This window comes from Ascaphus truei, chromosome 8, assembly GCF_040206685.1.
Source record: "Ascaphus truei isolate aAscTru1 chromosome 8, aAscTru1.hap1, whole genome shotgun sequence".
NCBI classification, from domain to species: domain Eukaryota; kingdom Metazoa; phylum Chordata; class Amphibia; order Anura; family Ascaphidae; genus Ascaphus; species Ascaphus truei.
In genome coordinates, this window is record NC_134490.1 from 103,837,288 (window position 1) to 103,981,466 (window position 144,179).

Genomic DNA, 144,179 nt, shown 5'->3' on the forward strand with positions numbered 1-144,179 from the left:
TTTTGGTTTTCAAAGCTCGCACAGTAACTGCATTTTTAATCATTGTTTATGGCTAGGTTTTAAAAGGGCTCTATGTAGCTTGCCTTTAAAAGGAGCAGTTCAAGTGCGGGATTGAAAACAAGGAGCTCTCGGAGCTGAAGTCCATTAATGCCAGCTCCGGGGACCCCCTGCTTCCCAAGACACTTACTCTCCGTAGGGGGGTGCTGGTATATCGGTGCTGTATAAAGGGCCTGGTCACACGAGCCAATAGGAAGCGTCAAGGGATGACATCACTGCCTCCTTTTGCCCCGCAAGACGCGGGAGCTTTGAAGCCATTATGAGAACCCCATCAGGACCTGCACCACCTATGGAAGAAACTCAGGAAGCAGGGGGTACCGGAGCTCAAATTAATGGGGTTCAGCTCCAGAGACGACCTGCTTCAATCTTTTTTTATTTTACACAAATGCATCACTTGTATTGCCTCTAATGAATTAAACCACCATAATAATTTACTATTAAACAGCAGACTAAAATGTTTTTGTAACAATTTGTTTTTTTAATACTGTTCACCTATTAAGTGTAATAATAAATCACAGATTCCTTCATCAATGGTGTTGTAGTATAAATATCATCAGGTCTTGTTGGTAATGAGCGCAAAAACTAATTCTGAATATATTCCCTCTCACTAAACATACAATTCACTACAACTGGCAGAGTAGTAATGAAAACCACCAAATTTGATCCATGGATGGAAAACCCAAACAATGTGGTCTTGAGAGACAGTACTTGGGAATATATATATATATATATAAAAAAAAAAATATATATATATATATATATATTTACAAAATACTGTATCTGAAGACCAGATTGTTTGGGATATATATATCTATATCTATATATAGATATATAATGCAATGAGGAAATACGCCAACCTGGACAATGCATTTTATGGAACAGAACTTTATACCTGCCATTATACAAACAATATGATAAAAAAATCAGATTAATTATAATACTACATAAGTCACTAATACTTTCCAGTGATAAAGATTTTTTTTGTTACTATTCTCTGTGAAAGATCAAGTTGTAAATGTAAGTTATATGCAAGATTTCCATCTTTGTAACCTCTCAGATTTTGTTGACGTGGCTTAAAAATGTTTCAACATTAACTGATCTATTTAGAAAATCATAACTTGAGCATTTATTACTGGTTTAAGTACAGACCAACAACCAATATCAGACAATTGGTAGCACATTATCCAAAACATTTTTTATTAAATGGCAGCAATATTCTTTGTTGAACCTTTTTTTTTATGGGTGGGGGAAGTGAGTGGCGCTGATCCAGACAAGCTCCTAATTTAGAACCAGAAGAGACCCTGTTCAGAAAAAATTTATAATTTAAGAAAGTGGCTTTTACTCTCTTGCAAGACATTTTACTGCCTTTAACATGACCAGTAATGGTGACTATATAGACCGCAGCCCCTAGAAAGCTTGCCTGTAGCTTCCATTTTAAGATCCTAGACATGAAAGGTTAATTATCCAGGGGCCTCTTGATGGTAAAACAGCTGTGGCGTATGTGCACATACATTTCCTTGACTCAATGTAAAAGTTACCATTAATAGTAACATTATTAGAACTTTACCAGACCCCTTCTGGGACTAAAACAAAATGGCTGCCAACAGGAGGCTGCCAGCAAGCCACTCAATGACAAATTACACAATTAGGCAGCCATTTTATAAAAAGGCAAATGTCCTCAATCAAGTTTACAAATGTTTTATTTATTTTTTTAAGACACAGAAGGCAGTCCTAGGGTACGAGATTGCGGCTTTTAGAAGCTTTATTCTTCTTTGTGAATAGTGCTGCTTTAATTAGGTTTAGATTATCGCTTTCTTGAACACGTAGTATAGGACTTTAAATCCTATATCCCCCCATCCTGATTTTCTTAAAACAGTTCTAAGATTTATCCTGGAAAAGGTGCACTCTTGTCCAAAATCAACTATGGCAACTTGGTCAAATTAAAGTTAACAATTTTTAGTGTCAAGGAGAATCTATAATTGCTATTACCGCTCCCACAATCCCAGCTTTGACTGATTCTCACAATTTTTGAGCTCCCCTACACAGGCATAAATAGTGACCTCATCAGAAGGGAATAAAATATTGTTTATTCTATGCACCATGTTGTTCTGTCCCAGACATTTAACATTCCAGGACATTCCAATTTAGAAGAAAAAGTCCAAAGCAGTTTTGAGGAGGCTGCAGCAATGTGGATAGGGAATGCAGGGTATTGTGCCATTAAACCCATTGACATGAGTGCACTGCACTTTAAAAGGGAAGGTTCGAATAAAAGTATGATCAAGAGAGACAGAAATAATGCATTCACAACAAACTCTGAAAATGTAGAAATATGTATGACACATCTGTTGTAATCACATTTAGTTTTTCGGAAACAAATGAAATTGGCTGAGCGGCTTGTAGCTAAAACCGTGTCTTCTACGCATTTTCTTGTGTTCCGTACATTTCTTCAATAATCCAGAGACGACCAAAGCCTCTTAATTACGGTTTCTACTAAATATAGCACTGTAACGATTGAAGTTTTCTTATTGTGTTCGAAGTTGATAATCTAATAATATTCAAAAGAAAACACAAGTTAGAATACTGTTCTACCGGAGCTTTAATAATGCAAGAAATTTTATAGACAGTATTGTACAGTTCTACATACCATAGTGAACTAATGACAGCGATATGTTTAATTAGTTAAACTTTTTTAATGCCCTTCGGATTCACAAAACTATACAAGATAGAAACAAGGGCATCCTAAATATGAAAGAAAGTCACGGTTATAATAAGGGTCAGAGGTTTCATAGCCAAGAGGAAAGTAGGCAGACTAGGTGGGCCAAGACATTATCATCTGCACTCAATTTGTACAGTATGTTTCAGGGAACTTTACCGATGGCTCTTATAACACTTGCCAGGGGGGGGGGGGGGGGGGGTGTCAGATGAACAATGAAAAAAAAAAAAAAAATCAGTAAAGGGGGGCAACGTTTCAAACACAAATGAACCCAGTGAGTGTAAAAGCACAATAATGACAGGTAGGGTCAATAAAGCCCAATAAGTGTAGCAGCCCAATACATATAACAGTACATAAACTGATCACAGGAGTACAAAACAATTAGACAGTTCTTTACTTAGAACAATGGCATATAGAGAACCCAGAAAGGTAAAGTTCTATCTATTGTTGGGAGGATTGTTTATTGGACAGTTCAAGGGAAGTACGACTGACACCATGTCTGTGGGTAAGGTGGGCCAGAAGGGGCTAACCCGCCAGAACATCGTACCGTTTATTGATTTGTTTCATTGTTCATCTATTGACCCCTCCCCACCCCCATTTTTTTTCTTTTTCCTCCTCCCCTTTGCCTCATTGTGTTCTCCCCTTCCCTTGGTTGGTAGTTCCCTTTTTTGTCAAGCCCCTCTCACCTATGTTTGGTGTATAGCTCCCTCTTCAGTTGGTTCTGATAATTATGCCTACAGTAAGTATTTTTTGCACTTAACGTATTTTTATACATTATCTATTGCTAGTGATATTTATTATCAGTAACATTTTGACTTAATCCTTACAGTGTTTCTTATCTTGTGCGAGTGCCGAGACCTTTTTTGTTGTTTGTATCATTATCTCATAGGGATTTTGGGTCCCATTTGTTCCTAATACACCACCATTATTAGAGTTTTCTTCATAGCGATTTTTATATTCTTATTTGTTTGTGCTGTCTACACACTATACTCTTTGTATATTAAAAAAATCAAACTATTAAAAGTTTGAAAACTTATTTTTGTTACCATTTACAACAAGACCCTTGAAAGGAGGGTGTTTTTATCTCTTACCCTTCCACTTTAAATACTGTATCAGGTAAACAGAATTGCCCATGCCACAGTCCTGACAGAGTACTAATTAAGAAAGGTGGACCACATTGAGACAGCACAGTATAACTTGGGTTTCAAATATAAATATATGTTTGTAGAAATTGGAAGCTAATTTGAAATACCCATATTTATTTTATTTATAAAATGTTTTACCAGGAAGTAATACATTGAGCGTTACCGCTCGTTTTCAAGTATGTCCTGGGCACAGAGTTATTAAAAAATACATGGTTACAGTATCATATGTATCAGATTTTTAAAGCAATCAGCCAGCTACTGTATAAACCATAAAACCTGTTAGGACCAAAATCAACTAATGGCAGAAAATAGTTCTGCACCATTAAACCAAATCCTAGTTTTATTTTATTTTGTTTGATTACAAAACTGCGGGGGTCCTTTCAGAGATCTGCAATATGCGCTAAAGGTATTTTACCTCCATTCTGGGTTATATAACGCACCCACGGCAAGGCCTGATAACCACTTTTTTCAATGATCTTCAAGTAACGAACCTAAAAAAAAAAAATTGTTAAAAAAAAAAAAAAAAAAAGCATTATTTTTCTATGGAAAAGGTAATCTGTAGTGGGATAAATATGTAATATTTGAACATAAAAATAAACTACAATCTGAGGAAATTAAATCAATCATTTGTAATAAACTAAAAATGGCAAATCACAAATAAGGCTTTTTCATAGCAGACTACAGTAGGTTGGAGAGAGAAGAAAAAAAAATAAATAAAAAAGAGACAGGTCTTTCGATTACAATTTATATTACATTGTGTTTGTACTGCCCTTGGGATGACCCCGTATCCTTTGTACTGCCCTTGGGATGACCCCGTATCCTTTGTACTGCCCTTGGAATGACCCCGTATCTTTTGTACTGCCCTTGGGATGACCCCGTATCCTTTGTACTGCCCTTGGGATGACCCCGTATCCTTTGTACTGCCCTTGGGATGATCCCATATCCTTTGTACTGCCCTTGGGATGACCCCGTAGCAGGAAGATGCCGATAAAACTCAAGTATTGTAAGAGAACATGCTTCATAATTTGAAACAAAACATTAATGAAATAGTCACACTGAATATATGCTGTGATACACAAAATAAAGCCAACACAAAAATTATTCCTATGTCATGTTGTGCATAACAAACGATGTAATGAGAGAACTACCGCTCTACATTTATATTAATTTACATGTGAAGGATTAGATAGGGTGCATACGGGGATAGGAAATTAGGGGCAGGTGGGGGTTGAAGGACAACCAAAAAACCTATGTGCACTCGCCATAACCTTTATTGCCACTCACTAATATAAAAGATAAAATCTTTTATTAAACATATATACAAAGGGAACACATACTCCATAAAAATTACAGGGAGACTCTACTTCAGTGGGGAAAACTATATCGTGACACATACTATGTCGGTCTTGTAAAGATATAGTTAAAACTTAACCGTAAGAAATATCACTATTAGTCTTCGAGGGTTGATTCTACAGCATGTGACTATCTTTAGTCACTGAGGGGCACAATATCTTTTTGTCACCCAAGATTATGTACTATGATAAATATGTCAATTATTGAAGATATTTAATGATATTGCCGTGCTTAGTTTAGTAGACAGTGTGTTGCTATAGTACTACAAATGTCCTCAGAACACCTGTAGCTAACACACTCCGTGACAATGTTTCCAAAATGCACATGTAACCACATGATAATGCTGCAGTTAAATGATTGAACAACCCAATGTACCAATACAGATTGTAACTTATTTTAAGCCTTGTAAAGTGTGAATCTAAAGTCAACAGTATTAGTTACACCAAGATCCTTAGGTGATGGCAATGTTTCACATCCTAATGACGTAGCGGCAAATTCTCCATGTATTAGCTGCCGTCACTAGGGTGTTAGATTACACACTATGTTAGCCAATGTATACGCATTCAAACAATAAAGTTACTCTGCAGTAATAAGGTAAGTCCAGCAACAGCGTGTGCTTAAGCCAACAGATTTATACGACCTGATTGATTAGGATGGTCACGATGTGCTCCAGCTTGGTTCCTATCAAACCGCCACTGTTGCACTCCCTAATGTCATAAAGGCAAGGTGTAGGGAGTGATACAGAATCACTCCCAATGCTTAACAACCGTGTTGTAGAGGGTGTATTCATTTACTCTAACCAATCACCGAGAGGGGGCGGCATAAAGGTGACGGTGTAACCCTTCAATGTATCAGCGCAGTATCTTGCTAAGAGCCTGTCATGCTTTATATGCCATATTAAACAGATTATGTCAATCCCTGCCTATATATATATGTGTAAATGGAAAGTATCCAATAGTACATGTTGGGTACATAAATACATTAAGAGGTTTCTTTCAACATTCTTGACTAATAAAAACCAGTGTGAACTGGATGCCCGCTCACTGCCGGGAATCACACAACATAACAGCAACACTTAACCCTGTATTGTCTTATTTAATAGATTGGTACATCAGTGTGTATAGTTAAAGTTAACTTATAAAGAAAACCAAAGATGCTTTACTTAGACTTGAAGATGTGGTAGTGAGCTCAGAGATCTTGCTTGTAGGACTGGATGTGGAAGGACTATACACTAGCAATCCACATCCAATCGGCCTGAGCGCTGTGAGGCATTTTCTTGCACAACGTGATATGAACCGTCAGGCTCATAACGAATTTGTCATAAAACTTCTAGACTTTGTATTAACCAAGAATTACGTCTTGTTTGATCAAGTGTTTTACCATTAAGTCCAGGGCACCGCAATGGGGACAGCCTGTGCTCCCACCTATGCCAATTTATATCTAGGCTGGTGGGAGGAAACGGTGGTCTTCGGAGATGCCCTGGATGAATATACGCAACACATTGAATGGTGGGGTCGCTACATTGATGACATTATCATGCAGAATGGATTAATTGAAAGCCTATGCATACAAAGCAAGGCAGCTGATCCGACTGAGTGGAGAGTCCTGTGTGGAGTTGGGAGTGTAACTCATTACACACTGAGTATCTGCGCACCTGTCTTTGAGCATGATTGAGGAAGCAGACCGGAGCAGTCTGAGTCTACCTCAGTGAGAGACCGGAGGATCCGAGGACCTGCGTACCCATTGTGAAGTGACGGGAGAACCAGCTGACTTGGAGGCATAACCCGATTCAGAGGCAAGCCCTGAGGAACGCAGTGAGCGGCGGAACATGAAAGTGTGTGGAGTGAATTAAGAGAAGAGGTAACAGAGCATAATAAAGACCCCACCAGCGAACTACAACGCAGAGTCTTCCATGGAGTTCTGTGGTAGTGGGGGGAGAGGACGACTTGGCTGGATGCTAAGGCGCTGTGTGTCAATTTGAACAGACATTCTATTTACTGGCAGTGTGAAGGTCCCCTACCCACCGTAACCCATTCAGACCTAACGAGTGATCATTTGCTGGACTTTATATTCATTATATACCTTACTCAGTAATTTCCCACTAGAACTTTCCGTTCAAGACATTGTGATCAATTATCAATCTCTTATTACTTTTTTCATTCTCTCAGCAATTGTCAAGATTTGTATGACACAAGGTTACAAATGATGTCTAAACGGATCTATTGTATTTAATTCAATTGCATATAAATAGAGATATAATTTCTCATCTTCTTCAAAGGTATACAGTCATTTAACCCCTTATGTGACAAATCTATGCAAAAAAATATTTTATTTTTTATCTTTACACTGCGCCAGGTGCAATTGATATTACAGTCATGTGAAAAAGAAAGTACATCCTCTTTGAATTCTATGGTTTTACATATCAGGACATAAATGGTTTTACATATCAGGACATAATAACAATCATCTGTTCCTTAGCAGGTCTTAAAATTAGGTAAATACAACCTCAGATGAACAACAACACATGACATATTACACTGTGTTATGATTTAACCAAAATAAAGCCAAAATGAAGATGGCATGTGTGAAAAACTACGTACACCTTATGATTCAATAGCTTGTAGAACCACCTTTAGCAGCAATAACTTTAAGTAATCGTTTTCTGTATGACTTTATCATCAGTCTCTCACATCCTTGGAGGAATTTTGGCCCACTCTTCTTTACAACGTTGCTTCAGTTCATTGAGGTTTGTGGGCATTTGATTATGCACAGCTCTCTTAAGCTCCAGCCACAGCATTTCAATCGGGTTGAGGTCTGGACTTTGACTGGGCCATTGCAACACCTTGATGCTTTTCTTCTTCAGCCATTCGGTTGTAGATTTGCTGGTGTGCTTGGAATCATTGTCCTGTTGCAGGACCCAATTTCGGCCAAGCTTTAGCTGTCGGGCAGATGGCCTCACATTTGACTCTAGAATACTTTGGTATACAGAGGAGTTCATGCTCGACTCAATGACTGTAAGGTTCCCAGGTCCTGTGGCTGAAAAACAAGCCCAAATCATCACCCCTCCACCACCGTGCTTGACAGTTGGTATGAGGCTTTTGTGCTGATATGCTGTGTTTGGTTATTGCCAAAAGTGGCGCTGTGCATTATGGCCAAACATCTCCACTTTGGTCTCGTCTGTCCAAAGGACATTGTTCCAGACGTCTTGTGGTTTGTTCAGATGCAACTTTGCAAACCTAAGCCGTGCTGCCATGTTCTTTTTAGAGAGAAGAGGCTTTCTCCTGACAACCCTTCCAAACTGTTACATAGTTACATAGTAGATGAGGTTGAAAAAAGACATAGGTCCATCAAGTTCAACCTATGCTAAATTTAGACAACAGATACTTTATCCTATATCTATACTTACTTATTGATCCAGAGGAAGGCAAACAAAAAACCCCATTAAGGGGAAAAATCAATTCCTTCCTGACTCCAAGAATTGGCAATCGGATTAATCCCTGGATCAACATCCTTCCCATGTATACTTATTTGGTATATCCCTGTATACCTTTCCCATTTAAACAGATGTCCAACCTTTTTTTGAACAAATCTATTGTATCTGCCATCACAGTCTCCATGGGTAATGAATTCCACATTTTAACTGCCCTTACTGTAAAGAACCCTTTCCTTTGTTGCTGGTGAAATTTCCTTTCCTCCAACCTTAAGGGATGTCCCGAGTCCTTTGTACTGCCCGTGGGATGAATAGTTCTTTTGAAAGCTCCTTGTATTGTCCCCGAAAATATTTGTATATAGTTATCATCAGTGTTCGACAAACCTATACATTTGCACGCACCGGGCGAGTGGATCTAACATCGTGGCGAGCTACTATTGGCCCAGGCATCACACGTTTGGTACTAGGTGGCGAGTAGATTTTTTTGTTGGGCGAGTAGATTTTTTGGTGATTTGTCAACCACTGGATCATATCCCTTCTTAGACGCCTCTTTTCTAATGTAAATAAATCTAATTTAGCTAGCCTCTCCTCATAAGTTAGATTGTCCATCCCCTTTATTAATTTGGTGGCTCTTCTCTGCACTCTCTCTAGTTCCATAATGTCTTTTCTTAGGATTGGTGCCCAAAATCGTACTCCATATTCAAGGTGTGGTCTTACTAATGCTTTGTAAAGGGGCATAATTATGTTTACTTTCCTTCCATCCATTGCCCGTTTGATGCAAGATAAGATCTTGTTTGCCTTTGCAGCTACTGCATGACATTGGGCACTATTGCTAAGCCTGCTGTCTACAAGCACTCCAAAATCCTTCTCCAGCAAGGATTCCCCCAATATATCTCCATTTAATTTGTAAGTTGCCTTTTTATTCTTGCATCCCAAATGCATAACCTTACATTTATCTGTATTAAACCTCATTTGCCCTTTACCTGCCCACATTTCCAGTCTCTCCAAGTCCTTCTGAAGAGAAATTACATCCTGCTCTGATTCTATGACCTTACACAATTTAGTATTATCAGCAAAGATGGAGACTTTGCTCTCGATACCAACCTCAAGGTCATTAATAAACAAGTTAAAAAGCAGGGGTCCCAGTACCGATCCCTGAGGTACTCCACTCACGACTTTACCCCAACCTGAAAAAGTTCCATTTATGATAACCCTCTGTTGTCTGTCCTTTAACCAGTTTTCAATCCAGGTGCATATATTATTAGAGTCCAATTTTCTTTATTTTGTACACCAACCTCGTGTGAAACCATATCAAATGACCCTGGTCTAAATTCCTACTTACCTCCTCAAAGAAACAAATAAGGTTAGTTTGGCAAGATCTATTCTTCATAAATCCATGCTGACTATTACTAATAATATTAGGTATTTCCATTAGGTATTCCTAAATATTATCCCGTATTAAACCTTCAAGTAGTTTCCCTACTATTGAAGTCAGGCTTACAGGTCTGTAATTCCCCGGGTGTGATCTAGCTCCCTTTTTAAATATAGGCACCACATCTGCTTTACGCCAATCTTGTGGTACTGAGCCTGTGGAAATGGAGTCCTTGAATATTAAATATAATGGTTTTGCTATTACTGAGCTTAACTCCTTGAGAACTCTTGGATGAATGCCATCGGGGCCAGGTGCCTTATTTACTTTAATTTTTTCAAGTCGCTTATGAACTTCTTCCTCAGTTAACCAATTGTTCATTAATATGGAGGTTGTGGCTTCCTCCTGCGGCACTACTATTGAACTTGATTCTTCCCTGGTAAACACAGAGGCAAAGAATTTGTTTAATACCTCAGCTTTTTCCTTATCTCCAATAATCTGCCTACCCATCTCACACTGAAAGGGTCCTATATTTTCTTTTCTCATTTTTGTGTTATTAAGGTACTTAAATAACTTTTTAGGGTTGACCTTACTTTCTATTGCAATCCTTTTTTCATTATCCATTTTTGCTAATTTGATTGTCCTTTTGCAATTTTTGTTACATTCCTTATAATTCTGATACGATGTCTCCGTCCCTTCTGACTTAAAGAATCTAAACGCCTTCCCCTTCTTGTCCATTTCCTCCCCTACCTGTTTATTTAGCCACATTGGTTTTGACATATTTCTTTTATACTTATTACCCAAGGGTATACACTGATAAGTGTGCTTTTCTAACAATGTTTTAAAGACTGCCCATTTATCTTCTACACTTTTCCCTGCAAAAACTTCATCCCATTGTATTACTACTAGATTAGACCTCAGTTTATTAAAATCTGCCTTTATAAAGTTTAAGGTCTTTGTTGAACTGTAAGGAATCCGCTCCTGGGTTTGGCTGAAACCTTTACCTTTTCCATGCAGCTTCTAGACAACTCCCCCTTGTTTCTGCAATCACTGCAGCCTGGATGCGTCCTGTGCAGCTCTGTCTCTGTGCTCCGTCATTGGAGGAATTCCCTCACACCCCTGTCCTTTGATTGGCTCCCCGCCCTTCTTATACTCTCCCATTTCCTCATTGCTGAACATAGACTTTTCTCAAGTAACTGTGCTTGCCACAGCATCTCTGTTTGGCCTGCCTTGGCCTTCTTGCCATAGCTCCTAGTTACTGGCAGACTCTGCCACGCGGAAGCCGTTACACTGCCTCTGTGTTTCTTGTCCTGCCTGCAGTTCCTGTTCCCAGTGACCTTCCAGTGGCCTCCACCACTCTCAGCTGTACCCGGCTAGGGGCTGCTGTTCTGTGCTAAAGCACTGGATCCTCTGTGCTATTGGCAGACTCCGCCGCGCTGAAGTGGTTATACTGAAGCGGTTACACTGAAGCCATGGCGTTTCTTGTTCTGTCTGCAGTTCCTGTTCTCAGTGACCTTCCAGTGGGCTCCACCTCTCAGCTGTACCAGGCTAAGGGGTGCTGTTCTGTGCTAAAGCACTGGATCCCCAGGTCCTGTTTCCGTCTCTCTGTGCTGAAGCGGCGCAGTTCTGGTTCCTGCTCTATGCTGAAGCAGCGTAGTTCCAGTGTCCGGCTCTCTACGCCGAAGCGGTAGTTCCAGTTCCTGCTGTCTACGCTAAAGCGGTTTCTACCTTGTTTTCCTTATGATGACCTCAGCTCGTGACCGCAACCTTCGCTCCTGTGCCGCCTGCCCTGACCCTGGCTTGTCTACCGATTACCCCGTCTTCTCCAGTCCTGACCCGGCTACATTTGACCACGGAATTCGCAACCCGGATCTGGCTTCGTGGTCTAAGGTCGGTGTATATCTATCCCCACCTCAGCCCCGCTGTCCGGTCCAGGTTTGGGGTGAGCATAACCGTTACACAAACAAACCATACTTGTTCAGTTTTTTTCTAATTTTACTGTCATGAACTTTAACATTTAACATGCTAACTGAGGCCTGTAGAGTGTGAGATATAACTGTTGAGTTTTTTTGCAATTTCTCTGTGCATTGCACTGTCTGACCCTGGGGTGAATTTGCTGGGACATCCACTCCTGGGAAGATTGGCAACTGTCTTGAATGTTTTCCACTTTTGAATAATCTTTCTCACTGTAGAATGAATGGCTTTATAACCCTTACCAGATTGATGGACAGCAACAAATGCTTCTCTAAGATCATTGCTGATGACTTTCCTCCTTGGTATTGTGTCAACACACCTGAATGCTCCAGACCAGCAAACTGCTAGAACTTCGGCTCTTAAAAAGGTGGTCACACTTGCGGATGATCAATTAATCAAGGGCATTTGATTAGCAGCACCTGTCTGCTACTTAGCATCTTAATTCCTATGGAAGCAGTAAGGGTGTACTTAGTTTTTCACAGATAGCTTCTCCATTTTAGCTTTATTTCTGTTAAATAAATCATGATACGGTGTAATATGTCATGTGTTGTTGTTCATCTGAGGTTGTATTTTCCCAATTTTAAGACCTGCTAAGGAACAGATGATTGTTATGTCCTGATATGTAAAATATAGAATTCAAAGAGGGTGTACTTTCTTTTTCACACAAGTGTGTGTGTGTGTGTGTGTGTGTGTGTGTGTGTGTGTGTGTGTGTATATATATATATATATATATATATCACAAATGGAAATATTACTGTATGCTCAATTGCATTAGTGTCTTAGACAGGTCTGCAACCCTGCCTTACACACACACACACCACACACCACACACCACACACCACACACCACACACCACACACGTTATAATCAGGACTTTTTAACTGTCTTTCTATTTGCTGCAAAGCCTTATTTAAAGACTATTAGAACTGTTATATTAATTTCGGAATTGAACCCTGTGGCTAATCTTACCGAGTGAACGGAGCCAGCGGTATCCCCGTTTAGGGGAGTGACGTCACCATCAGAGGACCCGCGCAACTGCTGATTACAGCTGAGCAGTGAAGCTTCTGCATCCAAGCACACAGACGGAGTTGGCGGTTCCTGAGATTATCAGCCCCTTTGATGCAGGGATCTGAAAGCATTTTACTGATGTGCCTGTTATTTCTGCTGCATTGTACATCTCGTTGTGGAATTCGAATATAGGACTTGTTCACGTATTTATCCTCCAGGTGTTGTATATCCATGCACCTGTGTCTCTGATTTGCGCCTTTTGTACATATATACATACACACATACATACTGTACATACTTTTTTCATATATAAAATATGTTATTACATCTCATCTACATTACCGTGAAACGTAGATGAGATGCTCCAACTGCAGGAGCAGATTTAATGGAATGGGACGTTTGGCCGACAAAAACGCCGCCAGCGCTCTGCCGTCATGCATGTCGCCGCTGGGACAACTCACCACTTCACATTTCGCTGTGCACGCTCCATTACCATCTTTAAAATGTCCCATCCTGCCGTTTGTGCGCCATCTTTAAGTGTCCCATTCCGCGCCATCTTTAAATGTCCCATGCGCCAGTAGCTGGCGGCCACACGGGATAGGACATTTAAAGATGGCATGTCGGAGCGCACGGGATGGGACATTGAAAGATGGTATACAAGCGGCGGGATGAGCCAAGCGGCAAAAGCCTGTATGGAACATTTAAAAATGGTATTGGAGTGGTGGGAGCACAGGACATGCAGCGGGAGCGCAGGATGGGAGATTTAAAGATGACGGAGCTCGCATAAGCAGTGGGAGCGTGTGACAGGAGATTTAAAGTTGGCGTTGAAGAGCTCAGGGCGAAATTAAATGACTGCAGCCCCAAAAACAGAACGTGGCCCGACAGGATTAACGCTTTGGGGTGGCCCCCGCTCCTGAATGGGACCCTGCAGCGTTAATCCTGTTGGGCCACCAGGAGAGAAGAGAAACCAATACTAACCTTGTGGAGGAGCTGGGCAGCAGTTTCCCTCTGCCGTTCCCAGCAGCTCTGAAGGTAAGAAGCAGTCTCCGGTCTATCCGAACCCATGGATGACAGACTCCGAATATGGGTCTCTACATCATACTATAGGACCATATATGTCATCTACGTCATCAAGGGGGCTGGACAGTGTTAAATGTCCTATCCAGCCATTTTGATGACTGAATATGGGGCTATAGTATTTCCCCTCATGATGTAGAGAACCATATTCGGGCATCTGTCATCCAGGGGGATGAACAGGCGGGAAACAGCTTCTAACCTTCAGAACTGATTGGGACTGCACACGGAGACAGAGACAGCTGCACAGCTCCCCCACAAGGTTAATATCAGTTTCTACTCTCCTGATGGCCCATCAAGTGAAGGATTAACGCTGCAGGGGCTCATTTAGAAGCATGGACCCCTGTAGTTAATCCTCCCGGGCCGCATACCTTACTGTTGTTGGTGCCGCAGACAGCCAGCGGATTTCAGTATGTTGGTCCGCAGCACTAAAAACAGTAAGTTTTACTACATCTGTAGAACATCTGCCAACGCCTGTAAAATGATCCAATTTTCCTCTCAGCAGCTCTAAACAGCTAGTCTTGGACACTAAATTCTTCTTCTGGTTCCTCGTTAAGAGTGCATCTTTTACTGCTTTAACAAGGCAAATGACTAAATCTGGATCAAATGAAGAGTTGTTAGGTCGCACACTCATCAGATCAACAAATATTGCCTTCAGAAAACTAAGATTTGCGGTAAACCCCTAAATGTCTGAAGATTCTTTTATCCAGGCTGGTCTAAGACCGTCATTTCTTATGAGATTCCTTTGGGGTTTGCATTGCTTATGGCAAGCTCTGTGATACACTGTCCTTCATCCATGCTAAAAAGGTCAACATCTGTTTTTATTGGCTCTAGCACACGCCTTACAAAGCTTTTTACCATCTAAAGCAGGTTTTTTGCAAGCCGCACATATTCTGTATTTCATTGCAATTCTCTTCCTTGGATGTAAAGCTTCCCCTGCAGCTTTAGAGATATAATCTTCTGGCTGAGTCAACGGCATAACAAAAAAACAGAAAAAAACAGAGCCATAAACAGTTGGTATGTTCCAAAGCAGTTAAATAGATTGGGTAGGTACATCCTTCGTAACTGATGGAATTACAGCTTGTAAAACCTTCTTCCCAAATCTTGCATCAACTGAGATCTAGAGATGTAACCTATAATGCTTAGGGTAGGTATGCAATGAGGGCCATGTTGCTGCCTTCGGCTGCGTCCAGAGTGTTTGTGCACGTGCACGTGCTCGAGCGTCGTGACGTCAGGCGTTCATGTTGCTCTGGGGATTCCTGCTAAAATTTGTAGTTGCGCGTGTGGGCTGCATGTCGGGGTGTGTGGCCGTGACGTTACGGAGCTGGTTCGTTCTTATTGGGCAAACCGCTCGCGTGACCCGGCTGTCGCGTGGCAAATACAAAATAATTTTTCTGCTCAAGCTGCTCGCCGGTTAACGATCACGTTCCACAATCACACTACCCATAATGTGTTTGATCGCGCAGCTTGTGCGCAATCAGTCTAGACGCCTCCTTACAGATATATTGCGAGGAGGTCTGTGCTTTCTCCACCCAATAAATTACCATAGCCCTTCTTGAATGAGCCCTATTTATCTGTGGTGGAACCTACTCTACAGAAGTATAAGCTTTGCTGCTGGCTGCTGTGAGCCATCTTGAATTAGATGTGGCTGAGGCCGCATGCATTTTTCTGGGACCATGGAAAAGAACATACAGCCTTGAGGTTTTCCTAAACTTGGCAGTCTTCTGGATACAGGCCGTCAATACTCCAACTACATCCAGACGATGCAATATTCCCTATTTTTCATTAGGTGGGTGAGGCCAAAAGAAGACTCCCCAATATCTTGATTGATCGTAAACTCTGATACCATCTTAGCACGAAAATGAGGAATGGACCACAATTATCCTGATCTGGAACAACTGCTTCTTGCATGATAAAGCCTGCAATTCTCCAACTCTGCATGCTGTAGTGATCTTTGGGAGAAATACAGTTTTGATGGAGAGTGCTTTAAGGCAGGGTTTTTCAAACCCCTCCTCGTTACCCACCGCCACACAAGGTTTCTGAAGCAACCACCTAACATTCTATTGATATTCAAAAAAAGTTAATTCACCTGGATGCAAGTGCATTGATTATTTCCAAAACCTGGTGTGGCCGTGTGTCACAGGGAGAAGTTTGAAAAACACTGTTTTAAGGGATAGGTCGCTCAAAGATTTAAAAGCCGGCTAAGTGAAAGCCTCCAAGACCAGATTCAGACCCCATGAAGGTATGGAAGCCTTTATCCACTGTTTGATGCCGAAGGTTACCCTGATGAAACTGGCGACAATAGCAGCGAAAGTAATTATTAAGGAGGGCACCTTGTGAAGCAGGCTTAAGTCATCTCTGAAACCCCTGTTGTAGAAACTGCAAAATCTGCGGAATTGTTGCATGGAGTAGAGCAATAGGATTGTGGCACCACTTAGCTCTACATGACAGAATATGAAAGATATTCGAGGTGACATTCTTCCTGAAGTCAGGTTAGCGATTAAACACCTGGTCTCAGGCTCCCAGCGAGCTCAAAGAATTCATCCCAACCTCCATGCTAATTGAAGAAAACCAGGGTTAGCATTGAGAATCAGCCCTTGATTCAGAACAGTAGGAACTGGAGGAAGCCTCCATGGAGTGTCCACGAAAAGGTACATTAATCACCTTCTTGTACCGCTGCAATGATTGCCCTTGGTAGGGCATCGAATAAAAGCCCAGACTGTGCTGATCCTGCATTACCAGTTGAATGGTGGAGTTGAGCCAAAGAATAGCCTTGACCTCTTGAATAGCCTGCCTAAATTTGACCACTTTATGCTGGTTTCCCGACGTGCGAGGCTCCCTAAAGAGGCAGCCCGGACTGGACAGGAGTTCTAGAGCATAACCATGTTCTATAATCTGGAGAACCCAGGATTTCTCTGTAGTATGGACACAACGATCGAAAAACTTTGCCTGTCTGCCCTCAACTGGCATATTTTTCCCAACCAGGGCCCGCAAATCTTCGAGATCTGCTTCTTCAGTCCACCCCGGCCGAAGCTTGATTTGGACCGTGTCCCCCTTAGAGTGGACTGCAGAGGCTGCACATCACAATTTCTGTTAAAAGACTCTGGCCTCCAGAAAACTGTCAGGAAGGTCTCAGAAAGGATGTTCTAGAATTTTTGTTGGGGCAGGAATTTGCCCTTGGTGCTAGAAAGCTTGGTAAGGATGTCATCCAAAGCTTCTCCAAAAAGGTAACCGCCATGGATATTAATTTCAATTTGGAAGATTTCTGCAGCCCCAAGCTTCAACCACAGTGCAGAGAATCGTGCTGTAAACCAAATGACGTCCATGGATGCATTAGTATTGGTAGTAAGGTGAGAAAGTAGGCGCAAAAAACAAATAAAGGGTAATCGCTATAAAGTGAAAATATATATAAATCTCTCTAATAGGTGACAAACAGTTTTAAGTGTCCAATAACACACACAAAAGCAATGAGAAGTGATAAAAATGTGACACAAAAATGAATAAAATGTAAGATTTCACCCAGACCCACTGGAGGGGATAATCTTCACTCGTCCCAAATTTTGCAATGGTTTACACGGGATTCAAGGGGAGCATGAGGGAAGAAACACAAGCAAAACAAATCTAAGTGCAGTATGAATGGGCAATGACAAATGAGCTTCCAAAATCTTGAATCCTGTAGGGTGGCTACTTACAAGATGTAAGAATAAAAACAGCAGTGTGGACAATCAGTCAGTGGTGGATGTCAATGTAGGAATCATCAAGATGGCTCAGGTGCTCAGGAGGGTATATCCCAGGTAAGGAGAGCGAGAGGAAAAACTTGCATAGCGCAGATCAACCAAGATATAAAACAATTTAATCTAAGTAAAAAATGCACTCGCAATGTTATAGATAAAATCGGGCATGTCACACTGAATAAGTGTAGGTAGAGATCATCAGCCAGCTCACCGTCCCGCGACTCCCAGTACACCTGTCTCTGCCCCTGCTCCGTTGCGTCACCGCACAGCTTGGCATCTGACGTCAGATCCGGTTTTGCTTTTCGGTGGTAGCTGTACCTTCTGTGATCCCTCTCCAGACTGCTCTGTATGAAAGAAGACTCCCACTCTACGCATTTCGCTACGTAATCACGTCGGCTTCATCAGGAGTGTGAAGTCTAGTATTACGCTGTGTCTATATATAGCTTGGATGCTAATTAGTTCATATGAAACAAATGTTCTTACTGCGCTATGGGGGTTAATGTTCAGTGCTGGATTTGCACCCTGCATCATAGGGATAGTATTGATTATTCAACAACGGGAAGCATAATACTTATATATTTTAAAATTAATTGAGAACTTGATAAATGTACATATAAGAAAATTTAGTACATATAGGAGAACCATAATATTCAAAAAGGACTAAGTTGTGTTAAGTCCATCTTTTATTCAAAAAGGACACATATGTTAAGTCCATCTTTGATTAACCATAGGATATTCACTCATTTTGAGTCTATATTTCACCCCCTTCAATTAATAGTTTGTTTTATTTTATATCACCACCGTATTAGTTTTATATCTATTAATGATTTGTCCAAGTCATGTTCTTCTATGTTTTATAAATATTTTATAAACAATTTGTATAAAAAGTGTACTGTATATATGTTCTATTTGTATTGATCCTTCTGAATTAGAGTTTATTGTATTAGGATTTTATTTATATGTGTATAACTATTATCATCCTCTGAGCTCTTAGTCCTTTTTGAATATTATGGGTCTCCTATATGTACTAAATTTTCTTATATGTACATTTATCATGTTCTCAATTAATTTTAAAATATATAAGTATTATGCTTCCCGTTGTTGAATAATCAATACTATCCCTATGATGCAGGGTGCAAATCCAGCACTGAACATTATCCCCCATAGTGCAGTAAGAACATTTGTTTCATATGAACTAATTAGCATCCAAGCAATATATAGACAGTGTAATACTAGACCTCACACTCCTGATGAAGCCGACGTGATTACGTAGCGAAACGCGTAGAGTGGGAGTCTTCTTTCATACGGAGCAGTCTGGAGAGGGATCACAGAAGGTACAGCTACCACCGAAAAGCAAAACCGGATCTGACATCAGACGCCAAGCCGTGCGGTGATGCGACGGAACAGGGGCAGAGACAGAGGTGTACTGGGAGTCGCGGGACGGTGAGCTGGCTGGCTGATTATCTCTACCTACACTTATTCAGTGTGACATGCCCGATTTTATCTATAACATTGTGAGTCAATTTTTTACTTAGATTAAATTGTTTTATATCTTGGTTGATCTGCGCTATGCAAGTTTTTCCTCTCGCTCTCCTTACCTGGGATATACCCTCCTGAGCATCTGAGCCACCTTGATGATTCCTACATTGACATCCACCACTGACTGATTGTCCACACTGCTGTTTTTATTCTTACATCTTGTAAGTAGCCACCCTACAGGAGCAAGATTTTGGAAGCTCATTTGTCCTTGCCCATTCATACTGCACTTAGATTTGTTTTGCTTGTGTTTCTTCCCTCATGCTCCCCCTGGATCCCGTGTAGTCCATGAATGTATCACACAGAAAATCTGACGTTAGAAAGATCATGCAACAAACACTGTCTTGAAGTCTCTGCTTCAATTCGGTCTTGCAAATTGGAGATCCATTCTCACGTCACCTGGATATACTGGCCATGGCAGACGCTAATTTCAAAGTTGTTCCTAGACTAATGTACTTTAACACACACACTCCATAAGATATTTAAAAGAGGAACTATCTTCTAGAGCGATGGTTGTCGGTCTTGCCGTCTGCACAATTGGTGGGTCCACTTTAGGATGACGATTCAGTTTTGCAGTCTTCTTCCTGGAATTGGTACATTTTAGTAAAGAGCTTTGTCTCTATCACATTTTAACGCCAATTTCCATTCAGAGCCAATAGTGCCTTGAAGGAAGCTTTGAACTGGGAAGAACCTAGCCGACTTCCTGGGGCCCAGAAACGCTTGACACAAGATCCCAAGCTCCTCAGTCTTCAATGTGGTGCACACATTCTTAATCTTTCAATGGAATTCACTTTTGATCACCTAGCTCTTCCTGGAACTCTACTTCAGAAGAGGACCCTTTGTCCAGTACAGAAAAGTTCAGCTGGCCCTGAAAGCCCAAGAAGTAGTTATCTTCTGAATCTACCGACACTTGATATCTGGAGCATTTGAGATTACTCTGGCACCCTAATTTCTTAAAAGATTGCATGAGGGAAGATTTCATTCATTCACTCAAGTTATTTAAAGAAGGTGCTTCCTGTTCCATCATTTTCCTAATGCAATCTGTACACAGCCCCTTAGGGTGAGAAGCTGGTAACTTGATATCGCAGGTAGCATCATATTTGGATTTTGCAACAGCTTTCTTGGGTTTAGCAGCTTCAGAGTCCAGCTGCGGCTGCTCAGATATCTGGTTCCCCGAACCAGATGGGGCAAACATTGTTGATTAGCAATACTGCAAATATAGCTGCAGAGTAAGAGCAGACTAATAAGGCAGAGGTAGCTAGCATTGCAGAGCTGTTGTCAAGGGGGTGCAGGCAGGCTGCACTTACATTGAGTATCAACTTTGAAGGTTATGTTCCAGAGGCAGATACTGCTTGTTCAAGTGTGCTCGAGAAACAAATTAAACTGTGTAAAAACACATACTGCAACAAAATGCAGTGGCACAGAGTACCTTTATATACCTGGCTGTCCTGCCACCCCACTCACCTGGGACCCTGGCAGTGTAGGTTGTGCTTCCCTAATACACAGTTTAAGACTAGCCAGTTTGACAGAAAGCCCTTATATTTATTTATAAAATGTTTTACTAGGAAATAATACATTGAGAGTTACCTCTCAATTTCAAGTATGTCCTGGGCACAGAGAATAATGACAAATACATGGTTACAAATACATAGTTACATTAAGTGAAAAGGTTATACAGTACATTATATACAAGATGGTGCAAGCACAGTTAAAGATAATATACATTATAAGCGTATATAACCAGTACAGACCAGATTATAATGTGAGAAAGCTTTAGTTTTGAAAGAAGTTAGACTGGTGACAGCAGTAAGTCTCCGGTAGACTGTTCCAGTTTTGGGGTGCACAGTAAGAGATGGAGCGGCCAGATACTTTGTTTAACCTTGGGACCTTGAACAGTCTTTTGGAGTCAGATCTCAGGTGATAAGTGCTGCCTGTGGTAGGGGTGAGGAGCTTGTTCAGATATGCAGGTAGCTTGCCCAGAAAGTATTTGAAGGCGAGACAGGAAAGAGGAACTTTGCGCCTAGACAAGTGATGACCAATCTAGTTCTTTGAGCATTTTGCAGAGATGTGTGTTGTAATTGCATTGGAGGACAAAGCAACATATTGAGTTGTAGAGGGTATCAAGTTTGCCAAGGTGAGTTTGGGGTGCCATGCCATATACTATGTCCCCTTAGTCTATAATTGGCATCAGCATCTGCTGTGTGATGCGCTTTCTGACCAGGAGACTTAGCGAGGATTTGTTCCTGTAAAGTATCCCTAGTTTGGCTTAGGTCTTGGATATCAGGGTATCAATGTGCAATCCAAATGTTAAATGGGAGTCAAACCATAAGCCTAAATATTTGAAACTAGTAACAGCGGTTAGGATAGTATTAGACCTGGTTCTGATCTGTAGGACCTTCATTGGAAACTTTAGAAATTTAGCCTTGGTCCCAAATACCATCGTTACAGTCTTGACAGTGTTTAAAAACAGTTTATTTTGGGAAATCCAATTTTCAAGACTCAAAAAGTCAGATTGAAGTACTTGTCAAAGGTCAGAGAGGTTAGGGCTGTATGCATATAAGATTGTGTCATCCGCATGCATGTGTATTGAGGCTCCCTTACAAGTTGTAGGAAGATCATTAATGAACACAGAGAAGAGTAGGGGCCCTAGAACAGAGCATTGTGGGACACCGCAGGTGATGTCCCCAGGGGTTGGAGTTAGTGCCCAATATAGACACATGTTGAGATCTATCTGATAGGTCGGAATGAAACCAGTTTAAAGCATGCTTCCCTATTTCAGAGCACTGGAGTTTGTTTAGCAAGATAACATGATCAACAGTATCAAAAGCATTTGCAAAATCTAGGAATATTGCACAAGTGAGTCACCCCAGTCCCATTCCCCACTGGATCTCATTGCAAACTTTTAGGAGGGTAGTTACCGAGGAATGTTTGGGGCGAAAGCCAGTTTGGAATTGGCTAGGGAAATTTGTCTTGGTATAGTAATTGCTTAATTGGGAGTGAACACATTTTTCCATGACTTTTGGATAGTATTGGGAGACGAGAGATTTGCCTGTAGTTTGAAACAGTGTTTTTGTCACCACTTTTGAAGATTGTCTTAGGGATATGGTTTGCAGACAAAATAGAGTTGATAAGGGAAGCAAGTGGATTGGGAATGGCTGGGGCACCAAGTCGTAGGAACTTAGACTGCTGTAGGTGACGTCCACATTGGCTGCTTAGTTTTAATTTGAGGAGCCTTGTGTAATCTCCTCTTTAGATACTGGGACAAATTGAAAACTGTCGACAGTGTTGGGAGAGGGGAGGCCTATAGGGGTACTCCCAGAAGGAGGTTAATTTATGTAGTTCAGGTTGCGTTTCGCCAAGTTAGTAGCACACCCCACAAAGAATTCATTGAATGCATTTGTAATGTCAGTGGGATTGGCCAGGGTAATATCCTCCTTAATGATATTACATGGGTGTTGATGGCTGAAATATATTGTTGATAACCTTCCTGGATTTGATGTATTCTGGTGAAGATTGTCGTTGTAATATTGTGTTTTTGCGTGACTTTTTTGCCTTGTGCACATATTCCGCAGGCATCTGTAGTGATTAAGATCCTTGGTAGTGCCAGTCACGTTGTAGCTTTTCCACAACCCATCTCTAAGATGGTAGAGTGATATAAGGTCTATTATCCACAGAAGGTGCCCTCCCCCCCCCCCCATACTCTTATTCTGCATAGTGAAGCATGGATATCACAGAGTTTTAAGAACTCAAATTGGAAATAGTTGAGTGCGGAATTTTATGCTAAATGGAACTGCATAGAGAGTGGTAAGACAACTCAAATACACACCTGGATTCCAGAAGTGGTAAAATATGGAATCTCAAATTTCACGCTGATAGGTGGTTTCCCTTCTTTATCCTCTGCCTCAACGCTTGGGAGTCCAAAGTGAGCTCTCATGAGATATTCTTTGCCACCCTGCAAGCACAAATGCAGAAAAGTACATTTATGCCAAGATATACAAAGGGCAACATATTATTTAAAATAAATTGTACACACATACAGAGTGTGCAAAACAAGATAATTGGAAAGCAATTAAGAGGCAATTAATGGAAAGTTCATTCAGTGTGTGAATATATATAAATATGACTAAGAAAGAATCGTAGGTCGCGGAAATTTGTCTAAATACACACTTGGGCCTTCCATGAGATTATCTATCCCCGATACGATAGGTCTTCCTGGGGATGTGAACGTTTTTTATGTACTTTGGGGAGTATATAGAAGGTCACTACTTGTGGTGTCTGGTTCAACATGAATTGGTGTTCTTGTTTAGTTATCAGTTGATTTGTCAGCCCCTTAGCCAGAAAAACCTTTAGTTCCCTCTGGAAGATAATAGCAGGGTCTTTATCCAGCACCCTGAAGCAAATGACAGCACCCAGAAGTCTTAAGTTTTCTTTGATGTAGTTCTCGGTTTTAAGCAAGACAATATTTCCCCCTTTATCTGAGGGCTTAATTGTAATGTCATTTTTTACCGATAGATCTTTGAGGGCTATTCTCTCCTTTCTCATATTGTCATTTAGTCTTCTTTTTTAGGATTTTTTTCTAGATTCTTAGTTACTAATTTTACAAAGTGTCCATATTACTGCTAACATACATACCCGGTGTGAATTTGCTTTGGGGCTTTAATGCCGTGAAAGGTCCTAGCCCAGGTGGTTTCTCATTCTCTTGCCAAAGGCTAAGTAAAAGTGTACATATGTATGGTGTGGAAGTATACATTAAACTATCACCATTGATTGATAGGAGATTGTATGGTCAGACTCGGTCGAGCTATACTCAAAGGCATTTCCTGTGCAGATCACTCAGCTGTGTGTGCTATTATACTATAAAGACTTATGCACACTACCACTAGGCTGGATCAGTAGCACATTTACGCCTCCACGCCCTCCTTCACTTTTAAATGATGTTATTAGTTTGTTTTGTGTTGTCCCCTAACTAGATTTTAATTAATTATTAATAAAAATTATTTTTAAGTAAACTACTGGGTGTCCAATAATGCCACACAAAAGGGATTCTCTTAGTCATTACGTTACATTTTCTTCCCTGTGAGCACCCACCATTGTGTTTATATTATTCTGCAATTATATTAGCCCCTCTGTAAGTGGTGCATGGTTACAATACACCTTTAACAAGTGTATTGTGTTTGCACAGTTATAGAAATAAATACACACATTTAAAGAACGGCTTTAACACTGAAGTTCAGCAGACCAAACCTGCACTAATGTAGTATAGATTTAATTAAGCCAAAAACAAAGTAGGGCAAAAACACATACATTCTAAAAGTTTAGAACAAATACGATCCCGTAGCGTCCCCCTCTCTCTTACGCCCGAACATCTGAGTTCTCTACACTAGAGCTGTGGCTCAATGACATCAGAAATCCATTCCGATTATGTTGGGAAATTCCCTTTTATATATATTATCTACATTTTTTCATCTCTTAAGAGGCAATCCATGACATTTTGTTTTCTTCATTTTTTTTTATACAGGATTGAAGCATGGTGTCTCCGGAGCTGAATCCCATAAATGTCAGCTCCGAGGACCCCCTGCTTCCGGAGGTACTTGCCTCCGTAGAGGGTGCCTATTGTCACCCAGGTTTCAAATTATGGCGTATTTTCAAAAGCTCCCGCGCCTTTCAGGCCAATAGGAAGCCGTGACGTCACCCGGTGATATATATATATATATCAACCCTCCTTTCACCCTTCCCCCGCTCCATCGGGGCAGCATTCACTCGTAGTAACCTAGGATTTGTATCCGGATTGGCACAATTGCGGTTTCCCTGTGGTGAGAAACACAGCCGACGGACGTCCCAATACCATCACTAATAAGTGGACAGAGGTGAGAATATTACCGAGTACTGTACATGTACTTCTATCCACCAGAACTCTAACAACTCCGTTTATACTCCTCTGTACGCTCTTATGTGGCGGAGTGTCACAGTGCCAGCTGTCTGGTCTCACCTTATCAAGTTAGTTCCTTGATTATTGTGTATATAACACCAGCAGGTTTATCCTCTCCTACTGAGTATCAGCTTTGAGTTGATTTTTATTTTTAAAGCATTTTTAGTATTCGTTTATGTTTATTTTTATATTTATCTCATATAGATTATCTTTATAGGGGCGTTTATTAATTGATTTAATAAACTTATAATATTTTATATCTTTGGACACTTGCACTCATTTTGTTTACTTTACTATACATATATCTATCTATATCGAGATCTCTATATCTCTATCAAGATCTCTATATCAACCGAGATATCTCTATATCTATATACACAGAGAGAGAGAGACAGACACGAGAAAAAGTTTGTGAACCCCATAGAATTTTCACATTTCCCATATTTCACACCTAAAATGTTCTTAGATTTTAATTTAAGTCCTAATAATTGATAAAGATAACCTGATCACATAAATACCACAAAAATATGATACTTCAACATTTATTTATTCACAAATGATTCAACATTCAATTTCCATGTGTGAAAAAGTAGGTGAACCTGTAGATTCAGTACCTGGTGGCGCCCCCTTGAGCAGCAATGACTTCAACTAAGCGTTTCCTGTAACTGCTGGTCAGTCTCACATCAGTTTTGATGAATTTTGGCTCATTCCTCTTTACAGAACTGCTTCAGCTCAGTGACATTTGAGGGCTTTGTTGCATGTACAGCTTGCTTCAGGTCCTGCCACATGTCGATGGGGTTTAGGTCCGGACTTTGGACAGGGCTATTTCTAAAATGCAGAGTTTCTTTTTCAGCAGGCATTCTTTTATTGATCTGCTTGTATGTTTAGAGTCATTGTCTTTCTGCAAGACTTCCGTTTCAGCTTACAGATTGATGGCTTGACATTCTCCTTTAGAATCTTCTGAATCAAAGCAGAATTAATGGTTGTGTCAATTATGACAAGCTATGCAGGTCCTGAAGCAGTAAAAAAGCTCCAAACCATCACATTCCCACTACCACACTTGACGGCTGGGACGAGGTCCTTCTGTTCGAACGCAGTGTTTGGTTTTCACCAAACAACGTTTCTCATTGAGGCCAAAAAAATTCTACCTTTGACTCGTCTGTCCAGAGATCATTGTTTCAGAAGTCTTGTAGATAATCTATGTGCTCTTTGGCGAACTACAGATGGGCAGCAATGTTCTTTTTTAGAAAGCAGTGGTTTCCTCCTGGCTATCTTTCCATGAACACCATTTTTGTTCTGTCATTTTCTGATCATTGAGTCATGAGCACTCACATTAACAAGGTGAGAGTGGCCTGCAGATCCTTGAATGTTACTCTGGGATTCTTTGTGACTTCCTGGATGATTTGCTGGTTTGTTCTTGGAGAGATTTTGGTAGGGTGACAGCTCCTGGGTAGAGCGACTGTAGTCTTGAACTTTCTCTATTTGTAGACTGTCTGAAAGTGGATGTTGGGAGTCCCAAATCCATATAAATTGTTTTGTAACCCTTTCTAGACTGATGAGCATCAATAACTGTGTAGAAACAATAATAGACAGCACTCTAAATAATGAATAAAAAAATCATGAAGTACAGGGTGCTTCTCTGAGGTCCTCCGAAATTTCTTTTGAGCATGGGATGACGTGTTTCCACACACATGTATGGTGAAGACCAAACTCAAAGTTTCTAATCTTTATAGATAGGGTCGGGCAACCAAACTCACCCCTGAAGATCTACCCAATTCTTTAAACGCTTGATTCTAATTATCGACTTAATTTAGCTGATAAAACAAGGGGTTCACTTGCTTTTGCACATACCCTGACTCTTAATTACTCATTGTTTGTCTAATTCATACATCATTTTGTTTCAAGAGACATGTAATTGGTTAATATAATCTCTATTGGATATTTAAGAAAAGACTGGTTTTGGTTCGAGAAGGTTATCATGGAAAAACTATGGAATTTCTGTAAATATCATTGGGTTCACAAACTTTCTCGCCACTGTAGATCCATATAACTTTTAAACATTTACCTATTTAACTTTACAATAAGATAAGAGTGGTAATTTTATCTTAAGACTATGATAAATATGTTTGTTTTATGGAGCAATGTTGCAGTGTAAATTCTGGCATATAAGGGGTTATTATAGCCCTTAAAAATCGACCTCATGTAGGTGTTAAAGCAGCAAAACGTGAAATTATATATATATTTTAAATAAATCAGTTCTGTAGTATTAGATAAATTATTTTAAAAAAAAATATTTACTCAATGCCATTTTTAATGAGTTTTAATATACTGGGCATTCTTGGATTTCTATAGCAAGTTATTTTATTTATTTATAACATTTATATAGCGTCCAACAGTGGGGACTGTAAAGGCAATTGGTGAGGTATGTGACTAAAGGATTTTGGAGAGACTATAGGAAGGTTTAGAAAAGGGTGAGAGTAGGGGAGATCATGGGCATTTGGGGATGGGATAGGAGGTCAACAGGGGAATCATGGAATATGATGGAGATGAGTTTTGAGTTGGCTTCTGAGATAGTTCGGGAGGAGGCAGAATGAATGTGGTGGGGGAGCTTGTTCCAGTAGAAGGGGAAGAGAAAGGCAAATTATAGAAACAGAGACGAGGCACAGGGAGCCTTGGGGGAAGTGAGGGTTGTTGCAATCAGGGAGCGAACAGGACGGACGGGAAGGGGCGCAGTGAGACGTGTGCTGCAAGATAAGGCGGGGGGTGGGGGGGGAGATACGACCATGGAGATATTTGTAGACTAGGTGCGAAATTTGAAGAGGGAACGTTGTTGGATGGGTAGCCAGTGAAGTTGGTAGAGGAGTGGGAAGGCGTGGGCAGAGCAGGGAGGATTGAGAAGTGTATGGACTACAGTGTTTTGGATTTGTTGGAGGGGTATGAAGGAGTAGAGGGGGAGACCGAGGAAAAGGGAGTTACAGTAGTCGAGACAGGTGAAGATGAGGGAGTGGATGAGAAGTTTGGCCAAGGAAACAGAAATGAGTGAACTAATGAACTAATTTTTAGACAAATGGTAGTGATGGAGGTGATGTGTGAAGGGGAGGGAAGAGTCAAAGGTGACTCCAAGGATGCAAGCTGAAGGGGAGGAGGAAGATGTTGAGGGGGGGGGTAAGGAGATGATGGTGATTGGGGAAGATTAAAGGGAGGAACAAAAGCAAGGGAAGGAGGGAAAACTCCCGCATCAGCTAAAAAGTAATGATGAAGTAAATATGTAGTAGAAAATATCATTCGGTGCAAAAAGGGATAAGGGAGGGGGGCGTGTCGATGACGTCACACAGGACGGTCGGGTGAAGGAAGAGCTCCAGAGACCCTTCCGACTAAACCTTAATTTTCAGGAGTTTTACCCCGACCAAAAACTTTTCAAAAGCCACTAATAAGTCCCCAAACCCGCCAGGATGACAACTAAGGGGAAAAATCCCCCGATCCAGGGAGTGGGCAGCTTCTTCTCACCCGCGAAGCGGCCCGCTGAGGCGGGAGGAAAGAGGCAAGATGGCGCCCAGACCCCAGGCCAGCGAGGCAAACAAGGCCTCCCGGATCCATCAAGCCCCTCTGAGACCACCCTACCCGCGGACGGAGGCATCACAAAGGAATATCTGGAGGGGCTGCTCACCAAGCTCCAGCGTTCCCTACAAGCCAATATTAAAGAGGCGGTAGCAGAGATCAGGCAGGACATCCACGGCCTGCAGGAGCGTGCTACCACGCTGGAAACCAGGCTAGACGAGGCCCTACACCATCAATCGGAGGCTGACGACGAAATCATACGCCTGGGCCACGAAATAAACGCCTTAAAGAACGGCCTGGAAGATCAGGAGAATAGGGACCGCCGCCAGAACCTGCGCATCCGCGGCATCCCTGAGGCTGTGCTACCCGCGCACCTGCGGGACTACCTGTCGGATTTCTTCCTCCTCCTATGCCCTGAGCTTGAACCGCGGGACTTAGAGATGGACAGGGTGCATAGAGCCCTGGGCCCACGCGCTGAAGACCCTAACCGCCGGCGGGACGCGATCGTGCGCCTACACAGCTATTCAACCAAAGAAAGGCTGATCGCGGCAAGCAGAGGGAGGAACACGATCGCGTTCTGAGGCGAGCAGCTGCAGGTCTATAATGACCTGTCAAAGCGGACTGTGGACCGCCGCAAAGCCCTCCCGCCCCTTGACACTGCTCCTCCGTGAGAAAGGGATAACATATAAATGGGGGTTCCCCTTCAAATTGGTGGCCTCCCACAAGGGCAAATACCTCACACTACGACACCCCGAGGACATGGAGCACCTTGCCAAAGTGCTGGGCCACCCAGCGGAGACCTTCCAGTCCGAGCACCTACCTGATGGCCAGCCATCAGGAGAAGGATGACATCCCCGTGAAAGCATCGGAGAGGATCGCGGGTCAAAGGCAGTCCCGAGAAAAATAAAGGACTGCTCAGTACAAGCCACGGCTCACACCCGGGGGACCCCTAACTCACAAAATAAAATAACATACAAAACAATATCAAAAAGAAAATATATACCCCTCAAAATGGCGCCGGGAGCACCCATACCTTCCCACGTGGCCACACCTCGGCCCAGAGATCGCCGGAGACCGCATCCAGGCACAGGTCCAGTCTCAAACCCCAGCCACCTCACTGAAACCACAGCGGCAGCGGGACCCCGAATAGCTGACTCCGGCGCCCCACAGCGGAACACGGCTCCCGTCCAGTCGAACGCCGCCTCTAACTCCAAGGATCCCCCAGGACCCCTCAAGATGGCGGCGGGTGAGTCCATTCCTCTCCACGTGGATCTTCTTCGCCCCGCGGCTGCTCGGCTACCTCCACAAAATGGAGCCAGGGGAGGACTCATACCATCAAGACGCTCCCCGCCGCCCCAGACGAGTCCCGGCTGACGTCATCAGGAGGCGCGACAGGTTTCCGCCTGCGACGACTGCATCACCAGAGCAGGACGACGGCTGCCCGCGAGGACCACCAGGCTCTTCCCAACGGCTACCCCCTGGAGGTCCCTTTTTCGCCCCCGCCTGGTTCCCGGTTCCGGTTTCCCCAGCACTCTCCCCCCCTCGACCGCGGGGGGCTCTGCCAACTTGCCTACCCCTGCCCGCGATATCCGGATCCCTGCCCCCTCCCCCCCTCCCCCCACGCGAGAACCCGGACAGCACAAGCCTGGGCGGACACCCAGCAGACGATCGCCGAAAGACCGGGTTGGTACAGCTGTTGCACCTCAATGCACCAATCTCAGAAATGCTTCCCCTCGCAGCCCCAACAGCAAGTTTAACTAGACGAGGCCCCTACCCTCCCCCCCCACCTCTACACCCCCCCTCTACAACTCCCTCCCCTCCTCCTCCCTCCTCTCCCCCCCACCCTCCCCCTCCCTCCTCCCCCCGCCGCCCCCCCCTCCCTCCCCTACCCCCGCCGCCCCCCCCTCCCTCCCCTACCCCCTTTCTCACTCCCTTCCTCCCCTCGCAGCCCCTATAGCAAGCATAATTAGACGAGGTCTCTACCCTCCCCCCCCACCCCACCCCGAACTCCCTCCCCCCTGACCCCGAACTCCCTCCCCCCTCCCCCCTCTACTCCTCCCTCCTCCCCTCCACTCCCCCCCGTCCCCCTCCCTCCTCCCCCCCTCCCTCCCCTACCCCCTCCCTCCTCCCCCCCCTACCCCCTTTCTCACTCCCTTCCTCCTTACCTCCCTCCCCCCCTTCCCCCCCTTTAAGAACCTACCCCCTCTCCCCTACAAAAGCTGCTTCACCTACACAGAGCAAAGAGGGCCGGCCACCAGGATAACTGCAGGGGGCAGTTGGCCGGACGGAAGCCTCAACACTCTCTGAACTCCCACCGACTGAGTGAAGACATTACACACAGTCGGTGGGTAATCTGAGGCCTCCACCTAAAATGATTCTTGCCCCTCCCGGACCCCATCCCAGAACCCCCCCCCTACTACCCCCGAGACCTCCACCTCCCCCCCCATTCCTTGGAAGGCCAACCTCCCCGCCGCAAAAGAACATGCCTCCACAGGGCCACTGCCCAAGGTGGGTGAAAGGGGGGCGGGTCCCTTCTCTCCCCCCCGCGGAGCACTCCCTTGTTGAGACACCCTCGAACTTCTCCGCTCCACAGGACCCCAAGAGATGATAGTTTTCTCTCCGAATTGTATATGTCTAACTGGACTGTCATTGTATACACTCTGTTTGCCTGACAAGCGGTATATTGTATGAAAAGAATATTATGCAGAATATGTATGCGAACTGTCCCCTCCCCCCCACCCCCTATCTCCCCCCCTCCTTCCCCTCCCCCCTCCGGCCCCCCCATACCCACCCCCCCCTCCCCGCCTCCCTACCCCCCCAGCCCCCCCCCACCCCTACAACCAATCCCCCCCCTCCCCCTTCTTCCCCCCCCAAGGACCACCCCCTTGTTGAGACACACTTGAATCTCACCGCTCCAAAGGAGATCAAGAGAATGCAGCTTTAGCTCAATATTGTATATACCTAAACTGACTGGTACTGTATACACACTGTCCGCCCGACAAGCGGTATAATGTTTGAGAAGAACATCATGCAGGAAATATGTACGAACTGTTCTCTCCCCCTCCCACCCCTGATCTCCCTCCCCCCTCCCTCCTTCTCCTGACTTCCCACACCCCTCCCCCCCTCCTCCCCCATTCCCCCCCCTCTCTCCCCCCCTCTCCCTTCTTTTCCCCCCAAGGAACACCCCCCGGATGAGACACACCCGAACTTCACCGCTCCAAAGGAGCCCAAGAGATTACAGGTTTATCTTAATCTTGTATATACCTAACCGGACTGTTAATGTATACATACTGTTCGCCCGACAAGCGGTATAGTGTCTGTGTGAATATTAAGCAGGATTTGTATGCGAACTGTCCCCTCCCCCTCCTACCCCTGAATTCTCCCCCAACTCCCCCTCTCCCTCCCGTCCCCTCATACACATCCCCCACTTCCCCCCCCATCCTACTCATCCCCTCCTCTTACCACCCACCCTCAGAACTGAGCCACTCTGCGCCTACTCCCTCTCCCCCTCCCCAACCCCCCACAACGCCCACACCTGATAGTAGCCCAACCAACTGGGACACCCTCGAGTCAGGTGGCCCGGGTGTAACTCCCCGTAGCTAAGGGTCTCTCCCTAGACCGCCTTTACTGGGGACTGTTGTCGGACCCGCCCCCAAGGGTCTTAAACCACACCAACCGGCCTGTAGGTCAGACCGGTTTCAAACTTTCTAGACCCCAATAGGGTCTACCTTCCTTCCTTCTTCTCCCCGCTGATCCTATCCCAGCGGTCCCCCTCCCACCCTACCCCCCGCTCCATTTGGCTGTCCAGCTCTAACTTTAACTCAAAGACTACACGCAGCGAACGTTAATAACAGACTGAATGTCCCATCAAAAAGCATTAAGGTTTGTTTCCCTAAATGTCAAGGGCCTTCACAATACTAGAAAAAGACGCCTGGCCCTACAGGAGATTAAGAGGTTGGGGGGCGATGTTGTTTTCCTCCAGGAGACACACTTTACGTCTCAAGAACCGCCCAAAACATTCCAGCATGCGTACCCGTTGAGCTATTTCTCTTCATACAGTAGTAAACGCAGAGGGGTTGCCATTCTGATTCGTCAGGGCACCCCGTTTAATCTAACCAAAATCCAGGCAGACCCAGAGGGAAGATGTATTGTGGTCTACGGCTCACTTTCAGGCTCGGCAGTCGCCCTTATTAACCTATATGCCCCAAACGAGAACCAGACAGATTTCTTAAAAAAAGTTCTGGATGAAATTGACCCACAATACCTATCTTCACTACTTGTTGCAGGCGACCTAAATATGGCTCTCAATCCCAAGGAAGATAAATCGAGCCTCCCAGGACGACAACACTCCACCCAGTCACAAAGACTGGGGAAAAAATTTAAGGACATTATGGGAGACTTTTCTCTTTTGGACATTTGGAGAACACAACATCAGGGGCAAAGGGATTACACCTTTTACTCGGCCCCTCACCAGACATATTCCCGTATAGACTACTTCCTTGCTACCAAGAACATTCTAGAAGCCACCTTAGACACAGATATCGGCCCAATCACGTGGTCAGATCACGCTCCTATCCATTCCATTCGTGAAAACAATCTCATATTGCTGGAGACTTAACGACTCCTTACTGAATCACTCGGAGACAGTATGGGAGCTCAAAAAATCCCTTAAGGAATATTTCCGGATAAATACAGGCACCGCCGCCTCTCCAGCAAGCCTGTGGGAAGCCCATAAGGCGACAATCAGAGGACATTTCATCTCGATTGCCTCCCATCGGAAAAAAACTAAACTCAAACAAACCAAAGAGCTAACAGACAAAATAATCAGCTTAGAACAGCAACACAAAAATAATCCCTCCTGGAAAATTTATAAACAGTTGACTTCAGCTAGAAGCGACTTAAGAATAATTCAAATGGAAAATGTAGAAAAAGCTCTTAAATGGACGGGTCAGAGGTATTATGATAAAGGGAACAAGGCCGACAGACTTCTTGCTAGCAAGTTACGAGGCATACAAAAAAGGTCACAAATAACGGCGATCCGGAATAGTGCTGGTGAGCTTTTATATAACGAAAAAAAAATTGCAGAGGAATTTACTAAATTCTATTCTAAATTATACAACCTAAGGGCCCACTCTGCTATCCCCGACCCGAAGGAGCTATCGGCTGCCATTGACTAGCTAGCTGATTGCGACCTCCCCTCACTAACAGAGGAGGAAAGCCTTCTCCTGAACGCCACAATAACGGCAGAAGAATTAGAAAGGGCCGTCAAGGCCTCAAAAATCTCTAAAGCACCGGGCCCTGATGGTTTCACAAATGCCTACTACAAGAAGTTTCTCCCCATTCTGTCCACCCACCTATTACAATTGTTCAACTAATTTCTAGAAGGGAGTCCTATCCCATCTTCAATGTCGTCCGCCAATCTGGCCATAATACTCAAAGAAGGGAAGGACCCCACCCAATGTGGAAGCTATAGGCCAATCTCACTGTTGAACAATGATCTAAAACTATATAGTAAAATACTGGCGAACAGACTTAATCCAATCCTCCCGAGACTAGTACACATGGACCAGGTCGGGTTTGTCCTGGGCCGCCAGGCCTCAGACAACAACCGTAAAATCATTAATTTAGTTGATCATGCCCACCTTTCAGATTCAAAAGCTATGTTATTAAGTTTAGACGCAGAGAAGGTATTTGACAGAATTGACTGGCTATTTCTAGACCAAACATTGAAAAAATTTGGATTCAGGGATTCTTTTCTGAAGGGTGTCCAAGCGCTTTACCAAAATCCGGCAGCCTCAGTAAGACACATTAGAAATGGAACCCGACAGGGTTGCCCCCTCTCCCCTTCGCTCTCACGATTGAACCACTGGCGACTAAAATAAGACAAAATCCGAACATCCAAGGTATCCCCATTGCCACCGAACATTACAAAATTTCCCTATTCGCTGATGACATCATCCTGACCTTGACCAGACCCCTAACTTCCCTCCCCAACCTCCAGATGGAACTGACGGAGTTTGGAAAGGTATCAGGTTATAAAATAAACAGCGACAAATCAGAGGCCCTAAATCTTAGTCTACCCGACCCTGTAGTCAAGCTCCTTAAACTAAATTTTAGCTATCGATGGTGTCCCTCATGCATTAAATATCTGGGAATTAATGTATCTAGGCACTATCGGGACCTATACCGGGATAACTACCCGAAACTATGGGACCAGATCAAAAAAGATCTAGATCGGTGGGAAGGTTATCAGATCTCATGGATCGGGAGGATTATCTCTACCAAGATGAATATACTCCCAAGAATGTTGTACTTTTTCCAGACACTCCCGATCCAGGTTCCGGCCGCCAATCTAAAATATATACAGAATAGATTACTCCACTTCATTTGGCAGGGTAAGAGACCCAGAGTCGCCAGATCGGTCCTGATGACCACTAGATCCAGAGGAGGGATGGGGGTACCCGATCTTTATAAATACTACCTAGCCGCACAGCTCAAGCAGGTAGTAATGTGGAACTCAGACCCGACCCGATGTTGCTGGGTAAAAATGGAGACTCAATGTGCCAAATTGCCTTCTCTGCAAGCCTGCCTCTGGAGCCTGGACAGAGGAGATGGCCACTTACACAATCTCAAACTGCAGACCTCACGATTTACGTGGGACACCTGGTCAAGATGCAAATATAAATATAACCTCTCCTCCACAAGCTCACAACTCACCCCACTCGTTAATAACCCCAAATTCCCTCCAGGTTGCGGATCTAAACTGTTCGCCCACCTTAACACATGGGGTATAGAGGCGAATGCCGATCTACTGAGCCTAGGGAAGCTCCCAACCAAGAACCTACCAAGAACTGAGGAACAAATTTAAAATCACAGAATTGGACACCTTCAAATACCTCCAAATTAGAAATTTTGTCAGGATTACCTGCCTTCTACCAGAATACCCCACTCTCACTACGTTTGAGCACCTGTGTGAGGTCAAGACCTACCAGAAGGGACTTATCTCGGATATATACAATGTACTAATGCACTCGACTTCCCCCACACAGCATGATTACATGCTCAGATGGTCAGCTGACCTAAATATTAATATCGAAAGAGAGACTTGGGAAGAAATCTGGCAGGCAGCCTCAGAAACTTCCCTTTGCACCACAATTAAGGAAAACATTTATAAGATCATGTTCGGCTGGTATCTTACCCCAGCACGATTAAACCAGATCTACCCTCTGGCTTCAGACCAATGTTGGAGAGGCTGTGGTAATAGAGGGGACATGGCCCACATCTGGTGGATCTGTCCAGAAATTGTGAAATACTGGGCCAACGTCCAAATTTTGATAAAAGAGGTCACTGACCTAGAAGTTCCTATTGAACCACTGACCTTCCTGTTGGCCGCACCCATGCCGAATATTGTTCGGCCCACCAGGAAATTAATATCCTTCATTCTTACCGCGGCGAGATGCTGTGTTGCGGCCTCCTGGAGGAAAACAACTACGCCTGCGCTGAAAACAATCAAAAAAAGAATTGGGGAAGTGATGGTTATGGAAAGGCTTACCGCCACTATTAGACAAAAAATCCCTGCCTTCGAGGATATCTGGGAACCCTGGTTCCACCTCACTAGAGCGCGCCAACCAAACCAGGCGGGAGGGAGGCCTATCCTTTCCCCATAAGGGAAAACTCAAACGGTTCTAATTAGAGAAGCCTCAACAGCCATATGGGACAACCAACCTCCCCCTATCCCCCCCTACCCCTCCCCCCCTCTCTCACACACCCCCCTCTCTGCCTTCCCTCTATGAAGGCACTCCCCCTTCTCTCTGACAACTTAGGTTGAAACTCTGTTTCCCCCCCAAAAAAAAGATGTTTTGGAAAATTGTTAGGCCATGATATGTGTCAGGACTGTTGTACTGCCTAAATGCCTAATAAAAACATTGACAAAAAAAAAAAAAAAAAAAGGGATAAGGGAATGATAAAACAAACAGAAAGGTATAAGGACTAAAGTACATAGAAAAAAAAATACATACTGTAGAAAAAAAATTCCAGAGAAATGAGTAACTGCGTGAAGTGTGGCAGTACTATTATCTAAAAAACCGGTAGGGTACTGTAATGACCTCTACCAGTAATAGGTCCAGAGGAATCTAATAGCAAAAAGTAAATACCAGAAATGGCCATTTCTGGTATTTACTTTTTGCTATTAGATTCCTCGTTTTTTTAGATAATAGTACTGCCACACTTCACGCAGTTACTCATTCCTCTGGAAAAAAAATTCTATGTACTTTAGTCCTTATACCTTATGGCAATACATATACTAGTGCTCCCTTAGGTCTTCTTCCTTACACATTTTATGTGGAAGTTTCTTTTGGTATGTATTTGGGGGTGGCCCTGGACCCTCTTACTACGCCCCTCTGTACGGTATCTTTTATTATTGATATTTAATAAATGATTTTTTAATTATATCTTATTCATACTTTATTGTTTTGAGTGCATTCATGAGGGAATCTTTCTGTTTATTTTGTTTATGAAAGGGAGGAACCAAGAAAGTAGAGGACTTCAGACTTAGCTGGGTTAAAATATAGGAAGTGGGAAACCAACCAGGTGGAAATGGCAGAAAGGCAGGCAAAGATATGGGTGGAAAGTTCGGGTGAGAATAGTGGGAAAAAGAAATAGATTTGCATGTCTTCTGCAAAAAAAGGACTTTGACCTCATCTCCTCCCATTAATTCAAAGGGGGGGCAGTGTAGAGGGAAAGAGGAGAGGACCAAGGACGGGCCCTTGTGTTATGCTCACTTAGAGGCTGGTGGACAGAGAGGATGAATTGTTGAAAATGTCAGTGGGTAGGTTTAACCTACCTCCCCAGAAGTGCAAGATCTTTGTAACACTTCCCTGTTTGTGATAATATGTTGCCTAAATTCCCAGCAATTTGAGCTATAAACTGTAATAGTCAATATTACAGTACCTCCAGATATAATGTACCTGCTGAGTTACATTGACTGAAGGATTATTGAACTGAAAGGTGGCCATTTAGTTAGGCACACAATCAGTATTTTTACAAATTTATAACGAGAGCGCTGATTGTATAATTTCACATTCCTACCTAAACTGGCAAAGTCACATGCAAAAATAACAGGGGGGGCAGGGGTAGGGAGAAATGTAGTATCGCTGCTTTAAGGGATATTGCAAAACCCTGAGGAAGGGAACAAGGCATTTCCAAAACCTGTCAGCTTCAGTGGAGAACCCGGAAGTGTAGGAGTGAAGGAAACAAGCAGCAGTAAAGACTGGGAGAAGTGTCTGGGGATAACCAGATGGGATAGGTACAGCATTTTGAATTAATTGAACACTAAGATATACACACACACACACACACACACACACACACACACACACACACACACACACACACACACACAAAGAAAAGTAATATATATAACACACACACACGATTTATTTAACAAAAATAAAGGCAAAATGGAGAAGCTATGTGTGAAAAACTAAGTACATCCTTACTGCTTCCATAGGAATTAAGATGCTATGTAGCAGACAGGTTCTGCTAATCAAATGCCCTTGATTAATTGATCATCCACAAGTGTTACCACCTCTATAAAAGCTAAAGTTCTAGCAGTTTGCTGGTCTGGAGCATGCAGGTGTGTGTTAACACAATTGGTGTAAGTCATCGGAAGCGCAAGCCATGGAAAACAGAAAAAAAGTCTGATGGTGCAGTACACGTGATAATTCGTGAGTTAATATATTGATAAAGGTCTGTGTGCAAAATACTCACAAACATATAGTGAGTGCTGTTCACAAAAAGGTATCTTTAAATCTCAGCCCACCAAGGATGATTAACACCAGGAGCTTCTGGAGACCTTATATATAAAAAGAAACGGACATAGTGCAGACTGGAAGGACAATTTATAAAAGCAGGTAAGTAGTAAGGGATACACTCACATGGTAGTAGATTTAAAAAAGCATTTAGATCCTGCGATCTGGATCTCGGCAAACGAAGCGTGTGCTCTCTGCCTCCCCTGTGTATCGGCGTGCGTGTCACCGGTGCGTCTCACCGGATCCGGAAACCGGAACTGACGTCATCAGCCTGCAGGGGCTCCACTCGCTTAGGAATCTCTCTGGTCTGGTCTGGTCAGCGTCACTCTACGCGTTTCTCCGCATTCGGTTTCTTCAGGAGTGATTTGCTGACTGGTTCTGGTGGACTTATATACGCTGTGCTCCAGTCCCCGGCATCCGGCATCCTCCTCCTATTTTCTGTTCATATTTTCCTATGTTTGTGAGTATTTTGCACACAGACCTTTATCAATATATTAACTCACGAATTATCACGTGTACTGCACCATCAGACTTTTTTTCTGTTTTCCATGGCTTGCGCTTCCCGATGACTTACACAACTTCTATCTACATGGGATCGTGAGAAGGATCCTCCACTGGGTTATAGCGGCATCCATATTTGTTTGTATTGGTATCACTTTTATATTTTTTATATTTTGTATTACACTGTTGATCACACTGTTTATCACATGTAGTATGTTGGGGGTTTAGGCAGGTTGTATTTTATTTGGTTATTCTAGAGCGCCACTATTGATAATTTTGTTTGTATCACTTGTGTGTTAACACAATGCCAAGGAGGAAAGACATCAGCAATGATCTTAGAGCAGAAATTGTTGCTGCCCATCAATTTGGGAAGGGTTATAAGGCCATTTCCAAACAATTTAAAGTCCATCATTCTACAGTGAGAAAGATTATTCAAAAGTGGAAGTGGTTTCCTCTTTGAATTCTATGGTTTTACATATCAGGACATAATAACAATCATCTTTTCCTTAGCAGGTCTTAAAATTAGGTAAATACAACCTCAGATGAACAACAACAACACATGACATATTTCAAACAGACATTTTGCGTTACATGCGACTACCCTTGCAGAGTATTTCAGATTAAAGCAGATTCAGAGAACTGAGGTGTAATCTAAGACAGACATTTTTTTCTGATAAAAAAATAAGAAGTATGTAGATAAATGGGAAGGCATATTGAATAAGTGCTCGTTCGATTTAATCATCCTTATAATAGAGAAAATACAGTCTAAATTGATAGAGATTAAGGACCAATCTACTCGTCACAGGAGACCAGAACTTTTAACAAATTTATATCGGGAGCTACCAAGGACCCCACGGTTTCAGGGTTAACCAGACGGTCTTAAACCTTTATTGTATAGCCTGGTTACACCCTTCAGTCACACTACTAAAATTACAAGAATCATTGAAATCAAGTCTAAGTGAAATAGACATTCTTCTTAAAATCCAATTAGATTTGAAAATAGCCGAACACCGAATTGCGCAAACGGAAGAAATTCCTACGTAATGCGAGGGACTACACGACTGGGAGAGTATATTCATGGATATGGCAACACCTAAGGTGACAGGAAGTGGAGACCACAAAGAAATCAGAAATACTGAAGAGACTTTAAAAATCAGAAATCAACGAACAGTGATTAGTCTCCCGGAGGAGCATCTTTTTTAGGGCAGGAATGGAGACTATCTCGTGAAGACAGGCCAGCCCGCAGATCCCCAGAAACGTCAGAAGCAGACCCGGTCACAGGACAACTTTTGGTGGTAAATATAGCTAATAAAACTTTAACTCCCGAACAGATCAAAGTTTTAAACAAAGGCTTAACCTTTGTTCCCACCACAAAGGTTCATTTCTTTGATCTGGAAATTGACTTGGCGCGCTTTTTCATGTCTCTCCACCTTAAGATATTCTTCTCCAAGAAAGAATTTTTGAACAATGGACTATGTATGTTTGCGTAAGTATGCGTGTCCTGATCGATTTCAAGTGCTAGTTGTATTAAGTGTGGAGTTAGAAACAGGAGTTGGAACAAGGAAGGGGTTAAACAAGGTATAGTATAGTGAAGTACAGTTAATTGTTAGTATTTACAACTCCCTAGTTGCAATAATGAACAGGATTGAGAATGCCACTCAATTCACATCTTGCCACATGTATGTGCACTTGGAGCAGCTGGTCCAAGGAGCATACCACTGTGAGAAGTGTGAGCAGGTGGTCTCTTTAGAGTCAGAGATTGCTGATCTGAAGAGGAAACCTGCAATACTGAGGGACATTGGCAATCTTGAAAGGAGTTTAGTGCTCACTGAGCAGGCCCTGGCTGGGACTAGTGGTGCAGATGGTGGAGCTATAAGTGGGGATCAGGTAGGGAGTCGGGACATAGTCAAAAGGGGAAGGGGGAAGAGGAAGAAGCAGGCCAGTTCTGAGCTGACCCATCCCAGTAGATTTGCCATATTGAGTGAAGATATTGGAAGTGTCAGGGCAGAAATGGCAAGGCTGGGGGAGACTAATTCCTCTAGCAGCCAGGGGAATAGTTCCTCTAGCACAGTGGGGACTCGGAATACACAGAGACCAAGAAAGATTGTGGTGGTAGGGGACTTAATTATTAGGAAGGTAGATGGGGCAATTTGTTGCCATGACCACATGGACCGAACAGTTTGTTGTCTCCCGGGTGCTCGGGTTTGGCACATTGCGGATCCGGTAGACAGATTGTTGGGAGAGGCTGGGACTGACACGGCGGTCTTGGTACACATTGGCACCAATGATAAAGTTAAAGAAGGAGGGTCCTAAAAAACGATTTCAGGGATCTAGGCTCAAAGCTTAAGGCAAGGACCTGCAAGGAAGTATTTTATGAAATACTACCAGTGCCATACGCTACCCCAGGGAGACAGTCATAGATTAGGGAGGTTAATGCATGGCTAACAAAGTGGTGTAGGAAGGAAGGTTTTGGGTTTTTAGAGCACATGAACTACTTTTCTGGGAGGTGCAATCTTTATGCTAGGGACGGATTGCACCTCAATGAAGAGGGATCTTCTGGGCTAGGGGGGGGGGGAGAATGTTAAAAAGGTTGGAGTAGATTTTAAACTAGGATGGTCGGGGGAGGGACAAGAAACAGATAACGAACTAGAAACAATAGATGGGGATAGGAAAATATTGTTAATGCAAGAAGCCGGACAGATAAAATGGGGGAGCTTGAATTAATAGCTGCAAGGGAGCAAGTATGATATGATATAGGCATTTCTGAAACATGGTGGGATGAAACTCATGACTGGGAAGTTAATTTAGAGGGTTATACACTTTTTTGGATGGATCGAGCAAATAGAAGAGGTGGTGGAGTATGCTTATATGTTAAACCTGATCTAAAAAGGAAGATGTTTATGAAGGGAATGATTAAAGTGTAGAGATCTTGTGGATAGAAATTACCAGTGAATGTAAACATATAAAGAAAATATTTGTAGGGATATGCTATAAACCACCACATATTTGTGAGATTGAGGAAGCTAAAATACTTTTGCAAAGGGAGAAGGCATCAAAACTGGGTCATGTTTGCATAATGGGGGATTTTAATTATCCAGACAGACTGGGGCAATGAGATTAGCATTACAACAAAAGGAAATAGGTTTTTGGGGGTGCTTAAAGACAATTATATGACCCAAATTATTGAGGAGCCAACCAGGAGAGGGGCAATACTGGATTTGGTAATATCAAACAATGTAGAAGTAATACCCAAATCTTCCCAGACATGAATATTTGTTAACAGTGATCATAACATGTCTCATTTAAAATAAATGATCAAAAAATAGAATTACTTGGGTTCAACAAAGACCTTAAACTTTAAGAATGCAGATTTTAATAAACTGAGGACTAATCTACAAGGAATACTGTAAATAGGGATGTTTTTGCAGGGAAAATGTAAAAGATAAATGGAAAGTCTTTAAAACATTGTTAGAAAAGCACACTGATCAGTGTATACCAGCAGTGCGCAAACTGGGGGGCGCAAGATTGTTTTTGGGGGGCGCAGGCAACGGGCGGCGATTTTGCCAGGAGCAGAGAGAAAAGCACTCTGTAGCAGCAATTTCTCTTTCATCCATTAGGTGGCGCTGTTCTACACCTCATGCAGCATCTCGTTTGCCTTGCTGCGCGATGAGATGAGATTGTGACAGTGTGGAGGGAGATTGTGACAGTGTGGAGGGAGAGTGGGTGACAGTGTGACATGGAGAGGGAGGAGGGAGGGTTAAAGACACTCCAGGGGATGGAGTGAGAGAGAGAGACACTCCGGGGGATGGAGTGAGAGAGAGAGAGAGAGAGAGAGAGAGAGAGAGAGAGAGAGAGAGAGAGAGAGACACACTCCGGGGGATGGAGTGAGAGAGAGAGACACTCCGGGGGATGGAGTGAGAGAGAGAGACACTCCGGGGGATGGAGTGAGAGAGAGAGAGACACTCCGGGGGATGGAGTGAGAGAGAGAGAGAGAGAGACACTCCGGCGGATGGAGTGAGAGAGAGAGAGACACTCCAGGGGATGGAGTGAGAGAGAGACACTCCGGGGGATGGAGTGAGAGAGAGAGACACTCCGGGGGATGGAGTGAGAGAGAGACACTCCGGGGGATGGAGTGAGAGAGAGAGAGACACTCCGGGGGATGGAGTGAGAGAGAGAGACACTCCGGGGGATGGAGTGAGAGAGAGAGAGACACTCTGGGGGATGGAGTGAGAGAGAGAGAGACACTCCGGGGGATGGTGAGAGAGAGAGAGAGACACTCCGGGGGATGGAGTGAGAGAGAGAGAGACACACTGGGGGATGGAGTGAGAGAGAGAGAGAGACACACTGGGGGAGGGAGTGAGAGAGAGAGAGAGAGAGAGACACTCTGGGGGATGGAGTGAGAGAGAGAGAGAGAGAGACACTCCGGGGGATGGAGTGAGAGAGAGAGACACTCCGGGGGATGGAGTTAGAGCGAGAGAGACACACTGGGGGAGTGAGAGAGAGAGACACTCCGGGGGATGGAGTGAGAGAGAGAGAGAAACTCCGGGGGATGGAGTGAGAGAGAGAGAGAGAGACAGTCCGGGGGATGGAGTGAGAGAGAGAGACAGTCCGGGGGATGGAGTGAGAGAGAGAGAGAGACACTCCGGGGGATGGAGTGAGAGAGAGAGAGAGACACTCCGGGGGATGGAGTGAGAGAGAGAGAGAGACACTCCGGGGGATGGAGTGAGAGAGAGAGAGAGAGAGAGAGAGAGAGAGAGAGACACACACTCTGGGGGATGGAGTGAGAGAGAGAGAGAGAGAGAGAGAGAGAGAGACACACTCTGGGGGATGGAGTGAGAGAGAGAGAGAGAGAGAGACACACTCTGGGGGATGGAGTGAGAGAGAGAGAGAGAGAGAGAGACACTCCGGGGGATGGAGTGAGAGAGAGAGACAGTTCGGGGGATGGAGTGAGAGAGAGAGTGAGAGAGACAGTCCGGGGGATGGAGTGAGAGAGAGAGAGAGAGACAGTCCGGGGGATGGAGTGAGAGAGAGACACTCCGGGGGATGGAGTCAGAGAGAGAGACACTCCGGGGGATGGAGTTAGAGCGAGAGAGACACTCCGGGGGATGGAGTGAGAGAGAGAGAGACAGTCCGGGGGATGGAGTGAGAGAGAGAGAGACAGTCCGGGGGATGGAGTGAGAGAGAGAGAGACAGTCCGGGGGATGGAGTGAGAGAGAGAGAGACAGTCCGGGGGATGGAGTGAGAGAGAGAGAGACAGTCCTGGGGATGGAGTGAGAGAGAGAGAGACAGTCCGGGGGATGGAGTGAGAGAGAGAGAGACAGTCCGGGGGATGGAGTGAGAGAGAGAGAGACAGTCCGGGGGATGGAGTGAGAGAGAGAGACAGTCCGGGGGATGGAGTGAGAGAGAGAGAGAGACAGTCCGGGGGATGGAGTGAGAGAGAGAGAGACACTCCGGGGGATGGAGTGAGAGAGAGAGACAGTTCGGGGGATGGAGTGAGAGAGAGAGACAGTCCGGGGGATGGAGTGAGAGAGAGAGAGAGAGACAGTCCGGGGGATGGAGTGAGAGAGAGACACTCCGGGGGATGGAGTGAGAGAGAGAGACACTCCGGGGGATGGAGTTAGAGCGAGAGAGACACTCTGGGGGATGGAGTGAGAGCGAGAGAGACACTCCGGGGGATGGAGTGAGAGAGAGACAGTCCGGGGGATGGAGTGAGAGAGAGAGAGACAGTACCGGGGATGGAGTGAGAGAGAGAGAGACAGTCCGGGGGATGGAGTGAGAGAGAGAGAGACAGTCCGGGGGATGGAGTGAGAGAGAGAGAGACAGTCCGGGGGATGGAGTGAGAGAGAGAGAGACAGTCCGGGGGATGGAGTGAGAGAGAGAGAGACAGTCCGGGGGATGGAGTGAGAGAGAGAGAGACAGTCCGGGGGATGGAGTGAGAGAGAGAGAGACAGTCCGGGGGATGGAGTGAGAGAGAGAGACAGTCCGGGGGATGGAGTGAGAGAGAGAGACAGTCCGGGGGATGGAGTGAGAGAGAGAGACACTCCGGGGGATGGAGTGAGAGAGAGAGACACTCCGGGGGATGGAGTGAGAGAGACACTCCGGGGGATGGAGTGAGAGAGACACTCCGGGGGATGGAGTGAGAGAGACACTCCGGGGGATGGAGTGAGAGAGACACTCCGGGGGATGGAGTGAGACACTCCGGGGGATGGAGTGAGACACTCCGGGGGATGGAGTGAGACACTCCGGGGGATGGAGTGAGACACTCCGGGGGATGGAGTGAGACACTCCGGGGGATGGAGTGAGACACTCCGGGGGATGGAGTGAGACACTCCGGGGGATGGAGTGAGACACTCCGGGGGATGGAGTGAGAGAGACACTCCGGGGGGAGAGAGACACTAGGGGGAGGGAGAAAGAGAGAGAATCACACTGGGGGGAGGGAAAGAGAGTGCGGGGTGGGAGAGACACTGAGGGGAGGGATAGAGAGACACTGGAGGGGGAGTGAGAAATACTGGGAGAGGAAGAGACTGGGGGAGAGGAGTGTGAGACTGTGGAAGAGGGGAGAGGGGTCCTGATGTGGCGGGGAGAGAGATATTATACAGCATAAATGGGGACGTTATTAGACAAATATCCCCCCCCCCCCAGCTAAACAGAGGGATGAAGGCCAGGCAAAGATAGCAGAATTTAGGGTCTTGGGAGGTGGAGTTTTGGGTGGCTGAGGGGTTTCTTTGGGTCGGGGGTCACTCGGGAGTTTTGATCAGCAGGGAAGATCCGTCAGTACCCCCTTGAGTTTGGTTATGGGGATCCCTGATCGCTTGGCAACATTTAAAACGAAAATAAATAATACATAATACTGGTAGGTAGGAGTGGATGACCCTGGGGAAAGCAAAATGGGAGAAGGAAAAAGCGGAGGGGAAGGCAAAAAAAAAAAAGGGGGGGGGGAGGTTGCAAAGTGGATGAATGCCCTCTCAAATGGATTGCCTTCGTGCACCAGAAAACAAACATAATACCAGATGCAAGCCAACAATAAAAAAAAAGTGATCCAATACTAGTATACTGCCTGCGTGCACGCCTGCAGCCCAAGCGATTTGTGAACTTGCGTGGTGGGAGCGTGGCGGACGCGTCACAAAGCTGGTTCGCCCTCATTGGCTGAACCAGCTCACAGGCACTGATGTCATGTGATTTTGATTTCATCAGGCAGGGGCAGTTTTCAAGAGGGGCAGTTTCTCGCAGACAAAATCAAAGTATTCAACAAGATTGTTACAGATCTCCTTCAATACGGCACTCACATAAAGAACATGCCTTCCCATATACTACATAAGAATACTCAGAGTAAAAAAAACCTCAGAAAGAGGACCAGATGGTCCAGCAGGAAAAGGCAGCGCCAACAAAAGAAAAAATAGCGTTTGATCCCTGAGAATAACATAATTAATATATCTGGCATTTGACAGAAGGCTCTTCTCAATAAAGGATTTAATGTTGCCCCTGATGACAATTTTAAATTGTTCGATACCGTAATAGATTTACAAAAATGTATCTGGAAATTATCCCTAAAGAAGTTTTTTGTATTAACAATAGTGTTGATCCTAGGTCTACCTGTCTTCTGGTGGGTCCTGGTCCCACAGTGGACTCGAGTGGATCTGCGTACTCCAGTTTCAGGGAACAGAGTGTTCTCCAAGATATAAATGAACAGGCAGATCAGGACACTAATCCTACTGACACTCCCACTTCTTCCCTATTTCTCACAGGTACTAAGCATTGATGCTTAAAAAATAAATCTATCTTTTATCCGACAGATGTTAGGAGGCCACATCTTCAGACCTTTGAGAAACTAGTGGAACAAGATCTACAATTACTATCACAGGGTTTTTCTTGTTCACCCAGGGGTCATAACAATACAGTATGTCCGGGATGAACATGCAAAACTTGCATCTTTAAAAAAGAATACAAACATAATAAAAAATGCTGACATGGGTGGTGCCATTGTTCAACATGACAATGATTATAAACAAGAAGCTATTCGACAGCTGAGCGACAAGGGTTCATATCGCAAACTGAAAGATGATCCTACAAATTAATATTTTTCAGAATTTACTAATTTTATAGATCCAGGGAAGAAGTTACGGGTGATTAATGAACATGATTCTACTTTTCTTCTCACTCTCCATCCAGTCGTTCCCATATTTCACCATCTCCCAAAGATTCATAAGTCTCTCGTCTGCCCTCCTGGCAGACCTATCATCTCGAGCATTGGATCTTTGGGAGACTGTTTATCTAGGTACGTGGATTTATATATTCATCCTCTAGTACTTTCACTTCCTTCATATTTAAGAGACACTTTGGATTTATTACCTGCAATTAAAGATAATCACTTGAACCAGTAGGTACACCTGGGTGACGTTGGATGTTACAGCCTTATATACTATAATAGATCACTCTTTAGGTATCAAACCATTCATCACTTTTTACACCTTTCAAATTTATAAATAGCACAGAACACGTTCATATTAGATTCTATTCTTTTATTGGAACACAATTATTTTCTTTTGAGACACAATTTTATCTTCAAGCACGAGGCAAAAAAAAGAAACTCCCAGTGAAACATCATCCAATGCTGGCTTATAAGCAGACAATGTCATTCCTTTCTGACTCCAAATAATGTCAAATCAGATTTCTACCTGTATTAACATCTTTCCCATGTTTACTTATTTGGTATACCCCTTATACCTTTCCTTTTTTTTTAAATGGCCAACATTTTTTGGAAGATGGTAATTGTATCTGCCATCACAGTCTCCATGGGTAATGAATTCCACATTTCAACTGCCTGACTAAAGCAAGAATACTCAAATCCAGTCCTCAAGACCCAGCACAGGTGGCTCAATCAGTGGCTTAGTCTTTCGCTGAGCCACTGATTGAACCACCTGTGATGAGGCTGGGAAATCCTTAAAACCGGACCTATTGGACAGTATTGAGGGCTGGGGTTGAGCACCACTGCTGCAAATAACCATTTCCTTTGTTGCTGGTGAAATCTTCTTTCCTCCAACCTTAAGGGATGCCCCTGTGTCGTTTGTACTGCCCTTGGGATGAATAATTATTTTGAAAGCTCCTTGTATTGTCCCTCCTAGAATATTTGTATATAGTGATCATATCGCCTCTTAGACGACTCTTTTGTAACGTAAACAAATCTAAAATTAGCTAGCCCCTCATAGATCAGATATTCCACCCATTTTATTAATGTGGTGGCTCTTCTCTGCACTTTCTGGTTTCATAATGTCTTTATGTATTGGTGCCCAAAACTGTACACCATATTCAAGATGTAGTCTGACTAATGCTTTATAGATGGGCATAATTATGCTTGCTTCCTGTCATGTACGGCACAACTGTGAGCATGTGACCTGTATATGGGACAAGGTTTAATACACACAGCTATCGAATCCCTTTTCTGCATGCATGGATCCTCAAATTACTAAATCTCCCTTCAATTAAAGGACCATTTAACTAAGAGAATGTATTCATCTTACCGTAATTTTATTTTCTTATATTCCACTAATGGCAGTGGGTACTAAGTGGGATTGGCTCCTCCCTCAACATTGTAGCACAGGAAACTTCTGCAAGGACCCGGTATATAAGGCCCTCCCACTAGCTGCAGAACAGTCTTTGGTTTCTCCCATAGCTAAAAAATATAACAGACATGTCTGGGAGGGTACGATGTACCCACTGTAATAAGTGGAGTAGAGGAAAAGAAAAATGACGGTAAACTGAATACATTTTCTCGTTTCTGGTCTCCACATGGCAGCAGGTACTAATTGGATATATCAATGCTCACTCAATGGGAGGGACAAAAAACAATGATACCAACTTTTCTGCCAAAGCTTGCTTCACCTGAGCCCTGTACATCAAGCTTGTAGCATTTCACAAATCCATTAAATGAGGACTACAGCTTTACAAATCTGTGTTGGAGATGCTTGAGCTTTGAGTGTCCATAAGGTACAAACTGATCTGGTCGAATGTGCTTTTATTCCCTGCACAACGTGTTTGCTTTTACGGTTATAGGCCAACTTGATAGCTGAAGTAATCCATCGCGATATGGTTGCCCTTGAGGTTTGCTGTCCTCTTCTAAGACCCTCTGGGATTATAAAAAGCCTATCCGATTTTCTGTCTTTTTTAATCCTGAGTATGTCTTCAAAAACCTTACTACGTCAAAGTTATGTAGTCTTGCCACTTTAGGATTAACCGGATTCGGGCAGAAGGATGAAAGAAGCATCTCTTGATTGAGATGAAATGAAGAGACAACTTTTGGTAGGAACTGCGATACGAGTTTTAGGACTGCCTTACCCTGGTGAAAAATGAGAAAAGGTTCCCTGCATGAGAGAGACTAACTCTCATACTCTTCTTACAGATTTAAATACTGTTTTCCATGTTAGTAGTCTTAATGGTATTTGTTGAAAAGGCTCAAATGGGTGACCTACTACAGACTCCAACACTAGAGATCCCACGTGGTGGTAATGTACTTTTTATTTGGGGTCTCAGGTGCCTTATTGCCTGCAGAAATGTCATCACTAGTTTGTCTGTCATATCTTTAATAACGCTAAATACTTGGACTTTAAGAACAAACCGAGTTTTTTTTTTTTAACCAGATTGCTAGAATTCTACATGAGTGACAGAAGGATTGAGGCAAATTGATGTCCATTTTCTTATCCCATTCCGGAAAACAATGCCAGACTCCATAATAAATTGAACAGGTTGACAATTTTCTGGCTGAAAGAGTTGATATTGCTCTATAGGAACAGCCTTTTTTCTTTAATGTTTGTCGCTCAACCTCCATGCTGGTAAGGCCAATTTCTTTGGTTCTGGGTGCTGCAATGGGTCTTGTTTCAGAAATTTCTGGGGGCAGTGGGAGATGCCATGGTAGATCTAAAGCCATATTCACCAGATGTAGAAACCACTTGGTCAGTAATGTACTATTACTACAACGTCTACTTGTCTCTTATCTTTCTTAGGATCTTTGCTATAAGAGGTACCGGTGGAAAGATATATGCCAGATCGAAGTTACAACAGGAACAAAGCATTCACTTGGCTGGCGAGTTGAGTACCGTGCGCAGAAATTGCCACCTTTCTGTTTTCAGGTTTCGCCACAAGATCTATTTGGGGTTGTCCCCACCAAAGTATCAGTTGTTGAAAAGCCTGGGAGTCCAACTCCCACTCTCCTGGGTGAATAATGGTTCGACTTAGGGAAACGGCCGTCTGATTCTGGCATCCGGGAATGTGAACCGCTCCGATATTGTGGCGATGCCGTTCGGCCCAAAGAAGAATTGATGCTGCAAGAGTTAACAGCCTTCTGCTTCTGGTCCCGCCTTGCTTCACCACATACTTTACGGTTAAGGTTAAACCTGAATCTCTTTCGGCTATCAATGTAATCACTACTTTGGTGAAAGTCCTGGCAGAGGTCGATAGTCAGAATGGAAGGGAGGTGTATTGGTAATGCTTTCGGTATACCATAAATCTTAAATATTTTTGATGCTCGTGCAATTGGTATGTGCAGATTCCCATCTTTCAGATCTATAGAGAATAAGCAATCTCCGTGATTAACCTTGTTTAGAGTCACCATTTTGAATTTTCTTATGTGTAGAAAAACATTCACTTCCCTGAGATTCAAAACCACCCAAAATTCTCCGGGTGCCTTCTTGACAAGAAAGATTTTGGAGTAGATGCCTGATCTCCTCCGTAAACATGGAACTTTTTTTTTATCACTTTGTCTAGCAAGAATTCAGGATTTTGTTCAAGGCTTTTTCTTCATGGGGGGGGGGGGGGGGAGAGAAAGTGTTGGATTCTGGGATATTCGAAACTTGTTTCATCAAGGTTCTTGTTCAAATTCCAGTTGGTAACCTGATGCAACAATCCGCAGAACAGAGTTGTCTTTTATGGGCTGTGCCCATACAGCAGCAAACTGAGCCAGTCTTACCCCAACCGCACACTGCAGGGATCCTCTTCCTCGGGGGCCACAAGAGAGGCTCCCTTGTCCACCTCTCCATGTTTGCTATCGGGCAAAAGTAGGACTTCTCTATAAGGCCGAGTCCATAGACGGACAGGCCGTTTTGATGCGTGCGGACGCTCCGCGCTGAGCCCCTGCATCCTCAATGAGGATGCCTTGAGAGGGGGCGCACGCGAGCGTCCGCAGGCGTGCTAACGAGATGGAGGTTTCAGCCAAGCGCCAAGCTGTTTTTCAGCGCGCTGTCGGCTGAAAACCTCCAATCACAGCATAGCAGTGTCGACGTCACGGCGCCGTGACGTCAGTGCGTCGCGGGCGATTGGCCCAGCGACGTCACTGCCCCGCCTCCAACCACCTCCCCCCGGCTCCGATCGCGCCCGCTGGCTCGCCTGTATTGGCATGAAATCGCCCAGATTTCAGCAGGCGCCTCAGCGTCAGCACGGCTCGGTTCGCCTCACCCCTCTATGGCCCGGGCCTAAGGCTCTCTCTCATTGTAGTGTAAAGAATCTTCGATTTCTTGACTCCGGGGCAGAAAAGTACTCTCTGCTCCTGATACCTTTGCTATTATGGCGTCTAGTTTTTTTTTCCCAAACAGCAAATCACCTTCAAAAGGTAAAGAGCAAAGGTTTTTTTTGGAAGTAGGATCAGCTACCCAATGCCTTAGCCACAAGGTCCTTCTTGCTTCCACTGACAGGGGCATGCTTCTTATGACAGACGTACTACGTCCAGGGAGGCTTTGGCGATATAGCCAGTTGCAAATTTGATTACGGATAATGCTGACAAAATTGAAACTCGACACCGCTTTCCGACGCTTCTCCCACATCGGCTAACCATATTCTCATGGCTCTGGAAAGTGACGCTGTTGCTACCACGGATTTGCAAGAAAGACCTGCTGCCAAAAAAGGCTTTTCAGAGGACGCTCTCCATCCTTCGATCCATTGTGTCGCGGAATGACACTGCATAATCCCCTGGTAATGTGGTCCTTCTTGCAATGGGTGTAATTGCAGCATCCACCTTTGGGGGATTTTACCAATTCTTGACTTTTGTTAGCGAATGGATACATCCTGGAAAACCTCTTTGGAGTTATCTATTTTTTTTTTTTATTAGGCCAACTCCCTTCAGCCTCCATCATTTTTCTTATGACAAAAAGTAACAAAAAACTTTTTTGTCTTTCTGAGAACTACAGAAAAACTTATCCTTCCTCTGGCGTTCATCTTCTAGGTCAAACTGGGGAGGGTGCGGCACTTAGAGGGCCAGCGTTCTTCCCCATACCATTTAAATGAAATGCCAGGGGAGCACGCGAGGCCTCTGCAAGACCCTTATCGTGTCTCCTGCGGCTTCTGGTGACGCATCCCCATGGCAACGCAGCGTCATTCACATGACGCATGGCAACGCAACGTTGCAAATGCCAGATTAAACTGCACTATCGAAGTCCAGGTGAGTCCTGAAAAATACTGTTCTGCAAGTATTGAGGGCCTTATATACCGGGTCCCTGCAGAAGAATTAACTGTAATACAACGCTGAGGGACAAGCCAAACCCAATTAGTACCCACTGCCATGTGGGGAACAGGAAATAGGAGTTTTTCCATCGTAGCTTGTAAATGTGTTAAACCATTGTAATCTAATTTACTAAAATTACTATTAAATGAGTTTAAAGTGTGTTCAAAATGTCTTCATGTTGAAACGCATACCCGATGATGAGAACGCCACTAACGGATTGCATAATCGATAACACATTGATCCAGCTGTTCCCACTCCTGACTTATATGTTGATTAACGAATTCGTTTTTTCAGTCCTCTATCAGGAACATTTTATGTAATCATTTTGGACCACAATTTTTGCTGTCTTAAGCACTTTATAAATGGGTTTATCTTCTTCGTTAAACACCATTTTGTAACTATATACTTAAGGTCACCAATTCCAAAGAATATTTATTGGATTATCAAATAATTCTTAAATGTAATATACTACCGTTACAGATCTATCATTGCTCACATTTTCATAAAAATTGAGTGATTTTTCTGCAAGATATGACGAAAATAAGGTTTTCAGTTTTTTTTTTTTAAAACAAACACAATTAGATATTTTAGACAGACACACAGACAGAATATACCAACATATCCCATCATAATGCACCAGAGGTTAAAGTAATCCTGGCTACACCAAATATATTTATGATATATTTATTTTATATACAGACACACACACCCTACACCCCCCAACTCCCCACCCCCCACCCCACGCACACACACATCCTACACACACACACATCCTACACACACACACATCCTACACACACACACATCCTACACACACACACACATCCTACACACACACACACATCCTACACACACACACACATCCTACACACACACACACATCCTACACACACACACACACACATCCTACACACACACAGACACATCCTACACACACCACACACACACCACACACACTTCCCCTGCCTCGCCCCTGCCCCCTTACCGGGAAAGATTTTATAGACCAGACTATTTCACTATTTTCTGGAACCCATTTGACACTCCCCACAGTGGTCTTGAACTTCGGCGAGTCTGCATCGTTTGGTACTGGAATGTGAATTTCCACATTGTTGGCAGTGGATCTGCGTTTGAACTGGCTTTTGGCCTATAGGAAAGAAGCAGAAAGAAAAACCTGTCTCAATGTACATTTGTTCGTGGAACACACACATTACCTTTAATAAAAAAAACAATGAATCAAATAAAAAGACAAGAAGATAATGTTACTCTTGTGCATTAAATTGGTGACACTGGGTTAACACTTTCGTTACCAGAGTCCTGTAACACCGGTAGTCCGATAATCTGAAAAGGAAAATGTCATGAGGGGGTTTGGCCCGGTATTAAAGGTGTTACACCCCATTTGTCCACCCTTTTCTCTCACTTGGGAAGCAAGGGGTTAACTGGACTGCGGTCCAGTAATGTGTTTTTACTCTGCTTCGGTACCCAAATGTATGTTCCCCTGTAAATGTGTATTGTTCCCATTCCAGTGTTTGCACTAACACATACAATGGGATTGATGCGGGAGGGAAGGGGTTAATGTTAGTTCAGTGTTTATTGCCCTTTGTTCCCTTTTCCCGCCTATTCAGGCTCCATTTTGCAGCTCTCCATAAGTCGTCATTGCAGCCCAATACAACCTTATGGAGATTCCGGCGATTTGGGCCTGTTTCGGTAGAAGACCTGCAGATGGCGCCCGAGAGGAGGAGCGGCGGCTCCCCATTGTAAGTCAATGGAGCCATCCATTTCAATGGGGATTCCTCGGCGCCGACCTCCAGGAACGGGTTGGCAGCCATCCAAACCGCAGACCGCAAGAGCGGAAACATTTTCTTAAAGAGCGCTTTGATCACCCTGAGTTCAAGTTCTAGGGCACCCAGAAATAAAGTTCTTTTTGCCCCTAGACCCTAGGAACCCCCACACATGACCACCATCGGGTCCGAGAATGAGGGACCCCCGTAAAGGGTCGCGCTCACAAACGAGGGTCGTCCCATGGCGGCGCCGGCCCATGCATACCCTATGGCGGCGCCGGCCATTGATTCCAATGGGAGAAAGCCACGTGGCTTTAAAACGGCTAAGTCCGAAAAGGTAAAAAGGGTAAGTCCATATCTCCGGTTCTGCGAGAACCAGAGAGTTGGGATTTGGGTCGCATGTAGTCACTGTTCCGGCACGACTGCATGGCCATCTCCAGCCCTCTCCAAACAACCAGACGGAGTATGGGCAAATGTGAAAAATTGTGGTTTTCCTATAGACTTCAATGGCGGAGTTGCCCCATTGAAAGACTATAGCGGCGAAGTCGATTGACTTCAACGGCGGAGCCCGTTGATTTCAATGGGAAAGTGTGAAAAGCAGAGATATATTCTACCTATGGTGGAGAATCCTGCATTAAAGTTAATGGGGGATTTTAACTTGTTTTATGTATCTCCGGTTCTGGGGGTCGCAGAGAGTTGAAACTTGGCCACCATGGAGTCACCTCAGGCATGAGGGACTGGCAAGTTTCAGCCTGCTTGGGCCAGCAGAACGGATTATTTTAATATGTGAAGGTATTAAAGAATGAATTGTATTTTGAGTCTGGTATAAAAACTCAAGAGCCCATATGGTATGGTAATGCTCAGGATGGGAGACAAGTGGTCTATCATAAACCCCTGATCAAAGACTCCCCCACCCTGCTTGTGTATGCGAGCACAATGGAAAGCAGGACATGGGTACTTGATGTTAAGTGTGGTAATTCACACCTTGGGACAAAGGGGTTCCTGGCCAAGCCAGAATTTAAGACGCCAAGCTTGTGGGCGAGGGGCTAGGGAAATAAGCCCGATTAGAATAATATCCACCCAGTGGGCATGTATTACGGTACCCCTCAGGTGAGGTGGCAAGGAGAGATTGGGTGCAGGTAATTGTTCTCCAATGACCTGCACTCAATGATAAGGTATAGGACTGGAATTACATATAAACCAGTGTCAATCCTATACTCAGTTGTCTTCGTGTCTTTTCGTGATGTCTTCATCTGAACCTGTATTGTGGAAGGAATTGCCAATCCTGTATCCTGATTGCTTTCTTATCCAACCGTTAAGTGTCTATATTTCGCCTGTTATTTGTATATCTTGTGTGTTCACCTTCTTTAAGGAATAAACTATATTTATTATATCTACGTCGTGTTCAATTCAACGCAGATATTTTGGTGTGTATTATTATAACCTATCACTAGCTACCGTGACAGAAAAGATGGCGCTAAGTGAGCTTGCAACAATGTAAGTAATGGTATTATCACTATACAAAAGGAATGACGCCTGCTGCTGAGGTATATTGGAAGGGAGTCTTCAATTCCCATACGTATATAAAGAATAGATGACAGGAAAGTATATTTCAGCGCATGGGATCAATTTAAGGAGAGAACTTAATGTCTCAGAGGCCAAGGGATTCCAAATGAGATCTCACTCTAGATGTGTGTGGTACAAACAGTGATTTAATAAAATAAAACAAAGCAAAAACTTGATAAAACAATTATCCCAGCTGGGTGCAAAAAATTACACCAACACAAAAATGGATATTAAATTAAAAATAAAACATTCATCTTATACTAAGCTTCTAAAAGAACAGGCGCTTGTTACTCTGAAAAGCACCCCTTATGTACATACATTTGCATGCATATATATAACCATTTAAAATGTCTGCAATATTAGTGATGTCTGTGGTGAGCCTGTACTTCCTTCCTGGGGGAACAATGAAGACTATTAAATCCTCTTTGTAAACCCCTTAGGTGTAGCAGACAGAACCCAATGCAGATCACTAAATATTTGCCTCCAAGGAAAAAATCATATGAACATATTTTGTCAATGAAATCAATGAAGTCTAACTGATGGTATATAGCAGTAAAATTTGTTGGTGAAAAAAGTAGTACTACTGAGCTTCTTCGTTTAGAGCATGCTATAAAAATAAGAGATAAGTTGATGTAAGTGGTGGTAAGGATAGTCAATCTTTATATTTCTGTACTTGTAGTATATATGGCTGGGTAAGAGGGAAGAGGTAGGAGAGCAGTGGAAACACAGATCCCTTAAAGAGATATCTTGTACACTGTTTGCAGCTCTCACAGAGTGAAAGAATGGGCTACTGTGCATACACAGGTTAAGTATGTGCAGGTGTTAACCCTTCACCTGGAGTGTTGCTGGCTCTTCACACAAAACTTTCCACAGTTGTATTTGATCTCTCAGCAGAGATATTTTGGCTCCACTCACCTGGTGCAGGCTGCAGTTACCTGTACTATCTGTGAGATACTACAGGTGGGAGCAGTTCCTCTCTGCTCCTTGTTGCCTCCGGCTTAAACGAGTGGTTTGCTGCACATGTCCTTGGGGTACTGCGACCTACCAGCTGCTCCACTTCCTCCTCTGCTGCCGTCCAGTGCAGTTCTCCGTCCGCAAGTATCTTAACGGTCACGTGATGCGCCTCCAAAAAGGTGCTGCTAGCTTCGTGTCTCAGTGTTCTTGCGTCTTACATCTGCATACTCCACCTCACATCTCTTACTCCAGCTATCCCCCGTCGATCGTGTGATGTCCAATGTTAGGAGTGTTGGCGCCAACAAATTTTTTTTGAATAATAGTATCCTCTCTCACAGATATACCACTTCTTTGGCTGGTTGAAGGTTTCAAGTGTTTGTAAAGTTAACCCTACGCGTTTCTCCCGTCAAGGGCTTCATCAGGGGTTGTGTGACGAAGCCCTTATTAAATTACTGTTTGTACCACACACATCTAGAGTGAGATCTCATTTGGAATCCCCTGGATTCTGAGACATTAAGTGCTCTCCTTAAATTGATCCCATGCGCTGAAATATATTTTCCTGTCATCAGCCCGATAATCTGGATCACTGGTAGTCAACATGATACACCTCAATATATCCTGAGCCCCACATATTAAACACACACACACACACACACACACACACACACACACACACACACACACACACACACACACACACACACACACACACACCTGCTCCCTACAGTAACCTATATTCACATTTAGTGATCGATTATTTGAGGTAGTGGTCCGTGGCACCACGTATAGGGCAGACTGGCAGGCGCTGACAATGCGTCCAACTATTGATTTTTATTCGTCGTCGTTTTAATAATGTTCTGTGCCTACAGAGCACGAGGCTTGTCAGTTACGTATGCAGAAGCAATTTAGCTTTGAACCAGAAAACTGACCGATACCATCCTCGGCACTTGCTACCTGCTAGCTCCACACACATCCCCGCTATGAGCTGTCATGTCTGTGAGCTGAAGTTTCGTGCTATCAAACTGCTACAGTTGCGCATGAAACTAACAGGACACAAGTATATAAATACTCTAATTTATGCCACTATGGTTATGTGCACCATTGATTGAATACATTCGCCGCGGTCTGTCGCTTTCGCGCGTGATCTGGAACCAGAAGCAATTAATTTCTTCTGATAGACCAAATTACTGATCTACTGTGCAACTGCTAGTGGTAAACTTATCCGGTTGCTAATTTGGCTTTAAACTCACTCGCTGTTGTAAGCCATTCCCGGCACTTGTCAGCTGTTAGTTGTATATGCGTCCCCTTACAGTTGTCATACTGCCAAAGAGCTCAATGTTGTGTTACCAGATCACTACATCAGTAGATGATACAAGTATGCTAATTCTTATTATGTCTATATGCTCTAGCGACTGAATAGCAGCGCTGCGGTTCGTATCCTCGGCGCATGTACTAGCGATCAGAAGGAATAATCATCTGTAACAGACTATACTATTGATCTATTGTTATCCTTAACAGCTAATGGAACGTCCCTTAGCTCTGGTATATCTAGTGACCCGATGAACACTGGTGTGCCGACTGTACATCAGATACTTGATCCCTGAACAACATACCCAGGAGGTTAATATACATGGGGTAGTTGCAGCGGACATTTTTATTGTAGCACGAATCCCCGGGCCGTACCACCTGTATATATCTGTTTGGACTAATAGAATATTTACTGTATCAGGGTAGGGAACCATAGATACAGGAGTGGGAGGGCATCCTCTATATAGCTGCGTCCATCGGATCCCACAGACCGGTGATACCAGCATATGCTGATAGGGGGCGGATTCCACACATCCATGTGGCACTCAATCCCACCGCATGTGGTCTGGCCTTATAGGTCTGAATATCAGCTGACTCTAGATTACTACCCACCACCTATTAGGGTATTGTGGACGGGGCACTTAAACTATGGTTACTCTTATGGGAACTATAGCTATTGCTATATGTTGAATTACTTTCACGATGTGAAGCAGCAGGACTCATGAGACATCACTCTCCCGGTCCAGCAGGCTCTTATCCACTTTTATGTTGTGTTGGTTTATTGCGTCGTTATTGATTAGGAGCATTTTTTTTATACACATCGACTTTAATAAAATTATTTTATATTTGCTACATTTACCTACTAAAGAGTTGGAGGGCAGATTAGTCTGGGACCTTTTTTCTCCATGTGCCCAAAATTGTACCCAATATTTGAGGTTGTCGTATCAAGGATTTATACAGGGAAACAAATACCATGTTTAAAGTATTACAGCTCTGTACTCTTTCGACCTCCCACAGCTCCTGCTTCTGAAGGGCGACAATGTGGATTCTGTGTCGCACCTGCCTTTGACATCTCTGCACAGTAGTTTTTTTGCTGTTTGGAGGTGATGGAGGAGACTAGGAGTGACCATAGAAAATCAGCAATTGCAATTATTGTTGGGAGCCAGAATATGCAGTGTAGTTTAAGAGTATGCAGGATTATTTAATGCAGCTCTATCGCAGGGGTTTTTATTTCAGGTCACTGGCATGTGTGTCAATTAGAAGTTGTTACTTTGTATTTTGGATAAGATGTTAAAACCTTCATTTATGGGAGAACAGGGGAAAGAATCCCAAAGGATGCACTCACTGGGAATGGAACTCAAAATAAATAAATTTTAATGATATCAAAAACAAACAAATTTCTATTAAAACTATCAGGTATGTTTGCACTTAGTCAAAAAGTGAGACAGGTGCACAGAGCCAGATATGGTGCTGGTGTGCCACTTTCCCCTCAAGGAAAGGGGGGGGGTGTTTGTTTTTGGCCTTTGTGCAGCTCTGTTCAAATGGAGGGCAGGATATTAAGTGGGTGTGGCTGACGTTATAGTCGTAGTGATGCTGTAATCTGTTGCCTATTAGTAGTTTAGGCGTCTGATTCTGCTGCATGCAGGTCAGACAAGGTTACGAGAGCTCCCACTATTTTCCAGTTCCCTCGTGGGAAATAACACTGATCATAAAGGCCGCATTTAGACAGAGGCAGTTGGTCATATAACCCCTCATACCCCAGGACGTATCACTGGCAGAGTACCTGAAAACGCTGAGTAGTTTCCGCAGAAATCATTCACCAGGTGGTAACACAGATAGTGCTGTATCTAACTAGTGGGATCCGCATTTGGCCCACATCAAATTTAGCTAGAGTAGAAAATAGCACTCCACGCTGTGATTACAAACTGGTCATTTTTTGACTAAGTGCAAACATACCTGATGATAGTTTCCATACTTACCTGTGCAGATACCACTCTCCACTATTATCACCACCAGGTTCTCACTAACTAGCCTTTTGCCTGGATCACTAATACAGTGTTCATATCCGGGAATAGGCTTGTAGTTAGCACTCCATATCTCGCTGAGACAAACATGCGCTCCTTGTGTTAGGTTTTAATAGAAATTTGTTTGTTCTTGATATCATTAAAATTTATTTATTTTGAGTTCCATTCCCAGTGAGTGCATCCTTTGGGATTCTTTCCCGTTCTCCCATATACGCCTTTATCCCTGATAGCACCACTCCTGTCTCCACTCTCTTAGTCCAGTGGCTGAGCGGGGTAACTCCACCTCTCTCCCCCTTCCTCCAGTGACAAAACCTTCATTTACCCAGAAATATCAACCCAAATATTTTTTTTTTTAAAGAATATAACACTTAACGACCCAGGAAGTCTCCGAAATAAAATGTTTTAAGGGTACTATGGAGTGGTTAATGTAACTAACCTTTATCATGTACTCTATGCGGCTGTGGGAATGTTTTTCAATTACAGATTCAATCCAGATCAGAGGCTTCACCTGGAAAAAAAAACACACAAAAAACAACGGTTTAGGATTATTATTTAGGCAAAAATGCTTGTATTATACCAGCTAAGCCTTCGTGTCACAAAATAGTTCAGCATACAGATTTAGCATCTTCTATCAGCAGCCGCAGGACATGTGCAGGTAAACCGTGGACCAAGAGTCACGCGTCCACGGCACAGTGCTTGGCAGGGGGGGGGGGGGGAATCCTACTGGACCCCGCATCAGTCTGTAAGAGATGTGCAGTGAGTAGACAATCACTATATGCGCAACTCTACCGGCGATCGAGCGGCTTTTATTTTAATACCAGTATTGAAGCAGGAGGTCTCCTGAGCTGAGCCGCGTTCATTTCAGACTCAGGGACCCCCTGCTTCCCGAGTTAGACCCCAGTATGGGGTGCTGGTATCTCCGCCATGTTTAAATTCTTCTGCGTCACGTGGCCCACGTGACCCGGACTTTTAAATAATAGGGAGAGATACCGGGGCCTGTAACTCGGGAAGCAGGGGAGGCTGAAATTAATACTTCGTTATTAAAATAAAAGCAGCTTCATTACCTTAGCGGCTAGCCACTAAGGTAATGAACGGGTTAAACCAGAGAACCTGGTTTATTGGGGGTACAAGGGGGGGGGGTGAAGGGGTAGTTGCCACAGGATGGGTATTTAGGCCTTGCGGGAGAAGTTAACTACTGCATTACCTTAGTGGTTATTAACCGCTATGGCAATTAAGGGGTTAACCCCCCCCTCCCGCTACACACCCGGGAGGCCTAACCACCATCCCCGGAGACACTACCCGCACCCCCCCATGTCCTCTACCCATTGATTCTCATCGCTTGGATTGCCACAGTGGCAATGAAAGGCAACCTAAAAATTACAAAAAACCACCACAAAATAAAATACATTACAATGAAGTAAAATACAAACATTTGCCAAAAAATGCAATGATTGTCACTGTGTTTATTTATAACCTTAATGGGGCATAGATAAACACATTGCCAGTTAATGGGTATCCTAAAAAAATAAATAGACAAATAAAATACAAATTATTGTGTTTCTTACTTTTGCCAGAATGAAGATTCATCCTCCTCATCCAACTGAGGCACCAACTCTTGCCCCACGACGCAATAATCCTCATTACATAATGCAAAGAAGTCCATGATCCTCAGTTGCTTTCAGAGGAGGCCCCTGGTGAGCAGTACTTTCCTTCATCCTTTTCTTCTTTCTTCTCCAACAGGTGCAGGAGATGTTGATCCGACGAGTTCTTTGGGTCAAATGAGACGTGACAGGCCTTTATAAGGCTTGTGACGTCAAATTTGACTAACAAATGGTACATCACCAATCCATTTTTTTTACCGATGTGACTTCACCTTAAAGGGAAGGAAGCCAGCCAATTAGGTAGCATATGCTTCCTCACTTTAAAGCTGCAGACCAAGCAATATCCTACATTTTTTAACAACTCTGAATGAGTTTTTAAATTGTCTTATATAACAAGCCTTTTTGTTTCTATGGCAACCATTTACAAAGTCACATCCGCTTCCTCTTTTGAAACAGGTTCTGGCACACCCCTTTTTGAGCCCTACTCTCTCTCTAGCAGTGCACGAGCTCAATTATATCAAGTGACTGCCTGGTCACATGATCTTCCCCACAGAACGTTGTCATTAATATGCATATGCATTCAACTGACTGCAGAATACTCCTCTGCAGTAATTTAGTGAACCCCCGAGCCGAATCTTCGCAGATCGATCACTGGAGAACGGATCAGCAACTTGGCTAATTACTTATCATTGTGTGGATTGTATTGATGTACATAATAAAGGGGGGGGGAAAAAAAAAGTTGGCTTGGACTGCTGCTCTCAGATGACGTCACTTCAGAAAAAAAAAATTATGGAAGCCATCCCAATGACACAAAAAACAATGGAAGCCTATCGGATTGGTGGATATACCATGTGATGCCTTTCCTTTTTTGGCGTGATGTAACATCACCAAAAACAGAGGAACGCATGTGACCCGACTGGCCGGCTTCCCTCCTTTTTTGGTGATGTCACATCACTCAAAAAAGGAAAGGCAACATCTGGTACATCCTTCAATCAGATTGGTGGATGTACCATGTAATGGCTTCCATTTTTTTTTTAAGTGATGTCATCTAAAAGGGAGGGAAGCATATGCTACCTGATTGGCTGGCTTCCATCCCTTTAAGATGACGTCACATTAAAAAAAATAAAAAATACAAAAAATCGGATTGGTGGATGTACCATTTGTCAGTCAAATGTGACGTTACAGGCCTGAAGAAGCCCAAAGAAGCCGTCGGATCAACATCTCCTGTACTTGTTGAAGAAGAAAAGGATGAAAAGAAGAAAAGAAGGAAGAACTATTCACCACGGCCTCCTCTGCAAGCAACTGAGGATCATGGACTTCTTCGCATCATGCTGATGAGGATCTTTGCGTCGTGGGCAAAAGTTGGTGCCGCAGTTGGATGAATCTTCATACCGGCAAAGGTAAGAATCACATTGATTATATTTTATTTGTGTTTAATTTTTTATTTTTTTTTAGGATGGCCATTGACTGGCAATATGTTTATCAATCCCCATTGAAGGTATAAATAACCACTGTTACAATCGATTGGTTTATAGGCAAATATTTGTTTTTATTTAATTTTAATATATTTAATTTTATTGTTTTTAATTTTTAGGATGACCATTCATTGCCTTTGTGGCAATCCATGTCCATATTGTGGGCATGGTTTACCACAGTGCCGATCAATGGGCAGAAGGGGTGGGGGATAGGTAGTTGCCCCAGTGAGGGAGGTTAGGCCTCCCGGGTGGGTAGCATGGGGGGGTGGGGGAAAGAGTTACTGTTTAATTACCATAGGGGTTAAGGGGTTACAGGCCAGTCAAGTTTTTTATTTAACCGTCGGTGCCCACTGAAGATGAGGACATGGACGACCTTCACATTCTGACAGGGGTAAGTACAACTTTTATTTACAATATGCTGGCTCGATAACCACACTGGCAATCAATGTGTGTATTGAATAGTATTGGCTGTTGCATTGTATTTTAATGTTTATGTTTTATTGGGGGTAGAGGGGGTGGGTGACCCAGAGTGGGTAGTGAGAGGGGTTAACCCACCCCCTCTACCACCAATAAACCAGGTACTCTGGTTTACCCCTTCATTACCTTAGTGGCTAGCCGCTAAGGTAATGAAGCTGCTTTTATTTTAATAACAATAAGTGTTGAAGCAGGGGGTCTCCAGAGCTGAATCGCATTAATTTCACCCTCGGGGACCCCTTGCTTCCTGCGTTACAGGCCCCAGTATGGGGTGCCGGTATCTCTCTGCATTGTTTAAATGTCCCTGTCACGTGACGTGGCAGAATTTGGCGGAGATACCAGCACCCAATACTGCGGACCTGTAACCCGGAGAGCAGGGGGTCCCCGAGGCTGAAATTAATGGGGTTCAGCTCCGGAGACACCTTGCTTCAATATGTTATTAAAATAAAAGCCGCGCGATCGCCTGTTGGGCCGCGATTATAGTGCGTGTCGTCACGCGCGCTAAACATGCACTCGGCTGGAGGCTATTGTGAGGCAATCGGGAGGCGTGGCGTAGGCATCATGCAGCTGTTTCGCCCTCATTGGCTGAACTGCTCACGTGACGCGGCCGTCGCGTGAAAAAAAAAATTTGAATTGTATTTTCAAAATTTGCACGGTTGTTCTGCATGCTCGCACGCACTATGGGTGGCCTAATTTGTGTTCGCGGCGCGCGCACCTGCTCTATAATCGCGACGCAGGGAGAGTGACTGATTCAGTCTACACTTGCAGTCCGGTAGTATTCACACAGAGGTAGTCCTACTCAGAAGCAGGGACCCCCGCTGTGTTAATCCTGATGGGCCATTAGTCTGGTTGCAGGGATTCCATGAGCACTCGGGACAAAAACCGTCCCTGTGGAGGAATCTGCACTGACTGTGTGCGACCAACCATTACGATACATCAGCAGTTCTGTAAATCTGCCCCTAAATGTGTTCATACTTTGCCATGGCTAAAGAACAGTCCCACAAAGCAAGCAAACACAATTAACACATCTGAGTAAATGGCTTCCTGCAAAGGATTCAATCACCCTTACAGTAGCAATTTTAATGTCTTTGTATCAGGTAACAAATGATTGTCTCTTTTCTCCAGGTCTGTTGAAATCAAGCGTATCAGCGGCTTTTGTTTATCTGTTTGTTTGTAAAGTATTTATGATACCATTAGTCAAAGAAAAATGAAAAAGATAAAAAAAAAGAATATATATATATATATATTTATATTACATGTAGAGGTATCAGTACCGTGTTAGCCGAGCTTCAATAATCAAAAAATAAATAGATGATACTGTTCTGTGGCTAACGAAATGCTTTTATTTGTGCGAGCTTTCGAGATACACTGATCTCTTCTTCCGGCGATGTTGCTTCATTCATTGTAACATCGCCGGAAGAAGAGATCAGTGTAAGAAGAGATCAGTGTATCTCGAAAGCTCGCACAAATAAAAGCATTTCGTTAGCCACAGAACGGTATCATCTATTTATTTTTTGATTATATATATATATATATATATATATATATATATATATATATATATATATATATATATATATATATAAAAGAACAATTTACCTGTGGTTTTGAGGACTGAGTTGCTAACAATTGTTAAGAATATTTTTACAATGGAAATGCCTACTTATGTCTATTAAAAAAAAAATCAGCTACATTTGAGCTATGCAACACTTGGGTACTAGGAAGGACTAACTCAATCTGCACCACTATACAATTAAATGTAGACTCAATAATTTAACTGCAAACAATACTCAAACATAACACAAATGTTGCTTTCATTAAGAGCTAGTTAGAAAGTTATACTTGCGATTGCACCTACAATTTCAAAGTTCTGAACAGAGTTAAGAACTTAAACTTGTGGAAGATTTAACAAAGTATATAAAGAAGGAAAAGCTAAGCAAAGATTATATGTAGAGAGGAAATAAAATGGGCCATCTAAGGGCTGTTCTATAGTGCGTGCGCGTGTTTCGTTTAGATATTGCAGGTGGTGACGTGGGCGGCTGGGACGTGACAGCGTGCTCTGATTGGCCTGCGACTCGGCAGCAGCGCGAAAAAATAATTTATTATATTTTCTTTTGTCTGCTGCGCCACCGCAAACGGATGCCAAACACAGCCAACTATGATTGACACGCGCGCGCACACGGCGGAGGAATAGTGAGCACTATAGAACAAGACTATGAGATTAGTACTTTAAAGCAGCAACCGCTCCTCATGTCCACCAAAAATGATTGTTTTTGAACCTTTTATGAACTAGTGGTCCCCCAAGGTCTCAACTGCACAACTGCACAACTCACAGCTCTGCAATTCCAGAGATTCCAATTTTTTACATTTACTAGTACTTGCAAGAAACACAAAGATGGCTGCGGGGTGACCCTATCGGAAACTGCAATGTCATCTCCCGATTATGTCCCAGCTTTCTATTGGCCTCAAGAGAGGCTGACCAGTGGCTATACTGTTTCTACCAGACACAGATTGTAACTTAAAATATCCATCCTCTTCCACGCCCCACCCTCCACAATGCCCATGATCGCTCACCCCTTCCTCAAGTTCAAAACCCTGCAAACGTCACCCACCTCACCAATTGCCTCCTCTGTCCCCACTGACAGACCCATCCTCATGTCACAGGCAAGACTAAATCCAGAGACCTGACCCCCAACCCCTGCCCATTAACCAAGCAAGTTTTATTAACTAATGTGCAACCTGGATAAGGGGGCTATATAAATATTGTTATAAATAAATAATTACAAACGCACACTACAAAACTTACGTGTGTGTTTAAACGATATGACATGAGCTCAAACTCCCCATCAGGAGGGATGAAAGATATAGTCCTATCATTTTCAAATCTGGAGAGACGTACGCACTGGTGAAACTTGACATCTTCCAATTCTACGGACTTGCTTTTTCCACCTAGGAGGATTTAAAAATGGCAATGTCATCTCTTGGGGGAAGAGTTTCTCTGGGTATAGAGTACGTCATTAACCCCTACACACAGTTGGTATTAGATAAGTTTTTGCCACATTATATAGCTGTAGAAAGACTTACGGTTTGTCTTGCCAAGCTCACTCGCAGTCCCGCGACGTGACAATCATGACCCAGACGTATTAACGCTGCGGGGGGTGCAATCCAGGAGCATCGACCCACCCGCAGCGCTATCGAGAAGACACTGTCCCCAGCGCCGCGGCCGTTTGCTTATTTGCCCGCTCAGCTGGGTACAGTAAGTTTTGCTACGTATATGTGAAATAATAAATAAAAAATGCATAGGTTCATTTGCCTGCCCAAAACTAAACTCTTAAAAAGGGAGCTCCATGGGATGCCTTTAAAGCAGATTACCATTATTTTTTCTAGCTTTGTTTGATTTTCATTTAAAAAAGGCCCAAAGCTTGCAGTAAAGTGTTCATACTGTATGGCAACTTCTGCCATTTAATCCAACTTGCTCCACTCTCCATGCAGACGTCAGAAACTTAAGAGAATCAATCTTATTTTGACATTTTCTGATGAGACTTTTTGGCCAGGATTCACAACTCCAGTGCCAGATACTACAGCGTGACCCACGTTAAAAGTCATTGACTCGAATGGCAAATGGATGTGGTGCGATTTTAGATATTGGAGGTGCTAGTGATCTCCAGCTTCCGTCTTTTCCTGAGCTTTGCTTTAAGGCTCAATCTTTAGGAGAACTTTTGTTTTTTTTTGAAAATTCAAGGAGCAGGAAGGAAAAAAAAAAAAACCTGTTCAAACCAGACACCATGTCGCACAGCAAGACAAATTCCGTAAAAAAAATATTTTCATTTAAAATGAAGGGAAACTGCACCTTTAAAAGCAGAACGGCAAAAAAACACAACTTCAATGATCCGCATTGAAGAGAGAATATACTTACGTCCTGTATTTTCAAATAGAACTTTATCATTTAATCCAAGACGAAGTTCAGGCATTCCTGATAGAAACACTCTCATTTTGATGGATCCCACTATCTCACTGCGCAATACATTTCCATTCGCACTAACCTAGGAAGAAAGAAAGTGATATTTTTATTTGCAATTTAGAAATATTTTATAGAGATGCCTGTAGACCAGTGGTCAAAATAAGACAGAGGGCGATTTAGCCTAATTTACACTTATTTATGGGAAATAGGATACATTTGAGGATATATCAAGGTTATATACTCCTCTGCCCATCCTTACCAATCAGCTCTAATGTCTCACAATATCTGCTCAGCTCCTGCTTTCTGCTCAATGATGTCTTCTGTATGCAATGCCCTCTCCCGCCTGCAATCGCTCCCTTCCTGCCGCTCACCTCTGAAATTCCCTTCCACGCAAGATCCGCCCACAAGCTCCTCTCTCCAAGAACTCTCTCAAAACTCAGCTCTTTGGGAGAGGGAGTGGCTCAGTGAGTCAAAGACACTGACTGACAGAGTTTGAGGCAGGGGAACCTGATTCAATTCCCGGTGTCGGCTCCTTGTGACCTTTTTCAAGTCACTTTATCTCCCTGTGCCTCAGGCACCAAAAACAGATTGTAAACTCCACGGGGCAGGGACCCGTGTCTGCAAAATGTCTCTGTAAAGCGCTACGTATAACTAGCAGCACTATACAAAAACATATTATTATTTAATGAAGCATTTTAGTATCTACACTGTATTCGTCCCTTGCATACACTCACATAACCCATTACATATGCACTTGCTATAACACCCTTTTGTTTTCCCTATAAATTGTCCCTACATACTACAGTACTTTGATTTTAATGTCTTCGCAAAAAGGCCTCTTTCTTCCTTTATGTTTGAACAACTTCTAATGTCTTATATTATTTTGATACAAAAACCATACTGGATCAGCACTCAAAAAGTAAACCAAAGAAAATGAAGGACTTACGTTTAAAGAAGAAATTTGGTGAGATCAAAAGGAAAATATAAAAAAAAAAGCTGCAATACGGAACAAATCAGCACACACATGGAAAAGAAAAGTTAGAAGACACACACTGTTATATGTGCCCAATAGAGCAACGTTTCAAGGCCTCCCGGCCCCTACATCAGGCTTAAAAGAAATTTGGTGAGATCAAAGGGAAAACGCAAATCTTTAACTTACTTTGCTGCGCTGATCCAGTATGGATTTTGTATACATATTGCAGTGTAGATGCAGGGTCATAACATCTCAAGCTGAATTATAATAGACAGGGTGAGTGCTAGTATATATATTTTTTTATATTATTTTATTGTCCATTACTGCTGTGAAAAGCCCTGTACATGGATGACGCTATACAAATAAATATATTTACATACTTAACGACTGACCCACTAACTTGACAAACAATCCCCCTTTCAGAGGCTCCTAAGGAATTTCTCCCCAAAAAACAAAGCAGCCACATTTTTGCCATTAGCATGGTGAGATTTGTTTAAGGAAGCCAACTGGACTTTTAAATTCTTTACAAAAGGTTGTCTGATTTTGTTAGAAACAAAATGCAATCAGATCACAGAGGCAACCCCTTAAACAGATCATATCCATTAGTAAACTTTGGTCCAAGAAAGGGTTGCCCCATCAATATCATTATCATAACGTTACCATTTAAAGCAAAATCTATTTACCAGCAGGTTAACAGACTCTATAACATCCAGGAAAACTTCATTCTTCCTATATTTAATTCCTTCTGATCTCCAAGACACAGCATTGGTAACAGTGGCAGGTGGACGAGGGGCTCCAGTTTCTAATTTGTGTCCTTCTTGAGTGATGTATCTGTAACATACTACATTATTCTCAATAGTCTTGAATTAAAGGTAGCAGATACATGAAGCCACAAACCAATGATAGAGTGTCTATTCTGGTTCCATTTTTTTTTAAATGTACCGTGTTCACGGTCATAGCCCATTGCGTTTCAGGCCCCACTGGCAGAAAATAGATTAAATAGATTAAATATTTGCAGGACACACAATATGGAGTTTAATAACTAAAAGGCTGTTGATCATGTGAGAAATAAAAACCCTAACATATTAAACTTAAGTCTGCCAGCAAAATGAAAAAAAGCTTACATTTGCCAAAAATAAATATAAACCAATAATAAATAATATCCAGAGGAAGATGTTTTACGAAATGCGGAAGGCACCGCCATGAGACTTAGGACTGCACCAGGTAGACCATTTTCAACCCTCACGCTTTAGGCCTGGGACATAGTGTGTTTAAGCGCGCTGAGGCGCGCTCCTGCTCTGCCTCGCCTGCTGAAAATGGGGCTTTTTCCTGTCCTTGCAGGCGAGGCAGTGAGCGCGCTCTGGGGGCGGAGGCATGCCAGGAGGCAGAGCGGGAGGCGGGGCTAGTCCCCCGCTCCCATTGGACCGCTCCTCCGCTTCCCCGAGCGGCAAGTTTCAAACCTGCCTGTCTCGGCAAAGTTTCTCAGCCTCCACGCGCATCAGCGCGCATGCGGAGGGGGAAACTATAGCCTCGCTGTTGACAGATGCAGGGGCTTTGTGCATCTGCACAGCACGGCCCAGCCCGCCTCAGCGAGCTTAAAACTCACTATGTCCCAGGCCTTAGACTTCACTTTCACAAGCAGGCGCTGCTTCCGGAAGGGACGACCCTATTCCATTTGGAGGAAGCAGAGGGATGTTGTGTTCCTGGGCCCACATCGCTTGTTTTGTATTAACGCTTGTGAGTATCAGTGCGACCAATTGTGCTTTTATTAAGTAAAAACACCTGTTTTATGTTGTGCTCAACTTTTTCAGTGGAGAACCTGATGTCTCTCTCTATGGTCTGACTGAGGAGGTTTTAACCTCAATTTGCCTGCACATTTCAGTTTGAAGTTTATCACTCCAGTTTAATAACACCTTCCTAAGAACTAATACGCAGATCTGACAGTATCCAAATGAAAAAGGTTTAATAAAATAATGTGACTACTTACTCTTGTAAGATCTTGCTGTCCGTAGTTTGAGGATAGCCAAAATCCATTAATTCATCTAACAACTCATATATAATAACAAAGTTATCACGTATACTTTCTTCTTCTAATTCTTTGAAGTATTCAGAGAATACCTGAAAAAAAACATTTAATAATCGTGATTACAGAAATCAGAAAGAAATGTGAAACACTTTGCACCTGTCAAAGGAGCTTTTAGTCTGATTCTGATATAATTTGCAATTATGTTCTATTTTAAAACATATAGCACTGGATAAGATTAAAAAAAAAAAAATTATGAATAAATTTTTTTTTTATAAATATGTAAAAGTTCTTAAATTTAGCTCCCTAAAAGTATTTACTACAGTATTTATGTTAATTGATTGGTTTTGTAAGAAAAATGCAGTCCTAGTAGATTTTTTGGTTTGTCGCCAGTTCAAAATTAATGTTTTATTTTTTCATTGGGTCCTAGAAAAACATGCGCATCGTATATTATTCTAGTTATTTTCTTCGCCACTAACATTATAATTACTTCATTAAAAAGGCAACAATTGATAATTTACCTACAGATCCACAAAAAGTGGTCACACAAAAGACATAAGGTGAACATCCCAAATAATATGGTTATCAGGAAATAACATCTAAATAACGTGTTCTTTACTTTTAAAACGGACAGCACTCCGCTACATATAGCCTACTAAATGTACCACGGTCACTAGACCACGTTGGTCCTAAATGGGACAGCCCCAAATACTCACCTGGACCACTTTGTAAAGAAATGAGAATACCAAAGATACACAGGCATTCTTCTTAGAGGTTGCAACAACTAAACAAAGTGTTAAGGAAAACATATCTTTCAATGATCGGGCTTTATGTCTGGTAATGTAAAAGTGAGATGGACAGAGACAAAAACATACAGAAACTCCAGCGTTTTAGCGCATACGAAAATTAATCAAATAATCACTTGAAGTCTGTCAAAAGGATAAAGGATAAAGGTGTATTTACACCCTTCGTTGCCAGAAAGCGCTATGGAGGGATTTTCACAGTATCAATAATTTTAAAGGTAATGTATCTACAGTATACAACTATAACTAAACAATTCAGTCTTTGTTTGCACTGCTAGTGAGAAATAAAATTACATTGTTTAACAATGCAAAACTGGTAGGTTTTACATTTTTACTTTCCACGGTCAAATATTGTATTGTTTAAAAATCCATCACAGTTACTTGGTACTACAGGTGTTGTAGTAGATAGAGCAAAGAAGCACAGCCATCAACGAAGATCCAGATAGGAAAATAATTCATGGGCAACTCCAGAATAAAAGACAGGGTAATTTATTATGAAGACTCACAGGAGGATGAAAAACACAAACGCACCAAGGCATTTCGTCCCGTTGGTCCGTTTGTTTTTTATCCTCCTGTGAGTCTTCATAATAAATTACCCTGTCTTTTATTCTGGAATTGCCCATGAATTATTTTCCTATCTGGATCGTCGTTGATGGCTGTACTCCTTTGCTCTATCTACTACCAGTTACCTCTACTTCAGGATTGCACGCCTTGGAACACTATCTCTACAGGATCTTCATGATACCCCCAAGGGCAGGTAAGGGGCTATAGCCCTTATTACTATACCTTTGACCCTATATTGGGGATGTATATGTGCTAAGTGGGTGTGCATCACTGACCTTTTTATGCGGTAGTCTGGCAGACTGACCGCTAGATCTGTGTTTGCCCACCTATATACACCTATGGACTGTGTCTTTAAGGAAGACTTATAGTGTTCCTACTCTCTTATGGACTATGATTATATGTCTAGAGTGCACACACTACTATTGAGCACCACTTTTTCTCTCTACTTCAATTTGACTACAGGTGTTGTAAATGGTAATTAAATTCAAGGTGTAACATGACTGCAATGCAAATCTCAAACAGTGGAAGTGATTTTCCCTATGAGAAGGTTTAAAGATAGCAAGAGATATTTTTTTCTCTCTTTCTTGTAAAATTGAACCGGCATTTTGGACCACGTAAGCCAGTGGTTTTCAACCTTTTTTGGTTAAGGAGCCCTAGAATTATAATCTGAAATACTGGGAAACATCAACTCTCACACAGTCCCCTGTCCGTTTCGGTCGTCCCCATCCCCCAACAGTCCCTTTCTTTATATCTCCCCCTCCACTGCCCCCCAACCCTCCTCACACTTCCCGTCGACACACACACACACACACACTTCCCGTCGACACATACACACACACTTCCCGTCGACACATACACACACACTTCCCGTCGACACATACACACACACACACACACACTTCCCGTCCACACACACACACACACACACACACTTCCCGTCCACACACACACACACACTTCCCGTACACACACACACACACACACACACACACACACACACACACACACACACACACACACACACACACTTCCCGTCGACACACACACACACACACTTCCCGTCGACACACACACACACACACACACTTCCCGTCGACACACACACACACACACTTCCCGTACACACACACACACACACACTTCCCGTACACACACACACACACACACACACACACACACTTCCCGTCCACACACACACACTTCCCGTCCACACACACACACTTCCCGTCCACACACACACACTTCCCGTCCACACACACACACACACACACACACACACACACACACAGTCCACACACACACAGTCCACACACACACAGTCCACACACACACACACCCCGTCCACACACACACACACACACACCCCGTCCACACACACACACACACCCCGTCCACACACACACACACACCCCGTCCACACACACACACACCCCGTCCACACACACACCCCGTCTCCACACACACAAACACACACACACACACACCGTCTCCACACACACACACACACACACCGTCTCCACACACAAACACACACACACACACAAACACACGCACACCGTCTCCACACACACACGCACACCGTCTCCACACACACCCGCACACTTCCCGTCCCCGCACACTTCCCGTCCCCACACACACGCACACTTCCCGTCCACACACACGCACACTTCCCGTCCACACACACGCACACTTCCCGTCCACACACACGCACACTTCCCGTCCACACACACGCACACTTCCCGTCCACACACACGCACACTTCCCGTCCACACACACGCACACTTCCCGTCCACACACACGCACACTTCCCGTCCACACACACGCACACTTCCCGTCCACACACACGCACACTTCCCGTCCACACACACACACACACACACACACTTCCCGTCCACACACACACACACACTTCCCGTCCACACACACACACACACACACACACACACACACACACACACACACACTTCCCGTCGACACACACACACACACACACACTTCCCGTCGACACACACACACACACACACACTTCCCGTCGACACACACACACTTCCCGTACACACACACACACTTCCCGTACACACACACACACACACACTTCCCGTCCACACACACACACTTCCCGTCCACACACACACACTTCCCGTCCACACACACACACACACACACACACACAGTCCACACACACACACAGTCCACACACACACAGTCCACACACACACAGTCCACACACACACCCCGTCCACACACACACACACACACACCCCGTCCACACACACACACACACCCCGTCCACACACACACACACCCCGTCCACACACACACCCCGTCCACACACACACCCCGTCTCCACACACACAAACACACACACACACCGTCTCCACACACACACACACACACACCGTCTCCACACACAAACACACACACACACACAAACACACGCACACCGTCTCCACACACACACGCACACCGTCTCCACACACACCCGCACACTTCCCGTCCCCGCACACTTCCCGTCCCCACACACACGCACACTTCCCGTCCCCACACACACGCACACTTCCCGTCCACACACACACGCACACTTCCCGTCCACACACACGCACACTTCCCGTCCACACACACGCACACTTCCCGTCCACACACACGCACACTTCCCGTCCACACACACGCACACTTCCCGTCCACACACACGCACACTTCCCGTCCACACACACGCACACTTCCCGTCCACACACACGCACACTTCCCGTCCACACACACGCACACTTCCCGTCCACACACACGCACACTTCCCGTCCACACACGCACACTTCCCGTCCACACACACGCACACTTCCCGTCCACACACACGCACACTTCCCGTCCACACACACGCACACTTCCCGTCCACACACACGCACACTTCCCGTCCACACACACGCACACTTCCCGTCCACACACACGCACAATTCCCGTCCACGCACACGCACACTTCCCGTCCACACACACGCACACTTCCCGTCCACACACACGCACACTACCCGTCCACACACACACTTCCCGTCCACACACACACACACTTCCCGTCCACACACACACACACACACACACTTCCCGTCCACACACACACACACACACACACACACACACACACTTCCCGTCCACACACACACACACACACACACACACACACACACACACACACACACTTCCCGTCCACACACACACACACACACACACACACACACACACACACTTCCCGTCCACACACACACACACTTCCCGTCCACACACACACACACTTCCCGTCCACACACACACACACACACACACACACACACACACACTTCCCGTCCACACACACACACACACACACACACTTCCCGTCCACACACACACGTGCACACTTCCCGTCCACACACACACACACACACACACACTTCCCGTCCACACACACACACGCACGCACGCACGCACTTCCCGTCCACACACACACGCACGCACTTCCCGTCCACACACACACACACACACACTTCCCGTCCACACACACACACACACACACACTTCCCGTCCACACACGCACTTCCCATACACACACACACACACACACACTTCCCATCCACACACACACACACACTTCCCGTCCACACACACACACACACACACACACACACTTCCCGTCCACACACACACACGCGCACACTTCCCGTCCACACACACACACACACACACACTTCCCGTCCACACACACACACACGCACGCACACACACACTTCCCGTCCACACACACACACTTCTCGTCCACACACACACACACACACTTCCCGTCCACACACACACACACACACTTCCCGTCCACACACACACACACACACACACACACACACACACTTCCCGTCCACACACACACACACTTCCCGTCCACACACACACACACACTTCCCGTCCTCACACACACACACTTCCCGTCCTCACACACACACACTTCCCGTCCTCACACACACACTTCCCGTCCACACACACACAACTCTACTCCCATGCTGCGCTTCTCTGGTCGCAGCTCCCTCCTCCAGTTGGACCTGACTTCTGGCGCCGACCAAAAAAGGGAGGCGATTGACGTGAATGTCAGGGAGCCACCACCACGCCAATGCTTGGGAGCTGTGGAGCCGCTGCTGGGGTCCCACCGAGCTGCTGGGCCTGGGACAGTTGTCCCAGCTCTCCTCCGGTGTTGGTCGTGGAAACCCGGTTGAAAAATCAATAACTTAGGCCATCAGAAAAGCTATTAGTAACAAACTTACTCTACAAAAATGTGTACTTTATGGGACAGATTCGAACATCAATGATATTCTCAGCAAATTCTAGAGCATTCAATTATTATTTGGGAAAGAAAACAAAATAGTTTTGTTTCCACGCAAAGCGTACACAGTAGTTTTGCTCATCTTTACGGCTATAACTCTTAGTAAAAGATTAATAATTTATTGCTTCAAGCAGCATTTTCCAACGAGGGTTCCTAGGAAATCTTAGATTGTGCAGGTATCCTTAAGGGGTTCCGTGCAATTTTTAGCTAATTTGAAAATTGTACCAAATACAGAAGAATTTGCAATATATCTGATCTAGCTACTATTAGAGAGGGTTGGGGTTCTGCAGAATTTCACAATATAATTATAGGGTTTAACCAAAAAAGGTTGGAAACCACTAGCCTTGAGTAATGTAAAATAACAAAACAGGATACGATACAAGTTGTTGTGTTTAATCCACATAAAGCGAACTCCTCCATGGGCCAATATTGGTGAGAGTGCTCCATCTTCCTCTTTCTCCATTAAGATTGGCATGAAATGCTCTACTTCTGACATGTCCACATCTCCACGGTAGTTACGGCAAATTAGGACCTAGCATATAAAAAGAATGCAAATGGTTACCAGAGTAAATACGTTAATTATGTCATGTCATTGCCCGTGTGGTTAATCAAAGATTTATATATAAATTGCTGTCTTAAAGGAGCAGTTCCACATAATTTTTTTTTACCATAGAGTGGTATCAAGGGGTCTCTAAAGGTGAAGTGCGTTAATTTCAGCCCTCGGACCCCTGCTTCCAGAGATACTTACCAGGGAAGGTGACGCCTCTGTAGTTCTCTACAGGGGAAACAAAATGGAGATTTAAATATCCTACATCAGGCAGTCCAATCTGAAGCGGCAACGTTATCCGTCGTGGCTTCCCATTGGCCTGCATAACGCCTCCCTGAAGTACTGTCCGCATCATCTCCAGTAAGTATCTGGGAACCAGGGGGTCCCCGGAGTTGAAATAAACACGATTCAGCTCTGGAGACCCCCTGCTTCCCACAGATCTAAAAGTTTTGAATGGGGGTCAAGGTGGGATTGCTCCTTTAAAAGGGATGAAAGGCAACAATTAAACCCCACAACATATAAAATGCCAATAAAAAAAAAACACATGGAAACGTAGTTACTGATATTTCACTTTCGAGTCCTCAATGGCCCCATAACAGCTGGAATATAGCTTCTCCTACTAGCTGAAGTAGGACAAGTGTTTTGATGCAGGTCTACAGGAAGTGTGGCATTACCCCATGTCAGTTATTTAGCCAAGCTCCTAAAAAGGCAGCACAAAGCAAAGTCAGGACTTACATTCCAAATAAAAACAATAATAAAAAGGTAGGGAAGAAGGCTGCCACAGAGGACTCGACAGAATTGAAAAATTAGTAAATAAAATTCATATTTTCATCATCCTTTTCTATGGCAGCAACAACAGCTGGGATATTCCAAAGCAGTTAAGTAGCTTGGGTTGGTACATCCATATTATCTGAATGAATAACGGCTTGTAAAACCTTCCTCTCAAATTGCGCCTTAGCTGAGGCCTGGAGATCCAGTATATAATGTTTAGAGAAGGTATACAATGATAACCATGTGGCAGCCTTACAAATGTCTTTTGTAGAAGCCTGAGCCTTTAACGCCCAAGAAGATGCCATTGCTCTTGTTGATTGACTGCTGCTGTGATCCCTAAATGGATGCGGCAGAGGCCGCTTACCAAACAACAAGCAGTCCAAGTTTTTCTGAACTCGGCAGTCTTTTGGATATATAATGGTCAGTGCTCTAACTACATACAGGTTATCTAATAGTTTCTCGTTAGAAGGGAGAGGGCAAAAAAGATAGGAACCACAATATCCCGATTCATACTGTAGCAAAGTCAGATACCACTTTAGCACAGAAGTGAGGGACATTTCTATGAATTTGGAAATATGGTTACCTAAAAAACAAAGAGAGAAAAAAAGTGCCAGCTCCATAGCATAATACTGTATACCGTATTTATTAAAGAGAAGAGAGTAGTCACCAGGACTAGCACTCACATAATGGGTAAAAGTAACATACAGTTAAGAGAAAGCAGTAAGCAGACGCATCAGCTGGGGAATGGATCTGAAGGTAGTACACAGACGTTGGTTGTGAGTTATATCTCTGCCTTAGGGTGTACTTATCTGGAATAGTTGAGGTCCACAGCAGGGCTCCTTGTTTTCACAGATGCCAGCGATGTGATGTTTGCTTCACCAATACACCGTGGCTAGTCTCAGGGATGGAGTCACCTCTCAGCGCTTTGATCCGCTCCTTCACGTTGTGCAACAGTAAGTCACGGCGTCCCGACGCGTTTTGTCACGTGAGGACTTCCTTGGAAACATGGTTATTTGCATGAGGCAGCTTGAAATACAGCAATCACCACAGTGTGCAGAGTTGGGGTAAGAAAAAACAAACAGTCTGGAGGTTGAGTGTTTGAATAGATAAGTTCTTCAAAGGCTGTAGAGGTGAATGCCTCCAAGACCAGGTTGAGAATCCATGAAAGCCTGGGAGTTTTTATTAATGGTTTTATTCTCATGGTTGACTTGAATCTAGGATTGAGAGCAATTTCTTTATTAAGAATAACACTCAAGGCTGACACCTGTACTTTTAATGAAGCAGGTTTGAGCCCTTTTGGAAGAAACTGAAGGCTCTGAGGAACCATTGCTCAAAGTGGAGTAATGCCCTCCTTGTGGCACCAGTTAAAGACCAACATCCATATTCTGTAATATAGAGAGAGATAGAAACAAAAATTCACCAGGCGCTCCCACAGGTGTATGAGTCAAAATACTCTAATACAGTAATACACTCAAAGTAAATAAATAAGGCTCTATACAAACGGTGAATGAACTGCAGCTCAACCTTCACTGGATCCTCCTAGTAGATCCTTGGGATATGCTGGTAGTTGAGAAAAGTCAGGGAGCGCGATTCATCAGTGGAAACATGAAAAATAAAACATAACAAACAGAAAATAGTGCAACTGTGTGGAGAAGCGGATCTGCAGGACCCGTGGCTCACTCAGATATAGATGTGTAACACAAAGCAATCATAAAATCAAATGTTACTCCAAGGCAATAATGCCCATATAAAACGACAGGAACAGTTCTAAGATTCAAACAGATAGTGTATTGGGTATACAAAAACCGCAGCAGTGGTAAGCAATAAAAACTTACAAGAAAGCCTTGTAAAAAAGGCATGTACAGGGCAGGCAGTGTTCTGGTGGAGGGGATGCACCAAAATGTGACGTCGCAGTACCGTGGTGAACGCTGCGCTCGGCGAATCCTCCGGTCAGCGCGTCACAGTACTTCCGGGTTCAGTCCCTCCAGACAAGAGTTACACGTGACCGCTCTTGTCCTCAGATGCTACAACAACCAATACGGCAGGGTGGTCTTCTCCCTGCGCGTTTCGTGAAACGCGGAAGTTGCCACGCGTAGGGAGAAGACCACCCTGCCGTATTGGTTGTTGTAGCATCTGAGGACAAGAGCGGTCACGTGTAACTCTTGTCTGGAGGGACTGAACCCGGAAGTACTGTGACGCGCTGACCGGAGGATTCGCCGAGCGCAGCGTTCACCACGGTACTGCAACGTCACATTTTGGTGCATCCCCTCCACCAGAACACTGCCTGCCCTGTACATGCCTTTTTTACAAGGCTTTCTTGTAAGTTTTTATTGCTTACCACTGCTGCGGTTTTTGTATACCCAATACACTATCTGTTTGAATCTTTGAACTGTTCCTGTCGTTTTATATGGGCATTATTGCCTTGGAGTAACATTTGATTTTGTGACTTCTTTGTGTTACACATCTATATCTGAGTGAGCCACGGGTCCTGCAGATCCGCTTCTCCACACAGAGTTGCACTATTTTCTGTTTGTTATGCTTTATTTTTCATGTTTCCACTGGTGAATCGCGCTCCCTGACTTTTCTCAACTACCAATATAGAGAGAGATTACAGCTTTTCTGGAGGGAAGTAAGGTATCAATCACCTACTATGAATAGTCTAACGCTCAAGTTTCCCCTCAACCTCCACACGGTCATCTGAAAGAATTCAGGATTGGGATGGAGGACCGGCCCTCAAGTTAGTTGGGCAGGAAGTGGAGGGAGCCCACATGGAAAGGTTCATTAGGTCTGTGACGGTAGGGAGTAGCCAGTCTTCATAATAAAGGTGAAGCCCAACTGGTTACGCCTGAAAAACGTGGGTTCCTGGCAGCTAAGTACCACCATAAGCCAGGGACAATGTAATGCATATCAAAAATCTGACCTGTTTGGGGTTGTACATGTACCTGTTGCCCAATAAACATGAGACGTGCAGGCATGATTTGTAGGTACGCAAGGTTAATTACACCGGGGCTACACCGTGTCCCCCAGAATCCTGGTTTCAAGCCCAAGTATCCCAGAGCCATTTCCCACATAGGTATACGGTTCCCCAAGAAGTATACGTTTATTAAAAACAGTGTTTTAATGCTGTATGTATTAATGTCTTTACCGTCAGCTCGGGCATCTACATAGGTGCCGGGATTTCTGCATAGACATCGGAGTTCAAAGGAGAGAAAGGATGTCCAGAGGTGAGAAAAGCGTTTGGTGAGCGGGGAAGGGTGAGGTATCAGGTCCGGAGAAGAAAGGGCACCCGCTGGGGCACCTTTTGAACTGGCATACCTGGTGGAGCCTGCCAGCAGGTGGCAATGGGTTGGCTGGGGGAAGATGCTGCTTGTAGGTGTGTTTCCCATTGGCCGATCCATATTTCCCGCTCGCCCCCTCGGACGTCAGTCAGGTTAGCCCCCATTCTGATTGGCTGTTGGGAGAAATTCCCACACTCTGATTGGTCGCCGTTCCGACTTCCATGTTAGAGATAGCTCAGCAGAGTGTATGTAAGGAGCCGGTCCGATCAGAAAACCAGACCATCTAGCGGCTTGAGTCGGTTTTTACAAAAGCGGGCTTTTCAAAGTTGCTCTGTTGCAAATAGCAGATCAACCGACTTCATTTTTGGAGCTAGGAAAGTCTGCTTAGCTGAGGCCAAGTCAGACGCGAGGACCAAGTTCTTAGAATAGAACGTAGCGGTCGCGGTTGGGTACTGTACCCGAAAAGAGTAACAGGAAGCTCAAGACTAGGTCATGGTCAGGGTAAGCCTTCCAAAGCAGGCGCCCTACACCTATTTGAGGCTAGTTTTCACCCAGACAGTGTGTATTCTGTCTGTATTTTGTATTTCATTGTGTGTACGCAGGTTTAACATTTTATTCCACTACCTTGTCTTGCCTAGCGAATGATCCCAGAAGGTAAAAGGTGTTAAAAGTGCTGGTCTCCCGTGACACGGTCTGCAAACCATGCCCCTCTGGGCCACTGAGGCGCCATCAGTATAGCATTTGCCTTGTCTTTCCTAATTTTGGTTATCAACATCAGAAGTAATGTAATGGGAGGCAACACTTGTATGAGAGGGAATGTCCATATGAATGTCCATGGTGTTCCAAATAGTGGCATCAGGATCTTGCACTCTGGAGCCAAAATGAGCAACTTTCTTGGTCACTTTGGAAATCATCAGGTCTATTGACGGAAGGCTCCATCGATGTACTATGTCCACGAATATCTGTGTACAATTCCAAAGTGCCGGGAAACAGCCTCAGGCGAGGAGAACCCTGCTTGTGCAGCCAACACAACAGAGAAACAATTTCTTGAAAGTGCAGATCTCCTCAAAGACAGAGATACAACCTACAGCTCCACTAGCAGAGCTTGATCATTTTAAATCCAACAATTCAACAGATATAGGATCAGTGGTGTGTGTGAAATTTAGATTATATTAATTTTCATTTAGAAAGAACATGAATAAATTGGTGGACTCCAAATCACCATCCCATACGCATAGATTATCATCTATGTAGCGACACCAAACTATAATGTTCTTGCTAAAGGGATTATTGGTCCAAACAGGATGACATTCCCAATCACCTAAATACAGGTTTGCGAAGCTGGGGGCAAAACGTGTCCCCATAGCTGTACCGCAAACCTGTATGTAGAAATCGGACAGGAACATAAAATAGTTATGTCCCAATATGAAACTGATAGATTTTAGAATAAACTCTCTGCTTAACGGATGAAGCAGAGGATCTTTTGTAAGAGTGAAATTGACCGCTTCTAGACCTTTCTGGTGGGGAATATGTGTATAAAGTGCTTGTATATCGCAACTCAACCACCTATAGGTACTCTTCCACTCAAAACCTTTAAACAATGTGAGAACTGCAGTGGAATCTTTTATATAGGAGGGTAGTTTTCCTACATATGGCTGGAGAAAAAAAGTCAACAAATTGTGACAAATTAGCTGTAAGGGACTGTATCCCCGATACAATTGGTCTTCCTGGGGGATCCACAAGGGATTTATGCATTTTTGGCAGGTGGTAAAATACCGGTACTCTTGGGAATTCTAAAGAAAAGAGAACTCAACAGATGTAATTACAGACTGATGCTGCTTCATCCAATAGCACTTTGAGTAAACTCAAAAAGTCATTGGTACGGTCTTTTTTAAGTTTTTTTTATAGAAGGCGGTTCATGAAGCAATCTATGGGCTTCTTTCTCGTAGTCCTCCCGATTTTGCAGGACCACTCCTCCCCCTTTATCTGCCTGTCGAATAATTAAATTATTATTATCTTTCAACATTTTTAGAGCAAAACTTTCTTTAGCACATAGATTTCGTTTAATATCTCCCGATATAAAATCACGTGCCAATACAGTAAATTCCTTATTTACCATAGTGAAAAATGTATCTATATGATTCCCCTTCGATTGTGCTGGATAGAATTTCGACTGTGTCTTAAATGGGGTGTGTTTGATCACAGGACACGTATCAATTATTATTTCAGGAGCACCGGCATCAGAAACATCAGTAATTCTCGGAATTGAATTCAATTCACATCTAAGGAAATGTCTTTTCAATGTCATATTTTGTGTAAACTTGTGTAAATCTTTAAACAATTGGAAGGAATTTGGCCCACACGATCTAGAGAAAGTTAATCCTCTACTGAGTACATTAGTTTGATCTTTCGTTAGAATTACAGATGAGAGATTAAAGATTCCTTTTTTACTGAGGTGATCTTTCCTGAGTATGCTTGCACTCTGGACTCCCCTCTCGTTCCTCGTCGGACGAGGATCTTTTTTTCTTTCTGCCCTGAGGGGTATCGTGAATGGGTTTTGCTCCTTTCCTTGAGGTGGTACTAGCCTTTTTTTGATCATATCTAAAAAAAGAAGGTGGTGAGCGACTAGGGGAATCAGATCGAGAATCCTTTCTAATATTTGCATGATTGGGGGGTATCTTTACTTTTGTTTTGAGAGGGGCTATGTCTATCTCCATATCTAAAGTTTTGGATATAGTTTTTACCTCTATAGTTGGGGTTACGATAATGATTTTCATGTTTATGGTTGGAGTGGTCTCTCTCATAGAAATTATTTTCATAATTTCTACTGTTGCTCCTTCCATAATCATGAGACCTTTCACTTAGTCTATGATTTTGATCATGATAGTGCCCTTTTCTAGAATTAGAAGTACTTGCATGTCCCCTATTATTCAGGACATAGGCATGACCCACAACTCTCTCTCTTTCTTCATTTTTGGCCCAATCTCTCTGCTTATTATTTTGATAGTCTAACTTATCACATAGAAATTTTTTATGTTTCATTTGTAAAATTTGTTCTTGTTCATATTCAAATTTAACCCTCAGGTCATTTTCTATTTCAGAGCAATCATTATTAATGATAATTGGTTCTACAGTTTTGATAGCTTTTACGATATCCTTATCTAGAGATTTAATTGTATGACTTCTCTCATAGATAATTAACCTCATGAGGTCCATTGAACATTCATCCAATATTCTATTCCATTCTTTCATAAAATGGTTATTTTCATTACCGAAAGTAGGACTTTTTAAAATTCCTAGGCCTCTTGGTACTCTTGCAGTCAAAATAGCTCTGCAGAGTTTTCTTTTCTAGCCAGTGTCTATTTTCAGTAAGTAATAGTTTTTCTAAAGCTTTAAAAATGATCTTTGAGATTTCAACTTCTACATCTTCAACAGCATTAGGTGTCTCTTCTAAAAAGAGAAGATTAAAGTGTTCTTCCCGTTTTTCTCTGCAAATAGCAAGAGACCACACCATGATGGGAACCCTTAATAGTACAGCAGATAAAAACAATATTGTGAATAAAGTGCAAGTGAAAACCAGTGAAAGAAAATACAGTGTGCAGCTATATCCTACAATAGTGTATAAACAAACCAGTGTTTCAGTGAATAAAGTGCAATATTGCACACCTTTAACAACAGTGTATAAAATAGTAAATTGTAATACAATAACCATATGTGGTTTTGAAGTGCGTATGCAGCCGTATCAGATGGGAGTAGCTCGTTACCCCTACAGCACTAGAGAAACAAAAACAACAGCGCAACCGCAATAGTGAAGTATATCAAGATAATTTATCGATATCAAAAAGGTAAGTATTCAGCGTACATCAGGAAAATAGAACATGTGCGATGTATGGATTAACACATTTGTTACCACACGGTGAGACAAGCTGGAACACGACTCTGGTAGGTAGTCACCGGCGATGTCAAGACGTCATCACATCTCCTCAAGGATTGTGGCTTGTGCTGCCCAGATTTAACTGCACTAACAGTCCTGGCGGGTCCCAATTTAATAAAACAACAAACACTACCTGCTACACTGTAGGACATGAAAAGACTGCTTCTGCAGGGAAAGGAGGGGCTTATATACCAAGTTACTGCAGAGGTTTCCTGTCCAACCTGCGCTGAGAGGGGAGCCAATCCCAATTAGTACCTACTGCCATGCTTGAAACAGTAGGTATTTAAATAGCTGCTTAGGAGTAGACTTACCAGGAAAAATGTAGTTTAGCAGAGCCAAGCAAAACACTGAGATAGCAGGCTGCTGTAGCTGCAGAGAGTAAACAGCTTGGAAGTGCTGTTGAATTCCAGAGGCAGATACTGTATTGTTCAATTTGCTTAGATCAGTCTTGTGCAACGAACTTGAGCTGCAACAATGTGCAGTGGTTAATAGTTTCATAGCTGGGCTGTGCTTTTCTGCCATCCCACATGATCGGAAGTGACGTCATCAGTACTCTGTGCTTCCAGAAGTTACATCTCTGGTCCTCCCTGGACGGGAACTAGCTTCTGCAGTTCTTCCAGGGACTGCAAGTGATTGTAGGTCCTCAAAAGCACCATAAATTTCTTCTATGGTCTTCCATGGAACCAGAAGTGACATGTATAGTCCTACATGGATATTTTTATTTTCAGGGACGCCGGAACCGCTACTGTGGAAGCGAGGGGAATGCTGTGTCCCAGAAGAACATGTGGAGCCGCTCTGCACCTAACTCCTTATCCTGAAACACATACCATGGGGCTCTGCAATTTCAGATCCAACAGCACTAGCCATATACATTTTTCACTCACCATACAACCACCTAGGGTCTAAATGGAAGGGGGCAGGCACATTTTTTTTAGGGTCTCTCTTTTGTTCCATGATTTGCTCTAAGTTTCTGTGCATCTCACCGTCTCTTCCTTAGATATGATGTAGTCTCTACTCTTCTCCATTTTAAAATGTTCTAGATATCTTTATTTTGGGTTTTTCTTTGTCAATATATTTGTAAATTATCCAAAGGAGCACAAGAAGAGGAGGGCATGGGACCCCGGCCATCTGGTGGAGCAGGACATGGGACCCCGGCCATCTGGTGGAGCAGGGCATGGGACCCCGGCCATCTGGTGGAGCAGGGCATGGGACCCCGGCCATCTGGTGGAGCAGGGCATGGAACCCCGGCCATCTGGTGGAGCAGGAAACTACTGAATAATAGCAATAATCCCTTCAGGATAGAACATTACCTAGCTTTTGATGCCCAGGTGGTCCTCAACTCCTTCACCCCAGGCATTAAACTCCCACCACCAGGAAGGGCCCCCCGCTGGACACCCCAGCCTGCCAGAGCTCCGGTTAACTGAAAGGAGCAGCAGCCTATTTTTTTTTAAATTGTATTTTTTCGTGGAACCCTTCATTTTACCTCACAGAACCCCAGGGTTCCGCGGAACCCCATTTGGGAAACGCTGCATTAGATGAAGACTGTCGAGCAAATAAAAATATCACTTGTGCACAAATTCACATTTCAGACAGGTCTGTCAAACCACTCCAAAGCTTGTTTATGTAGAAGTATAAAAAAAAGTAAGAATTTTGCTTAAAAATAATTATACTGGTTCAAGTCTGTCCATTAGCTACATTTAACCTATTAAAATGGAAGTGAACTACACACAGACAAGTGGCATGTTTAAGTTGGACAGCCCTTTTAAACCAGTTGGAAGTATAAAGTCAGAACCAGTGTTATAAAAAATTAAAAAAAGTGCAAGCACGATTTTTTAAAATGCATTCCAGCTCCGGGTCCCCCTGCTTTCCGAGATACTCGCCCCTGGTGCCAAAAGGACACCACAAAGGATGTGGTCAATAGGAAACCACTAGGGATGACATCACGGTTTCCTATTGGCCCACAGGACACAGAAACTTTGAAGCCACTTTTAAGAGAACCCCAGCTAGCCCAGCAAAAGCTGGTACCAGCACCCACTACAGAGGAAACTCGCAAGGCAGGGGGTCCCTGGAGCAGGAAATTAATGGAGCTCGGCTGGGAGACCTCCTGCTACAATCCTAATTGTTTTAAAAACAGAAAAAAAACCACACGTATCGCTTGGATTGCCTCTTATTGGGCGGAGTTTTTTTGGGGTGGGGGGATTGTTTTTTTAAGAGAGCATTTGGATATCCATTACAAGACTTATGGAACAGCAATATAATGGGTTGCTGTTGCAGAAACAAACAATATACAGTATATACTTATGCATCGACCCCTCTAATATATCCCTGTAGTATATTGAATTCTGCTTCATTACTCAATATTTTCTAACTCTAGGAGTGGCTCAGTGAGTAAAGACACTGACTGACACTGAGATTGCTGCAGGGAGCCTGGTTCAATTCCCGGTGTCGGCTCCTTGTGACCTTGGGCAAGTCACTTTATCTCCCTGTGCCTCAGGCACCAAAAACATAAGATTGTAAGCTCCACGGGGCAGGGACCTGTGCCTGCAAAATGTCTCTGTAAAGCGCTGCGTACAATTAGCAGTGCTATACAAGAACATGCTATTATTATTATTATTCGCGACTTGCAATGTATTGCTGACCAATCTGGCAGCAAAGTTGTTAAATATTTTTGTAAAAGTCGTTAGAGGGAATATTTGCAAACAACTTAACCTGAAGTTTAGTGTTTTTTCTCTTTATTATCCTGTACCTTAAGAAAAATGGATCAAGGTTTTAGATCTTACAGCACTTCTTATAGATAATTGTGGTGGGTGTCCTTTTTCTTTGTAAGGTGCAGGCAGTTGAAGAGTGGCTGGGATGCCACTTCTGTCACGTAGTTAAACTTGAAGCTAGATATCTTCTTGATGCACTGTTCTAATAACGTCTTACACCAGACATTATAACATAATAAAGTGTTTTATTTGCAGGTTGCAAACGCACAACGTTTCGGGGGATCTCCCTTCCTCAGCTAATATATTGATAGAGATATATATATTATGCTATGTCTGGTGAAAGACTATTAGAACAGTGCGGCAAGAAGATATCCAGCCTTAAGAAAAATGGATAGCACAAACAAGACTGAATCAACACCACATATTCCAAATAAATTTAAATATTAGGACTAAATGTAAAAAAAAAAAAAATTCTCTCTCCGACAATCCCCTGGTTTAATTTTAACGCATTCATGGCTGGAGGTTGCTTGTTGTCAAACCAAGCATTGCAGATTCCTTTGCCATTAGTTAAACATATTACACATCAGCACCTTTAACCGGTCCCTTCCCTAAAAATTATGCGACTAATACTTGTAAACATTAACTTCAAACATAAGACGTAATAAATATTTAAGATCCAAATAGCTAGTGAGGGCACCAATTCATTGGGATTTACCTTTTTCTTAATCCTCCACACACAACTTTATACAATACCTTTAACTCACTTTAACCTGCAATCCCACATAGTTGGACATTTCAAAGTCTTAGGGGCTCCTGAATGGGGAACAGTTTGTCAATCAAGTGTTTTCTTTACCCTTATTCCACCCCATTCCTAACAGAGAAGCAATAAAGTTAAGGGGAGGTTGGGTGGGAAGAGTCTGGTTGTACAAGCACTTGCTGGACACAGTGACATCACACAGGAGTAGCCAGAGGAAATAAAACCCCTCATGTCTAAGTTTAAAAAAATACTTATAGGTGTCAGATTGGAAAAGAACACCCAGGTGAGAATCCCTAAACATTTCACTGGAGTTCACTAAGCAGCAAATATTGGCATCGAATTGCCTGGCGGAGTGGAGCGCGGGGTGCGCGAGTCTTGAACCGAGAGCTTTCCCTTTGGGAGTGGAAATCTTCACTGCTGCAGTGGTTGTGCCGTCGTCTACCTGTACAGATACCATCAGCCCTACCAGGCATCCCTGCGATGGTCCGACTACCGTAGCGATTACGGATGGTTTTAATGCCACATTGCCTTTAACTAATGTTTTTGCTGTACATGCATATAATACTTCCTTTGTTCACAATTTTTTTTTTTTTATAATGCACTATGAGTGTTTGCAATTAGTAAGACTACACCTTGAATACAGAGTATAGTTTTGGGCACCACTCCATAGAAAAGACTATGGAACTAGAAAAAGTGCAGAGAAGAGCCACCAAAAGAATAAAGGGGATGGATAATCTGAGTTATGAGGAGAGGCTAGCGAAATTAGATTTGTTTACATTAGAAAAGGTGTGTTTAAGGCTGCGGACATAGTGCTGTAGCCCATGCGGGTATTTTCCCTGACCATAGTACTCGAGCCGCGGGGGGCGTTCCTGGGGGAGTTCCCAGTGACGTTACGGAGCTGGTTCGCCCTCATTGGGTGAGCCGCTCACGTGACCGCCCTGTTGTGCAAGAAATCAGTTTCAGCCTTAAGGCAGTCTGTTCCCGCGCGGTCTGAGGTACCATGGACGCAGCCTAAGAGGGGATATGATAACTGTCTACAAATATATTCGGGGAAAATACAAGAAACTTTCAAAAGAACTATTCATCCCACGGGCAGTACAAAGGACACTGGGTCATAACTTAAGTTTGGAGGAAAGGAGATTTTACCATCAAAGGAAAGGGTTCTTTACAGTAAGGGCAGTTAAAATGTGAAATTCATTACCCATGGAGACTGTGATGGCAGATACAATAGATGTCTTAAAAAAAAAAAACCTTGTACAAGAAAACAAAAAGAAATTCCAACAATTCCTAAAATTTAAAACACAATTTGGTTTGTTTGCCAGATGAAAACATGAACAAGTTTGGTTAATGATACTGGCGTTGAATTCCAAAAAGTCTTGCTACCATGGTTAGGCTTTGGTCCCGCTGCGGCCGCGGGCCACCAGCTGCTTGCCTCCGTTCCCCGCTGGCTCCTTCCGGTGTGGCTGACTGCGTGCTGTGACGCGTCAGCCAGCCGGAGCTACAAGGATCTTGTGGTTTCGGCGAGTGTCGCGTCACGTGACACGCAAGGGAACCAATCACGGATTGGATCCCAGCAGCCAATCCGATTCCCCCATCTGCTCCGATCCCCCCGTTCCAATTTCCCCCTTCTGCTTCTATCCCCCCCCCGTTCCGATTTCCCCCTTCTGCTTCGATCCCCCCGTTCCGATTTCCCCCTTCTGCTTCGATCCCCCTTCCGATTCCCCGCTGCTCCGATCCCCCCCCCCGTTCCGATTTCCCCCTTCTGCTTCGATCCCCCTCCTGCTCCAATCCCCCCGTTCCGATTCACCCCTCGTGTGTATTTGCCTGTGTGTGTACGAGTGCCTGTGTGTCCTTCCCTCTGTGCGTGGCTTCAGAGTGCGAGGGGCTCCGGGAGTGAGAGGGACCAACGGGGAGGGGAGGGGGAAGAGGGGGGAAATACGACAGCACGAGTGCCCTCCGTTCAAACCACGCCGCCCCCCCCCCCCCCCGTTCAAACCACGCGCCACTGCTCCGGCTCCCGCAGACCGCAGGTAGCAGTCAATTGCCTCTCAGCGTGCTGCCTGCATGCAGTGCAGGCGCGCTGACGGAGGGAGCGGGGCCTTAGCCCAAACGGATATCCCTGGGGTGAATGCCATCACAATATTGCTGTGATAGTAATAGATGCGTTCTCATTTGCCGAATTGTAGGAAGGTTAAGAGCAGGACTGGGGTGATTTCACCTGGAAATAAGAGTGAGTCGGACCTCACGGGAATGGAGACCCCATGACCTAAACAAAACAAAGAGAAAGGAAAGGTATACAGTAGAAGGCTATACCAAAATGAGTAAACATGGGAAGAATGTTGATTCAGGGAGTAATCTGATTGCCAATATTGGAGTCAGGAAGGATTTATTTTCCCCCCTACGAGATATCATTAGATGATATTTCATTGGGGTTTTTGTTTGCCTTCCTCTGGATCAATATACTGCAAGTACGGATACAGGATAACTTATCTGGGTAAATTTAGCATAGGTTGCTCATCTAATATGCAACATATTTGTGGGAGGAGCAAAGATTCAGGACACTATGTAAACAAGAGACATATTGCAACATTGGGTTGGTACCCATGTAAACAAGGAGTAGTGTGGGAAAGAAGGCTACCATGAGAAGGAAAAACTGCAGATGTGAGCTGTCGCAGAAAGTCTGCTTACTGCCAGGGAGAGGGAGTGGCTCAGTGAGTAATGACACTGACTGGCACTGAGAGCTTGAAGCAGGGGAGCCTGGTTCAATTCCCGGTGTTTGGATCCTTGTAACATTTGGCAAGTCACTTTATCTCCTTGTGCCTCAGGCACCAAAATCATAGATTGTAAGCGCCACGGGGCAGTTACCTGTGCCTGCAAAATGTCTCTGTAATGTGTTATGTAAAACTAGCATCGCTATACAAGAACATGCTATTATTATCTGATACGCCAAACTCTGTGCGTGATATTGCTTCTTTTAATGGGAGGATTGGAGGATTGGCTCTGAGTAACGACACTGACTGGAACTGAGTTTGAAGCAGGGGAACTTGGCTCAATTCCCGTTGTCGGCTCCTTGTGCCTCAGGCACCAAAAATAGATTGTAAGCTCCATGGGGCAGAGACATGTGCCTGCAAAATGTCTCTAAACGCGCTACGTAAAATTAGCAGCGCTATACAAGTGCATGCGATTTTAATTTGCTGTATTCAATTAAAGAGTTACACTATGAAGCTCTGTACCCTTCTCATTTTCTTTCATATTTAGTATTGCCTTGTGTCCAAGGTTTTACAACAGATAGGAATATGATCAGACTAGGTGGCCAAATGCTTACTTTCAGCCAAATTCTTCCCCATACCCAAAACTAACAGTCTCTCCAAAGTCTCTCTCCAAAGAAAGCCAAAACTGTTAAATTGTTTACAAAAAAAGTTGATTGTTGTCAGCCACACTGGATTGCACCTTCACACAAAGTCCTGACACTGCAGTCTGATTTGGGGACAGGTGATATTCCCAGAGGGTGAGGATACATAACAAAGGGTCCACCTCCACCCCCCCCCCCTCTGTGGATCCCCCCCTCCGTGGACCCACCTCCCCCCTCCCTCCGTGGATCCCCCCCTCCGTGGACCCACCTCCCCCCTCCCTCCGTGGACCCCCCCTCCGTGGACCCACCTCCCCCTCCCTCCGTGGACCCACCTCCCCCCTCCCTCCGTGGACCCACCTCCCCCCTCCCTCCGTGGACCCCCCCCCTCCGTGGACCCACCTCCCCCCCCTCCGTGGACCCCCCTCCGTGGACCCCCCCCTCCGTGGACCCACCTCCCCCCCTCCGTGGACCCCCCTCCGTGGATCCCCCCCTCCGTGGACCCACCTCCCCCCTCCCTCCGTGGATCCCCCCCTCCGTGGACCCACCTCCCCCCTCCCTCCGTGGACCCACCTCCCCCCTCCCTCCGTGGACCCACCTCCCCCCTCCCTCCGTGGACCCACCTCCCCCCTTCCCTCCGTGGACCCACCTCCCCCCCTCCCTCCGTGGACCCACCTCCGCCCCCCCCTCCGTGGACCCACCTCCCCTCCTTGGACCCACCTCCCCCCCCTCTGTGGATCCCCCCCTCCGTGGACCCACCTCCCCCCCCCTCTGTGGATCCCCCCCTCCGTGGACCCACCTCCCCCCTCCCTCCGTGGATCCCCCCCTCCGTGGACCCACCTCCCCCCTCCCTCCGTGGACCCCCCCTCCGTGGACCCACCTCCCCCTCCCTCCGTGGACCCACCTCCCCCCTCCCTCCGTGGACCCACCTCCCCCCCTCCCTCCGTGGACCCCCCTCCCTCCCCCCTCTGTGGATCCCCCCCCTCCGTGGACCCACCTCCCCCCCCCTCCCTCCGTGGACCCACCCCTCCGTGGACCCACCTCCCCCCCTCCCTCCGTGGACCCACCCCTCCGTGGACCCACCTCCCCCCCTCCCTCCGTGGACCCACCCCTCCGTGGACCCACCTCCCCCCCCTCCCTCCGTGGACCCACCCCTCCGTGGACCCACCTCCCCCCCCTCCCTCCGTGGACCCACCTCCCCCCTCCTCCCTCCGTGGACCCACCTCCCCCCTCCTCCCTCCGTGGACCCACCTCCCCCCTCCTCCCTCCGTGGACCCACCTCCCCCCTCCTCCCTCCGTGGACCCCCCTCCCCCCCTCCTCCCTCCGTGGACCCCCCTCCCCCCTCCTCCCTCCGTGGACCCCCCTCCCCCCCCCCTCCCTCCGTGGACCCCCCCTCCCCCCCCCCTCCCTCCGTGGACCCCCCTCCCTCCGTGGACCCCCCTCCCCCCCCCTCCCTCCGTGGACCCCCCTCCCCCCCCTCCCTCCGTGGACCCCCCTCCCCCCCCCTCCCTCCGTGGACCCCCCTCCCTCCGTGGACCCCCCTCCCTCCGTGGACCCCCTCCCTCCGTGGACCCCCCTCCGCACAACTACAGCCCACCTCCCCCCTGCGCGGGCCCCCCCATCGCAGCCCCGGCCTCTCGCAGACCCGCAATGATACGTCAGCTCTGGCGGCGGCGGCTGGTGCTGCTTCTCTTACCTTCCCCTTTAGGTCCAGCACGTACACGGCGCTAGCCGACATCCTTCTTGCCCTTAATAGTCGCCTTAAACGCTGCCCGAAGCCTCACTAACCGATTCCAAACCCCCGTCCTCAGCAGCAGCACAGCACCACCATCCCCGTTACTTCTCTGTAGCGGTTCGCGCAGACCGGAAACAGCTCTACATCGCTTCCGGTCCTCCCTGTCAGAGGCACGTCTGACGTCACGAGATATTCCCCGCACAAGATGGCGGACTCAGTGCAGTCTTGAACAGCGTTTCGCATTCCCACCTGCTACAGTTACATTAGAGACAACGTTGACGTTGTAATTTTCAACACATACATACCAGTTATTAGACGCTAAAAGCACTGATGTATTTAACTACTTATCTCCCTACACTAATTGTACCAAAATGTCAGGTATGAGGGGAAAATATAAGAGCCATAGAAAATCGGTACACTTGAGAGGAATTTTAGGTTAATGCAAAGCTACCAAGTATCCTGGTGTAAATATGTATGTAGAAAAATAGGTCAGGAATAACTAGCTACACAGCAATACCTATAGTACAAGTGTACCAGTTTTTAGGTCCTGTGGCTATTTACAACTACCTATTTCTGCCAGCAGTTACATAGTAGAAGAGGTTGAAAAAAGACATACACATTGATCCAGAGGAAGGCAAACAAAAAACCCCAGTGTCATATCATCCAATGATATCTCATAAGAGGAAAAATAAATTTCTTCCTGACTCCAAGAATTGGCAATCAGATTATTTCCTGGATCAACATCCTTCCCATGTATGCTTATTTGGTATATCCCTGTATACTTTTCCTTTCTAAAAAGAGGTCCAACCTTTTTTTGAACAAATTTATTGTATCTGCCATCCAGTCTCCATGGGTAATGAATCCCACGATGTAACTTCCCTTACTATAAAGAACCCTTTCCTTTGTTGCTGGTGAAATCTCATTTCCTCCATCCTAAAGGGATTCCCCCGAGTCATTTGTACTGTCATTGGGATGAATAGTTCTTTTGAAAGCTCCTTGTACTGTCCCCAAATATATTTGTATATAGTTATCATATCCCCTCTTAGATGCCTCCAAACCTTCAGCTTATTAAAGTGCAAGGCCCTGTGCAGCTGCGTAAAGCTGTCTTAAAGTAACCCCTTTTTTATGTTCACACACCTGGACTAGTACTACTTTGTTTTTATTTTCACACCCACTATGTATGTATGTCTTTATATAGCGCCATTAATGTACATAGCGCTTCACAGTAGTAATAAACGTGACAATCATATAAATAACAAATAATACAAATAACATCATGGGGATAAGTGCTTCAGGCATAAAAGTAACATTGTGGAAGAGGAGTCCCTGCTCCAAAGAGCTTACAATCTAATTGGTAGGAAGAACGTACAGAGACAGTAGGAGGGCGTTCTGGTAAGTGCGTCTGCAGGGGGCCAAGGTTTATATATCTTGTATAGTATTAGCCATGGTGTACTCATATGCTTCTTTAAGCAAGTGTGTCAATAGCACACATTTTTTAATCACAAACTAACATGTCTACATTTTGTTTGAAATATAAAGGGTTTAATAAATAAAGGCATTTTTAATTTAGGTACAGTACAGCCATTTTTTGTACTCCATGTACTCAGATGAACATTTGGGCTCCACGTTCATGCTTATCTTCTTTGGCTATCCGATAAAGACCTAATAAATAGCTTCATTTGTTTGTTTGGAAATTAATTACAAAATGCATTTCTTAGGGGTCTATGAATGGCAGTGTTTTGTTTGTCCTTGGAGTCTTTGGGGCACATGTATCAAGCGCCAGTATTGGTTAATGCAGGGGTGCGCAAACGTCGTGTGCTGCGCCTCCTCTGCCAGCTCTTCTCACGATCGGGCCTCCCCCCCTTACCTTCAATGGAGCATCAAATGACGCTGTGGGTTCATGCGGTGTCATTTGACGTCACGTCTCCATGGTAACAGGCGTCATTTGATGCTGCGTTGCCATGGAGATGTGTGGACAAGAACCGGTAAGTAAATTTACAGAGGCCTCACGCTGTTAGTGCGGATCCTCTGTATCCGCGCGCCTTCCCTCTCCCCCCCCAATAAAGTCACGCATCCCCTCCAGTTTGCGCACCGCTGGGTTAACGTACCAGTTCTGGCGTTAATTCCCATTAGAAAAGGGGGGGGAAGGAGAACACAAAATGGATGTGCCTCCTAAAAGAATTCACTATACTGCACTCCTACATTATCTAAAATTTAACTTTTAATAGATTTACATAAAACATATGTTACCAAAACGCCGTGTATTGTGAATTAAAAATAAATTAAATCAACAGTACCAAGCATCCGTGTCAATAAATATGCGTTGGAATAGTCTCAAGCAACTTATTGTAGTTGAGATTATAGGACAGAGGATGCTAATAGTCAGGGTATAAACCCCTCTGAGGCACCTATGAGACCAAGTGAATATATATAAATGTAACCAACTCAGTGAGTGATTGTATAGTAGAGATTCAGCAGTCCTGTCTAAACATGTAAACCACAGGGCACTAGAGGATAATGCTTAATGGTATATTTCCATCCAGTGAATATAATAGTGCAACTGATAGTGTGGTAATGAAGGAGAATGATTCACAGCATAGTGAAGCTAGTGCTCACAGCATTATGATCAGTGAATCACTGTACAACACACTCCACATAAAAAGCAGGAAAGCTAGCCCACTGACTGTTGGTAGAAATATCCAATATTAGGTCTGCATAGATAGAACCAGGAGACTACAAAGCACTACATAAAAACAGCTCCAAGTAGGAGACTGACAACATTGCGCGTCCTTCCTCAGGGACAAATTTTAGGAGGCACTTCCATTTTGTGTTCTCCTTCCCCCCCCTTTTCTGATTCACTTTTCAGTTCACAGTTTGCACCCACATTTTTGATTACCATAATTATTCACTTATTACTTTTTTCAATTGGTGTGGTTTTGTGATCACTCCCTAACCCTCGCTTTTTCGTTAATTCCCATTAACTTGAATTTGAGTTAACGCTGGAACGGGAACCTGTACTGGCATGCATGTGCCCCTACAGTATGTATCAAACCAAAAGTGGTGAATTTGTACAGCACAAAATCGGAACCATATGTATTAAAGAATAAATTCTATTGAAATCCTGTGTGCTCATTTGCATGTAATTTCCCAGAATCCCTGGCTGCAATGGAATCACTGTATGCCAAGAGATAATGGGGAAATGTAGGGGGTGGCAGACCTGTCTGAGACATGTGAATGTGCTCACAAGTGATATTTGTATTTGCTCTACATTGAGATCAATAGCATTTTTTATTTGATTCCCCTGGTGCAGTATGTTTTTTTTTATATAGGATTGCACTATTTTTGTCATGATACATACTTAGACCCCAATGTGGGCCAAGTGTACATAAAACACTAAATTGACAAGCATTCTATAATTCATAGGCACCTAGGAAATGCAATGTGTAATTGATTTCCAGAGAAACAAAATAAGCATTTATTTTGCTTTCAACATGGTTAGATTTGTTTAAGGGAGCTGTAACAGGGGAGTAATCCCTGTTCAAGTAATGTGCCTTTAATCTAGCAGTGTGGTGGTTAACTGCTGGTAGTCAATTAATAAACACCACCTGCCTGATTTGGTTGCTTACAAAAGCCTGTCTGTTGAGACAGGAAGTGACTCCTTAGCTCTGACTGAGAGCTGAACTTTGGAGACAGAGCAGTGGTTTTTGAGTCTCCCAGGAGAGACTGACCAAGAGAACACAGATCTCTGGAGCTGCCAAATAAGACTTCTAAACCTGGATGCTGATATTTTCTGTGCACGCACGGGTGCGGTTCCAGGAGAGCAGAGAAGCTTACTCTACAGCAGCTAACAGATAAGACTTTCATTCTTAAGAGACTGCTTTGATCTGCTTATTTCATGCTATATGTTTGGGACTTGGGAGAAATGCTTAACTAAGGGAGATGTTAATTAATTGCATAGGATTTCACTAGAAATACTCCCAAGTGAATAGAAGCTTTGTTCCCCCCCCCCCCCCCTGTGTTTGGATGATTTCCTGATGAAAAGGAAAAGGCACAATAAAGCCTTATTATAATTTCACCTTATAAAAGTCTCCAATTGTGTACCTCTGTGAACGTCCGTCTACATATGGTGTCCGAAGTGAGATGAGAGGTGTCTTTGTAGTTAAAAAGGACCAGAGATTTTTATGTGAAAATTTTTTTGTTATGCTTTTTTGCCTACAAACAGTCTGAGCAACTTAGGAAAAAAAATAAAAAACCTCATGCAGCAGAGATCAGAGTTAAAGGGACACACCACTGAAACTTACACTGCATTGAGACTTACAAAACCACAGATGGACTCTTTGCCCCAATCCCAAGAGGAGAGAGACTGCTGAAACAGCTAATCCTTATTTGCCTATCACAAAGTGTAATATGGTCATTGAAATAGGGGTTTTGCCTTCCAGCCATAGTCAGGGTTCAAGAAGTGAGTCAGCCCTTAAAAGGGATAGGTGTTTGTTGTTTTCAAAAGTTTCGCTGAAGCAGTGAATACAGATGGTGACCCACGAGTGGTACTGATTTTGCAAATAAAGGTTGCCACACCGCATAGGACTACCAGCTGTTAATGGAGTATATGCAGAAAAGTGTGAAAATTGATACAAGACTGTGCTGATGCAGGGGAATTTTTAGCAAACAAATGCTGAGTGTTGAGTCACCCTGCCGGGAATGAAAGAAATAGTCCACTGCAAAGAATGTTTTTTTTTTTCTTTAAGTAAAAAAAGTCTGCCTATATATATCTTGGGAGCAAAAACAGACACCCAAAGTGTGAAGTGTGAATGCCATAATACCCAAAGATGAGACTGAAAATTACTGAACTCAGGCAGCAAACCAAATTCTGTTGCTGAAGCGGAGGAATAGTACCTAGCAAGTAAATGGTGTAAAGCAAACAGAAGTTTTTTCCTAGCAACTACACAATCAGCATACCTAATGAGAGATTAAACTTAGCAAGTAAATGGTGTAAAGCAAATAGACTTTTTTTCCCTAGCAACTGCACATCTTGTATACCTAATAAGAGAAAATGCATGCACAGTACTGCTGATATTGAAAAAAAAAATTATCCAAGAAAGAAAAGTCTACAGAGATGTCTGTGAGAGCTACGACCTCTACAAGCAAAATATGCCCATCTGTAGGACCACCACAATTGGGGGTTCTAGCAAATACAGTGGCAACAGCTGCAGGTCTCCTGAGGTCAGGAAGAAAATTACACCTGATAGCCTAAAAATGGAGAACAAGATGCAGCGTTCCTGTAATGAACCCTACCCCACGGAAGAGTGGCCCTTCCAGTCCAATAAGGAGTAAGACATCTCTTACGGGGAACCCGAACCGAGTCACACCCACAAAACACCCCAAGAATGGTGGGGGTGCCTGAACTCGGCAAGAACAGAAAAGACCGCTCCCTTTGATGACAAATATGATCAGCAGGAGACAGAGCGGGAGCAGTGGATCACCGAATATTTCCGTCAGCTATTACAGTTGCAAGAAAAGCCGGGTGGATCCAGTGACGCTGCTAAAATTTCAAATGAAGATGGAGACTCCAATATCCCTGAAGGAACGGTGTCATCCAAAACAAAAAAGCGGAAAAAGAAAAGCGGTTCTTCACTTACCGTGGAAGGAACGGACACGTCCGCAGATCCAGTTAAAGAAAATATATATTACTAGCTGGTAAAACCGGCATTGCCCGGAGGCAGGGAGGGGACGGGGGCGTGAAAGGCATGAATTCCTCCCCCTGCATTTCCTCACGTGGCAGCATGCCGCGCTCCTCGGCCTGCCAGTGGTTCTCTCCTCCCTCGTGGCCTCCGGCGACTCCCAGTGGCACAAAGGAGCTATTGCGCGGCCGCAACTCCCTGCCGCCCTCCTCCTGCTCCTCGGGGATGTTGACCGGGGTAGCGGCGTGTGGGGGTGGGGGGGGGGGGTGAGCCGTAGAGAGCGTGCTCTGGGAGGTGGGGGGAAGTGGTTGAGCGCTGGGGAGCGGTGGTTGAGCGCCGGGGAGCGAGGGTCCTTCCGGAGGCTGGCTGCCCACTGCCTGTCCCCCCGCCGGGAAGGGAGGGAAATGAGCGCCGGGGAGGGAGGGAAGTGAGCGCCGGGGAGGGAGGGAAGTGAGCGCCGGGGAGGGAAGTGAGCACCGGGGAGGGAGGGGAGTGAGCGCCGGGGAGGGAGGGGAGTGAGCGCTGGGGAGGGAGGGGAGTGAGCGCTGGGGAGGGAGGGGAGTGAGCGCCAGGGAGGGAGGTGAGTGAGCGCCGGGGAGGGAGGGAGGTGAGTGAGCGCCGGGGAGTGAGAGAGGACACAGAGTGTGTGTGTGTGTGTGTGTGTGTGTGTGTGTGTGTGTGTGTGGTCGACTGAGGGGGAAGAGTGGCAGTTGAGTGACGTCAGAGCCACCAATCTGATTGGCCAGAGGCTGAGGACCAATCAGATTCACCGCAGCTAGTACCAACCTTTCGATTTTATATATTAAGATGGGCAAATGAAACAGTTGCAGACCAGATTAAAATGTGAGACAGCCTTAGATTTGAAAGAACTTAAACTGGGAGTGGATGTGAGAGTCTCTGGTAGGTTGTTCCAGTTTTGGGGTGCACGGTAAGAGAAGGAGGAACGGCCGGATACTTTGTTGAGCCTTGGGACCATGAACAGTCTTTTGGAGTCTGATCTCAGATGATAAGTGCTGCATGTGGTAGGGGTGAGGATCTTGTTCAGATAGCTGGGTAGCTTGCCCATAAAGAATTTAAAGGCAAGATAGGAAAGGTGAACTTTGCGCCTAGACTCTAGTGATGACCAATCTAGTTCTTTGAGCATTTCGCAGTGAAGTGTGTTGTAGTTGCATTGGAGAACAAAACGACAAATTGAATTGTAGAGGGTGTCAAGTTTGCTAAGGTGGGTTTGAGGTGCCGTGCCATATACTATGTCTCCATAGTCAATAATTGGCATTAGCATCTGCTGTGCGATACGCTTTCTGACCAGGAGACTTAGGGAGGATTTGTTCCTGTAAAGTACCCCTAGTTTGGCATAGGTCTTGATTGTCAGGGTATCAATGTGCATTCCGAATTTATTTTGCTTTCAACATGGTTAGATTTGTTTAAGGGAGCTGTAACAGGGGAGTAATCCCTGTTCAAGTAATGTGCCTTTAATCTAGCAGTGTGGTGGTTAACTGCTGGTAGTCAATTAATAAACACCACCTGCCTGATTTGGTTGCTTACAAAAGCCTGTCTGTTGAGACAGGAAGTGACTCCTTAGCTCTGACTGAGAGCTGAACTTTGGAGACAGAGCAGTGGTTTTTGAGTCTCCCAGGAGAGACTGACCAAGAGAACACAGATCTCTGGAGCTGCCAAATAAGACTTCTAAACCTGGATGCTGATATTTTCTGTGCACGCACGGGTGCGGTTCCAGGAGAGCAGAGAAACTTACTCTACAGCAGCTAACAGATAAGACTTTCATTCTTAAGAGACTGCTTTGATCTGCTTATTTCATGCTATATGTTTGGGACTTGGGAGAAATGCTTAACTAAGGGAGATGTTAATTAATTGCATAGGATTTCACTAGAAATACTCCCAAGTGAATAGAAGCTTTGTTCCCCCCCCCCCCTGTGTTTGGATGATTTCCTGATGAAAAGGAAAAGGCACAATAAAGCCTTATTATAATTTCACCTTATAAAAGTCTCCAATTGTGTACCTCTGTGAACGTCCGTCTACATATGGTGTCCGAAGTGAGATGAGAGGTGTCTTTGTAGTTAAAAAGGACCAGAGATTTTTATGTGAAAATTTTTTTGTTATGCTTTTTTGCCTACAAACAGTCTGAGCAACTTAGGAAAAAAAATAAAAAACCTCATGCAGCAGAGATCAGAGTTAAAGGGACACACCACTGAAACTTACACTGCATTGAGACTTACAAAACCACAGATGGACTCTTTGCCCCAATCCCAAGAGGAGAGAGACTGCTGAAACAGCTAATCCTTATTTGCCTATCACAAAGTGTAATATGGTCATTGAAATAGGGGTTTTGCCTTCCAGCCATAGTCAGGGTTCAAGAAGTGAGTCAGCCCTTAAAAGGGATAGGTGTTTGTTGTTTTCAAAAGTTTCGCTGAAGCAGTGAATACAGATGGTGACCCACGAGTGGTACTGATTTTGCAAATAAAGGTTGCCACACCGCATAGGACTACCAGCTGTTAATGGAGTATATGCAGAAAAGTGTGAAAATTGATACAAGACTGTGCTGATGCAGGGGAATTTTTAGCAAACAAATGCTGAGTGTTGAGTCACCCTGCCGGGAATGAAAGAAATAGTCCACTGCAAAGAATGGTTTTTTTTTTCTTTAAGTAAAAAAAGTCTGCCTATATATATCTTGGGAGCAAAAACAGACACCCAAAGTGTGAAGTGTGAATGCCATAATACCCAAAGATGAGACTGAAAATTACTGAACTCAGGCAGCAAACCAAATTCTGTTGCTGAAGCGGAGGAATAGTACCTAGCAAGTAAATGGTGTAAAGCAAACAGAAGTTTTTTCCTAGCAACTACACAATCAGCATACCTAATGAGAGATTAAACTTAGCAAGTAAATGGTGTAAAGCAAATAGACTTTTTTTCCCTAGCAACTGCACATCTTGTATACCTAATAAGAGAAAATGCATGCACAGTACTGCTGATATTGAAAAAAAAAATTATCCAAGAAAGAAAAGTCTACAGAGATGTCTGTGAGAGCTACGACCTCTACAAGCAAAATATGCCCATCTGTAGGACCACCACAATTGGGGGTTCTAGCAAATACAGTGGCAACAGCTGCAGGTCTCCTGAGGTCAGGAAGAAAATTACACCAGATAGCCTAAAAATGGAGAACAAGATGCAGCGTTCCTGTAATGAACCCTACCCCACGGAAGAGTGGCCCTTCCAGTCCAATAAGGAGTAAGACATCTCTTACGGGGAACCCGAACCGAGTCACACCCACAAAACACCCCAAGAATGGTGGGGGTGCCTGAACTCGGCAAGAACAGAAAAGACCGCTCCCTTTGATGACAAATATGATCAGCAGGAGACAGAGCGGGAGCAGTGGATCACCGAATATTTCCGTCAGCTATTACAGTTGCAAGAAAAGCCGGGTGGATCCAGTGACGCTGCTAAAATTTCAAATGAAGATGGAGACTCCAATATCCCTGAAGGAACGGTGTCATCCAAAACAAAAAAGCGGAAAAAGAAAAGCGGTTCTTCACTTACCGTGGAAGGAACGGACACGTCCGCAGATCCTGTGGAGGAAAAGGGGGACGAGTTGCCCTGCAGCCTAGAGAAAATGGAGAATTTGTCCCGCGGGTAACCGAATATCCAGAGGGCCCAAGGCAGAAGTCGTGTACCCCAAAGAAGTGTCTGTCCGGTGCCAACAGTGAGGAACCCTCAACCAACCATCCCAGGGAAGTGGAGCCAGAACCAGTGAGTGACGATCCCTTGACCAACCCTGAAGATGCCCTGAAAAATGCCAGGCATGACTGTGATATGCTCCGTGAACAATTGAAACAAAAGGAAGATGGTTACACAGAGCTACAGAAAAATAACGTGAAGCTACAGGATTATGTGCTCGCAATGTACTCTGCAGCCAGGACAGAATTGGACGATCTCAAGACTGAGCTAGATACTGCAAATGCTACTATTTCCGCCATGAATGAAAAGCAGAGCCAATCTGATAAAATGGTGGCTACGCTAAAGCGGAAGTATGAGGAGGCACTGAAGCAGATGACAGTCTTCCAGCAAGAGGTTCACACTCTTCGCATAGAGCTGGATGCCTCACAACAGGAGGTCAACAGTGTCCGGATAGAGGTGGACGTATCTCAGAAAGAGGTTCAGACACTCTGCAGAGCACTGGATGCCTCACATCATGAGACCAACAGCTGCCGCACAGACCTGGAAGTTTCTAGAAAGGAACTACACAGTCTCACTGAGGAGCTGGACATTGCTAAAAAAACTATTGCTAATCTTAATACAAATCTCCAAGTCTCCCAGAAGGAGCTTCAGACCCTCAACCTAGAGAAGGATGTCTCACGCCAGGAGACTGTCAGTCTCAAAGCAGATGTGCGTAAATGGATGGAGGACTGCAAAAAGGCCCTGAATAATACAGAGACTGAAAAAGGAGAACATTTAAGATTACAAAGAAAAAACGTAAAACTCAAAGAAGAAAATTTTAATTTGACAAAAGACGTCAAGGAAAAAAATGAAAAGCTGCACAAGCTTAAAGAAATAAATAGACTTTTGGAAGGTGAGAAGTTTGAAGCAGAGCACCGACTGCAGAACCAACTGCAAGGTCTGCGTACGCACCTCAAGAAGGCAGAGGAGAAGCAGCGAACTCTGCAGGATGACAATCTGCAGGCTGTTAAAGAAATTCAAGTGCTGCAGGAACGTCTGATGACCCAGTATGTCCCCGCAAAGCAGCATGAGAAACTGAAGGCTACCCTGAGCATCACCAAAGCACCGCTAAAAGCCAAGCTTAGAACCCAGGTGACGCGGCACAAAAGGGAGCACAAGAAGGTCCAGAAACTGAAACAAGTAACTGTGGCCCAAGCAAAGAAGTTCATAGTGCTTCACAATGCAATAAAAATGTGGAGGCAAGCTCAGAGAAAGCAAAGCATGCAGATAAATTCCCTGAGAAGAGACTTTCAAGACGCACTCAAAAAACAGGGATCTCTCGCGGATGAGATTACAGTCCTACAAGGACAAGTATTGACCCTGACTAAGCGTCAGTATCCCACAGCCTCAAAAACCCACGAAGACAAGGGTACAGTGAGAGCTGGGAATACCGCTCATCTGAAAGACAAGGTTGCAAAATTTGAACCACCTAAACAGGCACTAGCAAAACCTTCAGCCACCCAGCAGGCAACAAAAGAAGGTACACGTGCTGAATTAAAACCAGAAGAATCCTTAGCTGATGAAGCTGAAAAGATGGGACATTCTCTGGAAGTGGGTGTGGAATTGCAACTTAATCTCAAAGAGGATGAACTTGCAACCCCATTGTGTAGGAAAAGGGCAGAGCGACAGCTTCAAGAGCGGAAAACTCAAAGGGCTGTTTTTAAACGCTCTGCAACTGCTGCCATACAGTATGCCTACAATAAGACGAGCACCCGACGCGAGGGAAATCTCATGACCGCGCACGTAGAAAAAAGACTATACTTGGAAAAAGTCCTCCTCGAGCGACTGAGGGGTGCTGATCTCAAGCACCTTCAGGAGGAGACGCGAATAAACTGGAGAAAGGGCTCCAATCCCAGCAGGACTGAGGGTTCTCTTCCTCCATCCACTCTCATTCAAGTCACAGAGATATCTAGAATGAGAGTGGAAGGATGGGCTTTGGCCGTGGCAAGCCTGAGCTTCCCACAAACAGGGGAGGTATGTAACAGGGGAGTAATCCCTGTTCAAGTAATGTGCCTTTAATCTAGCAGTGTGGTGGTTAACTGCTGGTAGTCAATTAATAAACACCACCTGCTTGATTTGGTTGCTTACAAAAGCCTGTCTGTTGAGGCAGGAAGTGACTCCTTAGCTCTGACTGAGAGCTGAACTTTGGAGACAGAGCAGTGGTTCTTGAGTCTCCCAGGAGAGACTGACCAAGAGAATACAGATCTCTGGAGCTGCCAAATAAGACTTCTAAACCTGGATGCTGATATTTTCTGTGCACGCACGGGTGCGGCTCCAGGAGAGCAGAGAAGCTTACTCTACAGCAGCTAACAGATAAGACTTTCATTCTTAAGAGACTGCTTTGATCTGCTTATTTCATGCTATATGTTTGGGACTTGGGAGAAATGCTTAACTAAGGGAGATGTGAATTAATTGCATAGGATTTCACTAGAAATACTCCCAAGTGAATAGAAGCTTTGTCTCCCCCCCCCCTGTGTTTGGATGATTTCCTGATGAAAAGCAAAAGGCACAATAAAGCCTTATTATAATTTCACCTTATAAAAGTCTCCAATTGTGTACCTCTGTGAACGTCCGTCTTCAGAAGCCAACTAGCATGTTGCATTGTTTATATTACCCCTGGTGCAAAAATATACACCTGAGGACAGTGAAGAGGTTCAGAGCATCTGTGCACAAACAGTAATGCAGCAGGACTACAATTTCCAGAAGTCACTGTTGAGATAGGATCACATGACAGAGATTGGATTGGATTTATTTATTTATAAAATATTTTACCAGGAAGTAATACATTGAGAGTTACCTCTCGTTTTCAAGTATGTCCTGGGCACAGAGTTAAGACAAATAATACATGGTTACAAATACAGTTACATAAATGAACAGGGTATACATTATATACAAGACATTGCATGCACAGTTAAAGAAAATATATATTACTAGCTGGTAAAACCGGCATTGCCCGGAGGCAGGGAGGGGACGGGGGCGTGAAAGGCATGAATTCCTCCCCCTGCATTTCCTCACGTGGCAGCATGCCGCGCTCCTCGGCCTGCCAGTGGTTCTCTCCTCCCTCGTGGCCTCCGGCGACTCCCAGTGGCACAAAGGAGCTATTGCGCGGCCGCAACTCCCTGCCGCCCTCCTCCTGCTCCTCGGGGATGTTGACCGGGGTAGCGGCGTGTGGGGGTGGGGGGGGGGGGTGAGCCGTAGAGAGCGTGCTCTGGGAGGTGGGGGGAAGTGGTTGAGCGCTGGGGAGCGGTGGTTGAGCGCCGGGGAGCGAGGGTCCTTCCGGAGGCTGGCTGCCCACTGCCTGTCCCCCCGCCGGGAAGGGAGGGAAATGAGCGCCGGGGAGGGAGGGAAGTGAGCGCCGGGGAGGGAGGGAAGTGAGCGCCGGGGAGGGAAGTGAGCACCGGGGAGGGAGGGGAGTGAGCGCCGGGGAGGGAGGGGAGTGAGCGCTGGGGAGGGAGGGGAGTGAGCGCTGGGGAGGGAGGGGAGTGAGCGCCAGGGAGGGAGGTGAGTGAGCGCCGGGGAGGGAGGGAGGTGAGTGAGCGCCGGGGAGTGAGAGAGGACACAGAGTGTGTGTGTGTGTGTGTGTGTGTGTGTGTGTGTGTGTGTGTGTGTGTGTGGTCGACTGAGGGGGAAGAGTGGCAGTTGAGTGACGTCAGAGCCACCAATCTGATTGGCCAGAGGCTGAGGACCAATCAGATTCACCGCAGCTAGTACCAACCTTTCGATTTTATATATTAAGATGGGCAAATGAAACAGTTGCAGACCAGATTAAAATGTGAGACAGCCTTAGATTTGAAAGAACTTAAACTGGGAGTGGATGTGAGAGTCTCTGGTAGGTTGTTCCAGTTTTGGGGTGCACGGTAAGAGAAGGAGGAACGGCCGGATACTTTGTTGAGCCTTGGGACCATGAACAGTCTTTTGGAGTCTGATCTCAGATGATAAGTGCTGCATGTGGTAGGGGTGAGGATCTTGTTCAGATAGCTGGGTAGCTTGCCCATAAAGAATTTAAAGGCAAGATAGGAAAGGTGAACTTTGCGCCTAGACTCTAGTGATGACCAATCTAGTTCTTTGAGCATTTCGCAGTGAAGTGTGTTGTAGTTGCATTGGAGAACAAAACGACAAATTGAATTGTAGAGGGTGTCAAGTTTGCTAAGGTGGGTTTGAGGTGCCGTGCCATATACTATGTCTCCATAGTCAATAATTGGCATTAGCATCTGCTGTGCGATACGCTTTCTGACCAGGAGACTTAGGGAGGATTTGTTCCTGTAAAGTACCCCTAGTTTGGCATAGGTCTTGATTGTCAGGGTATCAATGTGCATTCCGAATGTTAAGTGGGAGTCAAACCATAAGCCCAGGTATTTAAAACTAGTAACAGGAGTTAGGGTGGTGTTAGCGTTGGTTCTAATCAGGAGCTCAGTCGCTGGAAGCTTTAAAAATGTAGTCTTGGTCCCAAATACCATTGTTACAGTCTTGTCAGTGTTTAAAAACAGTTTGGTTTTGGGAAATCCAGTTTTCGAGTCTCAAAACGTCAGACTGAAGTATGTGTTGAAGGTCAGAGAGGCTATGGCTGTGTGCATACAGGATTGTGTCATCTGCATACATGTGTATTGAGGCTTCCTTACAAGCTGTGGGAAGATCATTAATGAACACTGAGAAGAGTAGGGGCCCCAGAACAGAGCCTTGCGGGACACCACAGGTGATATCCAGGAGGTTGGAATTAGAGCCTGAGATGGACACATGTTGGGATCTTCCTGATAGGTAGCATTGAAACCAGTTTAAAGCATGCATGGATGGAGTGTTGGAGCAGGCTGTCCGTTCTGAAAGACACTGAGAAAGTTAAAGTGCTATTCTGATACAGGCACACAGAGAGACAGCAAGTTTAAGGCTGGGGCCATGGTGCTGCACACCGTGCGGCTGAGCGATCAGACTGCCTTAAGGCAGTGATCGCGTCCATGCGGCTTGCGGGCGCGTGCTCACGGGAGTGGGTGCGCGTTGTGCAAGAAATCAGTTGAAACTGATTTCTTGGTGTGACAGGCCTGACGAAGCCGTGCTGACCAAGAGATCTGTGAGAGAGAGCACCAAGAGCGCATCTGCACCACCGAGTCCGGAGGTTCGAGCCGCACCGGGAAGTGACGTGTGACCCCCGGAATGGATGCGGAAGTATTCCGGAGAGTAATGCGGTACACAGGGAGATCGCGACCCGCTGTGCACCTGCTACATGTTATATACTGCGCTTGAAAATCTTCCTAAGTGTAAGCCTTGAATTGTATTTCACTGTGTGTCAATAGACTTTTTGTTCTACACATTGGTTTGTTCTTGTTCTTTTTCATTTGAGACTGGCTGCTGAATATTGCTGCATATCTATGGGAACATCCACCCCTTGAGTTGGATGACTGCTTGATATTTCTACTCTATTGTGAGTAGCCATTTGCAAGCCCATTTACTGCTAATTATTTTGTTAACATTACTACACTATGTGATGTTTTTTTATTTTATGGTACCTACGACGCTCCCCTGATCCTTGTGGAAGAAGTTTGTGCAGAAGACTTTTGAAATAGTCTTCACTAAGGGTTGAGTGTGTTTGTTCCTCTTAAATCACACATAGTTCACTATTAAGATCTTATTTTGTCACATTTGTGCACTATATATATCATTTTTTATGCACTATTTTTTATGCACTATTTTATGCACTATTATCGTTTTGGGTTTGTGAGAGCGCTATTTAACAATCGTGTTATACCCTATACTGACCTAGCATAGCCCTGGCTTCTGCTCGATGCCTGACACTCAACTGGGACCCTATCTCCACCTGCTCTACAGTACCCGTCTGCCTAGCTTCCCCTAAGAGATATGCCAGAGCACTGCCCACTGGATCTCCCATCGGTGGGCTACAAATGGCCAGCACCGATGCCACACTCGGGGCTATGTATTCTTTCAACATATTAATGTGATATGTCTTATTTCTCCCTGCCTCGGCATCTACCTGTACAACATAGTTGCATTCATTCATCTTTCGGAGCACCGGATACGGTCCCGACCAAGCAGCCATCAATTTGTTCTCCCGAATGGGTTTGAGACAAAGTACTTGCTGTCCTGGGATGAATTCTCTACTACGGGCATTCTGATCATACCAAGTCTTCTGCTTGGTCTGAGCAGCCCTAAGGTTGTCCTGTGCCAACCCCATGATCATCTCTAGCCGGTCTCTGAGATCTACCACATACTGAAGCACAGAAGCATCAGTATTGGTAGTCTCCCCTTCCCATCCCTCACGGAATAGGTCTGTCACGCTTGTATGCCCGCAGACCAAGCTAGACCCCAGTACTGAGGTGGGAACGGTATGATACCACACACCCACAGCAGTGGGAGCAAGCCCGGAGTGTGGTATAGCATTGCTGGGACTGTTGGAAGAGTTGTTAGTATATACTTGCAACACTTGGGAATGTCCGTGAGAATAATCGTGTCCGTTTGCCAATGTTCAGGGATCCAGAGGGTAGAGTCGTCAGAGGGCAAGCCGGGTCCTAGGAAGCTAGAGGTCAGCGGAGTCATATGCGGAGCAGGGTTCAAAGGGATAACAGAGAGCAGGGTAAGCAGGGGTCAAAGCCAGGGGAATCCAAAGTAACACAGGAGCAGGTAAACACTGGAGCACAGAGGGAGCACAGCACAGGTCAGGTACACACAGGGAAACAGGAACTATGCAGAGCGAGGAAGAGGTGGACAGACAGGGATTATAAAGGATGGTGCCCCAATGACAGAGAGGGGAGGAGTAGATAGAGAAGTGGGTCTATTTTGATCTGGTTTTTCGCCGGCCAATTCAGTTAAACAGCAATTCTACTTGTTGCCAAGTAGAACAAAAGATAAACCAGTCAAACAAAAATTAAATGAACCCAACAAGTGCACTGATGAAGTGCACTTAAAACAGAAGGGTTAAATCTAAAGAACCCTTGATGGGGGATACCGAGCAAAGCACCCCGCCTAACGCCCACTGGGAGGCAAACTCTGAAACTGTCCCAGTAGACTCGGCGTACGAGTACTCTGCCCGAATACGGGAGTGCACCAGCGCCCGAAACATGGCCACGATGTTTGTTGGGACCCCCCCCCCCTCCAAACACTGCTTCCTGGTTTTACAAATGGCTACCTTAGCCAATGCCAGGAGCAGGTTGACCAGGAGATCTCTAGGCTTATTGTTCCGGGACACTGGGCACCCAAAAATAAAAAGATGAGGGGACAAGTGTAGCCAGAACCGCAGGAGAAGGCTCCTCAAGAAGGAAAAGAGGGGCTGCAGTCTGGCGCAACTCGAATAAATGTGATACACGGACTCCCGCTTGCCACAGAAGGGACAGGCGGCGGGGGAGTCCGTGAAGTGTGCCAAGTATTCTCCTGTGCTCAGTGCACCGTGGAGGATCCTCCAACTCAAATCTACCAGAGACTCTCACATCCACTCCCAGGTCTCTCACCCTCATTCGCAGGGAATACCCACCTCCAGATAGTATCTGGGCGGGTGACAAGGGCGAGGTAATGCACTACATGGAGCACTAGAGAATACAGGTCTTTCCTCTGCATGCCGCGGAAACATGCCGGGGACATATCCCCCAACCTGCTGAGGTTGGGGGAAAGAGGAGCCCGAGGGGGTTGCCTGGGTTTGGGTTCCACGCAAAGATCCAGAGAGCTAGGGTTGAAAGGTTGACAAGGCTCTCCAGTCTGCAATACCCCCTCAATGAAGGTGCGTGAGTCGGGGTGGATGGCATCTTTAATCTCCCGGATCAAACGATGAGGGACGCGGGCAGTACACAGACCCATACGGGGCGCGAGCACCTCTGCCCTCACCCAGTCTCGCCGCTCAAAGTCCAGGAGATCCCCGACTCTGGTCACCTGAGCCAGGATTAGCCGGCGGCAAATAGAGGGTGAATCCAACATCCGAGCCCCCACTGCCGGATTATACAGCAGGGGCTTGGCGAGGAAATCAACCCCCACCGCCTGTTCCTTCCTGGTCGCAGAGACCAGTTTCCAGGCCTTAAGTAAGTCCCGGTAGTATGCCGGCAGCACCGAGAGGTCTCTACCTAAACCCTCGGGCCTGATGATAAACAGTTGCCGGTCATGACTCATATTGCGCAGCTGGCGAAAGAAACTGGTCGCCAGCTGGCACCACTGTGGAGACGGATCAGCGAATAGGTATCTCTGCAGGTATTGGAGGCGGAAAGTGTGTAACTGGGAGCGGACACACACCACTCCCTGTCCACCCTCCTCCAAGGGGAGACACGCAACTCCCGCAGAGACCCAATGCTTCCTCATCCAGAGAAAATCCATCAACTTCCTCTGGATCTTGTTGATAAATTCGGGGGTTGGACCCATGGCTATCAGCCGGTGCCATAGCTGACTGGCCACCAGCTGGTTAATCACCAGGGTTCTTCCCCTGAGGGAAAGCATTCTCGACAGATACACACATGACCCCAGACGAGCAATGACCCGTTCTTCAAGATCTCTGAAGTTTTCCGGGCCGGGTTCTCCGCAGCAGACAGGTAGACTCCCAGATACTTGAGAGTATCGCTCTCCCACGAGACATTCCGAAACGCGGGGGGAAAGGAGTCCACCTGTAAGGGACCCACCAGAATGCCGGAGTACTTGGACCATTTGATCCGAGCAGAAGAGGCCGCGGTGTAGACCTCTTGGCACGCTTGTGCCCGCTCTAGATCATCTAGGTCCTGGGCCACGAGGAGCACGTCATCGGCATAAGCTGACAGGACTACCTGGATGTCGGGCTCCCGCAGCACCAGCCCGGTGAGCCTCCTCCTCAGTAGGCAGAGGAAGGGCTCAATGGCCAGCACGTACAGCTGCCCAGACAGGGGGCACCCTTGACGTACTCCCCGACAAAACACAAAAGGTGCCGTCAGGGACCAGTTGATCTTCACCAGACACTCTGCAGAGGCGTACAGCATCTGGAGAAAGCCCACAAATTGTGGGCCGAAGCCAAACGCCTGCAGGGTCTGCATGAGGTAACGGTGATCCACTCTGTCAAACGCCTTCTCTTGATCTAGGGACAGGAAGGCGAGTGATAGACCAGTCCTCTGTGTGTAGTGCATCAGGTCCCGGACCAGAAAGATGTTATCATGAATACTCGGGCCCGGGACAGTATAGGACTGGTCAGGGTGAATCACTTCTGCCAGCACGGACTTGAGCCTCAGCGAAAGCGCTTTGGCTACGATCTTATAGTCCGTGATGAGCAGTGAGACCGGTCGCCAGTTAGAGATCTGGTGGAGATCTCCCTTCTTCGGCAGCAGAGACAGTATTGCCCGCCGACACGAAAGGGGCATCTCACCGGTCTCCAGGGCTTTGGCTAGGACCTCGGTGAAATCAGGTCCCAGCATCTCCCAGAAAAACCGGAAGAACTCCACAGTCAGCCTGTCTAGCCCCGGCGCTCCCTTCCATCCCCACCGACCGTGGGAAACCCCTCCCATAAAACCCTGCATTTATCTGGCTGGATGGACTCCGGAGAGAAAAGATTTACATAGAATCTCCGGGTTCTGTCCCGGATGCTCTCCGGGTCAGTCAGAGGGGTACCGTCCTCTGCCAACAAGCAGGTGATATGTCTACGGTTTCCCCTCTTTTTCTCCAGCGCGTAGAAGAGGCGCGACCCGCGATCCATCTCCCGAAGGAAGTGGATGCGGGATCGCACATACGCTCCCCGAGCTCTCCGATCTTCCAAGTCCCGGAGAGCGCACTTCCTCTCCACGTACATACTCTGCAGGTATTGGTCTCCTGCCACAGACAGCCGCTTCTCGAGATCGAGCACCTCCTTCCTGAGGGCCTCGATCTCAGCATCGCGCCGCCCGCTGGCACCTTTGGTGTACTCCTGACACACGAGGCGCAGATGAACCTTGCCCACGTCCCACCATTGCTCTAACATGGCAAAGTCTGACCTGCAACCTCTCCAGGCCATCCAAAAGTCTCGGACCGACGTCGCAAACCCCTTGTCCTCCAACAACGTATTGTTGAAGTGCCAATATGCGGCCGAGGGTGCTGCAGGTAGCAGCGTCACCGTCACGGACGCACAATTGTGGTCCGAAACGGCGCCAGCCTAATGGCACTGGACTGGGCTCTTGACAGGCTGTGGCTGGAAATATACAACCTGTCGATCCGGGACCAGGACATCCGTTCACCCCTAAACACCCTAACATGGGTGAACTCAGTGGATGCCTCAGGATGTTGTTCTCGCCAGACGTCTACCAAGGAGTAGCGGGTGATGACCTCCCGCAAGGCCGATGCAGAACACGGGTGTTGCTCCGGACCATTCCGGTCTTTCCGAGCCTCGAGGGTATAGTTAAAATCACCCCCGAGCACCACGTATTCGTCCGCGTCGACTGTCTCCAGGTATTCAGACATTCTGACGAAGAACTGCCTTCTCAGGGGTCCGGTGGTAGGAGCATACACGTTCAGGAAATTAAACGTGTAGTCCTCGTGCCGGACCCTGAGATGCAACAGGCGACCTGGAACAACAGCTTTGGCAAGCAGCAGCTCTGGTTGAAAGGACTCAGAGAACAGGGTCACCACCCCACTAGATGATGAAGTGAGGTGGCTAAAGAAGACACTGCCTCGCCACTTCAAATGCCAGCTGGCTTCAGCGTCTGGAGTGGTATGGGTCTCCTGCAAGAAACTCACAGAATATTTTCCCTTCTGTAAAAAGGAGAGTACCTGGAACCTGCGCAACCCGTCCTTACAGCCGTTAACATTTAGCGTACCGATGCTCAAAGCCGTTGGTAGTCAAGAGTTTTCCTTCCCATAGGCGCTCAGGGTGCTATACCCCGAGAAGCCTTTACGTGCTCTCGCATCAATTTGTAAACTTCAGGGCACGAACATGTTCATTAGACCCTGAGATTCTGGCCTTGCGGTTGGCCCTGATGTATACAAAAAGAGAGTGGAGAATGAACGAAGCATCCTTCCACTTCTTGAGGGCCAACTTCACCTTCTTTTTTCCATGCTTGTGAAGGGTATCTCCCAGGAACTCATCTAGCTCCTGGGCAGGGATAATGGGTCTCAAGGAGTCCACCGACTCCACGGTGCCAGAGGACTCCTCACTGAGCCCCAACTCCCCGAGCTCCTCTTGGCTGAAAAACTCAAGACCCCCGCCCTTCTCTGTGGAGGCCTTTCTCAGCCATAGATTGGGTCCCCTCTTCGGTGTTTCCATGAGGGGGTCCACTATACCCTCCACATCCATCCCCGAGGCAGGATGTTCAGGGGAAGCTGATGGCGGCATGGCGGAGGCAGTAGTCTCCCGAGAGTCCTCGGGGACCACAGAGGCACCCAGTGCTCTCCTAATCTCCTCCATCGCCGTGTGGATAAAAGGGAAGCCACAGGTGTTCGCACCAACCGAGGGAGGGCACTCACCAACCACGGGAGGGCACTCACCAACCATGGGAGGGCACTCACCAACCGTGGGAGGGCACTCACCAACCGTGGGAGGGCACTCCTCAGCAAGCACCCCAAGGAGAGACTTCAGCCTGTCAGTCATCTCTGACAAAGACCAAGACTCCCCACAAAGAAGGCTCACGTCAAACACCCTCCAGGTGTAACCCGAAACGCTCTCTAAAGCATCCCCACCTACACCTGCCTCCCCCGCTCCATCCACCAAATCCTCAACCATGGGGGTCAGCCCCAGCCCATCCCCTCCCTCCGGTGACACAAACCCTGACTCAGCCTCAGGTGCGTCACCCGAAGGCGGTACAGCCAGAGGGGGATCCTGGCCGACCTCCGAGTCCCCGAAGACAACTGCGTCCGGCGCGGCAGATTCACCGAAACACGGGCCCCCGGGGGATGTTCTTCAACTGGGAGGGGTATTGGACTTTTCCCCAACGTTTATATCTAGGGGCAAGGCCTCATGTTGTTGTTCACTTTGGCCTTCCACCCCAGAGACGTCGGGTACCTCCTCCTGCATTCCCTCTAGATCTTCGAGGGGGGGGGCTGCATCTTTATGGGGTCTGGCTCACACTGGCTAATCCTAACCAGTGGGCCGGATGGGGCCACCTTGTGCGGAACTGATGTTTCGTTCCGCTTAGGAGACATCCGAGGGTGAATGTAATACGGTTCACCCTCCTCGACCTCCTCAATCACCCTCTTGTTTTTGGTTTTAAAAGGCTTCTTCCTGGGGGGTGATTCCCTAGGACAGGGTGCCACTGTCTCTCCAGCCGGAGCTTCCTCCTGCTCCCCCGCACCCTGTACGGTGCTTACATTGGGGGTAAGGTGTTCTTGGGTGGGGAAAGTGACAACAGAGGGTGACTGTTCTGGGGTGACTTTTCTTCTCCCTCTTTTTTTGGGGGAGAGGTTCAGATGTCACTATTTGAGATGGAGCAGTGACATCTTCTGTGGTCCCAGGGGGGACCTGGGCTCTCAAGGACTTTTCCTTCTCCCTCTGTTCTTTGGGGAGATGTACAGATGTCACTGTTCCAGATGGGACAGCGACATCTCTTGTGGTCCCAGGAGGGACCTGGGTCCCTGAGAGCCCCGCTGTGGTGGGCACAGCGGTACGGGGTGTCTTGGCAGAGGGAGGGGCGGGTGTAGGAGTTGGGATAGGTCCTCTGTTCCCTTTGGGGCAACTCCTGCGAGTATGCCCCAGCTCCTTGCACAAATAGCACCTTACCCCCTCCGTGCCATAGTACACGGTGTATGTTATGCCCTCGTAGGGCACCCCAAAAGAACCCTCCACAGATTCTGTGCTCCCCGGCAGCAGCACTTGTACTTGCCGCCTAAATGAGAGCACGTGCCTCAGCGCTCTATCCCTGCAGCCCAGCGGAATTTTTGTTATGGGAGATTTAATATCTCCCAGGGCTTGCAGGCATGAGCGCATGAGGCTGTCTGAGATGAAGGGGGGCACATTGGACAGGATGATTTTTATGCCTAACCCCTCCATGGGTTCTATGGGGATGTAGGTCCCCCGTACACTGATGCCTTTCTGCACCAGGGTGTGGGTGGCAGCCAGCGTACGGAGGAAGAAAATGCCCCTCCCATACATCTTGCTGGCCGCCACCACAGCAGAGAGACCCACAACGTCTGCCACAGCCCTCACATAGATCTCCATGTTAAGGCCAGGTGACATTGGGCACCTCACCCCAAGCTTCCTGCTCACACCGGGTGTGGCCCCAGCGTTGTTGTTGCTGGGGTCAACGCCTGCAGCTGCCACATGCGCCCATGTTGGAACTGGGACTGCAGGGGTTAAACTGACAACAGGAGCCTGGGGAGGTGTGGCCAGGGCACTGGATGTACCAGGCCTAGTGCTGTGGTTATTGATCCTAGGGGCCCCATTTTTTTGGAGTCCGATGTCCAGGTGTGGACCCCATTGCTGCACTAGTCCTATTCCCCCCAGGCATGATGAAATAAGCCTCTAAGTAAGGGGAGGAAATAGTGCTTAGGGAGAGAGGTGCAGAGAGAAACTGTCCCTTTAAGAACCAATTAACTATCTCTGCACAGGGAGGGGAAGAAAAACAGCTTTTTAAAACCTGCTGTAATCTTCTCTTTTCTCCCCTTATTATTAAACTCTCTCTCTTACAAGAAACCACACCACAATATTGAAGGTCTTAAAGTAAGACACAGAGCTCCCAAAAATGCAAATGACAAAAGGAAATCAGGCTTAAATTAAGGTGAAATAAGGAGAAAAGAAACAACCAGGGGTGGGGTGAGGTGAGAGGGGTTTGAGACTGCAGTTTCCAGCCAGCCACAGTGTAGCTTTGCTGGGTTAAGCCACTGCAGCCTCTAGGTGAAAAACCAAAAACGGTTTTTAAACCTGAATATACACCCAAAACCCTCTGCAAAACTCACAGTATACTCCCAGTATACTCCCCCACAGATCCACAGCAAAATATAACAAATAAAGAAAGAATGAAGCTGATTCCTTACCAAATGCCTGGGAGCTCTTCACACACGCTTCTGAGTGAGAGGCTAGAGATAGGTCAGGGAGAGAAGAGGAGGAGACAGAAGGGACAGCCCATGGCCTGAACAGCTTGGGAGGTGGAGACAGGAGGAACCTGATAAGAAGTGTCTGTGCGCGCGCCCCCTGTAAGATGGGGATGCGCGCGCACAGGTTGCAACACAGGCGCGGCCCGCACGGAGCAGGAGAAGGCCGCAGGTGGGGAACGGAGCCAAGAGGAGGGGAACGCGCGCGAGGCCTGTGCCCGCGCGATGGCCAGTAAAGGCAGAGAGGAGCATGCACACGCGTCCCCCGTGAGCTGAGGGGGTGCACGCACCGGACGCGTCACCAGGCGTGCGGAACGCCGCGCCGCGGCCATCACTCGAGGAGGAGGCAACGGGACCGATGGCACCACCTGGGAAGGTAAAGGAGCTACCGCGGGGGAGAGGGAGCGGGGACCCTGTCCCTCTCTCCCATCTCCTGTTACCCTTTCTACTCCTTCTCACTCCTCTCCTTCATCTTCTACCTCTCTCCCCTTGCCACAACGCGTTCCCCGCAGGTCTCGCATACTCACGCTCTCCCTTAGCCTCTGCTTTATTCTCCTGAGTCGTCACAAGGTCCAGAGGTTCCTGTAACAGGGACTTATGTTAAGAATCTGTAACCTGTTATGTTAAGTCCCTGTAACAGGGACCCCCTGTTAAGAATCTTGCTTCTAATCCAGCAGTGTGCTGGTTTATTGCACACCTGCAATCAACCACTCCACCTGCCTAATCACAGCTCTGTGAAAAAACCTGTTCCCAGAAACAGGAAGGATATTTTTCCTCAGTACACAAGGGTGCTAACAAGAGGAAAGAGGTCTTGAGCAGAAAGGCTCTGCTGAGATCAAGACACCCAAAGACTTATATTCCTGGGCACAGGGGACCCAGGAACCTACCAGAGACTGACATGAAGGGTTACCTGCTTTAAGGTATCTCTTGAGACTTTGGGGAATAGGGTGGTAATGGGATTATCCCTCCAGCCCTGGAGAAATGGACTGGGGAAGTAAGTTAGCCTTTAAACAGGGATAGGCGTTTGTTGTTTTCATAAGTTTTGCTGTGTTAAAGGGACAGGCGCAATAAAGCCTTATTTTAATTTCACCTTTAAAACGGTCTCCATTGCATACCTCTGCACACATCTCTTACATATGGTGTCAGAAGTTGGGATGAGAGATGGCCCTTGAAGTTCAAAGGGGCCCCGGAGACTGCTTGTGAAAATGTTTGTGCTTTTGCCTGCATAGTTCCTGCAAACAGTCTGAGCAACAAAACCAAAGAAACACATCCAGGCAGCAAAACTGCACTGCCTGTGAAAAATGTTGTGCTTATTTTCCTGCATATAGTTCCTGCAAACAGCCTGAGCAACAAAGCAAAGAATCACATGCAGCAGAGACCAGAATTAAAGGGATACACACCCAGCCAGGAAATCTACACTGCACTGAAGAAAGCCACAAAACCACAGATGGACTCTTTCCCTCAATCTCAAGAGGAGAGAGAGAGAAACTGCTGAAGCAGGTAAACCTTACTTGCCTATCACAATAATGTGTTATATGGTTGTTGAAAAAGTGGCTTTGCCTTCTAGCCATTGTCAGGGTTCAAGAAGTGAGTTAGCGCTCCAGAGGAGCTAGGCTTTGTTGATTGTTTTCTTTTTAAAAAAATTGCACGGAAGCAGTGAATACAGACAGTGACCCACGAGCGGTACTGATTCTGGAAGTAAAGGCTGCCACACCGCATAGGACTACCAGATGTGAATGGAGTATATGCAGAAAAGTGTGAAAATTGATGCAAGACTGTGCTGAAGCAGGGAAACTTTTACAGACGGTGACCGACACAAGGTACTGATTCTGGGAATTTAAAATGGCCGCCCAGCTGAAGTCAAATAAAGACTCTGCAAAAATGGGGATGAAAATGTGTTCCTGGTGTAAAGAACCCCACCAAAGAAGTGTCTGTTCGGTGCTAATAGTGAGAAACCCTCAACCAACCATACCAGGGAAGCGGAACCGGAACCAATAGGTGACGATCCCTTGACCAGCCCTGAAGATGCCCTGAAATTTGCAAGGCGTGACTATGATCTGCTCCATGAACAATTGAAACTGAAGAAAGATGTTTACGTAGAGCTACAGAAAAATAACATGGAGCTACAGAAGAATGTGCTCACAATTTACTTTTTGGCCAGGACAGAATTGGACGATCTCAAGACGGAGCTAGATACTGTACTACAAACGCTACTAATGCCACCATGGTGAAAAAGCAGAGCCAATCCAATTAAAATAATGGCTAAGATGAAGCAGAAGTATGAGGAGGCACTGAAGGAGATTACAGTCTTTCAGCAAGAGGTTCACAGTCTTCGCCTAGAACTGAATGCCTCACAACAAAAGGTCAACAGTGTCTGGACAGAGGTGGACGTATCCCAGAAGGAGGTTCAGACACTCCACACAGCACTGGATGCCTCATACCACGAGATCGGCAGCTTCCGCACAAAACTGGAAGTCTCCAAAAAGGAACTTCACAATTGTCAATCTTAATATAGATCTCAAAGTCTCTCAGAAGGAGCTTCTGTTAGGAATGTGAGCACACAGCGCCTCAGGCGGAGCTCACGGCTCTCTCCTTACACTGCTCAGATCCTTTCAGTACCACCACACAAGCCCCCTTCAGCTTCATCACTTACCCCTCGGCATGGTGGGATGCTCCACAAGGTACTTCCTCCACGCTCTGCGCCGCAGCCGTCGGTGCGGAATCTCTGCCCCACACACACGTGCGCACCCCACGTTGCTTCCTCTCATGCGCACGTCGGACTTACAGTGCACACACAAAAGCCCTTTAACTTATCCTCACTCAGACTCCGCCCCCAAACACCGCACGGTTACAATCTGGCTCTTGCTGAGTGTCACCTGAGCTTTAAGAACAGCATCCAATGCACTGAAGTTCCCCGGGATCCTCAAGACACGCCCCCTCTCCTGGTTGGCTGTTCCAGCTTTATATACCCTCTCTGTTCTGTGCTTCCTCGCTCGTCATAGTTTTTGTATGGGTGTTTCACAGTGCTTGTTCTTTGATTCTCTCGGTTTTGACGCGGCTTGGCAGACTACCCCCTTTGGCTCTCGACTTCGGATCGTTCCTGTTTACGTACCTTCTGGCTCCCTTCGACCACGGCACTCATCTCAATCCTTCGATACATCTCCTACCCCTGATCTCGGCAACGGCAACGACCATTCTTCTGGGAAAACGGTACCGGCAAGTATTCACGCAATACACCCCATCTGGCCTGGCACCATCTAATACCACAACCCGGACACGTCCCTCGCTCTGTCTGTGTGTGTATTCATACAGTACCTGCCACCTCAGTTCTAGGGACAGGTCTGGTCTGCGGGCTACTCCGGCGTAATAGCTTCAGACCCTCAACCTAGAGACGGAAATCTCACGCCAGGAGACAGTCTGTCTCCAAGCAGAGGTGCGAAAATGGAAAGCGGACTACATGGAGGCCCTGAATATTACAGAGACTGACAAAAGAGAAAATTTAAGACTAAAAAAGAAAATTCTGAGTTGACAGACCACGTTAATGGAAAGAATGAAAAGCTCCATGAGTTAAAAAAAATAAAGAAACTTCTGGAAGGTGAAAAGGTTGAAGCAGAGCACCGACTGCAGAACCAACTACAAGGTCTGCATGCACACCTCCAGAATACCGAGGAGAAGTAGCGAACTCTGCAGGAAGAAAATCTGCAGGCTGCTAAAGAGGTACAAGCGCTGCAGGAACGTCTGAATACCCAATGTGTCCTCACAGAGCAGTATGAGGAGCTAAAGGCCACACTGCATGTCACCAGAGCATCGTTGGAGGCGGAGCTTCGATACCAGGTGACTGTTTGAGAGGGAGAAGGGCCAGAAACTGGAGCAAGAGCTGGAGAGACAGAGAGTCTGTTCCATCCCCTTGAGTCAGTACACCAAGGAGAAAACAGACGCAGCGGCAACCTTGACGACAAAAATTACAGAGCTCCAGAATATGAAGGAGACACTGACACAAACTCAGAGAAAGCAATGTGCACAGATAAATTCCATGAGAAGAGACATGCAAGACGCACTCAATAAACAGGTATCTCTCGCAGATGAGATTACAGTACTACAAGAAAAGGTATTGACTCTTGCCAAGCGTCAGTAGCCCACAGTAACTAAAACCCCTGAAGACAAGTGTACAGTGAGAGCTGGGAATACCGCTCATCTGAAAACAAGGTTGCAAAATTTGAACCACCTAAACAAGCACTAGCTAAACCTTTTGCCACCCAACAGGCAACAAAAAAGGTACACGTGCAGAATCAAAACCAGAAGAATCCTTAGCTGATGTAGCTGAAAAGATGGAAAATTCTCTGGAAGTGGATGTGGAGTTGCAACTCAATCCCAAAGAAGCTGAACTAGCAACTCCATTGAGTGGAAAAAGTGCAGAGAGACAGCTTCAAGAGCAGAAAACTCAAAGGGCTATTCATAAACGCTCTGCAACTGTTGCCATACAGTCTGCTTACAATAAGAGGAGCGCCCGACGGAAGGGAAATCTCATGACCGCGCACGCAGTAAAAAGATAATGCTTGGAAAAAGTCCTCCTCGAGCGACTGAGGAGTGCTGATCTCAAGCACCTTCGGGAGGAGACACAAATAAACTGGAGAAAGGGCTCCAATCCCAGCGGGACTGAGGGTTCTCTTCCTATATCCACTCTCATTCAAGTCACAGAGATATCTCGAATGAGAGTGGAAGGATGGCCTTTGGCCGTGGTAAGCCCGAACTTCCCACAAACAGGGGAGGTATGTAACAGGGACTTATCCCTGTTAAGAATCTTGCCTCTAATCCAGCAGTGTGCTGGCTGATTGCACACCTGCAATCAACCACTCCACCTGCCTAATCACAGCTCTGTGAAAAAGTCTGTTCCCAGAAACAGGAAGGAGATTTTTCCTCAGTACACAAGGGTGCTGACAAGAGGAAAGAGATCTTGAGCAGAAAGTGTAACGGATCGGGGGACTCGCGCTTCCCAGCATGTCCCCGTCACCCCAGTTTCTATGACACCTCTCTACCCCTCTTCCATACTCTCTTGCCCCTTCCCTGTCTCCGCTCGCGGCCGTACCTCTGCGGCGCGGTCTGTGCGCTCTGACGCGTGTTTGGTCACGTGCGCGGCTCCCGCACTGTGCGCACACATTCCTGGTCACTCCTTACCCCCCGTGGTGCGCGCATTGCTCGGCGTGCCTCTATCACCCCAACCCCTGTCTTACCTGGCTCCTCCGCCTCTCCTTCCCTTCCACCTCCGCTGCCGAGAGTCTCCCCAGCGGTGCACCCCTCACGCGCGGTGCGTGCGCATAGCAGCCTTACAGAAGGCGCACGCACTCGCTCCAGTTATAGGCTGCCCCCGAACGTTAGCTCCGCCCCCCGTGGCTTACAGGCAATCTCTCTTGATTATTTCCATGTCTCCTCCCCTGCTCTCTGACCCATCCCTGCAAACTCTCACTCAACCCTTTGCTCCTCCCCTCGTCCCTATTGGTCCTCCTTCCTTTATAACCCCACTCTGTCCCTTCAGTCATTGCTCTGCTTAGCTTTCCTGTAGCTCCTAAGTGTGCAGTCTCTATGCTTAGCTCCCTTGTCTATTGCAGCTTTGGTTCCTGTCCCTGCTCCTGTTTGGATTCCCTTGGTTTGAACTTGAACTCTGCTTTGGATTTGACTACTCTACCTTCTCCTGCCCTTGAACCCTGGCTTATGGACATCACTACGCTGCTATCTCCAATCCTTGAACTCAGGCAATTGGACATTACACTCCGACCTCTGGCACCCCGGACTCAGCAAGTATACGTTAACCCTTTCTTACCAGGCCCCGCAACGCATTACCACACTCCAGGCACGCCCTCACTGCTGTGGGTGCGTGTTATACCCTTACCCACCTTAGTACTGTGGACTGGCCAGGTCTGCGGGCTTACAGGCGTTACATTATGCAGAGCCAAACAAATGCAGACCCCCCTGAGGTGGGCCAAGGTGTTTCCGTGGAACATTTGCAATTCCTAAGCAACCAACTTACCACTGTTACACAACAACTTTCCAATTTATCTCTCCAGGAAACTCCAGTAGCCGCGTCACCCCCGGCTCCAGAAGCTATAAGTAATCCGGGACCACGTATACCACCTCCCAACCGCTATGATGGGGACCCCCTCGCTTGCCGAGGATTCTTGAATCAGTGCGAAGTCCAATTCGAGATGTCCCCGTCCCTCTTCCCTACTGGTCATACCAAGGTGGCCTACATCTATGCCCTACTCACTGGCGACGCACTCGCTTGGGCTTCTCCTCTCTGGGAACAGAAACCTGAATTAACCCAAGATTACCCCAAATTCCGGCGTGAGTTCCAACAAGTGTTTGACACACCAGCACATGGGGAGACTGCTGCTTTTTCTTTGTTCCATCTCTCTCAGGCTCGAAGGTCTGCTGCAAGATACGCGGTGGAGTTCCGCACCATCGCAGCAGAGACCCAGTGGAACGATGAAGCTCTCGCCGCAGCATACTGGCACGGTTTGTCCAAAACTCTTAAGGATGACCTCACAGCCCTCGCTCGCCCTTCGTCCCTTGAGGAACTCATGGCTCACAGTATCCGGATGGATTTGCGCACTGAAGAACGACGCCAAGAGCGTCACTGTTCCCGTTCTCTCCCGTCTCTGCCTGTTTCTCCTAGGTCTCCATGTTCGGTCTTCCCTGCGTTGGATGCCCCTGAACTCATGCAAATCGGTAGCCAACAACCTCGGGCCGCTGAGAGAGCACGATGTCGTGAGGATGGTCTCTGCTATTATTGCGGTTCCTCAGAACACCGACTTCGTCACTGCCGCCTGAAACCGAGAAACGGGAAACGCCCAGTAAAGGTAGAGGGGCTTTTACTGGGTACTATCTCTCCTTGCCCCTCTCTCCCTAAGGAACTACCGAAGAAAATATTACTCCCTGTAACTCTGGCGGGTCCTGATCTTCAAATAGAAGTGGAAGCATTCGTCGACTCCGGGTCTGGTGGTAATTTTCTTGATCACACCTTCGCTGACAAAAAACAAATCCCATTAGTCAAGAAAATGTCACCCATCGGCCTGGAGGCAATCGACGGTCGACCGCTCCAACCAGCCTTCATCATTTGGGAGTCTATTCCACTCACCTTGACCACCGCGGATGGTCATACCGAGGTAATGGTCTTCGATGTTTTCCACTCCCCTACTTTCCAGGTTATTCTGGGATTGCCGTGGCTTCAACTCCACAACCCGCGTATTGATTGGACCAATGTGTTACCCATCCAATGGTCGTCTACCTCTGAGAAGACTGTTACCCCTCCTGTGGCTGTGCACGCTGGCCTCGATACCACCTCATCTAACCACTCTGCTTTGCCGACGGTGTATCACGAATACTTGGATGCCTTCAATAAGGTACAGGCTGAGGTACTACCTCCCCATCGCCCCTACGATTGTCCTATTGATTTAATCCTGGAACCATACTTCCTAAGTCTAAGTCGTATCCCTTATCTGTGCCTGAGACAGAGGCGATGACGTCTTATATCCAGGAGAATCTTGAGAAAGGGTTCATCCGCAACTCTACCTCCCCCGCCGGGGCAGGCTTCTTCTTCATTAAGAAGAAGGATGGCTCTTTAAGACCCTGTATCGACTTTCGTGCGCTTAACAAAATTACGGTAAAAAACCGATACCCTCTCCCTTTAATTTCCGAACTCTTCGACCGTCTTCAAGGAGCCTCTATATTCTCCAAACTTGATTTAAGAGGAGCCTACAATCTTATTCGAATAAGAGACGGGGACGAATGGAAAACCGCGTTTAGCTCACGTTCGGGACATTATGAATATTTAGTGATGCCGTTCGGCCTGTGCAATGCCCCTGCTGTTTTCCAAGAGTTCATGAATGATATCTTCCGGGACATTTTGGGAACTTTCGTCATCGTATATTTGGATGACATCCTCATTTTCTCTAAAAACTTGGAGGAGCACATTCGCCATACCAAACTGGTTGTCTCTCGGCTTCGTGCTAATCGCCTCTACGCAAAAATGGAGAAGTGTCTGTTCTATCAGGCTTCTACAGCCTTCCTGGGCTATATTATCTCTGACAAAGGCTTTACCATGGATCCCGAGAAATTGAAGTCTGTACTCGACTGGCCCTTGCCGAATTCACTCAAGGCCGTTCAACGCTTCCTTGGCTTTGCCAATTACTATCGGAAATTCATCCGTAATTTCTCTACCATTGCACTACCTACTCAGCAAGTATACGTTAACCCTTTTTTACCAGGCCCGGCAACGCATTACCACACTCCGGGAACGCCCTCACTTCTGTGGGTGCGTGTTATACCCTTACCCACCTCAGCACTGGGGACTGGCCAGATCTGCGGGCATACAGGCGTTACAGAAAGGTTCTGCTGAGATCAAGACACCGAAAGACCTATATTCCTGGACACAGGGGACCCAGGAACCTACCAGACACTGACATGAAGGGCTACCTGCTTTAAGGTATCTCTTGAGACTGTGGGGAATAGGGTGGTAATGGGATTATCCCTCCAACCCTGGAGAAAGGGACTGGGGAAGTAAGTTAGCTCTTAAACAGTGAAAGGCGTTTGTTGTTTTCATATGTTTTGCTGTGTAAAGGGACAGGCGCAATAAAGCAATATTTTAATTTCACCTTAAAAGCGGTCTCCATTGCATACCTCTGCACACATCTCTTACAGTCCCCATACCCTGTGACCATTTAGCAGCTCAAAGAGAGAAAAGCCTGTAGATTCTTGCGGTACCTCTCGGTATGCAAACAGCAAGTGCTGCAGGTGAATCTCCCAGTCTTTGCCCTCTGCCTCTATAAAGGTTTGAAGCATCTGATACAGGGTACCGTTGAACCTCTCACACAGTCCGTTGGTTTGGGGGTGGTAAGGTTTCGTGCGCTGGTGCTTCACCCCGCACGCATCCCAGAGACACTGTAACAATTCAGAAATGAATTGTGACCCTTGATCGGTTAGGATCTTGCTAGAGAAACCTACCCTAGTAAAAATTATTAGCAATGCTTTAGCTACTGCCCTAGCATCAATGGTGGCAAGTGCTACCGCCTCAGGGTACCGGGTGGCAAAGTCCACCACCGTGAGGATGTAGTGCTTCCTGGACCAGCTAGGAATCAGGAGGGGTCTCACAAGGTCCATGGCTACTCTCTGGAAGGGATCCCCTATTACCGGTAACGGATTCAGGGGTGCCTTCACACGATCACCCGCCTCACCTACTCGCTGGCAGGCATCACAGGACCGGCAGAAATTTGCCACCTCCCTGGATGCCCCTGGCCAGTAGTAATGCTGCAACAGCCGGGCTCTCGTCCGAGTGACCCCCTGATGCCCAGCTAGTGGAATAGAGTGGGATACCTGCTACAACTGCTGCCTATACTCCATGGGCACCACTAGCTGTCATTTACCTGTCCATATCTCATCTAACCCCTTGGTCCCTTGTTCTCTATACAGGAGCCCGCGGTGCCACAAGTAGTAATCAGTCCTGTCCCCTGGCTTAGACTCAGACGCCCGAAGTCTCATGCCCTCCAAGCTGGGGTCTGATCACACCACATCCCTAACCTGGGTACCTAACACTGGCCATCCGTTTGTCAAGGCTAAGTTTTGGGACTGGGTATAGGTAAAGGGGACAGTAAGTCAGGGTCAGTATGTGACTTCGTCTGGCTTACCTGTCTGGTCTCCGCAGAGACTGCTGGAACTGTAGGTCCCAAATGCACGGGGACAGGGGCTGGTTCTGCTGCGATCCTGGCTGACTGGCTCCTGGTGATCGCTGCAAGAGGGGCCAGCTCCGTTGTAAAGACACAGGTGACGTGCTCCAGGTCATTGCCAAGTAGTACCTCGGCGTCTAACTCGGGCAATACCTCCACCTCCCTCATGCCATGTCCGGCACCCCAATTCAAAATACCCGGGTTACCTGGATGGACCGTGGTCCTCCATCGGGTATGGTCACTAGCATCCCGGTGCCCGGGAGCAAATCATCTGGCTGCACCATATCAGGGCGAAGCAGGGTCACGGGGGTACCGGAGTCCAGCAAGCCGTACGCCTACTGGTCCCCAATCGTCACCTTCCACAGATGTTTCTGCCAGACATCGTTGGGCTGCATCCCGACTGGCGCAACCTGATGTCCTCCGATCTCCGCTGCTGGTCCTGAGGTGGCAAGGGCAGGTTCTCCCGTGGACTTCCCTCTGTGGGATGGTTCTATGGCTGTGCTTAGCTCCTCTTTGTGTGCCAGTCGCACACGGGCGACCAGCCTCGCAGCTTGTGATCATTGCCCCTGATGGGGTCCTCCAGACCGGTCCCAGTCTGGACAGTCTGGCCTGAGAGGTCCGACCTTGTTGCAAGTAAAACACCACCTCTCGTGTCTAAACTCTGCAGCTTTGGGTGCATTGCCGTCTTCTGCAGGCTTGTGGGTCCACTGAGGGGTGGCCACATCTTTGAGAACCCCTCTCTTATTCATCAGAGCCCTGCTGGCCACATACTCGTCTGCCATCCTCGCAGCATCCACATGGGTCTTTGGTTTGTGGTCAAAAACCCATGCCCTCACGTCTGAGGAAAGTTGCTGCAGTAGCTGCTCATGATACATCAAGTCCAGCAGTGTGTGAAACTTGGTGATCCAGTACCCCTCCACCCACTGGGTGCCCTGCAAAGCCATGCGGGCTCCATAGTCCACATAGGATTCCCGGGGGAATTTCTCCCCAGTCCGGAACTTGCCCCTGTAGGCTTCGGGGGTGAGGGCATACATTTTACATGGCTGTAGGCATCGGCATCCACGCGTGGAATACCCTGCACAGTTCGCTTGGCTTTCCTGGATAGCAATGGATGCAGTCTCAGCACCATGTCCCGACGTGGGACTCTGTACCGGAGACACTGCGTCTCAAAGTCATTTAGAAAGGAGTCTATTTCATCCATGTCATCCACAAACTTGCTGAAGCTGTGGTGGTCCACCTGGGGAATATCCTGTTCGAAGGTGGGAGTATGGGGCTTTACCATGCACTGTGGCCAGCATGTGTATCCGCTCCGCTGCGGTAGCCTTTTCTCCCCATGCGGCCAGGAGTGCTGGGAGCCCAGTGGCGGTAAGTCCAGTAGCTGCAGTGACTACCTCCTCTGCACCTGCTGGCACCACACCACCATTATTCAGGTGGTCACTTGCTCCCTCCCCATGTCCTTGCAGCACCGGAGCTGGATCGACCTCCTGCACTCCAGGCTGATTGGTGTCCGCTGCCACAGCAGCTACGGGGCCAGGCCCCTACATTGGAGCCATTCTGGCTTCCTAATTCTCCAAGTCCTTCTCCAGTTGTTGCTTTGATCGGCCCTCCGTCGGCAATCCATAGTCCTCACATCTATCCACGATCCGAGCTCGGTCCCAGGATCGGAACCTTCCTGAGCGGTTACTCATGTTGGGATGTTTTGCACAGGGTATGGGCAAAGGGGCAAGGTGAATTATCTCGTGCTTCTTGTGAAGTGTGTGTAAGTTACCACTTGTCTGGAAAGCTCGCAATCTACGAGTTTCCCCACTATGTTATAGAATCCCGCAGGAGACTATACCATAGGCTCAGTCAGCGTCCCACCGCTGCCACCAGTAAGTATAAGCCTGTCACGGGAGACCAAGACTTATCTACAAATTAATACCGGGATTCTGCACTGAGCACATAAGTTGTGTAAAATAAATTGTAATTTATTTCTTTTCAGACAGACACAAATCTTCACAATATACATTCAATAAAACACTTACTGGGATGGGGGAACTAAATAAATTGTCCTTGGAACGAAACAAAGTCTCTGGGCACCCCTGCACGCATGCAAGTGGGTGCGCACAATGATCAGTGTAGCAATTCCTGGCTAAGGGCACAAGTTGCCATCCCTATATTTCCGCCAAAAGGTGAAAGTTTGTTCAGTCCTTATAGGGTTCGTTCGGGAACCCTTAGCTCTAACGAATTCCAGAAGAGGGGGGTGATCCTTGGTTACGATATTATTACCCCTCACACTCCGGAACCGCTGACGCTGGAACTTGGTCAAATCGTTGTTAAATCAGGTGAATCTGCTAGGGAGTGGCCAGCAGGCATTTTTATAGGGTTGAGGGTCCTATACCTTACATACATAGCCAATCCTGCTCGTGGATACTTTACACCGGTATCTGGCACTTACAATGTACCGGCCATCCTATTACCTAGAATTGCTGAGGCTTTTCAACTCTGGACTTCTCATAGACATTGAGGCACCCACTTTGCAGGGTGCCTTTGAAGTACGAAGTTGAGAAATCCCTCAGTTCATTCATCCTTAACATACTTGCATGTTAAAGGACTTATTCCCGGGCTGACAGAAAAACTTTCCCGTCTTTACATTTAAAACCCACAGTAGAAAACAGTTTATTCTGCTTATGCCACTACTATAAACTTTGTGTGTGTATGGTTTCTTTATTCCTAGCTGCACTCCAACAATTAGAGTGCTAGCTCACTCCTATTGCGAGTTAGCTTATTTAATTGAACGGGCTATGATGTGGTTTGCGGTTTAACCTACTTCTCACGTCAATTTACTTTCCCTCTTTCAAGTTATGAAGCTAACAAGATAACGGATAAATTTTGACAGAAAGCACTTCAGGTAGACCGCAAATCTCTCATTCAATTAACCTTGCGGTTGCGAGGTCTAGGGCTTAGAAATTGATACCTATGTTTCAAAGCGGCCATCCATACAGAGCCATGCTTCTTCAATCAGCACTTGGTTTAGCGCTCGCAGCTCCCCCTTGTGTCGCAAAACCAATTGGAACAGTTCACATACAATTCTATTACTGCAGCTAGGGATTGAGCTGCAAAATGGGGACAATAAAGATGGTGTAGGGTAAAACATATCAGTATGGTGCACATACAGTTAACCCCTTCAGTCCCAATGTGATTTAGGGTTAATCAGCCGGGTATAATGCCTTTATTAATGGCCTGATTAACCCCCTATCGCCATGTTTTATATGTATTCGGGGGGGGGGGGGGGGGTCGCATCTTTTACCATTGTGTCCAGTATTTTTGGACAGGCCACCTGGCAACCCTATGGCCAGCTAGTTGCGTGCTTGGGGGGGTGGGGGTGTGCCCGTGATGTCACGTGAGCGGTTCACTCTCATTGGATGAACCACACACTTGACCAGGGCAAACGTGTATGTATCTCGGCAAGCAGATGAGCGCAGAGCGCTCATGGGCAAGTGCGCGCACTCTGAACCAACACATTGTCGCAATATGTTTGATCGTGCGTGCTCAGCTTCACCCTGGATGTGGCCATAGGCTGCGTCCATAGTAGATCCGACAAATGGATGCCAATGCGTAAGTTGATAGTTTGCTTGAGTGCGACGGGGCGAATGGTGCTTTGTGCGACAAACTGGTTTGAATTTGCTGCACGATGGCTGGGTCACGTGCATGGTTAAGCCAATGAGGGTGAACCGCTCACATGACATTACGACATGCCCCCTGGCACGCCCTCACCACGCCCCCCATCGCGCAACCCTGCAGGACACAGATCTTGGCAAGTACAGGCAGGCGTGAGGTCACGCGCTCCGTGGCATGTTCGAGGTTTTAGTCTGAGACCAGACACAGATATAAGCAGTGCCAATCTGAGAGAGAAAGCCCAGAGGAAGAGAGTAGACCAGAGGAAGAGAGTACAACATACTTACCAGGCTGTCAAAGCTCAATGGAATAACAGAATTCAGGGAAGCCACAACTATCGAGTAACCTTTGTGTATTACACTTCACAAATGAATCACCCTTAATAGGCCTTATGTCAGGGTCGCCTAGACCTCCTGCCGAGCCATAGCTTCCTTGTCCACTGGGTGTGCTGCTGCCTTCTGTTGGCTCTCGGTTCTTCTGTCTGTCTGTCTTCTTGTTGCTCCTGTCTCTGTCCTTATAGCTTGCTTCCTGTCTGTTGTTTTTGCCTTTGCTGGATGTCAGACTCCTTATGCACATGCTTCTGAGTCCTGATTTGTTTCTGTACCTGTACCTGTCTTATAGAAGTCTGTTCACAGTAAAAGCCCTTGCTGGTAATCTGGCTTGTCCCTGTTTGTTCCTGTTCTCAGTCCCTGCCCCCAGACCTGTCCTTGCTCCCCTGTCCTGTTCCAGTCTCCTCGTTGCCGACCTCTGCTTGTTACCTGACTTCGCTACCTGCCGCCTGCCTCGGACCTCTGCTTGTTACCTGACTTCGCTACCTGCCGCCTGTCTCGGACCCCTGCTTGTGACCCCTACTTCGCTTCCTGCTGTTCCGGCCACCGAGATCCTACCCGCCACAGGAGTCTCCCGTGACAGAAAGCAAAGGCCACTTCTGGATCTCGCTGGAACAGATTCTTCTTCTGCCTGCACCCTTTCCTGCCTGCTGCAGCAGACCACATCCGCATGGTTGAAGATAAGTACTTTTGTTTCTTTTTTGGAAATCCAAGTTGGGATTTTGAAAGGTTTTTTTTTGTTGCTGCTAAGTGTTCTGCAAGAATTATTGCGTTCATAACAAAAACATTTTTTCTGAGACTAGAACTGTTGCTGCAGAGACTATTGCAGTGCCTGGGTTAACCCTTGCAGTACCTGTTGCCACCTATTTAGACTCTGACTTTTCATTTCCTGGATAAGGCTTGTCTCTGCATCACTGGTTTGACCACTGCTGTTCACAGGGTCCCCATTTCAAAAGACAAGAGTGCTTCTATTATTTTGTTACTGCATACTGTGATTTTTCCTGCAATCTGTAGTTTTTCATATGATTGTTCTAAGGTTTCAGGTTTACCTGCAAGTTCCCCTAAAGTTTGTTTCTCTGCAATATATGATATCCCTACGCCTGATATCAAAGGTTTCAGATTTGACTGCAGGGTTCTCTGTCTGAAATTCCTATGTCCGATGTCAAAAGTTTCAGATCTAACTACAAGTTTTCTCTGTATTAGTTTCCTGCTGTCTATGATATTTCTATGCCTGATATCTAAAGTTTCAGATTCAACTGCAGGTTTTCTTAGTCTATATGATATCCCTACGCCTGATGCCTAAAGATTTAGATGTAACTGCAGGTTCTCTCTGTCTGTATGATATCCCTACGCCTGATGCCTAAAGATTTAGATGTAACTGCAGGTTCTCTCTGTCTGTATGATATCCCTACGCCTGATGCCTAAAGATTCAGATGTAACTGCAGGTTCTCTCTGTCTATATGATATCCCTACACCTGATGCCTAAAGATTCAGATATAACTACAGGTTTCTCTGTCTATGTTTTTTCCTTGCATTTATAAATCTCTGTGACTGATGCTAAAGTCTCAAAGGGTCAGCTCTCCTATCTTGTGTCTCTCTGTGTCTAATATTCCTGTTGTTCATTCTAATGCTTCTGTTTTAAAAACACATTTCCTCTTTACTAGTTTCTTGGGAAGTGTGGTTTAATTATGGCTCCCACTCAAACAGTCTTGAGCAGTAAATGTGAACACAGTACCACTGATTCTTCAGAACTTCTCAAAGCAAGGAAGAAGAAGAAAAAGAAGGGAGGCATTACTGTGGAAGTTGCAGAAGGAATTAAGAATGAAAATTTAACCTCAGAGTCTGCATTTGATGAAAGAAATATGCTGCAGCTTAAGGCAACTCACAGACGTATCCCAAGAATAGTGGAAGAGAAGAAAGATGCTTCTACTCAGACGCTTGAAGCTGCTTGATTGTCTTTATGGACGTTTAGATAAGGCGCAAGAAGCCAACGCTGCACTACAGAGCTGTCTTTCCTCAGCAATTGCTAAGTGTGTTCTGCAGGAAAAAGAAAAGCACCCGTTGGAGAGTGACCTGGATGTCATGTCAGGTGAGCTGGAGAAGGCATATGCTGAGGTTGCTGAGAATCGGCGCCACGCTTCTAAAAGTAACGAATTCCTGGAAATCTCTATGAAGGAAATTGACAGGCTTAATACAGAGCTTAAAGTCTCCCATGAGGATATTTGCTACTTCAAAAAAGAGATGGAAGTCGATCGGGAGGAGAGATGCTACTTGACAACAGAGATACGTTCTATGAGAGAAATCTTCGAAGGGTTAAATATCAGTTTTGAAACTGTAACCCAAGAGTGCAAGAATCTCTATGTCCAAGTCAGTGAAGGAGATAAGAAACTCCATGAATTAAGAGAGGAGAAGAAACAGTTGGCCCAGGAAAAGTTAGACGTGCAGACAGCACTGCAGAATGCAGAGAGAGTGCTGCAAGAAGAACGTGTCTCCCTGGAGCGGCGCACACAAGCAGAAAATATGCTGCAGAGTCAGCTGCGAGAACTGCGTACACATCTGCAGGACACCAAGGAGAAATGGGTGAATGCTGAAGAAAAGCAGCGAGTTCTGCAGGAAGAAAGTTTCCAGACTGCCTACAAAATAAGAATGCCACACTGAGCATAACCAGAGCCTCGCTGGAGGAAGAGCTAAAGCTAGCAGCTGAACACACATCTCAGCAGCTCACAGCGCTGCAGGCGCAGATCGCTGAGCTCAAGACACAGCTTGCCAAAAAGGAGGAGAGAGAGAAGGTGTCTGTCTGTCAAGTGGCTGGCCTGACACAGCGCTATGAGGTCAAAATGGCCGATGCCTGCAAATTATTGGACCACACAGCCCGTGATAAGGTCCGGCTGGAGCTGGACAATGCCCGGGAGGAGTACCGGCAGCTGCAGATCAGAAATGAAGAAGATGAAACATATTTAAGCTTTACTCTGAGTCAGCTGGGAGATATGGAGTCGCGACTCAACTCCAAAGAAGCCGAACTGACAACTGCATTGAGTGGGAAAAGAAGTGCAGAAGGACAGCTTCAAGAGCTGAAAAATCAAATAGATGGTCTTAATGAGAATTTAGGTGATACCACGAAACGGCAGTCACAAAAAGAGACCACGGAAAGTGAATATGTCCCCTCTGCCGCATGTGAAGAGCCTGATGTATCTGTTCCCGATGCCCCTGCTATGACGTTAGACGGATCCCTGGTGAAGTTCCTTGCTATGCCTAATATTCTTGATGCTGATGCCAACGCTCTTGTGATGAGGATAAATGCACCTATAAGCAGGTAAATATCCTGAAACTCTGGAGAGAGAGCAGCTTGTTTTGAGGTCTGTTTTGCAAAGTACATGTGTTATGAACTGTTGTGTTTACCATGCTGAAGAGAAGCTCTTTTGTTTGCCATGCTGAAGACAAGGAATTTTGTTTTGTCTGCTGAAGAAAAGCTATTTTTGTTTTGTGTCCTGTATATTTTTTAAGGCTAAATAAATAAGCCTTGTCAAGAAACCCGCGTGTGTAGTTGCATGTACCCTGCAACAACACACATTCAGGAATGGTGTGGGAGAGGTGTACTGTAGATAAGATAAGAAGTTGAAATACTATGTGTGTGCGGGGGCGAGCGAGGGGAGAGCGCTGTATACGCCTGTAACAGGGGAGTAATCCCTGTTCAAGTAATGTGCCTTTAATCTAGCAGTGTGGTGGTTAAATGCTGGTAGTCAATTAATAAACACCACCTGCCTGATTGTTTACAAAAGCCTTTCTGTTGAGACAGGAAGTGACTCCTTAGCTCTGAATGAGAGCTGACCTTTGGAGATACAGAGGAGTGTTCTTGAGACTCCCAGGAGAGACTGACCAAGAGAACACACATCTCTGGAGCTGACCGGTCTTGAGCTCTGCCCAGCATAGCTGATTGCAAGACACCAAATAAGACTTCTAAACCTGGATGCTGATATTTTCTGTGCACGCACGGGTGCGGTTCCAGGAGAGCAGAGAAGCTTACTTTACAGCAAGAAACAGATACACTGGCGACACACTTTATTCGAGCTCGGCTAGTCCCACGAATTCGGGTATACCCGGGTGTATTGAGGTTTGTGACTGTTTTCTGCCCGAGTGCATTGAGTTATTTTCCAGGCAGGGATTGAAGCATTTTATTCCCGCTGGCTGCAATACTGCACAGTATATATATATATACTGCATTACAATTCATGAATTTATGCCATCTGGTAGACACGCGAAGCATTGCAGCCTATTAAATCCTAATCATTATCATTTAACAGATCAGCCGCCCATCAGCCAGGCATGAACCCAGGCTGGGAAGGCAAATGCAACGGGGCTTGTCAGAGGTGAGGAGCGGCGCATTCCAGGTATCTGCCAGGTACATACCGGGTATTTGCTCGAATAAAGTGTGTCGGTGCAGTAAGACTTTCATAATTAAAAGACTGCTTATATCTGCTTATTTCATGCTATATGTTTGGGGCTGGGAGAAATGCTTAACTAACGGAGATGTGAATTCATTGCATAGGATTTCACTAGAAATACTCCCAAGTGAATAGAAGCTTTGTTCCCCCCCCCCCCCCTGTATTTGGATGATTTTCTGATGAAAAGGAAAAGGCACAATAAAGCCTTATTATAATTTCACCTTATAAAAGCCTCCAATTGTGTACCTCTGTGAATGTCCGTCTACAACGCCGAAATGTGAAACTGTTACAGTAAATGCCTATGCGTTTCAACAATGTTCAAATGAGACATACAGCACTGCACATGCATGTATAAATATGCAAATGTACAATTATTGCGCGCGCACACGCAGACTGTGTACTGACGTACTGTAGGTTGAACTACTAAAGTATTAGACTTTTAAGACAACAGATCGCGAACGCCCCCCTGAGTTTTTAGACGGCATTGCAGTATTGCAGACAGCGCTAATAAAATGCTAATATTACGAGCGCTAAAATACCGGACATATTCCGTAAAAAAAAAAATACTGTATATGCTCGCGGTTATCAGAGTAGCACCGATAAGGCCACACTAGGATAAAGGCGGCCGTCACTGTAGTGAAATCTTGTGTAAATTCGGGTCTCATTTCCCAGATGGGAGAAGCCAAGGACAATGCATCGCCAGTCAAGAGTGCAATAATATAAGCCACTCTAGCTCTGTCGGAAGAGAAGCAAGAAGGAGTTAATTCAAATTGAATATCACATTGGTTAAAGATTCCACGACACCCATGTGGGTCACCAGCATAGCGATTGGGAGTGGGGAGACGTGGCTCCAGAGGTACATTGGGTTCCGGCCTAGGTGAGGACAAGGTCGAAGGTCTGAGAATGCGAGACTGTGACTGATGGAGCAAAATAGTGTAAATTCTCTGGGTCAAGTAGGTGACTTAGTTCTTCAAATACTGAAAATGCTCAGAAATGGAGGACAGGGCTTGGCCCACCTCAGGGGGGTCTATGTTTGTTGGGCTCAGCATACTGTAATGCTCGCGCTGCCCACAAACAAGACAAGACTCCAGCACTGAGGTGGGAAGGTATAACACCACACACCCGCAGCAGTGGAGGTGTGCCTGGAATGCGGATAGTTTAGCGTAGCCGGGTCTGGGTTTGAGAGTGTAGGAGATGCGATATACTTGCCGAGTTACGGGATTGGAGAAGACAGGATAGTAGGGGTCCGTAAACCATGGTCTGGGATTGGAGAGAGCAGCCTAGTCCGGGTCTGTATGCCGTGTTCAAGGGTAGGAGAGATCGCCGTAGTCGAGGGTATGCCAAATTCCAAAAACAACAAGCCGAGTCGGTACACAAGAGGTTAACTGCAAAGGAGACAGAGCACTGCACAACGAAGTGAGCTTCACGAGGCTACATAGGATTATGCTGAGCAAAGCATAGGAGGAAGCAGGAAGTACTTAAAGGCAGGAAAGGCCAATGAGAAGAGGGGGTGGAGCGGAGGCGCCGTCCCAGCAGAGCTGAGATAGGCTGCAGGTAACAAGGCAGGGAAGAGGGAATTGCCACGCAGCTGGGGATCGTCGCACGTCATAGCGTGTACGCGCCTCCTGGGAGAGACGCGCAAAGCGTGCGGGAGGCGGGACCAGGTTCCATGCAGCAGCTAGAAGACCTGCGGGTGCGCGCGCTCTGTAATGAGAGCGGGGGAGCACGCATGGGCAGGAACAGTGACCGTGGTGGCAGCAGCAGCAGCAGCTAAGGAGGGAACACGCCGCAAAGGACGTGTTCCCCGATTCCTTACAGTATCATACACATCCAGAGAAAAAAGGGTGATGTAGAGTAGCGCTAATGATGTGGTAATGAACAGTAAACTCTATATAAGAGTAGCCCCTATGGGATCTGAGGCAGCCTGGTGGAACACTGATAGTACAATCAGAGATGAACCAGAGACAAAAATAGAGATACCGGCGCCTAATAAGTCCAATTAGGTATTTGTCCTGGATATCCAGATGGAATAGTTCAAGTCCCAATGATGACAGTTTAAGCAATCTTCTAATCAAGGGGTGACCAGATGTAACTTCATCCGTGTAGTATGGAACATGGAATGAAAAGAACACAGAATTTAGTGCAACACAGCTAACAAAAAATCACAGTCATAACCTCACAAACCAGAACAAACAAGACACACAAACGCAGAGCTGAAAATAAAAAGTTAGTTTAATACAACTATAAAATAATAAAATGTGGGACGATGAGACACTGAATAAGCCGGTCCGGTAGAGTAAAACTGAAATGCTACTCACAGGACGGCTCTAGAACACAAGCAATGAGCGCCGAATAGGCGGATGTAATCTGTCCTCCCTGGGCTGAGAAGTTGAAATGACCGCAACTTTCCTCCATACACCGTGCTCCTCGAGACCGGAAGTGACGTCACCGGATACCGGATACTCCGTCACAGGTGGGCGGGACTCTCAGTGGGATTTTCGAGTGGAAATTCTTCTTAATTCTGCTCCAGGGGATCAGCACTCAGCTCTCTTCACATCAAATCGTCCAACAAAGTGAAAGAAACCCTACGCGTTTCGTGCGCTTGCGCACACTTCCTCAGGGGATATGAGTCATGTCAGTGGTGTCCTGGTATATATCCGTATAAAACTGATCTGATTGGCCAGTCAATAAAGACATTTCTTAAAGCAATACCTACTTGACACTTGGTGTAAAGAACACTGACATTTGAACAGCTTCGCATAAACAAGGAACAATAAACAATACACAACAAATATATACACATGACTAAACATAAAACAACCATAAAACATATAATACATACATAATGGTATCAGAACAAATGCTTGCATGTACCTTGACGCAATGACGTCATAAATTTATAAAAAAGCTCCTAACTCAAAGTCAATATTAAGACCTCTCGGAGAGAGTGTCTGTAATTCATAGATCCAGTATGCCTCACGCATACTGCATCTCTGCAGTCTATTCCCACCTCTTGTACTGGCTTGAATGGTCTCAATGGCCTGACAGATTAACCCTTTAGGGTTTTGGTTATGATGTGTGAGGAAGTGATGGGACAAACTGTGGGTAACTAATCCCTTTTTAATGTTGTATATATGCTCATATATTCTCTGTTGACCCGTTCAACGGCATCCTCCGATGGCTCTCGCCCAGCCGGGGCGTCAACCCTTCACGGGACGTCCCCTGGAGAACCTGGCCGGGCTGCATCGGCAACATCGGCGGAGAGCGGTAGCCATCCAACTGATCCCGGCGGAGAACTGGCGGCGGCGGCGGAGGAGAGGCCGCCATTCCGGCATCATGCCGGAGGCAATTTTATTTCGGGGGAGGGTTGGGGTGTGCGGGAAGTGGTTGTTTCACATTGTTTGGCGGAGTCGACGATCCCCACCGATGACCGGAGCCCCACGATCTACGCCGGCGACCTTGCACCAAAGCTGGGTGCTGTTGCAGCAGCCACCTGGGGCTCGCCCGTGGCGGCGGTGGCGGCAGAAGAGCCGCGATTCCGGCAAAGTGCCGGAGCCCTTTCTGAGTGGGGGGAGGGACAGGGGTTGCGGGAGGGGGTTGTTTTACCTGGTTTGAATGGAGCCATGTTTCTCCACGAGGACCTGGGACCCATGTCCTGCACCGTTTTCCTTGTGCCAAACCCGGGCGCTGTTGCGGCAGTTGCCCGTTGCTTCCCGGCCAAGATGACGCCGGCGGCGGGCCACTCCAGTCCCCCTGCAATCGGGACCAACGAAGGGTGCGGTCTCTGCGGAGACCAGCGAGGTAAGCCAGACCCAGTCGCAGACTGACCCTGACTTATTTTTACCTACGACTGTACCCTGTTGTTTCACTGTAAAGGTGACCGGTGGGTGGCCGGAGATAGGAGTATCAGGGGAGGGGAAGGAAGGGCAGCTGGTAGGGCAGCTATGCTTTCCCATTACCCTGGTGAAGCATCAAGGGGACTCTCAGTTAAGAGCCCCACTGTTGCAGCCTTGCTCTGGGCTGGAGGTATCAGGGGTTATGGCACAGTCAGACCACCCCAGGGTTACCTACCAGCCAGGAGCTAAGGTGGGTGCATCCGCACCAGTAATCCTGAGCTCACCTCCGGTAATGGGGGCACAGCTTCAGGGAGAGGGGCTAGCCCCGTAATCACCCAGCTCTAGGGTAGGATTGCCTGGGAGAGGGTTGGGTGGGCCAGTGGGAACCGGGGAGGAAGGGCAGCAAGTGAGCCATCCAGATTTCCCCATTACCCTGGCAGAACCTCAGGGGGTCTCTCGGTTTAGAGCCCCACTGTTGTTGCCTGGCTATGGGCTGGAGGTATCAGGGGCAGTGGCACAGTTAGACCACCCCCAGATTACCTACCAGCCAGGAGCCAAGGCAGGTGCTTCTGCACCAGTGCCCCTGGGCTCCTCTCCGGTAATGGGGAGGCAGTGTCAGGGAGATGGCCTCACTCAGGTGTCCTTAGGGTCCAGGTTATGATTAGGTAGGGGGAAGTGGAGTGAGGGAAGGCTGCAGGTAGGTAGCCAGCACCAGGTCTCAGTAGGAGAAGAAGGGCTAGTGGTAGCCGGGGAGGGAAAGCAGCAGGTATGGCAGCTAGAGTTCCCCATTACCCTGGCAGAGCCTCAGGGTGTCTCTCAGATCAGCAACCCCCTGTTGCAGCCTGGCTATGGGCTGGAGGTATCATGGGCAGTGGCAAGCTTGTGCCACCCCAGGGATACCTGCCAGCCAAGAGCTAAGGCGGTTGCCTCTGAAGAGATGCCCCTGAGCTCATCCCTGGTAAGGGGGAGACAAGGTCAGGGAGGTAGGTGCACTCAGGTAGTTCCTGTGTCTGGGTTAGGATTGCCTAGGGAGGAGCGTAGTGCAGGTGAGCTGCAGGAAGGTAAGCAGCAGGAGTCATCAGCAGTGGCTTATGTGCTGGGCCTAGGGGAGGCTAGGCAGGGAGACACTGTGGAGCAGGGGGAGATAGGAGGTCAGTGGGGTGTCAGGCAGCTGGTAGAAGTTGGGGATGGGCTAGGAAGGCAAGAGGTCCCTTGTTCTGACTGGCCAGGAGACACCCCCATGACAGATTCCCCAGGGTTCCCACAGGGAGGGCTGTGGGTAGGTAGGCAGCCAGGAGCAGTAGCCAGGGCTAGGGGGGTACAGCAGAGGGTTCTGTCCCCAGGGCAGCCGAGGGTAGCTACAGGGAGGAAGGGCAGCACAGTGGAGTGGAGAGGAGTGATGCTGGCCCTAGCAGCAGTGGTGGTAGTAGGTGCCTGTTTCCTGGCCTTCAGTTTTGAGAGGACAGGGGCAAAGCATTTGGGTACCAGGGACCCCAGTACAGGATACTGGGGGATTGCCTTGCCCCGGGAGGTACAGGAGAGGGTAGGAGTCAGCATCCCAGGTGGTTTCTGGAATCCAGAAGTGATGCCACTCAGGATGGGTACTGCCCTAGAGCCAGGGAGGAGAGGCAAGGGTATAGCGGAGCAGCTACAGGTGAGCACAGGGCCAGGGCAGGTAGGGTCCCTACAGGATAGTGACATAGCTCTTTCCCAGACTTGGTTGACAGGAAAGCGACGGTCTGTGCTTGATAGCTGGTCTTTCGCTTGTACAGAGACATGCCAGTCTCTGGGCAGCATGCAGCCTGGTCTGCAGAGGTGCCCCTTCACGATGGGCTTGCTTCACCAGGCACTGGGTGGGGGGCAGAGGGTGGCAAAGGAGAATGCCCGGCGGCCACGTTGGAGCCCTGCTCAGCAGGATCTGGATTTCCCAATCAAATGTGGCCAGGACAATGTACTGGACAATGCCGGAGGACAATTTTGCCAGGCCAACCCCTCAGGACTTATTGAGTGCTTCAAGGATGCCAGTGGTGTCCCAGTGCCAGGGTGGGCAGCTGGGTCACAAGGCATCCATTGAGCAGGGGAGGTGTCATGGGAGAGGGGGTTTGGCCCAGAATTAAAGGGGTTACACCCCATTTGGCCACCCCCTGCTCTCACTGGGGAAGCAAGGGGTTAACTGGACTGGGGTCCAGTAATGTGTTTTTACCTTGCTTCAGAATCCAACGGTTTATTCCCCTGTAAAAATGTATTGTCTCATCCCAGTGTTTGCACCAACACATACACTAGGGTTGATGCAGGAGGGAAATGGTTAATGTTAATTCAGTGATTATAGCCATTTGTTCCCTTTTCCTGCCTTTTCAGGCTCCAGTTTGCAGCCTTCCATAGGTCGCCATTGAGGCTCCATGCATTCCAATGGCAGAAGTAGTGGTTTTGGACCTGTTTTCTAGCGACGACCAGCAGGTGCCGTCCGAGAGGAGGAGCGGCGGTTTCCCATTGTAAGTCAATGGGGCCATTGACTTCAATGGGGATTCCTCGACGCCGACCTCCAGGAACAGGTTGGCAGCCATCCAAACCGCAGACCGCAAGAGCGGAAACATTTTCTGAAAGAGAGCTTTGATCACTGTTAGTTCAAGTTCAACGACAAGTGGCGTGGGAAACTCCGGTTCTAGGGCACCCAGAAATAAAATTCTTTTTGCCCCTAGCCCCTAGGAACCCCCAGACACGACCCCCATCGGGTCCGGGAATGAGGGACCCCCGTAAGGGGTCGTACTCATGAAAGAGGGTCGCGCCTTTGACTTTAATGGCGGAGCGGAGGTCCCATTGAATCCAATGGTGGCGCTCGCCCATGCATTGTCTATGGCGGTGCCGGCCATTGATTCCAATGGGGAAAAGCCGTGTGGCGTTAAAACGGCTAAGTCCGAAATTGTGAAAAGTGTAAGTCCATATCTCCGGTTCTGGAAGGACCAGAGGGCTGGGATTTGGGGTGCAGCTAGCTACGGTTCCGGCTTGACTGCATGGCCATTTCCAGCCCTCTCCGAACAACCAGACGGAGTATGGGAAAATGTAAAGATTTTTGGTTTTTCCATAGACTTCAATGGCGGCGTTTCCCCATTGAAAGTCTATGGCGGGGGACCCCATTGACTGCAACGGTGGAGTCACTCCATTGAATGCCTATGGCGGCAGAGCCTGTTGATTTCAATGGGGAACAAGTGAAAAGCAGAGATTCATTTTTAAAGGGAAGAATCCTGTATTTTTAAAAGTGTTTTAACCTGCATTTGTGTATCTCCGGTTCTGGGGGTCGCAGAGGGCTGAGACTTGGCCACAATGAAGATACACTTCCGGCAAGAAAAGTTGGCAAGTATCAGCCCACTGGGCCCAACAGAACCGATTATATTAATATGTGAAGATATTAAACTGTGAATGGTATTTTGTGTCTGGTATGAGAACGCAGAGCCCATCTGCTATGTTAATAAGTCAGGAGGGCAGACAAATGGTCTAGCATAAGCTCTCTGATCAAAGGTTGACCGCTCTGATTGTATACACTAGGGCGGAGGAACAAAGAGCCTGAGTGGTCTGTAAGTGTCATAGTTCACACTTGCAGATAAGGGAGATTCTACTTCAAAGGAATCTGCTAGCCAGCCAGGCAGCCCCAAGGTTGAGGTATAGGACTGAGATTGTATATAAACAAGGCTCAGCCTATGCCCATTGTCTTTGTGATTTCTCGTGATTGCTGCATGAATTGCTAATCGTTGTATCCAGATTACTTCCTCATTCCCATCCTAAGTAAGTGTATATTTTGCCTGTTATTTGTATATCTTGTGTGTTCACTTCTTCAAGGAATAAACTATATTTATTTATATCTCAGTCGTGTTCAGTTCAACCCAGGTATTTTGGTGTATATTATAGCTTGTCATAAGTTACCGTGACAGCCACCTCCTGTGCTACAGGCATGGCGGCCAACCTCAACCATTTTTCTTTTCAGCCGTAATTTTATATCACCAAAACGTTTGCGAAATTGCCCACATGCACTGATGTGCAAATGGTTGACCACAACTTTGTTTTTTCATTGCTTTTGGTTCTCGCTGTGTAGATAAATATGTAAAACATTATTACAACTAAATACATAGGCTACTGTCAATGTAATCGTTTGCATAATTGTTACAATATGAAGTATTGCAATATGAAAGCGATGTTGGAACAGCTACTACGAGTATATGTATCCCAAATTAAATGTACATGTAGTTACAGACACATAACTTGATTTAATATGATTAATGATTAATTGTGACTTGGAAAACGTGTCCATACATCAGCACTACTCCGTTCTAGCATATATGATGTACTCATTCATGTCCAACTCCAGTCCTCGAGGGCCGCAAACAGGCCAGATTTTATGGATATCCCTACTTCAGCACAGCTGGCTCAATTACTGACTCACTCATACCGAGCCAACAATTAAGGCAGCTGTGCTGAAGTAGGGATATCCATAAAATCTGGCATGTTTGCGGCCCTCGAGGACTGGAGTTTGACATGCATTTAAAAACATTTGTACATATTAATGTTACATTAATAAGTGTATTCAATTTAAAGTTGTCACTGTTTAGAGAATTGACATTATTAATGAGTACACTTAATTTGCTGATTCATGCTCTTACATGCCAATGAGCCGTACAGTTTAGGGAAAGACGCAATAACACCTTCCACAAGGATATCATTCTCTCTGTGTGTGAAACGCGGGTTGCGTATCCGCTCAACACGATGCATGGAGGTTGTAGGTTCATCGTCATCGTCATCATCATCATCATGCTCTGTCTCTATGCTTGGATGCTGGACACTGTCCCTCTCTCTCTGTCCACTACTCCTCCTACCCTCCCCCACCTGCACTCCCACACCTGCACTGCCAACACGGGACATACCTGCACTGCCAGCACGGGACGTACCTGCACTGCCAGCGCGGGACGTACCTGCACTGCCAGCGCGGGACGTACCTGCACTGCCAGCACGGGACGTACCTGCACTGCCAGCACGGGACGTACCTGCACTGCCAGCGCGGGACGTACCTGCACTGCCAGCGTGGGACGTACCAGCACGTGACACTCCTCTCACACGCTCCTCCACTCCTCCAGCCACCGCCACCACTCCTCCAGACACCGCCACCACTCCTCCAACCACCGCCGCCACCATTCCTCCAGCCACCGCCACCACCACTCCTCCAGCCACCGCCGCCACCACTCCACCAGCCTCCTCCACCACTTCTCCAGCCT

At 46.0% G+C, this 144,179-nt stretch overlaps 1 protein-coding gene across 3 annotated transcripts; it reads right to left on the reverse strand.

The window, feature by feature from the left end:
• Nucleotides 1-1,739: 1,739 nt before the first annotated feature.
• On the reverse strand, nt 1,740-93,750 carry AP1M1 (adaptor related protein complex 1 subunit mu 1). Of its 3 annotated transcripts, none has more exons than XM_075612989.1 (13): nt 93,558-93,749; nt 78,540-79,219; nt 76,892-77,048; nt 71,530-71,597; nt 70,778-70,908; nt 69,474-69,621; nt 67,773-67,899; nt 66,663-66,805; nt 60,743-60,814; nt 53,662-53,820; nt 23,220-23,345; nt 4,331-4,406; nt 1,740-2,602 (listed from the first exon to the last, which is right to left on the reverse strand). In XM_075612989.1, exons 3-13 carry the CDS (start codon nt 77,010-77,012, stop codon nt 2,580-2,582), a joined length of 1,194 nt encoding a protein of 397 aa, XP_075469104.1. In that variant the 5' UTR covers nt 77,013-77,048; nt 78,540-79,219; nt 93,558-93,749; the 3' UTR covers nt 1,740-2,579. The 3 variants fall into 3 exon arrangements, with proteins under 3 accessions (XP_075469104.1, XP_075469105.1, XP_075469103.1); XM_075612990.1 differs by lacking the exon at nt 78,540-79,219 and adding an exon at nt 88,508-88,567; XM_075612988.1 differs by lacking the exon at nt 78,540-79,219 and having other exon boundaries at nt 93,558-93,750.
• Nucleotides 93,751-144,179: the final 50,429 nt, after the last annotated feature.

Excerpts from the sequence above, each read along its gene's own strand:
- AP1M1 (XM_075612988.1), bottom strand. The coding sequence starts at position 93,599 with ATGTCGGCTAGCGCCGTGTACGTGCTGGACCTAAAGGGGAAG. Across the intron at positions 77,049-93,557 it reads TGCTGGACCTAAAGGGGAAG|GTCCTAATTTGCCGTAACTA; the intron begins GTAAGAGAAGCA and ends TTTATATGCTAG. Across the intron at positions 4,407-23,219 it reads TTACCACTTCTGGAATCCAG|GTTCGTTACTTGAAGATCAT; the intron begins GTGTGTATTTGA and ends TTTTTTTTTTAG.